Source organism: Genypterus blacodes, unplaced genomic scaffold (assembly GCF_046128005.1).
Source record: "Genypterus blacodes isolate CSIRO-AG114 ecotype Tasmania unplaced genomic scaffold, CSIRO-AGI_Gbla_v1 ptg000059l_1, whole genome shotgun sequence".
Classification (NCBI taxonomy): Eukaryota; Metazoa; Chordata; class Actinopteri; order Ophidiiformes; family Ophidiidae; genus Genypterus; species Genypterus blacodes.
Window position 1 is genome coordinate 1433442 of NW_027466871.1, and position 136516 is coordinate 1569957.

The following is a 136516-nucleotide window of genomic DNA, read 5'->3' on the forward strand; positions in this document are numbered from 1 at the left end:
AGAACCGAAGAAGCTACGCTGACGGGCGGCCAAACATCTTCACCACTAAGAAGTGAGCAGCGAGTCAAGAGGCTCTGACCTCTGACCTGCTGCTGTGAGATATCACATGACCCAGATGACTGAGAACCTTCATCGTCAGCACCCAAGTGTATGGACCTGAAACCTATGTATGTTGGTTCAAAATGCTCTCCAACCTCACTGACTGACTGATTGAATACCTTTTTAACCGCTCGTGGCGTAACGCTACATTGTGTTTAAATGGTACTGAAAATCCAAACCTTCTTTGACGCAGAGGATCGGGTGAACGGGCGACAAGAAGGTATCAATCAGCAGAAAATGGTGCAAAAGTAGTTTAGCTCTCCTATGAGTTTAGATTTTTATGGAAGCGGTGAACTGTGGCTCTGACGAGAAATAATGTTATATATATATTCAAGCTGTCATTTCAAACAAAGGAAAGAACCCAAGACCTTACTTAAAAAAAGAATTGTTCAAAGCTGCTCTCCCTCACAAGGAGCTGTAAATAGAAATGTATTTGAACATAGTATTTACGATATTATAAATGTACAGAATTGTATTTATAATGTATTGTAAACTGTTTTAATTGGTACAAAATGTTCTAGAATAGAACATTTACAATCGAAGAACTGCGTCTCTTCTTCATGTCACACACTCTTATCACTGGAATTCTCTCCCTGGTGACTTGTTGTGCTTTGAAATGAGTTCAAACTTTTTTCTGAGTGACGTTTAAGCGACTCCTTTCTATCTCTAAAGCATCCATAGACTCATGATGGGGGAATTTGGTTAGTGTTACATTGTACACAACATAAACACGTCTGTTCTCCATCTCTTGGTTGAGATGTCAGCGGTGATGTTTGCTCCACTTCTTGGCTTCTTTAATGTAGGTCAGAAGTGTTCCCTGTCACCTGCAGATTTATGGGTGCATGGAATTGGCCCCGTCTGTGACAAACACGTCAACATGTTGACCCCCGCGCATGACGCAGCACTGAAAAAGCTCAGCCAACGACAGCTTTGTGTTCCAGCAGAGCAAAGCTAATCAGGCCAGAGTCACAGCTGAAGGCCTCACTGTTTATCATGACTCACTGCTTTAGACTTATTGCTGTTATGTTACACACACTCACAGGATTGCACAGTAAAAAGCTAGTAGACTACAGTTAATTGGACACAGGCGAAACAATTCAGTGTGGGAAAACCAATGTATACGGCTGCGGCGCAAAGTCACCCTTACATCACATGGGTTACTTCCTGTCAGTGCTATAGACGGCCAGACGAACTAACGTCTAAGAGCTGCGTGCAATGAAGTCATTAAAAGGTCCAATATGAGGAAGAAGAAGAAGAATCAGCTGCTGTCCTCTGCAGCAACAAAGGCCTTTATATGCCAGTTCTTGTCTCATGTTGTATTCTGCATCTCATTCACTTAATTTGATGTTTAAAAATTGGTAGCGTCCTGATTTAAAGATGGATGCATTTCACTTTGATAATCTGACCTCCTTGACCTTGAAAACCTCTATCTTTATTAATTTTGTGGATATTAATGGAAAATAGTAACTGTCCATGTTCAATAGAACTGGGGAAGTTGCATTGAAACTCTCAATTGAAAAATCAATAGAAGATAAAAGATAAATAGACTGTAGCTCTTATCGGATTTTGTTTGATTTTTGTTCCAAAGCTGTCTGTAGTGTGTGCTGCCATCTAGTGGTAACCTGGTGTTAAGACAGGACAAACAATCTGAGGGGTTGTCTAGTACAGCCTAAAATTAAAAAAAGAAAGAAAAGATGTCTTAACTTTAAAACCATAATCCGAATCTGCCTCAAAATCAAGTATAATGTTCTTCATCCGACTTCAATTCACTCTAAAGCTGTATAGTTATCTTGGTAACACTCTCACAACAACACTCAAGGATTACATGTGTGTGTGGATTAAACCATTTACTAATGAGGGGGGGTTTGTTGCGACCCTGTTGTGTTGCTGTACCTAATAAAGTGGTCACGCTGTGGGTTTCTCCATAGTGGACACGTGGGTGGAGTCTGTGACACACTGACACTGGGAAACCTCCCGCAGACCAACAGGTGTCCACACACACACACACCCATACGCACACACACTCATACACGCACACACCGCCTGGAGCTGCTGTCCGCGACGCACGCAGACCTTCGCCCGGCACTGAAACGATCCGGACGCTTTTCTTCCTCCTCTTCTCCCTCTTCTTCTCCTTCTCCTACTTCTTCTCCTTCCTCCTCCTCTTCCTCCTCCACGCTCGCCGGGGATCTCTCGTGGAATGATGCACTCCGCGCAGAAAGACACCACCTTCACCAAGATCTTCGTTGGGGGTCTCCCGTACCACACCACCGACTCCAGCCTGAGGAAATATTTCGAAGTGTTCGGCGACATCGAGGAGGCTGTGGTGATCACAGACCGACAGACCGGCAAATCCAGAGGCTATGGATTCGTAAGTGAAACCGATTCCCGTGTTGTGTAATCGGTGTAACGATTTCTGGCACACGTGCTCAGACGGCGAACAGGTCAATCGACCCTGAATCTGTAGACAAGCAAGTTAGAAATGATCAGAAATGCTAGGAAATGACAGAAGGAAGATCAAATTTACTGAATGGTCTTTAAAAATAGACAAAAATAAACTCAGATCTCCATGAGTTGAATTGAAAGTCAGACTCAGATGTTACTGTGTTTCCTTGTAGGTGACCATGGGAGACCGGGCCTCTGCAGACCGAGCCTGTAAGGACCCCAACCCTATTATAGACGGCAGGAAAGCCAATGTGAACCTGGCCTACCTGGGGGCCAAACCCAGGGTCATACAGCCAGGTGAGGGACTGGACCTGCTGGACCTGGATGGCTGTGCCACAGGTTATATGCACGACATGGACAACCAAGGTGGCGTACAAAAACATACAGCAACCCCTAATAACCTCAAACACACATGCACATATTCCTACACAAGTGCTTTAAGAAGGATCTAAAGAAGGAGTTGAGAGTAGGTAGACGTTCTCTGTAATTCTGTTCTTCACCTCTGCCGCCAGTTAATTGCGATGTTTTTTGTGTCGTAAAGAGATCAGAGCAGCCTTCACCCATCTTCACTGCATGAGAAAGCAATCAAAAGCGTGTTGAGACAAAGCAAAGTAACACTGGTTTGCTCTCGTTGTAGGATTTGCGTTTGGCGTTCCTCAGATCCACCCGGCGTTCATCCAAAGACCTTATGGGTATGTGAAGCTGCAGAACTCCACATTTCTCCAATATATGCAGTATATATACATGTTTCTTCTGTGTTTTGTAATCTGTACGGCCTATTTGGTATGAGTGATGTTGTTATTGATGATCCTGAATGTGAGCACATGTGAGTGTTTGGATGCGTGCACCTCTGCGTTGTGGCGACTGTGCAGGAAGTGAACATGTGTCTCCGCAGCTACCAGAGGATTGACTTCATGTTGTCTATCTCTCTCTGATCTGACAGGGTCGGTAACGGTTAAAATAGCTGATGAGGGGGACATGATGATTTGAGGAATAGCTGAGTCTGCATTGGGCAGAAGGCTAAAGTGTTACCTGTATACTCTGACATACACAAACGCACTGAAATGGTGACTAGATGCATGGAAGTCTTCTTTTTTCTTTCCTCAGTGTTCTCATAGTACATAGATTGGTGTGTGTGCCTTGTTTTTCAGTCTGATGTGGTGTTTTTCAGCTTAACTTGTGTGCTTATTCCTACTTGCAGTGGTGGTGTGGGCGGCGGTGTGGGGGTGTGCAGGAGGGGGTGCAGACCTTTAGAGATTTTAGATAGGGAGACGTATAACTCTGCCGTGGGGTGTTGATACTTTTCCCTTTTTTAATGATTGATTGTGCTTTAGCCTGCGGGGGGGTTTTTTCTTTCCATTTTTAGCCGTTAACATAAAAAGTTGATGATGTTTTGTTGTCAAACGGGGGCTGATGATCACTCACAGGTGTGTGTGCTCATTTTCCAAATTCCATCCCCTGCAACAAAACAACCACTGGCTTGCATGTGGGAGTTCTGTTTCTGTTTTCCTTTTGACATTTACCCATGATGCTGTGTTTTGTCTTTTTTTATTTATTTCTATTAACCCTCGCTTTCACTTTGAGCTATCTTCAGGTACATGATGTATTTGCCCCCCCGCCCTCCCTCCCTTAGTGAAACTTTAGATCCAAAGCTAAGAATAGGTGTGATTATGGATACACCGGCTCCCCTTTTTATATATAGACAGGACTCCAATGTTCAGGGCGCTGAGGCCCGTTGGAGACACAGATCTTAACTGGTCGCTTAGGCAGCAGCTGTTGCTCTGTTGATCTCCACCGCCTCTCAAATTCAGATGGAAAATGGGAGTCACTCAGCAGCGCCGTTAATAATGTATGGCACAGACGGGGCGGCCAGGCTGCGGACAACAGGTGGGGCCGAGCCATGTGCCCGTCGGGCCTTTTGGTGATGTGCTGGGGATTACACCATGTGTCCCGCTGATTTACAAAGCACCTTTATTCAGCTCCCAACGGGCAGAATGTTCTCCTTCCCGGCTCCTTCAATAGGGACACTTCAGTTGCTTTGGCTTTTGTGCTCGCCAGCTCTAAATATTTAAATCAGGTCATGTTGCAGAGAAATGGTATCTGTGCCCGACTGCCACCACGTGGGTTCCTATCTCTTTAAGATGTCGACGTGCGGGTCAAGGGTTGTGACTTTTCTTTGTGATTGTAAATATTAGAATATTGCGATCCACCGATTCGCAACAAGAGCAGCTTTTTCCCCCCTTTAGTAATGAAGCGAAAAGGGGGGAACAAATTCAGGAAGGTCACCGAGACAGCAAAGGCACAGGCAGCCATTACAGTTGCCGAGCGCCGTGCCATGTGTTATTGAAGGAGAAGATCAGCTTGTCCTTTTGAGATGACAAGGGGAGCAAAAATAGCATGACTCCAGCCTCCCTTGTCAGTCAAGTTGGCGCGTGTGTGTTTTTGGTGGGGGGTTGTATGTCTGCAAGTAGGGGGGGGGAGGGGCTTACATATCTGTGGACAGATATAACAGCTTCACACCTGCTCCCCGACATTTAACTGAGAGTGACCGTTAGACAGGGGTGAAATCCAGGATCCCAAATTTGCCCAGTTACACAGGACAGCATTAACAGATCCACACCAGCACTTTGTTCACCTGAGCTAAATGCATTTTTGACACTTCGTCCAGCTAATGGACACAATGAGCGTCTGCAGAACGTTGACTGCATTGATCATAATACAACATTTATAGTCCCCTGGTATTTCCTCCAAAAAAGCCTCTTCTTTGTACTTTTCCCGTGTGTGTTTAAGGACTATTAACATGTGTGGGCATGCCTGTACGTGTGCGGTTGATGTGAGTGCGTTGACAGTGTATCCACTTCCTTTCTTGATATGTTGTGGTGTTGTGCGATTTAAGCTCGCATTTTGTGACATCCACACCGGGTTGCAGGGCTGGGCTGTGCCTCTCTTTAATGCCATATTTCAGATTCAGGTGCTTTCTGAAAATGACAGCTGCGCTTGGTTTTCCTTGTGGATTTGCTGCTTCCTTAATTTCTCATTCCTAGGTAGGGGTTTTCAATAGTTAATGAATGGATTTGCTGTGTTGAACTGAGGACTGGGTTGAAGTCTTTGTGGCGCCTGCTTTTCACTTTTCCAAACTTGAGTTTCAGCATTGGACAGATGAGAGGCTGCGGCTCTGCTTTGACCCTGTGTGCCTGCTTGTGTCCTACAGGATCCCTGCCCACTATGTCTACCCTCAGGCCTTTGTCCAGCCCAGTATGGTCATACCTCACGTGCAACCTTCTGCTGCCTCGGCAACAGCTGCTACTGCCACTTCCCCGTACCTTGACTATACTGGAGCGGCCTATGCCCAGTACTCTGCAGCCGCCACTGCCGCAGCCGCCGCCGCTGCCTATGAGCAGTACCCGTACGCAGCCTCACCAGCGCCCGGGGGGTACATGGCCACAGCAGGGTACGGATACGCCGTGCAGCAGCCGCTCGCCTCTGCCGCCACTCCAGGAGCCGCTGCCGCCGCCGCTGCCTTCAGCCAGTACCAACCTCAACAGCTCCAGACAGACCGCATGCAGTGAAACCAGAAAAACTCTGCAGCAGAAGTCACATATTCCTGTGAAATGCCGCAAAGTTAGGCGGGGGGAGGCAGGAAGAGGGGGGTGATTCTCCTCACTCCAGGTTTTATAACTCAGTCGTCCTTCTACCAAAGAGCCTGATGAAAAGCACCAGAAATCTGGAGAAAAATGAAGAGTTACTGTATATTTTATTCAAGATCAGTATTTTGACACTATTGTATTAATATTTAATATTTATTCAGCAGGAAAATATTTAATGTTTATTGAGATAGACTCACTGGACCTCATAACATCCATTGCTGAATTTTGTATGTATATTGCTGTGGAATTTGTATTAAATTCCAAAGTGCGTTCATGTCTTATGACCAGGTTTCTTCCCCTCTACTTAAAGAAAAGACACACTGCAAAACCAACACGCATGTGATTTAGAACACAGCAACACGCAGGTTTCAGGATTTCATCCCAGTGTTTAGTTGGATAAAGCTATGCAGTCCATGATGGAGAGCTCAGTGTTTGGTTAGGATTGTTCTCATTTCTCTAACAGTTTGAAGTCAAATAGATTAGACTCGTTGACAGAAGAGTTTCTTGACAGTAGTTGAGACAAAACGCTGAGCTGACAGCTGAAGCTGGTTGAAGCACTTTCCTCCCTTTAAATTGCACCTCAAATTTCCTTAGCAAAGGGGAGAAAACATGATTGAATGTGATTTTCTTCAGTTTGACACATCCTTTCACATTGCCTATGAATTATGATATTTATGTATTTATTATGACGCCTTACAGTAATAAACCCTTTATTTTGTGACTTTGGAGCCGACTATAAAATATTTCAAATTATCAGCATATGATGGAAGTTAAACTTGCCTTAACAAAGTGCTATAATTGTGACTAAAGAACAAAATCTGAGTGGAAATGTAGCAATAACAAATTTTTCTATTTTCTGTAGTTTTACTTTTGTTGTCTCAAATAGATTCTTAATTCTTTTGTTGTTGCTTTTTATACTTGACAAGTCTGAAACGACGGTGTGAGAACTAAACTTTGTAAGAAAATTGCATTTGATGTCATCAGACATTCAACGTTTTCCCTAATGCAGGGCATCACTTCTTTACCCTGCATTTTGTAATGCATGACTACAAATAATGCAAATGTTTAATAAATAAAATACAATCAGTTTTACCTTTTTGATGTTTTCTGTGCTCTGTATGTCACAGGATGGATGTGTGTGTGTGTGTGTGTCATACTACCATAATTTGGTTGAACTTTGATGAACTTGGGATGTATTTTCCCCCAGATATTTCTTACACTAAATTTAACAACTTATAATTAAATGGACAAGAAGTAATTTATTGAAATACAAAGTATGAATAGTCTATAGAGGGACTAAAGCAGCAGCAACATTACTTTGACACAAACTAAACTGAGCTATGGAGTTGCTCAGTGTGACCCAGGATCACATGAAGCCTAACTGAAGCTGTCCAATCAAATATTAACGTGAGTGACTAACCGATTTCAAAATAAACGCAACAAAAACCTTTTAGCAAGACACACATGATACTTCACACAAAAGCTCACTGGCTGAGAACAGATGCTTGTTTTTCACACTATTGCCAAAATGACATTTTTCTGTCACAAGTTTATAATTGAAGCGTTAGTAATGTGAGATTGAAACCTGATGAAAGCACATAGATGTTTTAGTGGAACATGACTCTGGTCTGCCATCACTCCAAAACAGTGAGAAGGTGAAGTATCTCCTTCTACATTACACAGCAGCGGTTTCAAGAGGCAGTCAAGACTCTCCCTCCAAAATGCCAGTATGCTTCAGCTCATTTCTGCTCCTCTGTGGAACCTCTGTGCTCATTCGTTTCCCTGTTCTGCCCACCTGTTCACAATCCTTAACTATCCCAACCACATGGTCCACAATACAGCTGGGAATACACATGTACACACAAGCCGGGGGGCAATACAATAGAGCAGCGGACAGACAGCTGCAGTATTTGGTATCCAGACATATGGACCTTTCTCCTCACACACTGCTGGAATGAATCATATAAATGCTGTTTTGTGACTTTGCCAGGGTTTGTGAACAGTGAATCAACCCCCTCAACAACTGCAGCCTGCTGGCTTATGTGAGTCTGTGTTGTTCCGGGTCACTATTAACCTTCCAATGGAGCTTTAGGAAAACACCCTACCTACCACATGTTGTGTTTTACTTTCATTATTAGTTACTGATGCATTCCAGCAGACTCGATCATAGGTGGTGGGATTTCCACGGAATGGAAAGTGAAACACCACCTTTTATTCATCTCAGCAAAAGGTCGGTATCTTCTTATCAACGTATAAATGTATAAACAAGGTGTTTAAGATAAGATAAGATTAACCTTTAAGAGTTCTACATGGAATTCTTGCATTGTATTTGATGAGTATTCTAAACCTGAACTGTATCCACATTTGAACTAAATACCTCTGATTTTCTTCCAAAGAAAGCTCTTGACCCGCTTCACCCCGGCTCTGTCCATTAGCCCTAACCCCAGCCTCATGTTGTACATCATTCATGATGTCATTAACAACTGTTGATGTCATTAACAACTGTGACATGCTAGGTGGCTTCCATTTAACTGCTACTATAATTTGGTAATGCAAATAAAAAATAAAACACTCTGTCTTCAACATGAGAAATTTAAATAGACAAGAGAGGACACAATCAGTTATTTCAGAAATGGCAACCTTTCGTTTCATACTTTACAGAGCCATAATGGTGTTGTTATTATTATTTTTATTGTATACTTATTACTTTCTCTTCTTTTGATCATAATCACTCCTTTCTTTGCTTAAACATATCATAGGTATAAGCGCATGCTCATTGTTATGTCATCTGATACTATCGTCAATAAAAAATACTTGTGCAAAATGATAACTAAAGTAAATAAAATTAGATATTTGATTAGAATTGAAGGTAAAGCTTCCTCTGCAAATGCCGTGCCCTGATGTTTCTTGTGAGATTATTAAATATTGGCGTAAATTGTGTTTGTTTGTTTCATGTGGTTAAATAAAGTTTTTGACCGGAAAAAGCGCCATTGGGTGGTTACACCTGTTGCGTTTCCTGTAATCGTCCGAAGGGAATTTACGAAAGTGTGAGCCGAACACGGAATAGACAGATCGCACCTTCAATACAGACTGTGTGAGTATTTGTTAAAGCATTTAGTCGCTTATTCTCAATCCTTAAACGCTTTTGTTTCACGCTTGATTACATAAATGCTAGAGAGGGTTGCGAATCGGTTTCGTTAGTAGTCGTGGCACCTAACCGTCGTAGTTCTCTTTTCTTAGCCTCTAATAGCCTGTTGTGAATGTCGTCTTTTAATAGTATAAACTATTTCTAAGCTTCCTATTTTGTGTTAGTAAACCTTCGCTGACTGAGTTACTCCTTTTAAACGCCATGATTCGATAAAATGCTTATCTCAGAAACGCAGATGTGGATAAGACGAAGTAAGTTGGCCGGGGGACTGAACCGCTCTTGTTTACTCTTTGACGTTGCCGTGAAGGCATCATGTGACACCCTCCTCTCCTCCTCGTGACGTCAGCGTGCCACAGTGCAGCTTTTGCTCAGACTTGATAAGTGTTTTCTGTCACTGTGTGTGTCTCTGTGTCTGCTTTATTTATTTCACACACTTTTCAGTCGTCGGCCCGTCTGGAGATGTCCCAGAACAAGACTCTGTTTGTCCCAGTGGAAGGGACGTCCCCTCCAGCGTTGGCTCCTGGACAGCCAGACCCTCCTGGATATGGAATGCCCATGCCTGGCCCTAATATGTTTGGAGGTCCTGCTCCCGGTGGACTCCCATTCCCGCCAACGACGCACGCTTTTGGACAGCCCGGGTATCCTCAGGGTAATCCTGGAGCTTTTGGACAGCCCGGGTATCCTCAGGGTAATCCTGGAGCTTTTGGACAGCCCGGGTATCCTCAGGGGAATCCTGGAGCTTTTGGACAACCCCTGAATCCTCAAGACATGTCAGGATATGGGACCCACGCTTACTCTACACCGTACGCTCCAGGCCCTTCCAACCAGGGCTTTAATTACGGCTTCACTGGTAAGTCTTTGTGTTGGCATTTCATAAAACATCCCAGTGGAATTGAACTAATTTGCTGTTGTTCCTGCTTGGTTTGACCTTAGAGCCTGGGGACCCTGCTGGTTACTATCACGACGACCCGCCACCATTTCATGACAATCAAGACTTTGGTGTCGGGTTGGATAACAAGAGTGTGAGACGCGCCTTTATACGGAAGGTAAGGAGAGAGAGAGAGTGAGACAGTGTGGCTGAGGGAAAAAAACATAATCATACATTCACATGACTACAACTAGAAACTAGATGGTCACACATTCCTGCTCATACCTCTGCCAAGGCCCCAACACTGCTCTTATTATGGCGCCATCTCTCAATAATGCAAACCACTTGGAACCGTTCTCATGCTCATCACTGACAGACCTCAACTGAAACCTTTTATTCAGCACAATTAACATGCATTATGAGTAAAAGCAGTAAAGTAAACGCATAAACACCTTTGACCACATCTGGATTATCAATATTCAATAAGCTATTGATACTGAGGGAATGATGCTTCTTAGACTATGTTGCGATGATCAACCTCCTATTGTTTTATGAACATAATCTCCTGGATCTAGATTAATAACTATTGTTGTAGCCCGAGTCAATCAGCATTAACTCCTTGGCCGACGTACAAAAAGTGTTTTTATGAAGATCGTCTGTCTGCTTCCTCATATTCTACTTCTCCCTCCAGGTGTTCTTGGTCTTAACGGCCCAGCTGACTGTCACCTTCGCCTTCGTGGCCATTTTCACCTTTGTGGAAGATGTGAAGACGTTTGTCCAGCGCCACGTCTGGACCTACTACGTGTCCTACGCCGTGTTCTTTGTGTCCGTCATCGTGCTCAGCTGCTGTGGAGAGTTTCGCAGGAAACACCCGTGGAACTTGATTGCATTAGTAAGCCTGCTTGCAGCTTTGTGTGTGTGTGTGAATTGAACATTCAGAGGGGAGGAGTCACAACCTTTGACCTGGGATCTATTGTGTGGGTTTTATTATCTGTTGCCTCAGCATTGGGTTATTGTGAAATGAACCTCACTGTTTGTTACATTGGAGAGTTAATGATTTGCAGCAATATGAAAGAAATTCTCATCTTACAAAAACCATTACAACTTTGTTGATAAGTGAAAATGCACAGTGGTGAAATGAAAATGAGGCTGGTAGTATTTTAGTAGAATGTATCCTCTAGTGAGCTACTGTCATGGTTGACGTGTTTGTGGCTTCTGTTTTCAGTCCATCCTGACGCTCAGTCTGTCGTACATGGTGGGAATGATCGCCAGCTTCTACGACACCGAGTCTGTGATCATGGCGGTGGGCATCACAGCCGTGGTTTGCTTCACAGTGGTCATCTTCTCAATGCAGGTCTGTATCTGTCAATGTCCCGGATGTCGACCCCACTGTGATGTAACAGTAACCTGAATGTAACCCTCCTCTATCCCCAGACCAAGTATGACTTCACTTCCTGTTACGGCGTGCTGTTCGTCTGCTTGATCGTCCTGCTCCTCTTCGGCATCCTCTGCATCTTCATCCGTAACAACATCCTCCACATTGTGTATGCAGGACTGGGGGCGCTGCTCTTCACCTGTGTAAGTCCTCAACCAAATGATTGACTTCCAGCTTTACCTACCATAATTGTGATGTAACTCCTTAAATCTAAAGTACCCGCTCCAGATTTTCATGAACCTTTGTCTGTACTTCAAACTTTCCTATATCTGCTAAACTACCAGTCCAGTTTTCAGTCAAATAAGTCACCAGATAGACTGTAACTGTATTATTTGTGTATAAACTGCATGTGTAAGTTACCAATTTGTCCCATTCTGAATCTCCATTGCAGTTCTTGGCAGTGGACACACAGCTGCTGTTGGGCAACAAGGAAATGTCTCTGAGTCCAGAGGAATACGTCTTTGCTGCCCTCAACCTGTACACGGACATCATTAACATCTTCTTGTACATTCTGGCCATTGTTGGAAGAGCCAGAGGGAACTGAGAGAGCTGCTTCTCCTTTCATTTGAACGTTCTTCCTCTCAACTCATGTACAGATGCGTGCTCATATTTGTCCGATTTTATTTTCTCACACTTGTGTATCATGGTGTACGTTGCCTTAAGTACTGAATTCAATAATAGTTTATTTTTTGCCTCACTTAGTGTGTTATTTCTATGTTAACATGAAGAGTTAATATACTGTATCTCATAGTTCATGGTTGTATTAAAATTTTACGAGATTATTTCAGTATAGAAAAAGTCTTATGCCTTAATAAATGGCTTGTTAACAATGGAACCCAATAAAAGACCTTTTCACTGACAGTTTGGGTTGAAAGTTCACACCGATTTTTTGTGTTTGTGGCTCGCCGGTAGTCCTGGCAGATGCCTGCGAGACGGGCTTATGACGTCATGCAGAATATACTTAATAGGAGATCTAGAGCTTTTACCGTCATGTCGCTCTATGTTAGTAAGAGATCATCAGCGTTTTGCCGTCATGTCGTTATATTTTAATGCTAGAAGGCTCCACTTGTGAGCAGTTTCTGCGTAAACACCGTCCGAGTTCCCCGGCTTCCATCACTGCCTGGGTAGATCGATTGATTTTCGCACCGCGTTCGTAACTTTCGTACCGCTCTCCGTGCCAAAGAGAGCCATCTGACGCCATCGACCTGGAGCAAACAAACACCGCGTTACTGTCGGAAAATGACAGACTGAGGGAGGAGAACGACCAGTTGAAGTTGATGCTCAGTATCGTGAAGGAAAACCTCGACCTGAGGAAGATCAAGGGGCTGAGCCACTGCGGCGACACTCTGGATCCATCTGCAGGTAGATGCATGGAACTGCAGCAGGAGTTTGCCTCTGATAGGAAGTTTGATAACTTCATATAACTTCATATCTGACCAAAAGTTCAGATCAATTAAAAGGGTAAAACATTGTAAACGGCTTTATGTTTATTGGCTGTTGGTGTTTGTTTACAGTTGGCAGGCATTCTCAGGCTGCTATCTGAGATCTAATCAAAGAGTATTTACTGCATATTTGTCGTGTTTGTGTGTTTCCCTTTGTTTCATGATAAATGTCAGGGACCTGGGTGTCGGGGAGGAATTCTAGGCAGTGGGTAAACATGCTGGATGAGAGCCAGATGAGAGACGACTTCCAGAAACGCGCCTCAATGACGCAGGCCCTCAAAGCCTCATCCTACGTGGACCTGAAGTCTAAGAGTCCACAACACCCAGACGCCGGTGTAAAACCAGACAGTCAAAGCTGCCAGGCAGCTGACCTTTGCCCTGAGGTCAAAGGTGAGGGATGCATCTCAAACATCTTTTTAACATTATATTAACAATGATTAAAAGCGTATTTAAAGTATTATGTATGATTTCAATACAGAAGCAGAGAGGATCCTGGGGGAGGTTGCCTTCCAACTAGATAAGAGAATTTTGACCCATGTTTTCCCGAGACAGAAGAGGCTCTACGGCTTTAATCTGAACAACATACAAGCCAAAATCATTCAGGTGATAATTCTCCAAGACACAGCAAAACAAATAATACATGTTAAAGATGATCTTAAAAGTAAGAATAAACCAGATAAGAAACCTCATAAATGTTGCAGAGATGTCTCAGTAAATTAAGAATAATGGATGCAGCCTAAAAATAAATTGTCAATTTATGCCTTTTCATCTCAAGATCAATAGATCATGTACAAGTTCTAGCTAATGCAAAAATTAGTATAATGTTGTGTTATGTTATATAATGTTAGTATAACATACATTCCAGCTTATTTAATTATACAAATATTTGCTTGTGTATGGTTGAGTTTGCAGTGAAGAGACTCGGAAGCCCTTTTTTAAAAATGCATTTCTGTCTCTCTTGCAGGTAAGCACACACCCGCTGACTGGCAAGGTAGATGAAACCTATCGGCTTCAGCTCTGTCAGAGATATTTGGATCTTGTGGAGGGATTGAACCAGCTCGGGTATAACACAGCATTTCACCCCCTGTTCTCCGAATTCATCGTCAACAATTATGGGATCCTGAAGCTGAAGCCTGACGAATACAACCCCGAGACACTGTCCTGCTACAGTAACTCAGACTTTCTAAAGAAAGTCATCGTGTCCACTGCCCCCCAGGAATTTCAGAAAGACATGCTGCTTCTACTCAGCTGCCTCTCCTACTTGGCTCAGAAGGACGGAAAGCTCCTTTTCCCCCTTTAGCCGTGGCTACAGAAGCATCCGGTCCCCCCAGGATTTGTAATATGAAAATAAAGAAACTATAAAATATACAACCTTTCTTTTCTCTGTCTCTCTCTTTTCCCCCATCTTTCTGTATAAAAACGATCTCCAAAATGTCCCATAACTGTATGTGCACTGTCCTGTCAAATGCTTGCTTCAATAAAAATATACAACAAAAATAAACTAAAAACAAAGAGAAACTTAATGTCTGTTATTTCCCACTCCTTTGTCTTTAACATGTTTCATATTAACTGTTTGGACAAATATGTATGTGAAATTTTAAATGTGGAAGTTAATTGAAGAAGTGGAATTAAACTAAACATCCCAATTTATTCACTTCTGTTTTATGTTGCAATGAATACATTTATGCAAAACACTGCAATTCTGTGAAATCTAAAAGATCTTTCTCATATTTAATAGTTTTTAAGCTTGTAATAGTGTTTGTTACCTGAGGGTAGAGGTTTCTGCATTGCAGTCTGTTCTTACATTACAATGACTAATGATGACCTGTCTTTTGGGTTTTTGTTATCTTTATAATTCTGGGAAAATATAGACTCACTTCTGGAGATGCACAGTTTAGGCTGCTCAACTGCTGCTAAAACATGTTTCAGTTGTGACCACTTGGTGTCGCTGTGGTTCAACTAAGGCATTTTCCATCGAGTAACTGAGAAACATAAACAATAAAAGCTGCGCCCTGTAGTAACTGGAAGAAATGACACATAGTCAGTGTGTGAAATGTTTGCAGATCTTTAGAGGAATGTTCCAAAAGAGACAACATGCATATAACAACTACGTATGTATACATTGTGTATAATCGTGGTTTCTCTCGGATAAAACACATGTTCTCCGGACCAAAACCATGACAACGCCATTAGGGGCGTGGCTTCATCATGTCAGAGTGGGTGCCGGACGTCGTGTGAGTGTAAGTTACAGCAAACTATCTTGCATATCTGTTATAAAGCTACAAACTGAGTTTTTCCTACACTCGTCCTGTTCTAAATGATGGCTTTAACCTAAACGCGTCACCGTACAGTAGTTTAGTCGCTGAGTTGGTGAGAGACTTGGGCGTCCCGGTGTCACTGGGAGGTAAGAGACCGACCGGCTTAACGCGTCGTTAGCCGCCTGGTGTTAAGCTAACGTGATCTAGCTGCGCCCAGGCTACTACCGGCGGGTTTGTGTGTATCGTGAACACGCGTGCCGTGGAGTGGAAATGAGGCAACGTGGCGACATGCGGCGCGCCCGTCAGTCAGCGCTTCAAAGTCCGCCTTGTTGTTAATTTATGAAGTGAACTGATAGCTTAGCTTACCTGGGATACCTGAGAGTGAGCTACCTGAGAGTGAGCTACCTGAGAGTGAGCTACCTGAGAGTGAGCTACCTGAGAGTGAGTGAGCTACCTGAGAGTGAGCCACCTGTGGGCGCAGACGCACCGGGAAGAGAAGCCGAGTTTAGGTTTGATTAATGTCTCTGTATAGTTAACAACAACCCAGAATAAGGCTGATGGGCCTCACTGACTGCTGTTAGTTTGGTGTTTGTTTAGCTGCAGTGTGTTACTCGCCACACCCTGACGTTTCCTTCAGTCATTTTGGATCAGGGCTCTCCAGCTCACACCCAGCAGGGTTTCGATCCTGCCATTACGTCATATGTTCCCAGGTCCCAGGTGTGCTCTCAGGTTCTTGGGATACAAGGTGCAAGCAATGGGTGTAAAGGCAGGATAGAGACCCTGCTGGATAGGAGCCCTGGTGTAGATGGTCAGTCAGTCAGTCAGTCAGTCAATCAGGTGCTTCCTCAACATGTTGTACTGTTTGTTTGATAGTTAAACTTCTTCTTTAATTGCCAGCTAGATAACAGTTTGCTCCAATGTTCTTGTTTGTTTATCAATAACTACACATAACCTAACATGATGAAATGGCCTCATTGGACAAAATCTTCACTCACCCATCACTAATAACCCGCTTCTGAGTCAAAACAGGGTTATTATATCTTAGATAACATTTCACATGTGAATTTCTGAGCCTCCTGTCTGTGACTGACACACCTGAAAGTCTGAGAATCTGCCAGTTCAACCAGTGTCTGATACAAGTCAACACTGTTTTCGGGGACTGTGTGAAAACCCAAACAGAATAAGGAGCTACCAGATTGGCATATGAGCCGCTTTGCACAAGTCCATACTCACTCTGCACTGCCTTTAGGGAAAACCTGTTCTGCTCCTTTCATGTTTGGCAGAAATAGGACCATTTACACGTGAAGTGTGACCGTAACTGTGCAGTGTTTTTTCCAGAAGGAATGACTGCACAATGGATTGTCACTCACACAAAGTGTAAACTATTGCATCAACAAACAGAGCTGCAGTGTTCAGACCCTTGTTTTCCTTGTGATTTCACATCACCAGTGATTAGTATAACAACAGATGGTGACGGATGGATTACAGGTCGTCTGCATTGCGGCCTCCCCTCAGTCTGTTTGCTCAAAATGCTGCATTGTGTAAAGCTTTCAGTAAGACTCTAATCTTTCCTCTAACTCTTCAGGTCATTTCCTCAACATGTGCATGGAGTCATTGTGAAACTGAGAGACAGCTCATCCACATAGTCTCCCTCTATGAGTTGTGAGAATAGTAACCATAACATCTCATTTCTGTTTTGGCAGGAACGTAAACCAGACGTCCTGATGCTGTTGGTCCTTGTTGGGGTTTAGCTGAGGTGCAGAGGCATGGCCCTGCGCGCGTCGCCATTTGCTAATGGCTGTGCGGCAGGCATCCATGCAGTGGGTTGGGCTTTAATTCTGCCCTGTTTCTGGTTTCTGGACCGCCTCATCTCTGTGTGCATGTCCACCACCCTAGAGAGAAGCCAGAGACACGAGCAGGAATGCTACCTCCGCCCTCTGCAGGTCCTCTTTGGCTCCATTACCTTTTTAGTGCTTTTTCTGGCCACAGCCCCCCTCGCTTTACTGGGCTTTCTGCTGTGGGCGCCGCTTCAAGTCTGCCGCAGACCCTTCAGCTACCACAGAGAGGCGCCGTCCTCCCCGGAGAGGGAGACGCACAGAGGCTTTGAGCTGGTAGGAAAAGCCTCTTTTGGCTTCGCGACAGCCAACTTGTGCCTTTTGCCTGACAGCCTGGCTCGCTTCAACAACCTGGGTCACACCCAGCACCGGGCGCACGCCATTGGCCAGCACATCGTGCAGGGTGTGTGTCGGCCCCACATCCGCATCTTTGTGGACTCCCCCAGCAGCTGTGGGACTCTAACCCCCTCTAACAGCGTGCTGCCCACAAGTCACTCCCTCACATATGGGGCCACCGAAAAGCAGACTCGGCCGCTAATGGGTCCTAACTCTGATGGAGACTCAGATGAAGGACAGGATCCAGTTCCCAAGCCCAGTTGTGATGAGGTTTGTAGACCTTGTGATGATTCAGCAGCACCTCCTCCTGACCCATCTACTCCTCCCCTCAATTCCAATCAGAATTGCAACCAGCAGACCCCAGCAGGTCACCGGAGTTCTCCCCGAGCTTTGCTCTCCCACGGTCTCCGCCGCGGCAATGATGTTCCCTGGGAAGTGTCCACCTTGTTTCCAGCCAATGTGGACATACTGTGCCTAGAGGAAGTGTTTGATAAGAGGGCTGCACAGAAGCTCACCAATGTCCTAAAGCCTGTTTTTGGACACATTCTTTATGACATTGGTGTGTATACCTGCCAGCCACCATGCAAATGTTCCTCCTTCAAGTTCTTCAACAGTGGACTGTTCCTAGCTAGCAGATTCCCCGTGCTGGAGGCCAAGTACCACTGCTTTCCCAACAGCAGGGGTGAAGATGCTCTCGCTGCAAAAGGTCTCCTTTCTGCAAAGGTAACTTAGCTGATAGCTTCTATTAGACCGATGTTGTGTTACAGAATGATGAATATTCATGCAGTGTGTAAATGTAAGGATGTGTTATTGACTGATATTCTCAGGTGCTGATTGGACAGAATCACAAACAGAGGAAAGTGGTTGGATACTTTAACTGCACCCACCTTCATGCACCAGAGGGCAAGTCTCATCTCATGACTGGGCAGGGTCTTACAAGTCCAGAACATGTGTCATGTTCTAATGACAGTGAAGATAATGCCATCATAGAAGTGTGTGTTGTTTTGATTCAGGTGAAGGTGCAATCCGCTGTGAGCAGATGAACATGGTCACCAAGTGGATCAGTGAGTTTCAAGCTGCCACTGGACAGTCTGATGAAGATGTTGTGTTCGATGTGCTCTGTGGAGATTTCAACTTTGACAACTGCTCGCCTGGTGTGTGTGGACTTCATACAGATTCTTATTCTCATTCTTTTTTTAAGTGTCTGCATCATCTGTGATTTGTAATATTTCTAAATGCTCTGTTTGTTTAGATGACAGTCTGGAACAGAATCACAATCTGTTTGAGGAATACAGCGACCCTTGCAGGGCGGGGCCAGGAAAGGAGAAGCCCTGGGTTATCGGTGTGTATCTGGTCAACCAACTAAACTACAGTACATTCTACCTGCTCACATGATGAAGATGACACCGATTCAATGCGCCTCTATGGTTTTCTTCTAAAGGAACATTACTGGAGCAGCCCACACTGTATGAAGAGCATATAAACACTCCAGAAAATCTACAAAGGTATGCCCAGTTCCAGTCTTGTATAACGGATCTATATACTGGGAACTGAACTCACCAGATCTCCACTGCGTGTCTGTGTAGAACTTTGGAGTGCGAGCAGCTGAGGAAGCAGTACGTCTCCCCTCCTGTGCCTGCAAAGGACCGTCCACTGGTTTACCCTCAGACCGGCGAGCCGTGGATTGGACGTCGGATCGATTACATCCTGTACCGGCAAAGCTCCGTCGCAAAGCACTGCCGAACAGTAAGTGTCTCCATTTCCTGCTCCTGCACCTATCTCCTCAGATATTGTTAGAATGTGCTTTGTGATGCTATAATAACTTAATTTGCCTCATATAGAACAATTGAATGATCTAGAAATTATCCTACTCAGTGCTCACCACAAAGAAAGAAGCATCAGCAGTTCATGAAACCACAAACGTTCTTTTGTTTCCATCTAGGAAATAGAAGAGGTGACCTTTATAACGCAGCTGGCTGGTCTCACAGATCATATACCTGTGGGCCTGAGACTGACTGTAACTATGGACTCGGACCGTCCTGAGGAATGAGGACCAGAGTGACTGAGACAAAGGGATTAATACAGTATGTACAATATGGTACATTGCTGTTCTGTGTGCTTTTAAACGGGCATAACAATGTTTTACAATGTTACCTGAAGGTGACACTAATGACATAACCTCAGGTGGGACTAACTGACCCAATAGTACAGAGACATTCCATGCTTAGAGACTTCAGTTTTATACAGTAAAGTGTGTTTAGGTCAGAGGTTTTGGCTCTGTAAAGATGTATATTTTTATGATTTGTCACGGAAATTTTACAGATGCAAATAAATTCAATGTGAGTATTTTAGACGGTCTCTTTCTTTTAATTTTCATTTGCACTTTGACACAGTGACACGATATGGCTGCATGTACTTCATAACAGAACCTTATGCTCACTCTATGAGCTCAGTTTAGTCATTAAGTTAAGAACAGGTTCTCTTTAGAAAGGAACAAGACACACGTGAGAAGCCTAGATTCATTTCTCAAAGATTTAGATTCAGATTTCTAATCAGTAATCGAGGTCAAGCGCTAGAGGTCGGTAGAGAGCGTGCTTATTGGATCTCAAGCAGGCCCAGCAACCAACGAAGAAGCCGCACAAACCAATCAAAAGTCAAGGATGCGAATCACTTCCTGTGTTTAGCCCTGGTTGACACCTGGGTTTGTGTCTTTTATCAACACTAAATTAAAGTCATGAGTGTTATCAATCGCTCGGTTCAGTCTGTATCGTCGCTGTTTAAACGCTGCGTGTTGTTGGAGCGTTCGGGTTTTCGTTCGGTCCCCACAGCGCGATGTCACGGCGTGATTTTACCTCCACGCTGGACAGGACATTCAGCATCGTGTCGTCATCTGCATCGTTTACCTGCGTCTGCTGGTGAATTCAGGACAAACAGATTTTATTCACAAGTGTTTCACGGTGACAGCAGCGGCTCAGAACGGACCAGCGGAGCGTGTGTGGAGGAAGACGCAGAGGAGATGGAGATGGAGGAAGACACCGGCGTCGATCACAGTGAGTATACACACACACACACACACACACAGACACAGACACAGACAGACAGACAGAGCTTACGTCATGTTTGTCTCCCTGTGCAGGACCTTTGGAGGGTTTCAGTCTGGACGTGCTGGTGTCTCTCCTGCGCCAGGAGAACGCAGTGGACATGTGTGTGATCAGAGTACCAGAGCAGATCAAATACACACAGTACTTCCTTGTTGTTGGTGGAATCTCACCCAGACACCTCCGCGCCATGGCACTATATGCTGTTAAAGTGGTAAATAGCAATCTACAAATACTCCCAATATCACCAAGAACAGTGACGGAACAGTAATGGTGTGATTCGGAATCAAGTCTGTTTGATTTGGACGGACACAGATCAGTTTCAATGTGCTTCCATCAGCCATGAGCCCATTTTCATCTTGATGTCTTCTCCTCTAGTACAAGTATCTGAAGAAAGAGGAAGATCCACCCGCCAAGGTTGGAGGGAAGGATTCAGACGACTGGGTGTGCATCGACTTTGGTACATAAGGCCCAGTGATCCTGTTTACAAGTAGCTGATATTGGTTTGTTGTTGGTTATTAGTTGCAGCTGCAGCTCATCATCCCTCCTTCTGTCTCTGTCTCAGGGAGCATAGTGTGTCACTTCATGCTGCCAGAGACCAGAGACGTGTACGAACTGGAGAAGCTGTGGACCCTCCGCATGTATGACGAGCAGCTGAGGAGCGTCCCTGCTGAGACGATACCAGAGGACTACATGTACGACTTTGACGTCAAAAAGTGACCGCAAAAAGACTAAACCTGACCTATTGACTTTGGATACATTTAATTTAAATTGTGATCTCTCTCTGACCTCAACGTGGAAGCTGTGAGTGGTAACAAAGGTGATAATATTTGATTGTTTTTATGTCATGAAATGTTGGGAAGTGAGCAATCGAATTGGTTTGATAAAATAAAAAACCTATAATGTGAATTTATTCTCTTAAATGATTTTTTGTCCTATATTACATTTTGAGTGGCGGCTCTAGCTCGGCTCTAGCTCGGCTCTAGCTCAGCTCAAAATGCAACTTTAGTAGATGTCAAAAGATATTAGCAGTAAAACTAAACAAGTCCATTATTTTTCAGAGAGAGCTGTGGCGTTTGCAGCAAATGTCTGCCACAGTAAAACGCACCTATCAAGATTTAATGAGCTCATCTTGAAGAAGGATCCTTTCATGTGTTAATGCTTTCATCTTTCCCTGGTCTTTCGCATTTAAAATCTCATTTCGCAACCGTCTAGTAACTGTAGCTCTCAGACGAACAAAGTATTGGTGCGAAGAAAATGTCTGACAAAATGGAAATAGTCCAATTATGAGCACTGGAAATGCCTCACTGGACTAAGTGACTTTCATACTTTCCACCTGTGGAATCAGTTTCACTTTACACAAAAAAAGATCCTAAATAACAAGTAGCTGTATTTACCAAAACACCCCATAGATAATATCAGCTTCTTCAAATCATTTCTTTTGAAGATGGAACTGTTGCCCCAAAGTGTTAGATGTGAACATTCCTCCTCTCAGCTCGGTGGATAACCAGTTACTGCCAGTTAGATTGGAAACTGCGGTCCCTTGCTCAGGCTGCAGGTTTGGTTTTGTGTGCGTTTCCCTCCTAAATGTGCGTTTCTGAGGAAATCTGTGTCCTTTTGTAGCACAATCCTCTTACAGGGGAGCTGAGCAAATATGAAAAGATATGGTGTGTGAATATAAGCCCTCGTGATGCAGCTGGTGAGCTACGGGAGCGGGGGGGGGGCAGATGCTGAGATATTAAGAGAGCAGACTGCATTTTATATAAGCGGAACAACACTTTTGAAGCACACAGATGATATAATTTACACTTATTTAACCATTTAAAAACACCAGTTCATGAAAGTTGGCAGTGCAGACAAACACACATACACACACATTCACATAACACTGACCCACATTCTCCACCCCCATTGGACAAATTACAAGTAAAGCCGGACAAAGAACATCAGCTAAATGTAAAAATGTAATGAAGCGGCAGACGCCTGCACAGAACTTGATGGGACCTGGTGTGTTAAGTGCTTTTATGGTGGTCCTTCGTGTTTATGGGGTCTGGAAATGAAAAATGGGACTCATGTTGGAGAAGCATTCAGAGCTTCACATACAAAGCCAGTAAAGCTTGTGAGCAAAGAACGGGCAGTGAAATACAACATAAGGAACCTGAAATGTGTCACTTTCACGTCACATGTAGAGAGAATGATAGAGCACGTATGACATCATCTGCATGACAGGAGGCCAGTTAATGTATGGGACTTACACTTACACACAACAGTTCTGTGGCCAAAACTAATTTCAAACAACTACTGTGCAAAAAATGTCGAGAATAATTGAGACAGCATACGAAAAGATTTGTGCTTCGTTTCACAGGTTTCTATGGTGACTGATGTCATTAGTTGGTTGTGTAGCCATTAACGGTCGTGGTGTTAATATCCTCTGTGATGGAAGAGACTGAACAAAGGGGGGATGAATTCACTTTAGGAAACAGCAGGAGCAGAGGAAATGGCTTCCAAAGTTGTAATTAAGAAGCACGAATTCGCTATTCATTGCGCATTTGCACTTTAAATGAACAGATGGAGGACAAATCCAGGATGAAGGTTAATATTCTTTATTTGTGAATGGCAAATATAATTCCATATAATGTTTTTCTGAATAGCCTGAAAATTGTTTTATACTTAGAAAAGAGTCAAATGGACTGCATGTATCACCAAAACCCCTTGTTGGCCATGGATCCTGTGTTGAACCCATCCGTTCACTGTATAAGGGTTGATTGATAACTTCTGAGCCTGATGAAGAAGGACAGCTGCTGTGATGTTTTTGTACGTAAGAGACATAATTCCTATGATGTTTTCCCACAGAAACTAAAAGACAAATAAGCAAATGAATCTTCCTGAAGCCGAACATTTTATAGATAGCCAAAGATAGATAATAACATTTTACAAGCGCGGCTATTCATGCATCCACCCTACTCACCTGAGTCGCCCTCTCGAGAGTTTTCACCTCTTCCAAAATATGAAGGCTTTAGCTGGATCAGTCTTATCAGCTGTGGGAGATTTGTACAGCCAAGACTTAATGAAAGCGGGATGAAATCCTTCCATTGTTGTGAGTATGTTTAGTGGGAAAGATAAAGTTGAAAAATGTGCTCCACCTCTGAGTTAGGTGTGCCTATGCTAGGTTCAGAACTTATCAATCAACCTTTGTACGTGCACATTTCGCTGTTATCCTTAGTAAACAAGATGCGTATTAAGGTTCCAGACCATAAATCTTGGCTGTGGCCCTCTGCCCTCTTCAGGATGAGGGAGTCACGACAGCGTGTCACCAGAATCAGGTGTGACACGTATGAGGCCTCCTGCGCTTTATGCACCTGGCTCTCATTTGTCAGCAAGGCACAGTGTGGGCTGAAGTGACAAAAGTATTTAAATCACATTTATGACGCAAAATTCTTCACACGCTGTTAGTTTTAACAGGAAAGTTGGTGATGAATGGTTCTTCAAAGCAAGCACTCAATTCTGCTCTGCATAGCCATTTCATTTTATTATTACTTTACTCTGCAATTGTTGATGGAGCTTTGTACTGACCTTTATTTCTGTACTGTAATTTAAAAAAATCGACATATTCCATATTTTGCACGACATCTCGATATTATTTTGTATACAACATGAATGAAACATGTTGTAAGTTCTCTTGCAGTTTTGGTGCTCCTGCTGTGTGATGTCATTCTGGATTCAGGTTCTCATCTGCCTGTCAATGGAACCAAAAGCAACAATCTCCTGTCAAATTTCAGCAGAACGCTCTTCAAAGAAAATAGTTGCCATTACGAGGTTTTTTACCACTTTGGAGCTGAAAGCATTTTGTGCCCTCTATTAAATTGAATTGAAGGTTTGTGGGTCGGTGCTCTTTAGAGGTCTTTCGGGAATGATTTGGTGTCATCTGGAGCATCCGAACTGGTTTGTCCATGATTGTAGATAGTTTCAGTCCAAAGACATCTGTGTCTCAAGACATATGTAGTGTTGAGCAGTTAGAGTTTAAACAAAAGAAGAAGTGTGGAAACCTCTTGATTCAGTAAATAGTCTTAGGAATGGATGGTTTGTCCCTTTGTAAACCTTGTTGTTCTGATTAGTTGACAGTATCCAAATTTCAAGAATAAATGATAAGTACTTGTATATTTTCCTAACTTAATGCATAATTAAATAAGGTGTCTTTGGAGTAAACCCCCTCTGCATTCCTCTATAAACCAGAGCATCTTAGGGAATCCAAATATATCACACTTAATGTGAAATAAACAAGCCATTTCATTTCTAAAATCAGCAAATTTGTAGACTAACTTGTCAGAATGGCTCAAATGTGTCCACATGTACACACCAGTACGTCCCACAAGCATACAAATTGTATTACAAGTCAATTTTTACCTCTGATATTTTCCACCTTTGAAGCAATTATAAAGGGCAATTTAATCCAAATCTAAAATGATTAAGGATAAACTAATCCCACTACAAATGCTTTTAATTCATAATGTATGTTGGTTTCTGTATGTTTAATTCATATCATTGCTGCTTGCTACTAAGGGGTTGATCATACTCCATCATACAATACTACCATATTTGACTTTGACTTTTTTGCTATCTAAAGATTAAGCAAACTGCCCTCCCTCCCAGCGCGCGCACACACACACACGCACACACACACACACACACACACACACACACACACACACACACACACACACACACACACACACACACACATTATAAAAAACACAGGCAATCTTTGGAATCTGACAGAGGTGCCAGGACGACGTTGGGATCTGACAACAGCAACATTTTAAAGAGTTACATTTCAATGTCAGCAAACCTTGCATTTCTCTGACTTTAATTAGAAGCCAGGGAGAGTGATTGGTTTTTAGATTAACTCTTGATTTTTCCTGTGATATAGGATGCGCTCCAGCACTGCCATGTCTCTGAGTGTTCTGGCTCTCTGCCTGCTGGCTTCTAGTCACACTGGCATAAATGCATATCCATCCAGACCTTCCAGTCCAGGGGAAGGTGCACCACCGGAGGAGCTCGCCAAATATTACTCTGCACTAAGACACTACATCAACCTCATTACAAGACAGAGGTGAGTCGTATTTCTTAAAATACAACAGCCTTAAGTCTTTTCAAATGGAAGATGTTTCTTGACTCTTTTACATGCATAGGTATGGGAAACGATCTAGTCCGGAGACTGTTTTCTCAAACCTGTTTGTGAGGGAGAGCACAGAGAGCATCCCAGCATCCAGCTTTGTCAGGTAGGTGCAACAACACTCATGTTTCTCACACATTTTCTAAAGCTGTTTCATAAATTAATATACCATGACATTTGGACTCAGTTGTATCGTTTAGTCCGTCAGTGTTTAAAAATATAAGTATACACATACAGTATATACAGTATAGACAATTATCTTGTCCATAAGACAGACAAGGCCTGAATATACACTTAAAAAACGTAGTACTTACTATAACTGCCTTATGTTGTAGGTATGATGAGCTGCCAGTGTGGTGATACGAAGCTGCTGCCATGTGTGTTACTATGAACATGATGAAGTAAACTGCATGGAATAAAAACTGTAACGTTCAAGTACCTTTGTCTGTAGCATTGCTGGTTATATTCTTAATGTGTTTTTAATGTATAACATCTTATTGTAGCTGAAGTACCTATGAACATTGAACTGTATGTTGATAAATGCAGTGTGTGTGCCGTCTTCTGGTAGAGTCACACTGCTCTCTGCTGGTGAGCGGACATCAAAACATTTTTAAACAAATGGCCAGTGAATCATATCTACTGCTACATTCAGTTTGGAAGGGAATAAAATACGACTGTAAATGGAGTAGACACAATGCTGCACTTATTCCTTTTTTATCAAGAGTCCTGATGTGTGTCATATCACTCTGTTATGACACCTGAAACACACCAAAACTCCAAGACACTGATTCTCTTTGAAGGAGCTTCAGTTTCATGATGTGCTGGGATACTTGGTGTAGCTGCTGAGGGGCCAAACTCATCTGGAGTCTGAAGTCATTGTAGTTTTGCTGTAATAATGCACAGCAGCATTTATTTGAGCACAAAATCAGCCACATTTCACTGAATAAACAGCGCGTTTCTCCCTGTATAACCCTGTAATGTTGTGCAAAACAATAATCAAAATACATTTTTATGACTTGATTAACAGTCAGGATCTGTGACCTCGTAGGGTTGATATTTACAATCAGGTGTGATATTTAGTATAAAGCATGTGCCACTGATGAAAATATGATGAATTATTTACTGTATATTATAATGGGGTGGGTGTCTCGTCATCCTGTGGCTGTTCTACAATGCGATGACGATTTCTTAATTGTTTGCTTCCGTTTTATCAAGGGATTTTAACTCACTCATAATAATTTATGAGTCAACATTTTTCATGGGATTTCATGATTAAACGATCGATAACATGTCCACAGAAGTGCTTCGTGTGTTTAACGTCAACAAAGGCAGCAACAACACAGTGTCGCTCTCGTGTTTGGTGATTGTGAGGATGAGGAAGGTCGCGCAGATGATCAGCAGTGAAAACAGATGATCGAGATTTAGATCCAGATCCAGATCTAGATTCACATCACAATCTGGTGTCAGTCATTTACATTAGAATATACAGCATTCAGGGGAGGAAGGTGCGGGCTCCAGAGTGAGGCAGCACCGGGGCGAGAGCGGGTCTGGACGGGGAGCGGAGGGAAGAGGAACAGCTGGAAATGAGACTACACCGCGTCAGTGAGCCGCACATCTGGATACACTAACATAAGAGGAGCATGGAGGCGTGAAGACTGATCACACTGAGAACATTCGGTAAATAACATTCCATTCATTTTCTCGTTCACAGTGGACTCGTCTCTCTCTCTCTCTCTGCTGGGGGTCCGCCGCTCTCTGCTACATGCTAGCTTTACGAGCTCCTGCCACATGCTACCGCCGCAAGCGGCTAGTTAGCAGCTAGGAGTTACCAGCTCATTTGTATAAAACAAACAATTCCTTTGCTAAAATGTTTCTAAATACTACACGTCCACATGTATGTTATGAAAATATGAAACATCAGATTTCACGGCGTGTTCGACGTAACCTAACATCTACCAGCGCGTGATAGTGTTTGCTACTAGCCTGCTAACATAGCTGCTAGCTCGCACTGGTGGGCTAATTATCAGTATGTAACAATAATCAGCACATGATCCGCATTAGATTATACGTGAGTAACAATCAATCAATCAATCAATCCGGCGTTTGGCTGACTTCTGCCAGACGTCATATGATCCGCGTTCATGTTATGTTTTTGTAGTAACCATCATTAGCTCACTAGCTAACGTGTTTTCTGTTTACACGTGCCCACTCGTGGGGCTTGACAGCAGATTTCACACTCGCTGCTGTTCTCTGCGCCCCTATGAAGCATTGTGGCCGCTCAGAGGCTTGGCTAAGGGTCAGGGCCTTTAAAAGTAGTTTGAAAGCAATCCATGAGTAAACACCACCTTAAGAAACAATGCGAGTATGATCAGGAAGTGTGGCTGTGTCCTCTGAGCTGAGAGGACCTGGACATGCTGCACAGCCTGAACCGGACCGGAGCCTCTGGGCGTCTTCATCTTCACTATGGATCAGACACGTGTAGTCTTTTGTAGGGCTGTAAGGTCTAATCATCAAAACGTTGTCTATTACAAGTTCCAAGATTTCAAAGTAATGTCTTAAACTATCTTAATATTCTGAACCGCATTATGATATTCACTCCATCGTAGAGCAAAAGCAGCACATCTTTGTTTTTTTCAATTAATAAATGACAAATAATGGCTCAAGATTAGTACCAATGATAGATTGAGGTTGACTAATTTGCGTAAACTCAGCCTAGGTACAAGATCATACTGTGAGGGTAAAGTCAATCATCATTATAAGCATACATCCATGTTCCTATATTCTTACTTAAACGTTTACCTATTCTTAATCATTTGACCATGTAAACTAAAGATAAGTCAGAAATCAAGATAGAAAGATAGAAATCAAAGTAAGATGTCAGTCAAACATGGTCTTTACACGCCCACACAGTCCTGGGACACTGATCAGCCAAAATGAAAGTAACTGCAAAGACACCAAACTGACTTCAGGAAATGAATCATAAATCTGTAACTTTGGCTCACAGGTGACTGTGAGTTTTGCTGGTCTGAAATATATTTGCACTCCAAAATAAGCTAGGATTTGAAAACACAACAAGAAAACACAACGAGTGCTGTCGCTGCCATATTACAAATAAACAAACTATTCTGGGTCGCTGCAAAGGGCAGGTGTCATTCATCCAATGAAAAGAAAATGCAAGTCACTTAAATTGGTCTCTTGGGATTAAATGTCTTGATTTAGTTCCGAGTTTAACATCTAATCTTTTAAGTAAACATTATACAGTTAATACTCTGCAGCCGCACACATTCTGAGCTTTAACTGGCCTGCCGGTGTTAGGGAGCCTTAATGCCTAATGAACCATGTGATCGACTCAGCCAATCAGAAAGAATACGTGACAATGCTACCAAATGAATAAAGCAGCCGGGGCTATGGAAGCGACTGGGGTTACAGCTGGATAATTACAGAGTTGAGTTGCTTCTATTATAATCTAATCTATGAGAGTTATCGTTGGGGACAGAATGAACAAGCGGGAGAGACTAATGCGATTTTTTTCCCCTTCTACTTTCCTGTTTAGTCCAGAGGTACCAGATGAGTGTTTCATAGAAGGAGTGGGGCTCCGTGTTGGAGTACTGCACTGATGATTTGAAAACAAGTTTGTTGGTGAGTTTGCGCTCTCTCTTCCTATTTCTGTTGCGTTTGTGATGTTTGTAGTCTACACTTTTACACTCTGTTAAATGGGGCCGTTTGTGACTCGCACTTATGTTGATCCACCTCCCTGCTCAGAGACCGGTGGGGAAGTTTTTCCTGGGGTCTGTTTGGAGAGCGTGTTTGCACAGTCCTCAGAGGCCTCGGTGTGTGCAGATGACACAGCCTGTAACTCGCCCTTTGTCCTTCAATGGCCCTCTGTGTCAATGTTCTACTATTGCACCAAGAACATGAATGTCTTCATTTCATTTTTCTTTCTCGCCGCTTTCTTTCACTACATAGTTCCTATGGCCATCCTGCCATATGTTGATTGACATATGAATTTTACTTTCTCCAGCTCTCTTGTTGCTCTGGGTTCTGCAAGTGAGCAGTCGGGCCGCTTTTGAACGAGTTTAGAGAGATTCACCGTCCTGAGCCAAGGAATAAAATAAACATGACTGTGGCCGATGCAAAGTCGGGATCAGGTAAGCTTTTTGACACAAAGTCCTCTTAGGCTTGGCAGAGAGTCTGTATCACTGTTATGTACAACGTTTGACATTTGTATGCAAATCAGTCATTACCATTTGATTGCTCCTGTAGCCAGGAATAGATTTGTGGGTGGCTTACGACTGAATGCTGTGAAAAACTGTCACCTACACTCAGTTTCAGTTAAGAATACTCGTGTGATTATTTATTGGCGTGTGCACAGTATCAAGTAGACACAATGTTAGTGGCTGATTAGGTCAAGTTCATGTCTTTTACTGTAGCAAAAACCTTGTAATTGGTTTTCAGTGTCTGGCTGTGTGCGTTCAGTCACTACAAGGGAAATCTGTCAGTAACACAATTCCTGTGTGTCTGTGGGCGCTTGTTGCTGCTGCGATGGAAATGAGGGCTGTGTACTCTGAATTGCTCCATTGATTGACTGGTCACTTGTTGTTCTTGCCTTGTAAGATCCCATTATAGTCACATTACTCTGTCACCAGTGTTTTCATTGGCTCCCAATTTTAATTATTCCTGCCGACATTGAGTTGTGTTTAGTCATGCACATTCTTGCCTGCATTGCCAAAGCATCATTTTAGGCTCACATGAAGCAAACGGCGCGGTGACTGGCTGCTCTTTGGTGTGTGTTTCTGTTTCTGCAGCCATGCAGCAGGTACTGGACAACATGAAGGACCTGCCATCTGGCTCGGGCGCCAAAGACATCGATCTCATCTTCCTCAGAGGCGTCATGGAGAGTCCCATTGTCCGCTCCCTCGCCAAGGTAGCACACACACTGTTTTACACCTGCATCAGTTTGTCGCATGCCCACACACACACACACACACACACACACACACACACACACACACACACACACACACACACACACACACACACACACAGACACACGGCTGCGTGTGTGCCAGGAAATCCTTGTAAAATTAATTGTAATAGGAGGAAATGTGATAAACATGTGTGTGTACATCTTGCCATTGGTTGCAACAGTCAATCTCCAGGCGTGTGTCTGCTTGGTGGCATGCAAGGCAATTTTGCACGTCACGGATTGCGAGACGTGTAGCTGCACGAAACCTATTACGCAATCACGCTGTCCCCATAATTTGCGTATGTGCTAAAGCTTGAAGACCAGTGGGAAAGACAAACTTCTCCTCTGACTGCAGTTCAATCACAGTTTCACAGTTAATATAGGTGAGAAGGCGTGACGTACAAACGGTTCACATAAGATAATCCATTAACTCCCTCACTGTGTCTCTCAGAGGGAGAAGTTAAGAAGAAGTTAAGATACATGCAGGTTCATCTTAAAGTCACAAGGATGGGACTTTTCTACAATGTCTCCTGTTATTTGACATATAAGCACGATGTAAACTTTTTCAATACATACATGCAGTCTAGTAGATATGAGACTTTATAAAGCCTTTTGCTGTTTTGTCCACCAGATGTGTGGGCGGAACGATTCTCTTTGCTTGTTTAGTGTAGCTGGTAAAAGAAGTGTGAAATATTTCTCACACACTGTAGATTTTTCACATTTTCGTGACTAAAGGAAAATGTTCCACCTGGCAGTCAAGGTGTCTTTTGTCAAGATGACTGCTGGGAAAATTGCTGCATAAAGTTCAAATCTTCACAAGCTCATCACACTTTCCTACAGACGCAAATATACATTCTAAAGCTTTGAGCACATCCTGGGTATTTGTATCAAGTATTTGATAGTTTGTACGTGTGTGTGTGTGTGTGTGTAGGCCCATGAGCGTCTGGAGGAAGTGCCGTTGCAAGCAGTGCATCATAATAACGTTGAGCTGGTGACAGACATCGTGGATTCCCTCCACAGCCTGACAGAAGATGCTGCGGCTTCAGAGCTGATGGAGATCCTCCAGGAGCCTCACTTTCAGGTCTGTCAAGGCCCGATTCCCCTTCAACACTCTGACGGGTGTTTGTTTTACCATGTGGGAAAAGACGTCAGCACTCTCACTCTGACCATATGCTGAATCCCTTTGAAGTGCACGTCAGGGTGCTTTGCTCTCTGTCACCCACACTGCTCTTCTTCTTCTTCTTCTTCTTCTTCTTCTTCGTCTTCTCCTCTCCACCACGTACGAGCTGTGGCAGGGAGGGTGGGGGTGTATTTCCTCGGGCCAATGGCAGGCTGAGCTCTGTGGGTAAAGTGAGGGGGAGAAGAGTGTGTCACCTACTGTTTCAGTAAATGCTCAGAATTGCTGATGCATGTCACAGTGTGAGACCAAATGCTCAATCTATATGCTGGCTGCAGCGGTAAGAGCACAACTGTTTGATCTCCTTTGCCTGCTTAGTGTTTTGTCCATGTAAACATGCAATTTACAATAGGTTTGTCATTTTAAGGGCAGTTGTCTTCACTATGTCTTGGTAATAGGCCTATGGATTGTAGTTGTGTGAACTCCATGGCATTGAATGTTGAGATTATGTTTCTTTTTTAACTCCAGCTCACGTTGTGTTTCTTCCCTTTTCATTTCCTTTGTCTTCTCTCTGACTCAGTCTTTGATTGAGGCTCATGACAAAGTGGCGTCAAAGAGCTACGAGATGCCGCTCGCTGCGGTGAACTGCGATACCCCGGTGATGAATTCAGTGGTGCCAGCTGATGCTGTCAGGGTGATTGGCATCCAAAAGAGAGTCGGAGAACCACTGGTAAGCTCTGAATCCATCCACATCCCGGCAGAGGGAACATGAAGTGACCCCAGTCGGCTTTAACTGCTTTGCACATGTCCCGTCTTACTGACCATCTGTCCGAACAGGATGACTCTGTTTCACGTAGTAACTCGGAATGAATGCATTCTTTCACAGCAACCAGACAACCCATGAAATGGGCCCCCCTCCTGTGATTTATGAAGTGTGGATGTACGATACTACATGGCTCTTCCTCGCTTTCAGGGCGTGACGTTCCGTGTGGAGCAGGGGGAGCTGGTGATCGCCCGGATCCTGCACGGAGGCTCGATTGACAGGCAGGGCATGTTGCACACCGGGGACATAATCCGAGAGGTGAACGGTCGTGAGGTTGGGAGCAACCCCCATGAACTGCAGGAGCTGCTGAAGGAGTGCAACGGAAGCATCACACTCAAGGTCGTGCCAAGCTACAAAGACGCACCGACCCCCCCAGAGGTGAGGCAGAGTGAGGATGGGATTGTCTTGTGTTTATCTAGATTTCCACCCGTGGGAAACATTTTCATAGGGAACCAGACAGACCCTGTATTGTTAAAAAATTAGTTTGAATCATCCAGCTTGTCTTGGTCGATCTATTAAGCGTGTAATGTTGCACAAACAAACAGCATGCGTCGATGTACCCCATGTGTAAAAGCAGGTCAGGGGTCATGTCGTACCTGTGAGCGAGTGGATGACGGCACCCTGACCTGGCTGTTCACAGAATGCCATGCTGCTGAAACTGAGCCCAGGGAGGCTCTATTAATAACACCCCACACACTATCTGGGACATACAACACTGTATTCACTGCCTTCCCCACACCCCCACTCCTTACTGTAATGGACACACACAGCAGCTGATACCACGGAGCAGTGACAAGGGTTATGTCAGACACTGACCTTTGTGCCAGGGAGGGATCGGGTGATCTCATTCTTCTGTTTAGGTATCTGTTTGCAGGGTTTTAGTTCAGGTTTTGAGTTCTAGATGGTGACTTTGGCCTTTACAGTATATGGAACGAATATGGGCTCCATCCGCTGCAAAACTCTTATCTTTGAATGCAGGCTGCAAAAGTGAACCGATGACTTGACAAGTAATGACACAGAGCCGACAATAAGTGGGTTCAAAAACAAACCGCAGTGCTGAAACAAAGACGGCCTTTGATGCATATTTTGGCTTCATCCAACATAATGCAAAACTGTCAATGTAAGTGTTGTGAAAGAAAGCACAGCTGTTTTGTGATTACAGTTCAAACTTCAATAAGATGAGGAGAGATGCTCATTAAGAATGTGCAGCGTTTATTTAGGAAGACAAAGAAACACAGTGATTACACACACACACACACACGTCTACAAACCAGCATAAAACAAAATTAAAAATGATTGATTACCACTGATTGTTTCATCACCATCGTCAGGTTAAATGTGAGAGTATGTTTGATAGGGATTACATCATTGCTCAGGCCTGTATGAACTAAAACTGTCAAATGATCAGAAATTAATTTTCCACCTTAAATTGCAGGTTTATCTGAAGCCGCACTTCAAATATAACCCGGCCACAGACAACCTGATCCCGTGTAAAGAGGCAGGCCTGGCCTTCTCCAAGGGAGAGGTTCTCCATGTGGTCAACAAAGAGGACCCCAACTGGTGGCAGGTGGGTGCATGTTGTCTTAGTAAAAGCTACTGTACATGACCAGACGGCTAAGTGAGGGGAAAAGGTCAGATGGCTTTGCTTTATAAGATACAGCTAACCTCATGTTCTTGTTATTTCGCTGTTTGCAGGCACGCAAAGTTGTCGGTGGAGCCGCGGGTCTTATCCCCAGTCAGTTCTTGGAGGAGAAGAGGAAAGCATTTGTGAGAAGAGACTGGGACACTTCCTCAGGTCTCTACAAATCCTTTTCTCTTGACTCTTTGATTCTTGTTCATCGAGCTCCATCCTTTCAGTTCAGTTCAGTTAAGTGAGGCATGATGTGTAGGAAACCTTGGCCTTCAGCACCTCCATGTGGTGAAGTGACGTGTTGTGTTTGTCTCAGGGATGCTCTGTGGAACTCGAACTGTAAAGAGAAAGAAGAAAAGGATGATGTACCTCACTGCAAAGAATGCAGGTGTGTAACTTTAACTGTCCAGCTCCCTTCAGAACATTCCTACATCGGAAAGACTTTGTTGGCATTTTGCAGTGTGACAGCTGCATGAGAGGAAGTGTGACTGCACAGAGGGAAGTATGTGACTCATGCACTCTGTGTATTGTTTCCAATAGAGTTTGACCGGTATGAGCTGCAGATCTACGAGGAGGTCGCCAAGATGCCGCCATTCCAGAGGAAAACGCTGATTCTGATTGGCGCACAGGGAGTTGGTAGGCGGAGCCTGAAGAACCGACTTATCGTCATTAACCCTCTGCTGTATGGAACCACTGTACCCTGTGAGTGTGCGAAGCCAAACCTGGCCTCTCATTAGTTTCCTGTGAGGTGGCACTTTGCCCCTACTTAACGTCTCTCACTCCTCATCAGTCACCTCAAGGCACCCGAGGGAAGAGGAGAGAAACGGCCAATCCTACTGCTTCGTCACGCGAGAGGAGATGGAGAAGGACATCAAGAACAGCCGTTACCTGGAGCACGGCGAGTACGACGGCAACCTTTACGGCACAAAGATCGACTCCATTCATGAAGTGGTGGATGCAGGGCGCACCTGCATCCTGGACGTCAACCCTCAGGTCAGACCTCAATAAAGCTTCTCTGACACTCATTCAGGTCATTCAGTAGTTAAAGGCAACTTTGAGTAACATACAGAGGTTATACAACTATACATACATTTGTATAAGTGGAGAGCAGAGTCCTTGATTGATTCTGTGCATGTTTAGACTTAATCATTTATGTCTTTAATCACATTAAGGACAAATACTCGTGAGTATTAAGTGTGCATGTAAACATACTGAAGAGCGAAACGTCTTCAAGGCAAAGGAGCTTTACATCCTTAAAGCCCTGGTTAGTTAATGTATTCACAATGATGTGTTTTCTGCTCAGGCCCTGAAAGTCTTGAAGACTGCTGAGTTCATGCCATTTGTGGTGTTTATCGCTGCTCCTGAACTGGACACACTAAGAGCTATGCACAAAGCTGTGGTAGATGCTGGACTTACTACCAAACTGCTCACGGTACGTTTAGAGAAATTACTCTTGAAATGTTTGTAAAAGGTTTATCAATTCCACTCTGCTAATGGACAGAACTCTCTCCGTGACAGGAAAACGACCTTAAAAAGACTGTGGACGAGAGTGCCAGGATACGCCGCGCATACAGCCATTACTTTGACCTAACCATCGTCAACGACAATCTGGACATGGCCTTTGACAAGCTGCAGGAGACGGTGGAGCGGTTATCCACAGAACCCCAGTGGGTTCCGGTCAGCTGGGTTTTCTGATGATCTGCTCTCCACGGGACACACACGACTGTCCAAGCTGCTAGGTCCTGGAGAACAGGGGGGTACACCTGAAGGGCTGCGGGACTCGAACACTGTACTGCACAAAAGGATAACGTGTTGGCCCTGTGTGGATTTGAATCCTGCACCAAGCTGCATCGGACACCTTCCTCTGAATTGCCACATGTCCCTCGAGCACACTATGCAACTCACCACACACAGGAAGTGTACTTATTTATCGGCAAATGTTTTTAAAAGAACATTGTGTCAAGACATAAAATAATCTATTGCCCTGCTGGTCTAACTTAACACCAGTACAGAAGAGATTAAGTGTATTTATTCTGGGAATTTGATAATGGCTTCACGAGTGATAAGGACGATACCTCAATGTTACAGTTTACAGCGCAAATGCCTCCAGTGTTTCATCTCGTTTTGTCACTACAGATGTGTCGTCATCAGTGTGTGTGTGTGTGTGTGTTTTTTTCAAAACATGTTTTTCTTCTCAATGGTAACGTTTGCGTCCTGGCCTCTTTACTTTGCCCGTTAACTTTACACTGAGGGATCAGTCACGGTCATTCTTGGATGTTGTACAGGAAGAAGAGGTAATACTGAAGTGTTATTTACTTATTATTTCCATCATACAAGCACAAAACATTGCGTTAACTTTGTTGAATTTTGTCAAGACGTTTGCATCGGTGTGTCTGACTGGTTGACCAGCTCCTTTTTGGTGCTCTGGTTTGGTTAAGATACTTTCCACAGGAATCCTTACAGGGTACTGCAGCTCAGTGAACCATCCCTTTTGATGTGATATTACTAAACCTTAACTGTTTTAAATGGGTCATATTTACTTAAAGTTATATTTTACAATATTTCAAAAAAAAAGTTGTATTTTCAGATGTCAAATAAATACCTGGTGTTTTCTACTGACCTGCATCAGCTGGAATATCTCGTTTTGCAGATTGATGATGGAACATTAAAGACCCCAGTGCACAGTACTTCAACTTGGTGACCCCACAGGGAAAATGCATGTCAGGCATTCTGCTGCAGCAAACAATCAATGAAAACTCTAAACTCACCATATTGCAGCGGGATAGCTTCTTTCTTTCAGCTGCGGCGGCCAAGTCAACCATCACGGGCCAATGAGGCGAGGCCTTTGACAGCGATACACAGGACAAGAGGAAGGTTACTGGGCTGGTGGATTATTTCCGTCTTCACTGTGTCCCCGTCTCTCTTCAGGGTCACATTAAGGTATGGAAACAGATATTCAGCCTTTTCATAGACCTCATCTGTCAGTGGAGCCAAGTCTGCACTGCACAGAGGCAACTCTGCACTCCCCAACACACACTGCAGCACCTGGAACACAACAGGCGCAACAGTTAATAATGCTCACACATGTAGGCAAAAGATTTAAGACTAATAACAGCAACCATTACCAGTATCTCCAGGGATTGCAACACTGTGGGACTGCAGCACGTCGTCAGCACAGAAAGGCAATCATTCCTCATTTCTGAAAGACAAAAACAAACGGAACTTAAGGACGGGAAGCAGAATGAATTAGAGCAGTGGTTCTCAAATTTTTTCTTTCGCGCCCCTTTAACTGCTTGACAAGCTCTTACCGTCCAAGGCACTGGTAACCATGTGGAGAGCTCGGAGAAACGACGACTCCACATCCAAGAGCTCTAATATGGCCTGGACGCTGTTTATATGAGACTCTGTTTTGATGCCGTCACCCAGGCACATGTGGTCCAGCTGAGACACAGAAAGAGGCACGGCTTTTCAAATTGAGCTGTCAAGAGGAGAAGTTTGTAATCTGAAGCCACAGCCGCACTCACCACATCCTGAAGCGTGCTGATGGCATCCATGTCCTGCATGGCGGCGATGAGGTGCTGCAGCAGAGACGAGCGCGTGGCGACAGGAAGAGAGGAGAGCAGCTGGAAATGATGGTGCAGTTGCTCCAGCTCTGTTATCAATACAACAAAACATGATTTTTATGCATCAGAATAAAATGGTTAACTTGAGTAAGACAAAGCGAGCCACATGTTAGTTTAACACTCAAAAATCATTCTAGTGAGGCTAAATAAAAAGGAACATTTCTGAAAATCATGAGAATGATGATGTAATTAAATGATCATTATTTCAATTTTGGTTGCAGCTCATTTAAACTTTGACATTTGTCATTCCAGGCCCTGCACATTAAGGAGGGACGATAACAAGTCTTTAAAGGCAGCTTATATATGAGTCAAAGTGCATGTTTACCTACAGTTATATGACAAAACTGGGTGGCCTAGATTGACAGACGCCCTTTGTGACTTACAAACAACACACATCAGCAGTAACAGCCACCTATAGATGTATGACGTACGTCTGTTTGAGCCTCAGAAAGCTATGATTACCTTGTTTAAGGTGGGCATCTTCACCGACAGGCTGAGCTCCTGATACGCTCATTAGGGCTCCATCTACTTCAAAGCTCCCATACGTGTCTGACATCAGACACAGCTCTGTGGAGAACGCAGCAAGTCATGTTTACATTCTTTACATGTGTAAAATTAAAAATTTCATCTCTGGCTTTAATAAATATTTCCTCACCATAGTGTCCATTACGTTTGACCTCCAGTTCTATGAGTCCATAAGCGATGGTTGTGTGAGGGGGAATCTCCATGGTAACATTGCTGTCTTTGCTCAGACTTCCATTCTCCTTCAAAGAGAACTGAAACAGCGACAAAACAGCGGTCAGTGTTGACGAAACACTGACACACACAAACAAACAAACAAACACACACACACACACACACACACACACACACACACACACACACACAGGCTAAAAACTTAAACTATCTACCTTGAGATACTTTACCACAGCTGAACAGCTTGTGTACGGATTTTTTTTATTCACCATTTAATTAGTGCAATATAGCGGTGGTGTATGTAAAATCAAAGCTGTACGATTTGTGCCTATAGCAGTGAATCCATCTTTCCACCATATTCTGTGAATCCTGCTCTTGTATGTGAAAGGTGCTTTACCTTGGAGGTCTTGAGCCCACAGAGACTCAGCAGGCCTTCTAGCTGTCCACACTGCTGCACCTCCTCTATGACTGAACACGGCGCGGTGGTCACTATCCGCTCCTTCACAATCCCAAACACCTGCCTGTGCTTCTCCTTCGTCTGCTGGATCAGACAGTGGGACATGTCCAGCACCCTGAGACGCAGAACACAAGAGGACAAGGTAACAATTTAACAGTGTTATCATTCATTGTAAACAGACTGGGAACGTTGCAACAGCCTATGTTTTGCATCGTATAGCATCTTGTATGTTAATGTTCAACCATCTCCTGTATTGTGGGCAACTTTATGTTTGTAGAAAGATCAGACCTCGTGATTTTCAACTGATAGAATCGGATGGTGTTTACATATTGAAAACACATATTATACCAGTCAGAACTGTTGAACTAACCCGTTTTCTGAGTCTTTAAGGAGTTTTTGCACATCCACCTCTTCTTTCTTCAAACTACCAAAGGTCGTCTGGAGTTTGGAGGCGTCTTTACCCTCCATGTTCAAACTGGCATGGGCAAAATTTGCATCCACGGCCCCCTGAATGTGGTCACCAAATGTCCCATTATATTTGATGAAATCGGCTTCGTTGACAACTGCAGAAGGAGAGAATTTTAAGTGTGATAAGGTCTCAAAACAAAGCACAGCACTGTTATATTGACATTGAGTATACAGGTTACGCTGAGTGACAGCAGGATGAAGAGCATACCTGGTGTTATAGGTGTGTCGCCTGTCAAAATATCATTCAGGGTAAAATCTGTGGGCACATACTTTGGTTTCTGCCAGAACCAGACACGTTTGCGTTTGACCACCACTGACAGAACATGGATGCTATCGTTGAGGCTGGACACAGGGATCAGAAGTCCACCACGATCCACTTCATCCACAAAGTTTCTGGTCGCTGTGGCGAACATCTTGTAGCTACAAATCAAAGCGAAAACAACCCGATCACCTGCAGAGAAACGAGCAAAACACGCGTCAGCTGCAGAGACAATGTTGTGATCGAACTCGGAAGCTCTATTGTTTGTAACGTAATACGAGTAGATCTTGATTACTGGTATAAATGTAATGCGTCCTTTGTGTGCCGATGTTCCACACAGCACCACCGTCTTTGTCAGCTGATTCAGGGTCGGCGCAGACAAAAGCTTCCCGGCAGCAGAGCTCACGCCGGCGGCCACCGCGTCTCCGCCCTGCGCGTAGCTCCACCCTCTCAGGGAGGAATTCGCCGGTTTATAATGTTTTACCATAAAATCTTGTGTTTACCCGCGTGAAAAAGTGACCGTCCAGTTTTAGTTTCTCCCCTTGTGTATTATTTGAACACTGTCTAGCTCTCACCTACTTCCGCACAGTTAAAGCGGGAATCTAAGAAGTTCGGCATAATGACGTCAAACGGCCTCGACAGTATTTTCAATATTTCAGTAATAATTTCCGTACTTTTCAAGAATATTCAGACTAGTTTTAAGACATTTTTCGATTTTAACCAAAGTCTCTTTCATAAAGCTTTATACTTTCACTTTGAAATTTCAATCAACGTTTAAAATCCTCCTAAAACCTTTATCATATTTGGTTTAACAAGACGCCTTTTCACACAGGCCGCTAACCCAGCCCTCTTAACCCTCTCTTCCCTCGCTGTGGTGAGGGAGTACAGGGTACAGTATAAAATAAATAACATTTGAAAATTGTGCATGTTTAAATAAAGTGCTTGACTTAAATACAATAAAGGGAACAAAAGCTTGAATTTCCCATTTTGCTGAGGCTGTGCGTAATGAAGGATCAGTCTGAGGTAAATACATTGAATTGTGTTACAGTCCAGTACGTGCACAAACGTCACAATAATCCTTTTTCACAACTCTGCAAAAGATAAACAAAGCATTTCTATAAATTATGGCAGCGCCGGTCATAATAGAAGAGCCCCATCTTTAAAACCATAGCCTTACAGGGGGACCTAACATCAGGTCCTTGCCTAGCCACTCGTCCCCATAATGTAGGTGTGCAGTCAGGTCCCCACTGGAATAGAAAAAACAACAACTACTACACAGTGAATAATTAAACAACATTGAGGATACATCCGAAACACAAAGCAATTGCTTTTATGTACAATAAAGCTTTAATAAGAAAATAATAAGTAATGATTCGGCCGATGAAGAGCTGGTAAGCGCAGCCTTCTTGACCATAAAACAGACATGAGGCTGAACAAATGTTTCTAACATTCACAACTCCCACCCTTATGTAGTTAAGATGATGCTAATTCAGAAAGGTGTAGATCCAGAAGAAGATTCCATAGTACATAGTACATGATTGATCTTGGCCATGTGGCAACTATGCAATCAAAGGGCGGGGTGTGAAGTACCATGGTCCTGGAACAACAATTTTACAAACAGAATTTGAAGTGATAACTGAAAACTATGCATTTTTATCCTCTTATTGCACCACCAGCATTACCACATTTGTGACCACACTGGTAAAAAAGGAATTGTAAGATATTGCATTAAAACATACAAAAAAACACAAGAATAACTTACAAATGCAATGTTTTTATTCTACTATAATTGGAGAGTGATGTGAGTTTGTTTCCCATTTGTCAGGCTTAAGCTGAAAATCTATTTGATCAAAAAAAGTATTTGGTAAAAAAATGTACAACACGCTGAATAAATGCTTAAAGGCACACACACCAAACACTCCGCCGCTCCATCACGCCCCAGCTCTCAACAGCTCCTCTACAGCTGTCCGTCCACTAAAGATGACATCATTCACAGACACGCCGTCATAGGATGAGCCAACCAGAGACAGAGGGAGAACGTTCTTTCTTATGAAGCTACGCATGGACTCTGAACAAAGACACATGAAACAAACATTTCAATTCAACACTTCATTTAACACAAAATAATAAATTAACCTTTTAGTGGAAGTTGTAATTCATGACTTAAACTCACCAACTCTCTTCCAGTGTCCTAAATAATACTGAGGTATACAATCCTGAAAAGTAAAAAAAATATAGACAAATAGTTTTTAGACTTGTGCATTGTGCAACTTCCAACATGAATCAGGAATATCAACATTATTAAGGATACATGTAGTGACGACTTGTGCTTTGAAAACTTGATGCAAACTGTAAATCAAACTGCCACAAAGGTACCCGTGACATTTAATACCGCAGGCAAAAAGAAGTCCATTGTCTAGGCAAATGTGTCTTTAAACTTATTAGTCCTGTCATACCTTTTGTAGAGCTGCAAAACTCCAGCTGGGCGCCATGGTAACTCCCAGGTGGCAGCGGACCGCCTCAGTGGCTGTTGTGACAAGATGTTCCTCCTTTACTTCCTCTGGGGGGCCAAACACTTCATGGAACCATGCCCCACCCAGCATCACCTAGGCAACACAGCCATGATGAGGTGAAGTCATGAAGTGTACAAAGACATGAGGAGCTGGCAGGTAAACAAACTCACTTATTGATTATACATCAATTTGTGTGTGTGAGAATGTGTGTGTGTGTGTGTGTGTGTGTGTGTGTGTGTGTGTGTGTGTGTGTTTACCGTCAATCTAGTAGTTGGCCCGTTACTTCTGTTGTGTTGAGGGAAGGCAACAGAGTCATAGACCACCCCGAGTAAACCATGATCCTCACTTGATGGGACCAAGTGACCAAAGCCCTGACAACCCAAACACACACATGTCACTATCTCTTATTTTAACAACCAAAGAACAAGGACATCATATTTTCATGTTAGTGTTGGCTTTAAACCAAACCTTGATTTAACAGTTGCAAAAGATGTGTGTATGTGTGTGAGTGGTGGGGGTGGAGAAGGAGTACAGTAGTTCTCACCGTTACAGGCAGGACAAAACCCTCATACTCCAGGTTGACCACGGCAACCGTTACTGTGGAGATGTCATGTAGCTGTTTGATAAGTGGCTGACAGTTTGAGGGCAGGACTGAAGCTAGAGCTGAGGGGAACAGATGGACAGATTCAAATTAAATGGTTCATTAAAAGGCATTTCAAAACAACAAAACATTATAAATTCAGTGGATTCCAGCTTAAATGAATCCCTGCACAACAGAAGAGCTGGTCAGTCTAGTCTGTGTTTCAGTCCAGGACTTGCCTTGAGCTGGCTGTGCACAGATGATGTGGTCAGCTGACATGGTTCCATCATTGTTAAGGATCTACAGAGACACAAACATGAACCTGTACACACAATAACGTGACCTATTCCTGCCTGGAACTCTTATACTTCCACATTTCATGACTGCAGCCATTTCACTCATTAACCAGCATAATACACACAGCTGCGTAAATCTGCTGACTAACCTCCCAGCCTGAGTTTGAGGGACAGATCTGTGTGACAGCAGCGTTTCTGTGCAGTTCTACTTTCCCACTCTGAGTCAAGTATTCAGTCATGGCCTCTGGCAGCGACTCCATTCCCTTGCGCAGGGACCACTGGGCCCACGACTCTGTTTTGGATCTCTGTGCCAGAGAGCCGGGGAGGACCACGGGGGAGGGACCTGAAGAATCACATATCAACTGGGGTGGAATAACAGAAATGATACATAATCATGCACAATAGCAGGTGCTGCAATTCAAACATGCAGTATTCTTTAGTGTTAGCACAATGATTCCTCTTATGATTATCCAAACACTGTGCTGTGATGAGAAGGCTGTTTGCCTCAAAATCAGATCCAAGTCCTTTTTCAATGACTAACTGCCCTTATCAATCTTTTTTAGTTGAGCAGTTCAAAATGAGTCTATAGTCACCAACTTGTTTTCATTATATTTGATTGTTTCTGTGGCTGAAGCTTACCTGAGCCCAGCAGCATGCCCAGAGTCACAGAACCTCTACGCTGCTCTGCATTGTAGAGGGAAGGAAAACAAGAGCGTACACTCAACTTCCTGCAGTCCCCCGCAAACACACCACGACACAAACTGTCCACAGCGATGTCTGCCAGCTACACAGAGACAGACACACAAAGAGGAAGAAAAACATTTATAATAAACAAATTAGGCCTGCATGATTCAGTATATAGTGCTGAACCCACAACAATGTTTATGCAACATCTCTGATACTGGCCAGTGCCACACATGTACACATGGCTACAGAGTTCCACAAATTCTCCCATGAAATCAGATAAAGTGGGAAGTGGCATACACTCGTTTTGTGCATAGGTTTTGTTATAAATGTGTGGGGTTCACCATATGTGAAAGACCGTTTACTCTTCTCACCTCTTTTCCCAGCCTCCTGGAAACGAATGAATGTATTGACTCGTCCTCTTCCTTGCCCCTCTTCACCAGCATTTCCATGGCAACATTCAGCAGGAGGGGGCGGGAAAAGGGTGGGTTTGTCCTCAAAACTCCTCTGAAACAAAAAGAAAGATCAGTGTGTATGCTTAGTTAAAATAATTTTGGATAGCAATAGACCAGATCTGCAGCAAAACAGCATGACTAGTGCTGAACTTAACATTTAGAGAAAGTTTGCAAATTACATCACTGATCATGTGATGATTTCTTTACATGCTGCACTGACGAGCTGTATATTTCTAGTGTTATCCATTTGAATAAAAGTAAATGTTCAGAAACAAGTTAATAATACCAGTTTTATATACACACACAGTACAGATTCCTACCCGATTCCTGAAGGCATTCTGTGCAGCGATCCTTTGACATACAGGTATCTATTCTTAGAAGCCACATGACTGTAGCTGACTGGTATAATATCCTTTTCAAGACCCAGGTCGTCCACCTACACACACACACACACACACACACACACACACACACACACACACACACACACACACACACACACACACACACACACACACACACACACACACACACACACACAGTGTCATTTCGAGTGATAAGATTGAAGAGACTTGTGATAATAATTAAAGAAAATAGTCTTGAAATATGACTACAATCCAATTATTCATTATCCAATAATTTAGTCCAGGTCACATTAATCAGTTTTTGTGTGAGAAATCATGTAAAAACTCAAATGTAAAAGCAAGTGTTAGTTCAATTAAACATGTAATAAAGAATAGTGGCTGCCAATTACTTTTGTCAGTTTAAATATATTTTGGAGGATTCTGTGGGTTTAAAAAAGAAATCGGAACAGTACAAACATTTTTAGCCATGTCTATAACTAATAACCCTTCACAGATAAAACAAAATGTAATCATAAATGTGGTCTGACTCACCATATTAAGTGTGTTGCATCCTACTGCCCCAGCAGGTCGAATCCCTCTAGGTCCATGTTCAAACACGGCCCCATCTGACCTCCTGGTGGACGATAACCAACCACCAAACCGACCACTGGACTCCAACACAATGACCTACAGAAAAAAAACTGCTGAGTAAGCTAAAAGGATACTCAGTCCAAACATGGAGATGGTCATGCAGTGAGAACCTGGAGGTGACGATACAGTGACAACACAGCACAACACAACACTATACAGAGCCCATAAATAAGCAAATAACCATAAAAACGTCTTTCCTACATAACATTATGTGTCTCTGTGTATTACCTTTGCAACCTGGGGGCTCTTTGAGAGGTAGTAGGATGCGGCCAAACCCCCAATCCCTCCACCAAGGACCACAACGTTTTTCATTGAATCTGCACCAAAATACACAGACAAGAACAAGCACAGTTCAAACAGGACGCCAGGACGAGCGTGTGCACAAGTGTGAAATCTGGGCGTGTCTGTCAAACGATGCCTGCTCATCATGATAAGGAACTTGTTCCTTTATCCCATCGTCACTCTGTCATCCAACTGTCTGATCTTAGCAAAGGGGCCCTGAGTGAAAGTTAGTCAGTGTCAATATAACTTCTACAAAGCTTTAGAAGACAAACCTCTGCTCCTGCTCCTGCTCCTGCTCCTCATCTCATCTCAACTTTACTGATTTGATTCCGCTGGTGCTACCATGTTATTTTTGTATTTGTTATTGGGTTTATGGGAACACAACGACTCTCTCACTTTACACTAACATATGAATATGACTGCATACGCATTACAAAATTAAAAAAGAATCTTTTGGGAAAACGATATTAAGAAACGTAAAAAAATTATAAAAGAATTGAAATTCAGGTTAACATCTCACAGACAGGTAACTACTTAATTTTAAACAAATCCCCTGATCGGAATAGAAGAAATGTCAACAACAACAAAAAAGAATCATAAAATAAAAGTAGTTAATGAGGCCGAAGCTCCGACTTGTATACGTTTTCATAAAAGAACATTTGTTTTTTCATAGTGGAGATAGTTTGAGAGTCTGATTTGTTATTGTCCGTCCATTCAGCGCGCGCACCTGTCAGTCAAATTCCTAGCAGGTTGGAAATGTATCGTAGCTTCTGCAACGAGTCGGGAATGGTTTGGGAATTCTCTATAGAAATACGCACACTAGGAAGAGAGTAGACTGTGTGACGGTCAGGGGATTTTAGTCGCTACCACCGGACCAGCGAGCATTTACCAAGCTTCCGGCTCAGTGACGTACATGGGATTCCGTGTACATGTGTTGTTACCTTTGCAAATTACGTCACACGGAGAGAAGCCTGTAGTGTATCGAACCCCTTCTTCGGAAACGCTTCCTAATTGCTCATTTATGGGCGATTTGTCCTATTTCAACCAATATTTTCAACTCCCATCGCCGTTCCCTTTCTTCTTTGCGGATATCGGTGGTCTGTGAACTAGCAGAAGAGCTGCATGTCGCCACCTAGCGAGAGTATAGAGAACACGCATTTTTACAGTGCAAAAAGTAATAGAAAACGAGATAAAAGGTGGTAATACGTCTTCGATTCACGCGATTCAATTCAGGATGGGTTTGGAGGAGAAATAGCAGCAACTAATCTCTGTGAGACAGGACAGATATAGTATTGTTGTAAGTCTTTAAGTCTGTACCGACGCTCCAATCCAGGAGATGGCGACAACACACCTATCACTTAGAGGTCAACACGACACGAAGAAGAACAAAAGACCACTCTGCGATGTCGGCCATTTGTTTATAGCATGTAGCAAGTTAATATATCTATACGTGGCTTATACGCACTGGCGCGTTTTTTTATTGTTGCTCTAGTAGGTTAACTACCAGTACTGTGTTAGTTGTTTTGACTGACGCAGGAATTTTTCGACTTAACTTTCTCCGATAAGAAGGGGCTACAGCTAGCTGCTAGCTTCCAAACAGCTTTCAGGTAATTGAAGTTATTGTCTAAAGAATTCAACTTAAACAGCCTCGTCAGATCTTTACATCCGTGTCAGACTGTTGTTGTTTCATGTCGTCATTTTAGCTCTGCAGCATCATTATTACTCGAACGTTGATTGATCGATAAATCGAGTGATTGTTTGTTTGTTTTCCAGCATGGCGCTCAAGTTAGGAGAAGATCGCCTGAAAGAGATGGAGGCAGAAATGGCTCTGTGAGTCCAACAACCATACTATTAAAAGTTCAATTAGGATTTCAAGACTGGTTTTACTCACAACGAAAACTTTGTCATTCTACGTTCCCTCCAAAGAGATTCTGTCCTTCATACTTAGAAAGACTTTGAAGACTTTTGGGTGATAAGTACTGCACATGGGTGTAAATGTATCTTATGTCTGAACTGTTTCTATCCTTCTGTCTCTGTAGGTTTGAGCAAGAGGTCCTTGGTGGTCCGGTGTCAGGAGGTCCAGCTGTTCTGGAGGCAGTACCAGTGGCTCTGGCTGTTTCTCATGCCACTGCTGTTCCAGTTATCCGACACATTATAGGCACCAACACCTACAGACAGGTATGGAATGATGTAATGTCCAAACTGCTCCTTCTTGAGTTTAATAAGTGGGAAATACAGAGTGAATGGCAAACTAGGCGAGAATATTTAACCATATTCTTAGCACTACTAAACTAATGTATAATTTGGCTTAAATGTATTATTAATAGAGACAGCAAACATTAGATACACAAGTCTTTTATAAATTAAAACACAATACGGACATCAGTACAGCCTACAGTTTCCTCCTATGACAGGCCTGTTACCACGACAACATTGTCTGTCTTAGAGTGTGTTTGCAATGCGACTCTGCTGTTAAAAGCACAATGTAAATAAAGATCAGTCATCCCTTCATTAAGACCAAACATCTGTGTGGTGTATGTGGAAAATGCAAGAGATCATTAAAGCATCTCTAGCGATCAAAAGTGATTACCTGCAAACGCCACTAGGGGGCAGCAGTCACAGTGATTCCACATTATAGGATGGGGAGTTTGCAGTCATTAAAAAAGTTTTACACAAATATATACTTATTAAAACACCAGTCAAAGATTTTCCAGTTTGTCTGCTCTGTCTCACACCTTTCCAGTATTTAAGTTGTGGTTTCTGTATTTTGCTGTATTTTCATTCGTAGTTGCACTTTCACACACACTCTCTCACACTCTCAGGTCCAGCAGACGTTAGAAGCCAGGGCTGCCAGTTTCGTTGGTCCCCCTCCTTCAGCCTTTGTAGGACCAGGTGAATACACACATCCTCAATATATACACACACAGGGGGCCTCATTCAGAGTTGAGACACACACTTGTAATTGGGATTTAATACCAAAGTTGAGTTGCATGTCCAGACTTCAGAGTTACCTTTTAACTTATCACTTATAAACAGGAGTGTTTGCAGCTTAATAACGTGTGATCCTATCCAGACAGGAGCTGTACTTAACTTAACTCCTGCACTTTGGTCAGATATGCGTTGGGAAACACCTTTTATTGCCTGAAATCCATGTCCCTTGCATAACATTTCACACAAGAACAACAGAGGAACTGGTGCAATAGTTTCCCGGAGGGCTCGCCACAACAGACTGACTCAGGCCAGATGTGCTGAGCCTCTTGCACATCTCAACTTTGTATACACGTCATTTTCCCTGCTGATCTTTTGACCGAAGCAGCCCCACTTCAGTGAGCAACTCTGGATCAGGTCCACACTGACTTTGCATTTCAAGTCACAAGATGTTGGACTTTGCATTGTAAGTCAGGAGACAGTGGATAGGGACACACTGAAGCAGCGTCTGTCCTGCTCAATAAGTGACACTAAAAACGCCTAAATATCACTGTACTGTAACTGGAATACAACCTGTGGATTTTCAGATACACAGATCTATGAGTATTTGATCACAACCACACCGGGCGAATGATTGGCTTAAATAGGCCTGTAGGAAATCTGTCATTTTTTCGTTTACATTTTTCAGAATCCATGTTTTCTGGTTAATATTTCTAAATTCCTTTTCCAATAACGGTCTGCTTCATGTGAGTTTGACAGAGGCTTCTTTCGTTCCTCGGCAACTTCCCTCCTCGTTTGCAATGCTAAACTAGAAACACACGCCGCCGCTGCATTTGGTTGAGCTGAATGTCAGACTGCACACACAGCTGCCCTGTCCTCAACACACTCTGCTGCTGTGTATCCGATAACTTATTCATTGATACATTCACATAATACATGTGTACATAATACAATCATTTTGGTTGACCTGTGTGTTCCAGTGCCCCCCATACGCCCTCCTCCTCCTCCCATGATGAGGCCTGCCTTCGTCCCCCACATCCTGCAGAGACCTGGTGAGATTACAACTTAGTGAATTAGTGGTTCTGAATGTCAAACATTTAAAATCTTGTTTGCTTGATTGATTTTTCCTGCATTTACATTACTTTTCTATAGATTAGGTTCTTCTTCTCTTCCTTTATTGGCACTGCCTTGCCTTGCTTACCTACATTGAATAGAATCTATTCTGTCTTTAATGTTAACAAAATATTTTCAAATTCCTCTTTGATATGAACCTTTGACCTTGTGTTCCCGTAGTTGGTCAGAGGCTGCACCTGATGCGTGGTCCTCCTCCTCAGGGCATGATGGCTCCTCCGCTCCCCCGGCCTCCTCCACCGCCCCCCATCATGATGCCCCCCTCCATGCAGGGCCCGTCCCCTCAGGGTCCTCCTCTGTCCATCCATGTGGCTGCTCCACCTCAGGTCAGAGTTTAAGCATAGAACAGTGTTTCTGCTGTATTCTCTTACACGTCTGGGCTGTATCAAGTCATTCCTTGTGTACAGTTAACTCCTGTACATATGTAGTTTATTTAACCACACCTTAAAACAGCCATGGTGTCTTTGTCTTATATTTAAGTTTGTTCAAAGATCTGTAACTATGAAGGGAAATCAGAAAGAGGGCAAATCACTTCCAGGTAGTGTTTATAACTGATAACTATGAATAATTGATCATTTTTAAAGCCTAGTCAAGTCCACGCATTTGGGCACAATAAACCTTAATACATAATCTAATGCACAATGACTCATAAACAATACATGTTATCATTAACAGCAATTTAAATAAAGTTTTATCTTATCAGATTGTTCTTCAGTCTTGAACACACAGTCTTAAATGAAGCACAAACAAAAGCAAGCACAAACACAAACAAGTCAAATTACAGTAGGATTATTCCTGGTGTCCCTCAGGGTTTCATTCTGGGCCCGGCCCTTTTCCCCGTGACCTTTTCCATTCATATTTATGATGATACCTTCCATTGAAACCAAAGAACCAGCTCTTTTTCAGGCCTCTGGTGGTCTTGAAGACATTTAGCGCTGAATGTCGTAGCAGCAGTAACATCACTTCCTTGTAACTGTGTCAGCTAGCTTGTTCCTGATCTGCTCACTGATGTAGGATTCCGTTTGATTCCACTCAGGTCAGTGACGTAGGCTCATTATCATCTTTGCCAACCGCGAGACAGATGGGCCCACCTCACATCAAGCAAACGCCTTCCATCATCCAGGCAGCACCCACCGTCTACACGGCACCTCCCGCCCCTGCTGGACCTAAAAGGAGCGACATCAGAGCACAGAGACAAGCCCGGATGGTATTTCACACTTTACTTCTTTTTTGCCTGTTACCTAATGTAATGTTGTGCAGAAATATGAAAGAAACAACAATCGGAAAGCAGAAGAACTTTCCTGCGTCCCACCTCCTAAACTTCTTTTGTTTACGCCCTAATATTGTGTATTATTCATTATGAATGTGTGAAACAAAGGTGATACTGGGATGTTGGAGTTTGAGCAGTGCATTGGCATTTTGTTGATGTGTTCAGGAGGAACTGGCAGCGCGGGTTGCGGAGCAGCAAGCAGCAGTGATGGCTGCAGGTCTACTGGACAAGAAGGAGAGTGAAGACAGTAATGCTGTCATCGGACCCAGCATGCCTGAGCCTGAACCTCCACACACTGAGGTACATTAGGATTTCTCCCTGAGCTACATTAGCACATAGCACAACATCATAGACGCGATTGGTACTTATCATTATTCTACAATATCTTTTAGTTAGGGGTGTACTTTTTTGTGTATAAATGCAGTGAACACACCACTACAGGGTTTTAGTGCAATTGCTGGTTCTTTGTCTAATAGGCCCATATGTGTGTTTGTCATGCTCAGCCTGTGGAAAACACTTCAGATGATAAGAAGAAATCAAAGTCAGACAAGGTGAAGAAGTGTATCCGGACTGCAGCGGGGACCTGCTGGGAGGACCAGAGCCTCCTGGAGTGGGAGTCAGGTACGAACAGCTGGAGGGATGAATGGAAGAATTATTCCACTACTCTTTAATGTCCGTGCACACTCTTCACTCTAATTCTCTAAATGGATCTCTAATTTGATTGAGTCCACTTTAGTACGTCAGATGTTTATAGCTGTACTATAGACTGGTTCAGAATCAGCTGAGTGGTTGGTCTTGGTCTTCAGCTGGTGCATGTAGAAGGATGTGATGGGACTTGCTTAGCTTTATGTTTAATGCATGTTTATTCATTTTATACAACGTGCATGAAATCAACAACACTGGGTGTGAATCGTGTGTGAACCCTTTTTTCCTCTTGCAGATGATTTCCGTATATTCTGTGGCGACCTTGGAAATGAAGTGAATGATGACATACTGGCCCGAGCATTCAGCCGATACCCGTCGTTCCTTAAAGCAAAGGTTGGATCATTACTATTACAGCTGAACAATATGACATAACACATTAGGAAGGTTTACATCTCTGGTGGGAGGAGCTATCTAGAAAATGTCCTGAGAGAGGAATATAAAAGAGCTGGGTCGTAATAATAATAGTTGTGTAATGTTTTTCATGTTGTCATCAGGTGGTGAGAGACAAACGTACAGGAAAGACCAAAGGCTACGGCTTTGTTAGCTTCAAAGATCCCAACGACTACGTGAGAGCCATGAGAGAGATGAATGGTGAGTCACTCTTAATCTTTATATGTTATCATCTGAGGTTGTGTGCCTTTTATTCCCTGTACTGTTTACACATCCTCATTAGAGAGAGTACATCTAATTTCTTACATTTGTCTCTGTTCCATGTGTTTCTCCAGGGAAATACGTCGGCAGCCGGCCCATCAAACTGAGGAAGAGCATGTGGAAGGACCGCAACATGGAGGTGGTGCGCAAGAAACACAAAGAGAAGAAGAAATTGGGCCTCAGATAGCGTGTGAGTGTGTTTGCTGATATGATGTTATTTTTGATGTATCTACTGAGGTGATGCGCTGAGCATGAGTCAGTCTGTTTTTCTCCAAATAAAACCCATTTGTAAACCGATTTGGTTCCTGGTGGTCTTCCTGTTTTCAAATAGCAGCAGAGTAGAAGTCCCCCCCCCCCCCCCGTTTCTGGAAGATGTCAATATATGGCTTCCTCTTTGTTTATTATAGTCTTAACTTGCATGTGTAGATCCATCAGTGAGCTGTGTGAATGCGCGACAGTTTTCCTAAGTATTCCTGAGTGGTGACATCATCACAGAAGCATGCTGGTTTTTATGCATGCTGGTGCTGTCTGAGAGGCTGGAAGATCAGAAGCATTCAGTAGAAGCTTTACGCAGAGATTTTTGCCAATTTTCTGAATCTTTTAATGCTATTATGAACAGTAGATGGAGAAATCCCTCATTCCTTGCAATCATGCTTTGAGAAACATAGTTCTTAAACTGTTGGCTTATTTGCTTATGCAGTTTTAAGCTAATCGGTCGTGACCGGATCACCTGTTACCTATAAACATGTTTACCTGGGGAATGTTTTGAAACATTCCTAAACATTCCCAGTCTCACATTGCGCCTGTCCCATTTTTTAAAGGGCAGGAATGGCTCATGATGGTCATCTTAAATTTGGAAGGTTCCTGGTTTGATTCCAGGCTCCTGCTAGAGTTGTTGAAGTGTGACTGAATCCCTAATGTGCAGGTTGGCTTGTCAGTTCAATAACATTGAGAGCCCATCTTTTTAACTTCTAAGTCACCACTGACAGGGAAGAGCACAGCTGGATGGATGGCAGGTGTTGTTCATTGGTGCTTACAGTGGACAACTCTGCAGTCCACAGAGGTCAGTGTCTGAAAGGTCAGAAACTGAATAACAGAAACAGGACACAGTGTTAACCTCAGGTGCAGATCCTCCTTCCATATCTGCTAAGATCTCCCCTCAGCCCCCCTCTGACTCGGTTGGGTTGCTTAAATGGATTACTCTCTAGAAACTCTTTACATCAATAGCCACACATTTTGTTTTGCAGGCCTCTTACCCCCCAAAGAGAGCCATCATCCCAAATAAACAGTGTCTGAATCTGAGGGTTGTATCAATGACAGAAAGCAGTGCTGTCTGTGGGGAATCCATTCTTCTCTGCTGTGCAGCTGCAGCTGTGGTTTTGCTACATTACATAGCCCACATGACACAAACATACTGGAGACACCACCAGGTGTCTGGGGTAAGATTGTAAGTAGATAAGGTTTCTTGTTCTCCGTCAAAGTGGTTAGGCTTTCATCTGCATCCAATGATATGTTTGTTTGGTAATCAACGGCTATGTCCAAACGTTCTGAATTATTTATTATTATTAAGAGACAAGCTCTAATAATTATTATTAATTATTAATTCTTAAATTATTTTGAATCAACTTGGTAAAGTGTGGCGCCAAACCAGAATGAAAAAGAGTCTTAATTATCAGATGTGCAGTTTGATTGAGATTTATTTTAGAATTTCGGTTCATCCAGGACTTCGCTGGCCTGCTCCACCACACCAACCATGCTTCACTGACCTGGCTGATCAACTTTAAAAGACTGGAGGACCAGGTAGCTCAGTGGCTGGAAGCTCTTCAAGAGTATGTCTGCGCGGTCCAGCACCGGGCGGCGTGACAGTGCGGCAATGGTAACACAATCTTTCGACAACCTGTTGGAGTGCTGCTACTGTCAGAGGCAGGAGCAATGGGATGAGCTTATGCCTGTGGTGGCCTCCATTCAGAACATTACCTGTCGGTACAGGCCTTCAAGTTGGGGGACAGAGTATGGGTGTCAATGCATTTTATGAGACAAAACAGAAGGGCCCTCTACAGGTCATCGAAGATTCAGAAATCGCTTCTTTTATGTAAAGGTCGTCATGAAGGTGCCCAACCTCTACTACATGGCACAGTGCTTTCCGCTCAGCCATGTACAACTTAGCAATCAGTGCCAAAGTGGCCAAAACTATATTTTACACGTAGTGATTTGCCACTGCCCAAGAAAATGCACTGGAAGTTTAAGACAATTTAGCAAAGTTATACCCGATACTGACACAATAGCGGCATTGGGTCAGGGTAATTATTCTGGCAGCACGCCAGAAACAAAGCCTCATGGGAGTTGTAGTTGAATGGTGCTCCCTCCCCCTCCCTCTGTGTAGTGCTTGTATAAGTTGCTGTGGGACTGCGCTATCTCTCAGCTTTCTCTGAGAGTGGACACCGCACAGATGGACAAAGACAACAGACCACGATGGGACAACCCAATGCAGTTCGTGCTCGCCTGTGTCTCCTACGCAGTTGGCCTGGGGAATGTATGGCGCTTTCCATACCTGTGCCAAATGCATGGAGGAGGTGAGAGTCCATCAGTTCACAAACTATGACTGAGACTGTTAATTATCAAGCCTTCAACTCTCAATGTTAAAGAAACTTCCTTTCCTTCAGCTTTTTGTTGGGTGTGTGTATGTTTGTGTTCTTAACGTGCTAACGTCATTCATTAACTCGCTTAAGACCAACATCTTAAGACTTCTGGTTATGTAGTTTGAAGGATTTCAGTGTATGGAAACTGGCAACACATTGACTGAAGTTCAGGTCTGTGGAACAATGAAGTAACACACCACTTAATAAATGATTTATCCATGTTAAATGTGGAATTTCAGGAATAAAGTGGTAAAAATAGTTGAAAGTCTAGTGATTATTCCTAAAGTGTAATGCCATTTCTCGGTGAAGGTGTTATAAAAGGAAAAGAGCTGAAAAATCAGGTATGTCTGTCTTGTTTTTATCTTTGTTGTCTATAAAATGACTCGGAAGCTTCTTACTTGCCACTCAGTCCGGGAAACGCTCTAAGCGTATCTTACGAGACTTGGAACCCGCTTCACAATCCACTTAATTAAACATACCAAATCACAAGTTTGTGCTTTTTGCGAGTGTATTTTGTAACAGACCAGCCACCACAAATGTTAAGTAGTAGAAGTCAACAGATAAGAGAGTCAGCAGTTAGAATTGTAATTCTTATTGTAATTGTTATAAGAACCAATGCAGGAGAATTATTGAAAGGTGAGTTTTTTTGTTTATTTTAAATCTTGGGTGTTGTGTGTGTGTGTGTGTGTGTGTGTGTGTGTGTGTGTGTGTGTGTGTGTGTGTGTGTGTGTGTGTGTGTGTGTGTGTGTGTGTGTGTGTGTGTGTGTGAAACGTTCAGCCCTGTTTTTTCTGAGATGTTTGGGATTGACCCTGGGCATAGGTTCTTGTCAGACTTGAAAAAGCAATGTGGAACCACCAAGTGGACTGCAAGGGAGGGCATGAGGGTTTAGCGTCTTGCCAGTTGTGGAAGCAGGCAAAGGTGAGTGCACAACCCCGGGCTACAAAGACTGGCATTTGAGAAGTGGAATGTCAGAACTGGAACTTGTGCAGCGATATCAGATAGATTATTAAGATCACCTCCACCTACAGTACCATCTCTGGAACCAAAATCCTTGTTAAAGATTGGACTCTCCTTTTCTGGAGATGCCCAGGGTGAGAGCCACCAGACATGTATGAGGATACTCAAAAGCCCCTGGCTGAAGGCAACTGTCTTGAAGTTCTTCCCACAGAATGAGAGTGTTGCCTCCTTATGACTATGTGTTGTAGGAGGGAAGACTCTGTTGTCTGTGCTTATACATTGAACAGTAGTTATCTAGTAGTGTCTGTAGAAGTTCCTGGAGGGGGTTGCATTGCTGTTCTGCAATGCCCATGTAGGTAATAATGGGGAGACCTGGAAGGTTGTGACTGGGCTGAACCCGAGCAGTCCTTTGTTATTGGACCTCTGTACTTGTCATTGATTGTGCATAGCAAACACCACGTCTGAGCATAAGGTCATTCATACATTGTACCTGGTACTAGAACAGCCTAGGCAAAGATCAAGTTGGTGGCCTTAAGATCTCCTAAGGATCTCTTGCAGATGACAATTTACTGATCAATCCTACATTCCAACTCTTCCCTGTGCTCATGAGCTCTGGGTAATGATCAAAAGACAAATTTAAGCACCTGTAATCAGTTAGGACTCACCTTACAGAACGGGGGTCATGGTTAGAATCTCTTGGAGAATCTCGTTCTCCTAATCAGGATACCTCTAGGACACCTATTGACACCTTTGCTTACCTTACCTGTGACCTGAACTTTGGGCATCTAATTATGATACCTCTTGGGCACTTCCCTACAGCGGTGTTGTTGGCTCATCCAAACTGGAAGTAAACAAGGGCAGAGCCAGAATATGTGGGGTATATATTGCCCATCTGGCCCTAGAAACACCTTGAAATCCCCCGGGATTAGCTGGCCAGGGTGGCCAGGCAGAGGAATATCTGGGCTACTTTGCTTAGTATGCTGCCTCGATGACCTAAACTTGGCTAAACAGTAGATCTTGGTATAGAATGTATTGTGGTATGTTACAAGAAACAGTACAGTCATCAGTCATCGGTCTTTGCTGCCTTTTCAAGGTCTCATAGGTCTTCCGCAATACTGTATTTTGTTGCATATCTGTTGTCTCAAACCCAAAATACTCCAATTCCACTTGAGTGCTTCTATTTTGTGCGACCCTTATTTTCCTGGTATGAGGTTAACCTCAATCTGGGACATTTTATGTCATTCTGACAAAGTTAAAACATCGCCGCTGTGAAGCAATTAAAAATACAATTAATTTATGATTGACTGCTTCTACATAATGCAGGATTGTAAATTACAAAGTACCTGTATGACTGAGAGACAGGAGAGTAAGAAAAGACACTATGAAAAGTTTAATATTATCATTTCATATTATGTAATATTGCTTCTTTCGCGTCGTCACTACTGTTTATGATGATAAAAAACACCTTCTACTGTCTTGCTCTCTCCCTATCTGTGTCTGCCTCTACCTGATCAATCTGCCCGCTACCATTGATAACACCCACTTTTACAGCACCGGCTACAGCTTTAGATCAAGCAGATGTCACTACGGTCTCATTCCGGGAGAACATTGTCTGGATTTAAGGCTCTGGCATATGTTGCTGTTTCCCAATATGCAGGCACATTTACATAAAGAAAGGTCCTTGGAAAAGTCTTGGGTGGACTAACCCTCCCACCTTCTTTTTTTCCACCCTGTCCTTGGCTGGTCCACATCATTTGCCCTCCCTGGTCTGTGTAGTGAAAACTGATGCCTGAAGACATTCATGCGTGTCAAGCACTGATTTATTAACAATAACTCACTCAATGTCTGTAATACGGGTCGGACGTGGAGCCAAACACAGTTGCTTAAAGAATAAGATAAGATAACTTTATTTAATCTTATCTAACTTTTTTAATCCCAAGGGGAAATTCAGATAACACTTGAGGAAGTTGGCATGACTAATCAATTAAGAGATGTTGACACGCGTAAAACAGTAACATTAGAAGTATGAAAGTATAAAGGATATTCCCTAGCATGAGACTGAGCAACAAATATGGCAGTGTGGGTTGTACATACAGTATACGGCTAGGGCACCGAGGGACAACTGGTAGATACTAGCTACTCTTAAGAAACTGCGCACTGCGCTGGCATAGGCTCTAATCTAACGTTCTGCTCGCTTATTTTCTTTCACTTTTTCCTGGGACACACCTTACAACAATGTGTTGTTAATGTTGATGTTTATGAATCCCCTTCATTGTCTTCTGATCATTAGGTGGCTTCTTGATTCCATATTTCATCATGTTGTTACTGGAGGGAATACCCTTATTCTATATGGAGCTTGCTATTGGCCAGAAGATGCGTCAGGGAAGCATTGGGGCGTGGACTTCCATCAGCCCTTATTTGGGAGGAGTGGGTGAGTGTTGACTGTTCATTTATGCTGACAGAGATAAAACACTCAAAATGCACATCAATTGTAATCTGTGTTAGACGATGCATTGTTTGGAGTAAAAGTCTAGTTTATGTCAATGCAGGGTGATTAGGCAATTTTGATGGGCTTATGACAACACACCTAAACATTTTTTGCATTTGTTTGCACTAGCAAATGTTACATTTGCACTAACCATCATTCTCAACTGTTTTAGTGTCACTCCAAGTGATATCAAACGGAATTGGCAGCAAGTCATTTGAAGTGCAAAAATATCATACAAACTGATGTGTATGTTACTTGCTTTGCAGAGACAGCAGACAGAATAGAGGGAGGGGCCAATAATGGAGGGGGAGGGGTCAGACCCCGGTGCTAACAGCTCCACATATAGGTTGTACAGGGTAATTATTATTATTATTCTGTTATCAACTAAAGCATTACAAGTGCATGTTGTAGCAATTTTGCTCCGATGAGAAATTATATCTTCTTTGAGGACATCAGGACATCATAATTTTCAAACCCTTAACCTTGACTTAAGGACAGAGCTGTGACTTGTAGCGGTTTATAGCAAAGCGTTATTTGCTGTGGTGCCTCAGTTTAAAGTCAGCTGCCATTCATAGTTCAGAAAACTCTTATTTACGTAAGTAAAGTAAGCTCACTAAGCCACAAATTCCCCTTCATAGTAAACCCCTGTGTTCTAGGTCACAGAGCTTTACTTTACATGGATAAAATTACTCCGAAGCATCAGTGATTCAAACGTGGGTCTGGATAGGATATGGAAAATTAAAAATCAAAACATGCTATAGCTTCTAGCAAAACCTTTAATCACCTTTTTATTTCTTTTATTTTCTTATTCCAGGCCTGGCAAGCGTGGTGGCGTCCCTGTATTTGTGTCTCTATTACAACATCATCAATGGGTGGAGTTTCTGGTACCTCTTTCATTCTTTTCAAGTGAGCTGCTAATTAACAAACTATTAGTGATTGCACTTAGTTGTTATTATTTCTACCTATGTGATTGTTATTCTTAAACATTATCTGTGCATTCCCCTAAAAAAATGAATGGTACAGTTTTGGGACAAAAGTGGAAAAGGCTTGTATTTACAAAAACAGAATCATTGAAACAAAGGGCGGGGCAAAGTTGGAATCAAACATAATTTTTCAATACACTTCAGATTTTATTTGTATTACTTTTATTTGACTTTAATGAGTCCAAAACTTGAAAAGATAATAAATCAAGTGTGTTCATTCCCATCAGGCAGTCCTTCCCTGGGCTGAGTGCCCCTTAAATGCCAACCGGACTGGGCCTTTACTGGAGTGTGAACGTGCAACACCCACCCAGTACTTCTTCTACAGAGAGACACTGAACATCTCACCTTCCATAGACGAAAATGGAGGCATACAGACAGGACAAGCTCTCTGCTTCACGCTTGCCTGGGCATTGACCTTCCTTTTTGTCATCCGAGGAGTCAAATCAGCTGGAAAGGTTGTTGAGCTCATTCACACTGGGAATACTGAGATCTCTTACTTAATCTTACCTACTGATATTAGATAACTATGATGTGGGAGTATCTTATGCAAGGTCTTGTTATCAAAACAAGACACTCACAGTAAGAGTTCAGAGATTATTAGGTTGGTTAGTCTCTACAATTCCTGGCTATTCATATTGTTTCTCACTTTTAAAGTTAAGCAACATCTGTATTGTAAATTCATTTATTTCAGACTTAATCTTTGATCCTAATATCACTCTTTGCCTCAATTTCTAGGTGGTATATTTCACGGCCACGTTTCCGTATGTGGTTCTCCTCATCTACCTGATCCGGGGCATCACTCTCCATGGTGCCATCAACGGGATCAAATACATGTTTACACCTAAGGTAGGGCTTTTTTGGGAAGGTAGGGGGGATACAGGCATACAGGGGTATACACTATGAGGTAAATACTTGCCATTCACACAATTAAATTATAGAACAATCAGGATTTGTGCCCATGCTCCTGAGAGCTTCCTCAGTAGCCCATGCCTCCTGTCCTTTTCCTCTCCATTCTCTTTTAAGTATTTGTTTTTTATATTTCCACATTTATAGTTTTATACTCTCTACAAAGGGGATATAATATAGGTGATAAGTGGTAATCATATCAACACGGAGGTTAAAGTGCACATGCATATCGTGATAGGCCCCTCTGTAGGGCTATGAATTATGAGTCGTATAATAATACTTTGATGATGAGTGTTTTCTTGTGTACCCATATGTGCATGTGTGTGCATTCAGATGGAAGAACTTGCCAAGCCGACTACATGGATCAATGCAGCCACACAGATCTTTTACTCTCTGGGTTTGGGTTTCGGGTCGCTTATCGCTTTTGCCAGCTACAACCCATACAACAACAACTTTGAGCGGCAGGCTATTGCTGTTTCCTTCATCAACTGTGGGACCTCCATCTTTGCCAGCATTGTCACCTTCGCCGTCTATGGATTCAAAGGCACTGTCAACTACGAGAGCTGCCTGGAAAGGTATGTCCACTGTAGTGTGTGTATGTGTGTACGTTCATGGATTTTCATGGTGGAATGTGGACTCAAATAGAGCAAATGAGCTTAGTGCTACAAGCAAGAGTCTGAGGCGACACCTGTCTGAGACAAATAATAAGGGTAACAATACTTTTTGTCCTCTTTCAGAATGCGAATGTTGCTGCTGAATACCTTTGAACTAGCAGAGGACTCCATAACAATAGATAATGTCTATGAGTGGATAGGCAGACTGAACGCAACATATCCACATCAGATTGCTGGACTGGCCCTGGAAACCTGTGACCTGAACAAAGAACTTGACACCGTATGTTCCTCATTTTACAGTGGTATACCACATCAGCAAACAATAATCATCATCATAACAATAAACTTCAGGCAGGAAATTCTGTAAAATAAGAAAGATCAGAACAATCAAATCATAAATATTTAAATCGCAACAGTGCAACAAAAAACTATAACTATATGGAGCCATCACTGATCCAAACAGGAAATTAAACAGCTATGGATGATTTCAGTTCATTTCACAGCAACAGAGAGGTCACATCCCTGTTATCACTTGTATTGTTATGTTTATTGCTCTAGATGTGAAAGCAAGTAAAGTATAATAGCTCAGTTTTGTGAGTCAGTTGATTGCAGGACAATGAACTGATGTTCTTATAAGTGCATAAGTCATATCCACTGGGTTTAGCCTTGTGTAACAGTGTTTGCTATTGCAGACTGTAGGTCAGATCAGTATGAAAATTCAAGCTCTAATTTAGTTAGAAATTAATAATAGATAGGAGCATATAATATAACTTTAATCTACCGTATCAATTGTCAGTGAATGAACATCCTTCACTGTATTATGATTTTATGATTCTAACATTGCTGTACTTCCTGAAGTGAAAGTTCAAAGTCTTTATTTGACTCTCAGTGTCAAGATAGCAGTAAAGGCGGATCACCGTCCACACCTTTGAAGTTTTGATTACTGTTATGTTCATTTTTATCTGCAAAATGTTGAAATGGTCGTTCACAAAATAGTGTGGAAGAAAAACTGTTAACATTCCTGGTGTTATCGCCGAGCCAAATAAATTCTATTGCAATACTGTATTAGAATATAAGATGTTTACAGAACCCATTAAGTCCTCATGAAAGTGATAAAAAAAAGAATAAGAAACCCGAAAGAAGACATAACCTCTGTTGCTAAGTCTTACATAACCCCCATAAAAAAAAATACCACACATACACCATAACAGATGATAAACAAGGACAAAAAGAGACAATAAAAAGTTGAGGTCAGTCAGAGTACAAACAAACATTTCTTAACCAATATCAGAAAAGCCAGAAAACCACATCTCCAATACAGCATTACTGTCACAAATTGTCTCCCTGTTTTCTGATTATGTCACTGTCTTTCTCTCTGTCTCTCTCCCCCTCTCTATTTCAGGCTGTAGAAGGGGCTGGTCTGGCCTTTATTGTGTACAGTGAGGCCATTAAGAACATGCCAGTGTCTCAGCTGTGGTCAGTGTTGTACTTTTTCATGTTGCTACTACTGGGAGTAGGCAGCATGCTGGGAAATGTCACTGCCATCACCACCCCACTGCAGGATTTCAAGATCTTCTCCAACTTGGGCAGTGAGTTGGTCAATGGTAAGAGGTCAAAGTTGGTTGTGCCAACAATTCATTCAACTCAACTGTATTTATCACAACAAACATTGTGATTTAGCAAAGCATTTAAAGGAACCCAACATCCCCAACGAGCAAGCACTTGGCAGAAACCTGAGAAACCTCAGGCAGAACCGAGCTCTAGGTGGGCAGCCATCTGCCTTGACTGGTTGGATTTAGAGAGAAGAACACAGTTATTCATCAGCAATAACATTATTATTCACCACCTATACAACACAACTGTACAGGTCACTGGCTGTGCTATTTCTCTTTCTCTCTTCTTCTCTCTTTTTTCTTTTCTCCCCTTTTCTGTGTATGAAGACAATCTCCAAAAATGTGTAATAGCTGCATGCTCATTGTCAGGTCAAATGCGTTCTCAAAAAAAAGATATTCAACCAAAAAAGAGGAGAGAGAGAAAGGAGAGAGACACACACACACAGAGGCACAGCAACAACAACGATAGTACCAATGTAAATATAACTGATGATATGAATACAAATTGCAGGACAGAGTCTTCATCGCTACACACATAACACACATAACACACAACACAATTGTGTTTGGGAGTTTTGGACGGCAAGAAATGGCGGTGGGAAACCCAACGCTGTGCAATACACATCAATGCGGTTCCAGAGGGGGGAAATATATTGTTTATAATATATTTAAAGCAATATTTGAACTGTGACTACATTTTGAATTGAATCATGTCATCATATGTTGGTGGTTGAAAATATGGGGTCCTGTGTTTTCTTACAGGCTTGGTGTGTATATTCTGTCTGCTGCTTGGACTGGGCTTCACCACACGTTCCGGGAATTACTGGTTCACCATGTTCAATGACTATGGAACCGGTTTCTCCCTACTCTTCATCGTCCTCATTGAGGTTATAACTGTCAGTTACATCTATGGAATCTCAAGGTTAGTGTGCACTACAGCCCTCAGTTGTTTTCCACCATACATTTAACAATTTCAACATTTCAACATACCTACTGCACCAGGTTTAACATGTTCGCGTCATGCAACCATTTCCCCTCATTCATAGACAACTGGTATTTTTCTTTAAAGAGGCATGACTACGGTTTATTCTAATTTGTATGTTAAGTAAGGGATTCATAAAACCAAACCAAAGCCCAACACCGCCAATGTGGATTACCTCTCTTAAAGTGCTGAGCTCTAAAGTCCAGAATTGTGGTTTACTTTATTAATTTCACATCACAAGTTTTAAGCTTCGCATTTAAATATGCCAGCTTTTATTGGAAGTCTCAACCTTCTCCCATACTTCCCATTGTGAGGATACTGTATTCTGGTTTCGCCCACAATGAAAGACAGGATTTGAGCACTGGTTTATTGGCATATGTTAACGTTTTATCATCCAGTTTCATTACTGAGATAAGGAGACACGACAACAACACAATACAGTTTTACAACAATAATAGAATTTGCCTTCCTGTGACATCAGTCAAGATTAAATCCTCTTCCTGCATTTGCATTTTGGCACAAGCTCAGATATTTTTCAGTAGCGTGCTCTGTGTTATCCATAAACAGAATTAAGTAAAGATTTACACCAATTCTCTTGCCGAGGTCAGACTACATGATTTTAGATCAGATTTTCAGACCCGGGCAAACTTCTATAATCTGGAACAAAAAGGACGTACAGATTTTCAAGCGTGTCTGAAGTTATCAGCACAGAATCTGAATTGTGTTCGTTGTGTACATCAAATTATAGGGAACATAATTATATGAGAGACTGTCATGTAATTATAGTGGTAGAGTGATTTTGTTGTGATTTCTGAATCATGCAGACATTAGACCATGAAAAGTGATCTGTGGTTTAAATAATGTGTCCATTTAAGGTTTGAAAAAGACATAGAGGATATGATTGGTCATCGGCCCAACTGGTACTGGAAAATCATGTGGGCAGCAGTCTGTCCAGTCCTCCTCGTCGCCCTCTTCATCTCCTATATCGTGAACTACATCAGCGGAGGTGTACCTACCTACCAAGCATGGGACAAAGAGCTGGTGAGGCATTTACAACTCAGCAAACAATAGGACAGGGCTGCAAATAAGAGTTACATGAGTACATAATTGATTAGTTTGATTGGTACCCTTAATCAAAAATGCAACTATCTCCTCTTCTATAGGTGTTGTTGTTTACACAGAGGGAGAGACACTCAGAGAGAGAACTGTTCCTGTGAATCTTTGATCTCTATCTCTCTCTCCTCTCTGTCTCCCCCGTTTTTTGGTTTTAATGAAATTAACTGAATTCATGAATGGTTATATATGTGAGTGTGACTTGAGCGTCTAATACTTTGGGGAATCACAATCTTATTTCCTGTCAAAAGTGCCTCATTCAAAATTTAAGGCGGTGCCACCCCTAGTTGGGACAGTACTGTCCCAAATCAGTGTCAATCCCAACAATCGGATCAAGCTGGCAGGAAGTTATTACCTTTCTCAAGGAACCCAGATCAGGAGAACGACTCTGGAAGTTCCTCACTGACGGTTTGTTGGTTGCTGAGGGATGCTTCATGGACAGAGGAAGGAAACTCCACAGAGATCAAACAAATCCGCATCTGTAGCCATGAACAAGCATGAGTGTGAGAGTGTGCACTGACCTGGCAGGACAAAAAGAAATAGTCAAATGCCAAAATGTGCTGAATCTGATCATGACAACCAAAAATCACTACTACGATGATGACTTGATATCTAGCTACTTGTCCGTTTTTCAATAGCATGTCTAAATACAATCCCTGTCATTGTTGTGTCCCCAGGGTAAGTCGGTGATGACTGAATATCCGGTCTATGGTCAAGTGTTTATCGGAATGCTAATGGCGTCGTCAGTAGGCTGTGTTCCCGTCACAGCTCTATACGTGTACTTCAGGAAGAGAAAAAGGAGCAATGGTCAGCAGGGTACCGTCAACACTATACCTGCCTAGAGACTAACAGTACTGAAAGGAACCATCCAACCCTCTTGGGTCCTGTCATTCTCACAACTGAACATATAATTACTTACACTTTAGTGTGGTAATTTTATTTGACAGATTTCTTTGAAATCCATTTCACAAAACTGTCACATGACCACACTGGAGATAGTTTGTTTGATTTATAAGTCTTAACAAAATGGTTGTCAGAGAGTATTTTACATTACTCTTGCTTGCTGAATGATCACATTATGAGTGAATTTCTGTCTATATCAGATTTTTGAAAATTGAGGACAATCAAGACGAACATTTCATGGTGTGTGAGATATATTGTGAGGAAACTGATGTTTCGAAAGTCACATATACGCAGATACTGTATCTTATGCATTTCATGTGTATTTCCACAAAATGAATACCTGATTCCGCGAGAATTCTTACTGTTTACATGTTCACCACAGATATCTAATATGTGGGAAAAAACCATCAGATTTGACTCACTATATCTGCAAACCTAAATGTTTAACAATACAGTTATGAGATGAACCGGCTTTCCTAAAAGTGTTGTTTATAGTTTCCTAAAAGGAAACTATAAACACAATTTACACTAACATAAATGGAAACTGACAAAAGTAATTGTAGACACCCAACATTCTTTATTCCATATTTAATAGAAATCACAATTATATTTACCAATTTAAGTTGGATTCAAAATATAACATTTTAAACAGTAAATCAAATACAACTGGCCTGGACAAAGTTATTGATACCCCTCAGAATTGACAAGTAGTAATTGGATTGGGAAATTTCAAGCAGACTATTTTCTTGAACTACTGTCACAGGTTTCTTCAAATTTATAACCCGCCATTTAGCCTTCTGTGCATAGAGGTTCTCCCTGCACTGTTTGAACCAAGGTACCTTCCAGATCAAGGTACAATAGTGCCTAGTGCCATCTGTCACTATCAAATTAAATTTAATCAGGATTAGTTATGTTATGGGGTTCCTTGCTGCATGTGGCACAGGGTGTCTTGAATCTATGCAGGGCACAATGGAATCAGAAGATTGTCGAGGAATTCTGGAACCAAGCATGCTGCCCAGTTTCAGAAAGCTTTGTCCCAGTCACAAGTCATGGCTCCTCCAAAAGGGCAATGGCCCTGAAAGTGGAACAGACTACCAGCTGAGAAGTATAAAGTCTCATTCAGAGTACAGAAACAGCTTGATTGTAGTGAATGCCTCAAAAGGGTGAGCTACAAAATATTAGGTTATGGGGCACTCTTCACTTTTAGATAGAACAGTCTACTGGAAATATCACTCCATTCCAATGATTTATTAGCACTTACAAGGGGGTATCAATAATGTCACCAAAATCAAAATCAAATTGTTAAATGTAAGAATCATGGATGCCAACTACTTTTGTCAGTTTCAAATGATATCCGAGGAAGTTTCTGCCGTATTAATGTCGAAAGAACTCATATTGTCAAAAATGTTTTTTTCTTAAAATTGCTGCCAGTGAATTAATATCATTAGATTTTCATGTCACCATTTGCAGCTAATGATTAACTTCATATTGTACAGATGTTCAACATGTTTCTGTGAATTGCCTACATTTCTGATTCACATTTGCATTTATTATTTTTTTAATTTGCATTTGTTGTTTCATGTGTAACAACATTCTTAGATTGAGTAAGAGTGTTTTTTTCCCGCGACAAGTACTTAAAATGTAGTCTTGTTGAGTGGACACAGTATGAGAGAATGAAGTGACATTCCTTCTGTGAACTTTGACCTGTAGCAGGTCTGTCTCCTGCTGACTGAGGTTAATCTCAGCAGGCATGTTAAGCTTGTTTTTTTCTGAAGCATAGGGCAGGGAGAACATGAAAACTCCACACAGAGAGGAATCTGTGACCAGGTCAAACCATAGGATTACTGGCTGCCCTAAAGAGAGAAGAAAGGACACATAATATAATTCAATATAAATCATAGGAATAATTGTAGGTTTGATTGGCCTTGGTGGAGGTATGAGCTCTTAAAAGTGAATTAAACCATTAAAATAATCCAGCAAATCAAGGCATGGCAATTGGGAGATAGAATTAATGACGCAGATGCTGAGAATAATGAATCACATAATAATAATAAACAAATCATCCCGGAAAGCTTTCTGAAACAGTTTTACCAAAAAGAAAAATGTAGACAAAAGTCGTTTGAAAATCACTCCAAAGACATTTTATTGAAGCGGTTCATTTAAATGGCATGGCAAGCTGAAAATAACTAATCAACTCAACTTTGAAGCACTTCTCCAATCATGCTGACCAATTTGACTGTTCCTTTAACACACACTGATTATTAAGGATTTAACACAACAGTGAAGCTCTAGCAGCTTCACAAAGCCAGAACACAAAAGCCACTTCAGTTCCCAAAAAAAAACAAAACCCAGTTTTTATGAGCACATGCTTCCAATCTAACAAATTAACCCTGAACCCAAGACTCTGCTTCTGTTTTTCATTGATAGATCAAACAGAAGCAAAGATTCTGAATCCGCACAACAGCATTTTCTCTTACCTACAATAACAATCCTTGATCATTGCATTTTCTTGTTTATCTGCGAGTTCTGACATAAATCCAGATTGAAAAAGAAGTTGATGAGGAACAGCCAGCACAATACAATATATTGTATATTTTACTTACATTTTGTTTTTATATATTGTAAAGTGTCTTTGTGTACCCTGAACAAATAAAATGTATTACTATTATTACAACCTGTTCCTTTGCATCATGAGGTTTCGGTCAATCAATAGCAAAATAAAGAACAAACATGAACTTGTCACATCCGCAGGAAGACCGCACACACTGGACACAATGCCAACACTGTCATCTGGTGGACAGTAAAGCTAAACGCAGGCATGCCACAGAGCATGCAGCCTCCCAGTGGACTCATTCAGTGGCATGTGTGTATACTGTATAGCTGTAAAACACCCAGCCACCATAGAAACCGGGGTTGCACCATGGTTCGGTTTGAGTCCACAGGGGGGACACATAACTACGAGTCACTGTGTACACAATACACAGATCCAAATTAATTTCTACTTAAAGTACCAGTGGTGACTTACAGAATGATTTGTGATTCCATGTGTAATGTAAATATATCCATGTTATTTTCTCTGCATCAGCTTACATGCAATGATAAAGACACGCCCACTCTGCTAATAAACAGCTGATTTGTCTTTTGTTGGCTGTTTTTCATTTGGTCCGCTTCCTTCCATGTCTTAATTACCACCTGAGTAGAAATACCTGCTAAACTTGACTAATATATTTCCTGATCTTAACACTGTTTGACCTACCTACAAACATGTGACCGGGGGGAATAAAGTGTTTTGCTAAAACATTCTGCTAAAAGAAGGCCATGTATCTCTGTTTCCTCAGAGTTTTGTCGCTACTCCTGTTTTTGGTCTTGACAGGTAGACTTAGACGTGTGGACAGCCCCTGAATTGGGACACAGTTAACAACATGTTCAAACATATGCTGCCAATGCGACACAAACACAAAAAGACAAGCGGGCAAATTATGATTCCGTTCCATTTGGACTGTGATATGATAGTAGCTTTTCTCAACTCTTAGTAGCACTGAAAACATTTGAATTAAATAAGAAATGACAGCATCCAGTGTTCAGAGTGATTGTACAAGCGGTGACATAGCAGTCAGTCCCATCTAAACCTGTGTGGACAGCAGCAGGGCGGTGCAGTCTCTGCCTGTCATTATCCTCCTAACTGACCCCGGCTCACCCTCGTCTTCACCCTGTGGTCAGTAAAGGCTCCACTCCTGCCGATGTTGATGACGAGAGTCCAGTGACGTAGAAGTCGAGGACAATGATGAAGCAGGCTTGGCAGGGCCTAGCTGCGTTCCACACACACACATTCAGTCCAGCTTCTCCTTCTGGACCAGCTTTGGAGCATCGACGAAATCCCGTCCATTGAAGAGGATGACGCCCCCTGTCACCACGCTGGCACCTCCCCAGAACAGAACATATGCCAGGGTCTCTGTCCACGTGTCACCTGGACAGAGAAAACAGGTTGTTTTGGCAAATTTGGATTAATCTCAGGGACACTTTCTAAGACTTTGTTCCCTCTGTGAGAGGAATGAATGAAAATTGAGCTCAATTGGAAAAACAGAAATGCATTACAAAACTTGCTATAGGAGCTGAAACTTTCAACCTATGAGTTTGACAAACAGTATACAGACACACACTGTGTAAATCTGAAGGTACCATGGTGTCTTACCAGCCATTAATAGGCAGATGATGCACATGGAGAATGCGACCACCATGATGATAGGCAGCTGGAAGAAAAGACATTAAACACACATTAAACCTACTAGAACACTAAAAACTCTTTTTTTTTTACTATTTCTTTGTACTTATTACCGTCAGAAACTTCCAGTCTTTGGGGTCACAGAGTGGAGCTCTCAGATCAACCTCATCCACTGTGTAGTTTCCCAGGAACAGGTCGATGGAGTCCTACAATAATGGTAGGCAATTATTTTCATGCTGCCTTTTGAGTACTAATACTTCAAATACACCCAAAATGTAGAGCTGTATAAATAAAATTTCCTCCTGAATATAAAGTCTAAGCTCAGGGACGTTTAAGGAATCAAATAGTCTAAATAGATTATAGCAAACAATGATATAATTATTTTTTCTTAATGCCAGATAAGTACAGTTGACAGCTGCTATTGTATCTGACCAGCAATCTGATGGCAACTTACAAAAAAGAAAGTTCACTACTATGTGGTTTGAGAAATCTTTTGGTCATTATTCTTTCAATTCAAGTTTTGATAACATTTTCTCTGGTTAAACTTTCACCTGGAAAAGACCCAACAAGATCCGGCCAATTCTAGAGATTTCCTATCCAAGAAACACAGACTGTTGCTGTTTTGGTTCATTCTTGTGTTCAGCTTTTGAGCAGGAGGAATGCTGCACTGAATGCCAAGTACAACCATTGGCATCAGTCAGGCCATTTTATAAGGCTGTGAACAGAGCTGGTGTTACCTAAAACGGTGCTGGGTTAAAATGAGTAAATTAACCAAATAAAAAAACTTTTCTTCCATTTCTAAAGGAAAAAAACCTAAACCACAAAGGAAAAGACACAGCTTAAGAAAAGCAGACGAGATAGGAAAACAGATATTCACCTCCTAATATTGCAATCAATGTATTAATATTACTGTACATTGAACACACATTATGAATATACAAACAGATACACACCTGTCGAAAACCATCAGAGAAGTTATTTTTGTAGTATCGGATCATGGAGTTCCATCCATCCATCAGCAGACCCCACTGTGTCCTTCTCCCTGTTCTGAAAAGGGGATTAGATGCGCTGCCTTTATTAAGTCTCCATCATCATCATCATCATCATCACTGCCTACATGTCTCAACAGTTTACCTAAAGATTAAAGCGTTTCATTTATTTTCATTAGATATAAGCAATACTCCAGCAGAAACACAAAGTAAGCTGTTTACAGGGATAGAATAACTCCAATTCTGTGACTCCATGAACATACTGTACATGTATGATGTTGAATCTGCTTATGAGAAGAGAAGTGGGACCATATCTGAGATTTACAGCGGTATTCTGGACCTCGGGGACCTGTCTAACTCGAAAACACGTGTTGCCTGGGAGACTGAACTCGAACTCCATCTTGACATAAGACTGGTGGGACGGAATCATACGCAACCTGCACACTGCCTCATCCTGTGCCCGTCTCGCTCTCATCCAGTTCAAGGTCGTGCACAGGGTCCACTTCTCTAAAGCTAAATTGGCCGAAATGTACACAGACGTAGATGAATAGATGTTTGATGCCTCACTGTAACTTAAGCCACATGTTTTTTCTTTGCCCCAGGCTCTTCAACTGCTGGGTGGGTTACTACAACATACTGTCCACCATATGGGGAATACAAATTCAACCCTCCCCCTTATATTGCCATCTTCGGTACTTCGTCTGACCTACACCGTTTAACACCCCAAAAAAGGAAATCCTCATGTTCACCTCTTTGCTTGCCAGACGTCGCCTGCTCCTACATTGGAAATCCCTCACCCCTCCCTCTATTTCGCAATGGCTTAAGGATACAATGTACTTTCTTAGACTCCAGAAAATCAAATGCACTATGAGGAACCACACTGATAAATTCTATCAGAGATGGCAACCTTTCCTCTCCTATTTCACAGATCTACAGGCTCTGCCAGACCAGTGACTGAATACCAGAACACAGATCAGTTCCTTTTTATTTTATCATTTTATTTTGCATTTCAGGCAGTCCAGGACGGAGTTGTGTGAATGCGGGGTTGTATGACTGTGGGGTTGGGTGGGGTTTCGGGGTGGGATATCCTCTCTCTGGTTCTTTTCTTTCCTGTTTGTTTCTCTCTCTCTCTATCACAACCTATGATGCGATTTGTATTAGCCTACATTGCTGTTTGACATCATCCTGTAAGTTCTGTATGTACCCTATGACATCATTGCAACTCCAGTCCACTTGTACTCTACCACAGGGTCTACGTATAAAGTTCAACAACAATAGCAGGGATAACACAACCTTCTTCCCTTCTCTCTATCTCTCTCTCTCCTCTTTTCCCCTCTTTCTATATAAAAAAATGATCTCCAAAATATCCTACACCTGTATGCACAATGTCATGCACAATGTCTGCTTCAATAAAAACAAATTGCAAAAAAAAAAGAAAAAAAGAAGAGGAGATGGAGAAGAAATGCATTTGCTTAAGTTAATTGATGTTAAATCCATGTGATACGTAGAGTAGACTGTGAATTTATGCCAATTACATGCTCATCGTGGTTTGAGGTCTGTGGGAAACCGAGTCCAAAACATCGGCTAGTGCTCCGGTGAGATACGCGTGACTCCTTCAGGTCAGGTCACAGAGACAAGCCTCTATTTATGACATAACACACTTAAACATCACATGAGGGGTTCATGGCCGCTCAAAGTGACATGGTGCATAAGGTAAAGACACAAGATAAGCACAGCCATGTTACATACATCCTGTCACAAGGAGAAAAGGTGATATTCCCATCACTCCATTCTGTGAACACTGACCTGGTAAAATCTGTTTTCAAGGCTCCAGTTCCCGCGTACTGTTTGGCACAGGCATCAGCATTGTCTGCCCAGGCTACATATGAAACCAGAACATTATAGCATCAGGTACATACCACAGACAATACTGCCATCAAACAGCTGAATGTGAGGCGAAGCAATGTATGAAGGGAAACTCACAATTCTTGTACATCTTTTCAAAGTCTGTCTGGTCCTCAATCCTCTGGCCCATGTGCAGGACTCCCATTCTCTACAGACAAACAGACGGACTTATACATTTGGTATTGCGTTTTTCTAAAATGGGACTCATGATGATGACTTAAACATTTTAGAGAAGTAGTACAAGTACTAAACACTAGCTACTAAACCACATGGACATCCAGCCAACTTCTTTTCCTTATCATGTCTGGCTCTGATCCCTCCCTCTGAGTGTTATTGGTCCAAACATCACCAGATTGAGTGTTGAGTCATAAGAGAAGGGTCAGTAGGCCGAGCTCAACCACCCAAGGAATTAGTTGATTATTATATTTTTTGGTTGTAGATTTCTTATTCTACCCCACCTGGAGCTGTGACTGCAGCGAGCGTCGGGCCAGCAGGCTCTGGATGACATTTGTCCGGTCTAGACAGTCCATGCAGTTGCTACGAAATATCCCATCCTGGTTCACAAGAACATTCCCATCTGCATCCACCAGGAAATACCTGCATCCCAACACAAAATATGATCATGACATGACAGGAACGTGTTTTACAATAGCTCACACACACACACACAACACAGAAGTCATACCGACCCAAATTCATCCTGCGTTTCAGCAACCATGTCCACCAGGATCTGCAAACGGTGCCACCGCATCCGACTGCACTCCTTATGAAAGTCAAACGCTATGTACCTGAAGAGAGGGCAATGGTTTGTTGAAATATCAAAACAAAAATTAGGTGAGGACTAAAGGGAGCCAAAGAATCCAAGAGTAAATCTTTATATACCTACTTCCTGTTTGAGTTTAGGTTCTTGGCACATAAAAGTGTCTGCTAAATAACTAAATGTAAATGTAAACTTCAGTCATCTTACTTGATCATGCCATTAGCCACACTGGTCACTATCTTGTCAAAAGCAGACTCCAGAGGCTTTTCTGAACCTTTTTGGTTGATCTGGGGGAGAAGCACACATTTTACACACCATTAATCTTAATGCACTTCATGTCAGATCACTCAACTGGGAGCCGATTTATCAAATAATCCATGATAAGATGTTGAAATTGTTTGTTCTTACCAAATTCAAAATGACTTGTCTTCCATAGACAATAATCTGAGAGTCAAAATGTCTCTGGAACCCATCCATCTACAAAGGCAAGGAGAGGAGAGGCAAGAGGGATGAGAACAATAACAAATAAAAACTCATATCATATATCTATTTTGTTTATTTGTGGCTTACATGATTGATGGTTTTGCTAATCAGTGGTTTTGGCTTGTACTTCAGGTTAGGTCTCTGGGACCAGTAGAAGGGGATCGACCCCCGAGTCTGGGAATAACATGTCAAACCATTAAACCTGCTCTCTAAATGCACACTGCATAAACACACAATTAACAGAGAATTCAGCAAATCATTAAAGCCTTATGTCCTGGAAGACACCCGAAAATGCAATCAAGAATAGCAGTATGTAAAATTTATTTGATTATTAAACAGTTGACCTTGGATGGAAATGGAATTGGAATTGGAATGCATTTAATTCCATATATTCAGTGTTTCATTCCACATACTGTATGTTGCCGTTACATTTCATATAGTCGGGGTTTAATTCCAGTTAGATTGTAAATGCACACGTTGTAATCTTCTTACAGAACGAATTTAAGTATAGTAGGTCTGGATGATCATTGTCAAATCCAAGGACATTGTGGTCAGAAAACAACATTCCTTCTTTATCTCACACCTTCACCTCTGTATGAACTCCTCTCCTCTCTGTAAACTAAACTTCCCTTTTTTTCTCACAGATACTATGAACTTGTGTTCTGTATTGCACAACATTCTCATGGACACACACTTCTGCACAGCTCTCATGCCGTTAGTGATTGGCTCACCTGTACAAATGAAGCCTTGGCACTGTTGTACTGCACTACCTGCTCTGTTTCGACAAAGTTAGCAGCGTGGCCTTCCGAATCAATACCTGAAGGAAAGAACATGGAGCATAATGGACGGCAGCATGGCTGGACAGATACTGATCATCAGTGAATGAGTAAACAGCGGCATTACCTCGGACATAGTAGCGGACTCCGGCTCTGAAGCAGCTCCTCCTCGAGATGATACTCCACTCAAACATCTTCCCATTGATGCAGCTTGACTTCATGATGATGACTCAACAGGTCAGTTAAGAAAGCAGATGCAATGATGCAGAAGAACATACAGAACATACAACACATAAACTTATACACTGTACTATACACACAAACAGTAGTTTGTCTTCATTTCCTCTATCTGAGCACTTCATTCTATCCAATAAAAACATCCCACAGTGCTAAACATGTGGAATACATAAATCACTCATAAATCTTAAAGAGATAAACTGGACAGTGATCACAAAGTCACACTTTCTCATTAAAGTAACACTTTCCTTTTTACAAGGTGCAGAGTAATGTCAGGATACAGCCATGAACAACAGGATAGACAAACTGGTGTAACTGTAAGATAAGAGGAGATGTTAGATGAATGTAGTTATTCCATCTCTGCATGGACGTGTTATGAATCAAAGGTCAAGATCTCGTCACCTCAGGTTGTGCCATGAATTCCTTCAACAAGTGGCCATTCCACACAAACCGCTGATCTGCCTGAAGCAAATAAAGACACCAATTCACTATATGCGGAAGGGAATATGAGGAAGAACTCCCCAAAACCTTAATCTATAAGGAAAAGGAAGACAATCAAACCTAAATGGAATAAACAAACAAGAGTCGGTGAAAACAGAACCTCCTCTAAACACTCACTCTCTCTAGAAGGCTCATCTCCTGGAACTCTGGGCTGGTGTTGGCCAGGCGATGCAGAGTGTGAGTCAGGTCGTAGTCTGTAGCAAAGTACAGACCGTCTGTATGAAGCACACTGTTGATCATGGACAAGAAAGTCTTGTTGTCTTGCATCTGAAAGAGATAAATTCCACATATGTTGCACTTTGCTGTGGACAGACAGATCATCTGGCATCACCGCCTTACAGTTTCTATACATCTAATCATGTTAACAAGTCATCATAACTTGACCAATTGGATGTGTTAAATTTCTCCATTAGAAAATATATGCTATTTACAGAATGTACTATTTATATTTTTCTAATATTTAAAGATTTGTTGGGAATTCACTTCATTTTGCCATTTATCATTAATTCCATGTGCCATTTATATGTACCACTCCAGTGAAAATGGAGACTTGAACTGTTTGCTGCTTCAACTTGGTGTGAAAGAGCACATATTTACCCTTGACTAATTCATTTATTGTTGCTGCAACTCATAGCCTGCAACCTATACAAAAAGACAGACGGCTTACCTGGTTATCTGTGAGGTGTAACATTGTCTTCTTGTAAGAGATGACATCAAAATCCAGAGCCTTCCACACAGCGTGACCCAGCAGATCTCCCACCTTTTTCTTCTTTGTGATGACAACCAGGTACATTCCTAATGAGAGAGCATCACAAACTCAGATACAAAGCAAACTACAACATCCTACACAGCAGAACACGAGGCACGTCAGGGAGCCCTTTCCTTTTCTGTGTGACATGACTATGAGAGTTGGCTGGGCTGTGAACATACCTGCCACCAAGCGTATAGTCCCCATGACGCCCCATATCACTTTGGTTTCTGCAAATGCAGGGATGTCCCTCCTCGCTGTGCGCCAAAACAGGGGGACAACAATGGAACCAGCATTATGATTCTCACTCAAAAAGAGAATAAGTGATCCTTCAAATTCCTCTTAGGTTGAACATGGGTTAGTGTGAGTGTGTAGAGTATGTGGGGACTCAGATAGGGTAGGAAAAAGAGTAAAACATTCCCCAGAGTCCCATTCATATACACTTTATTCTTTTTATTCCATATTTAATAGAATTGACACTTTGCTATTGATTTAACATATTATTTTACGTGAAAATGGTCTAGATTATATTATTGAATATTTGAATTACTTGAAAGGTTAAAGAGCAGCTGATTGTAATTAGGGACAGTTAAGTGTGAAGTAAACTTATTTGCAAGATCCTCAATCTGTCTTTTGCTGATAGAATATTCAAGATAAGGAGTTCCTTCAAACGCAACAGCTTTTCTGACAAGCAATACCTGTGAGGGAAATCTCAGTGGACACCCTGTCAATGGCCAGGACATCCACAGAGTCATGACCACACGGCTCGATGTAGAACCTCTCTGGTGTGGTGCATCTGGTGGAACAGACAAGAGTGTGTGAGATTACTGGAGACAATTGTTGTGAATTTCAGGTAATCATTTTGTGGAGAACCATTGAATAAAACAAAGTGACTGACCTGACTGACTCAGATCTAATACACCATCTTAAACTACCAATATTTGTTAGGCCACTGCCTGAGCTAACACACTGATAACTGATCATCTACACTTCTTTCAGCATCATATAAACCAGCAAACCACAATTTTGTAGCGCTAAATAAATTGCAGTCACTCCGAAACAGCACACCAGACTTCAATATCACCCAGGCTGAGTTCATACAAGATTTGATTGATGCTTGGCTTACCCACCATACTTGATGGAGAAGAAATATGGGAGTTGCTAGGGCACATTTTTCAACTTTGTCATTGTTAGTTGAAGGCTAGAATTACAGTTACAGTACAGTTACAGTTAGGTCAGGGGTGGAATCAACAAAAACCATGAACCAACAAGACCCCTGGCCTTGTGTGGGCTTGGTGGTGCCATTACAGACTCAGGAGCTGCTGCCTAAATAAATCCATCATAAAAAAGTTTGAGAACGTTAGACATTCTTTACCTATCCTGTGCATGTGCTGTATCCAGGCTATGCTTGAATTGTTACTTACTGGTAACACAGACTACTCTAAAATGTTAAGGCGCGCCCAGTGGACAGTCGTGTGTACTACATCAACAAAGCCCTCCTCGCGCAGCTGACACAAACAGTAGTTTACTGAAGCCACAGAAAAAGATGTTGTTTTCATAGTCTATGTTACAATGCAGTGTTTTATTGGGGTCTGTGGGAGAAAGTAATAGACATATCTTTCATTTAAAAAAAGCTGTAAGTAAAATATAGTATCTGATAGTCATTTGCAGCTGTGTTAGCTCACTGGACAGAGCCTGGATACCTGACAACACCCTGTATGGCTACGTAAGTAAAAGCTACACAGGTACAAGTCATAATAACAATGGCTCCATTATGGCGAGTCAGTTCCTGGCTACTGGTATTGCTCGATAGGCCCACTGACTAAATGTATCAGATTCACAAACAGCTGTGCTAAATGTCCGTTCAGATAAATACAGTTTATCAATTTAAGATTGTGCGGAATCAGCTGGAGTGAACAGTGCGTAACTTTACTACGGCTGGCGTAGGACGTAACGCAACGTTTTCATGCTGTCACGCTGATATTAAGATCCCTGCTACACTGCGACACAAACTAAAGCTCTCTGACATTACAATGATACTTCTTGTTCCTCGTTACTTACAGGTTGAAACCCTCATAGGCACTCGCCATCTTTACTCCAGTTTGACCTCAGTGACGTGTTAAACACGTCGGCCACTTCCGCAAGCACCTCCTGGGAAATCTCGGCGGACTTCTCCGATGTGCATCCGACACCGACATCTTTTAATTCCGCCTCCTTCTCAATTCTGTGTGCATACTGCTGTGTAGGTGTGTAAACCTGACTAACCTGACTTCAGGTTTCGTAATCTTATTCCAACAACAACCCCGACCCGAAAAATGTATTAGTTGTTTTGGAGAATCGCTAAAAGAGGGAGGAGCTTCCACAGAGACACGCACTAGATGCTGCATGTGATTCTCAGATATGGAGACGGTTAACTGAGTAAATATGGCAACTTGGTGGCTTTGAAACGCTCCAACACTTTCAATAACGTTCTATACAAGACTCTTTTTGTCGTTTTCACGTAGACATGCGCATTTGTTGTATATTCTTGTATTTGTTTATTGGACACATTCTATTTAAATTCTATTTATTATATGTGCAATAATTTAATTTAATTTATCATATTTTCATATCTTATATTTATCACAAGTGCAATAAATTAATTTATCTACAGGTAGTATATCATTCCCCTACTCCTACATACTCTTAACATCCTGTTGTACAGAAATGTGTATATAAATATTTTAGTACAATATATATTTATATCTACATTATTCATTGTTTTTTGAGGTTGTTCTGCTTCAAATAACTATCCAGTGAGCCAATTGCAGCGTTTGAATGTACACTATGTATAGCTTAAATGACAATAAAGTTTGTCTAAGTCTGGTGTTTATTAGTAGTTGGTGTTTTGTCTGTGTAATTGTTTCTGCTCTCTTTTAATTTTAAAGAAACATTTTATGCTGCTCATCTTGACCAAGACCCCCTGGAAAAATCCCAATTTACTACAATGGGACTTCTTCGTCTTTTCTTTTATTAAGGTGAATGGTAAATTGACTGTGCTGAGATATCTCTCTCTCTCTCTAACACACACACACACACACACACACACACACACACACACACACACACACACACACGCACTTCATCTCAACAGGACAGACTTCCACAAGAACCTGGGAGACCAGAGAGGACAGACTCACAACTGATAACATTATTTTAACAGTTTTACACAAACCTTGATAGGTTATTCAGCTTTAGAGGTTGTGAATTAATTATCATCATAATAATTTAGTGTATTTCTTGGGTTGCGATGATGTGAAGATGAAGGAAGGAAGGATCTCCGCTGACACTGTCTTTGCTTGTATAATGGGGTTTTATTATACAAAGTACAGCATCATAACAAGCACCATGGAACGCTTGTGAGGGACTCTGCAGCCGGAATGAGTCGCCTCCCGATCTCCGACTTTCAGACGTATTTATACAGTTGATTGTCACTCAGAAAAGACCCGTTTCAGTGGATATTGACAAACCGCCTGAGACCACTGTAAACACTACGTGGCCATCCTGGGGGAGCAACAGTTCATTTTATAATGGCCTTTATTTGGCATGTAAACTTTTATCTTTACTCTTAACATGAATATATGTATTTAGACTGTTGTCTATAGGCCAGCCGTTTAAGCCCAAGGCCTCAGGTGCTATTTACATTCCTTGTCCGGTTCAGTCCACTTTTCCTTTGTCCATTGTCAGCTGTAAGGCCTTCCCTAGTAGAATGAATATATGTTCTTATTGAGATACTAGATATACAAGCAAAATATACCACAATAATCATATATATTATTAGACATAATGAATTGGCTGGTGCATCAATATACTGGGACATGTTTGTTGCTGTAATGAATGGAGGCACAGCTAAACGAACTGAGCACACACACACACACACACTAGAGAACTTTCAAAGTGGAGACAATAAATAAATCCAAGTAACGCAAAAACTAACTGGGATAAATGGTACAGAAAGTTGTCGGAACTACGTATCTAAACGGGGCGGGTCGTTGTGTCCCCCCCCCCCCCCGGCTAGAACTTCCGTGTTGATGTTTATCTGTCCCCAGTCCGCTCTCTCACTCTGTGGCGTCAGTGGAGCTTCAGTCCGGAGCAGCGCCGTGATGATTCGTACCGTGTTTTCTCGAGCTTTCGTGGGACTGAACCGGCTGTCGGTGCGTCACTACTCTGCGGCCGCCATCCCTGCACCGAACCCGCAGCCGGAGGTCCACCAGAACAAGGTACTGTAGACCCAAATGAGCATGAAGGTTCCACATGGAGAACCAGCCACAGGTGTCTAACAGCACCGTCACGACACTTTATGCAGGATTTATTTATAGATGAACTGTAACTCGATCTTAAAACTTAAAATGATTATGGATTTATTTAACGATCAGTGTGGCGCAAAGAATATAATTAAGAATGGAAATACAAGACTACAAAATGGCTGAATTCAGATAATGCATGGTGTAACGATATGATAGCAGTCGTGCAGAAATGACTTTTAACATTATCACCCCCCGTGACCAGTCCTGCCCATTACCCCATAAGCCCAGTGCCCTTATCTCCGGCCTCCCCTCACCCTCCTTCTCCCCTGCCTGAAGTGCAAAGTGCAGCGCAGCAGAGCAGAAGCCAACAGAAGCTCGTTCCCTCTGTACCAAAACCAAATACAGGCCAGCTAATCACTCTCATAAACGAGATTGTAATCACATCCTGCATAGAAGTTTAATTGCAAAGTATAACAAAAGAGGGCGTGATTTAGTTTGCATTGCGAGACTGCAGGAGAGATTACCGTAATTTTCGGACTATAAGACGCACCTGACTATAAACCGCAGAAGCTAAATTGAATGATGTGTACATATATAAGCCGCACTGGACTATAAACCGCAGTTTTTTTTAATGTTTAATTACCATATGTAAGGGTTCGTGCACAGAGGGGATTGTCGGGAAAGAGGCGGCTGTTTGAGGAAGCTCCCATTTATTAACATTTCAACAAACAAGTTGCATATTTGCATAACGTTTTCAAGTGTTACCATTTAGTGCAATAGTAGCTACAGAACATGTGCTATGCTGTATAAACTGTACTGTATCACATAGCGTTTCAGACACACAAACTTTTCAACTTTCAAACTTACTAACTTAGTCCGAAAATTACGGTAAATCCGTGCATGAAGTTTTAAAATGTTTTCTGTGAGTCTGTGCAGGAATGCATGCAGGTATAAGATTGGTGAGATATAACTGAGTGAGGTCATGCAATGTTTTGTAGGTTAAAAGTAAGACCATAAATATCTTGTAGGTAAACTTGTGTTTCTTTGCAATTGTGTTGTTTTGAATTCATATTTCTGAAGGATCCTGATTATATTTGTCCTTTTCTGAATCTCACTCTGGTTCTTCTCTCTTACTGTACTGCCAGTTATGGTAAACAATCATTGCCTCGCCTCACCCCGTCCATTTTTGTCACGCATGCACCTCACCATACCAGTGTTTGAGTTTACCTTTATGCAATATTAAAGAGACATCATTTCAGAAATCCAAGTGGGAGTAATGATTACATTCACAAAGATAAAGATTAGAAGAAAGTTGTTTGAATTTGTTGTGGTATCTAAACATTTCCTATCCTATCACATTGTTTCAGCTCTTCATCAACAACCAATGGCAGGATGCGGTCAGTGGCAAAACCTTCCCAACCATCAATCCATCTACCGGTGAAGTCATCTGTCAAGTTGCTGAGGCTGATGAGGTAAAAAAAAGACGGAATTCACTCTGAACACTTCTATTCATTCTGTTAACTCAAACCTCCACCAAGGCCAAACATTCCCCTTTAAGTCAACCTGCATTTCTGTCTACATTGGACCATAGTAACTGGAATGACCTCTCCCTCTTTATTAGTTTAGAGGGTATTTATGTAAATCAATAAAGTCCTAACTGCTCTGGATGGAGCGCTGTCACTATTAAAGATCCATTCAAACAAATATATATTATAATCACATTGTGGTTCGACATTTGCAGAAGGATGTCGACAAAGCAGTGAAAGCTGCGCGCGATGCCTTTCGCCTGGGCTCACCATGGCGACGGATGGATGCCTCTCATCGTGGGCTGCTGCTCAACCGATTGGCCGATGCCATTGAGAGGGACTCTGCCTACCTTGCTGTGAGTAAAAAGTCATTTTTGACAATAAGAAAAAAAACAACTTAGCTTTGTTCCCTTCTTTATTAGATCACTGTCATGCCTTTCTTTGTTCAACAGTAAAACTATTAAAAGATGTTGCTTGTTGCAAGTTGTGAAGACTCAAATTTGGATTTGTTGTCACAGGAGCTGGAGACCCTTGACAATGGGAAGCCATACTCTGCTTCCTTCATGATTGATGTGCCAAATATGGTCAAATGTCTCAGGTAAGAAACACAGTTTGTTCAATTTATTTTGTCACATTCAAATTGAAATCAATTTCTGGGGTTCAAGGGTCAATTATGTTCATGTGTCAAGTCCATTCTCTGCTCTGTATATCTGCTCATCCTATTAAGTCTCACCCACAACCGGTCACTTGGAGAGAAATGACTGCAAACCTGTGTCTATGCTAAAACTGAGCTCCAAAACTTGCTGACATCCATGTAGAACAGAAAAGTGTGGCTATTTCCAACAAAAACTGTGTGTGTGTGTGTGTGTGTGTGTGTGTGTGTGTGTGTGTGTGTGTCTCTGTGTGTGTGTCTGTGTCTGTGTCTGTCTGTAGGTACTATGCAGGATGGGCTGATAAATGGGAGGGAAAAACCATTCCCATTGATGGAGATTATTTTTGCTACACCAGACATGAGCCCATTGGAGTGTGTGGACAAATCATACCGGTGAGAACTCGGATATGTATAACTTCAGTTTGTACTTAATAATATGAACGCTAATTCATTCATCAACATGTGCAACAAATGCATTCTTTTCTGTATGATGGGGACAAAAGGACAGAGGACACGGGAGGAGGTCTCTGTTTTCCAGTATTCAATTCAATTTCTTTAGAGCAAACAAAGATATTGTAATATCAGAGTATGTGAGGGTTCTGGTGTCCTTTCTCTGTCAACATTTCCTGCTGTTCTAAGGTCCCGGCTGCTTACGTAACTATGTCTACAGCTCTTTCCCCTCTAGTAACGATTTTTAAAAGGACAGCTGATACAATGTTTCCCTCCATGCCTCAGCTGAGCGTAAAATGAAGTAGGTCCAGAATAATGCTGAGCTAAAAATAAAGCTGTTGGTTTGACCTCAAACTAGAATAAAGAAAAAGACATTTAGGCAGCCAGCAGATAAACTGTAGGACCCAGCCATGCAGACTCGGGACCAGAATGGTGCATAGTGTACTGTATTGTTATTGTGCAAGAGTGAAATTCAAAGTGGAAATTGAGAGTTAAGTGCACACATAAGGCAGAGGCAGTAAAGCCAAACCTACATCAGGAACAGCAACATTAATCTAAATGTGGCTAGTGATTGTGTGACTGCCTGGTGTGCTCCTCCCTAAACTCTCTAATCTCTCTTTCTCTCTCTCTGTTGGGAGGAAGCAAGTTTACCGCTTTGTGCCACAAAAGAAGCTGCGCCCTGTAGAAGCTACTGGAATCACTATATAGCTCTCTGAATTAGGAAATCTGCAGTTTCCTGACCTGTTATTTCCCCTTTTCTCTCCGTTCAGTGGAACTTCCCCCTGCTGATGATGGCTTGGAAAATTGGTCCAGCTCTGGCGACTGGTAACACAGTGGTGATGAAAGTTGCAGAACAAACCCCACTCACAGCGCTCTATGTAGCCAGCCTCATTAAGGAGGTACAAACAGTATATGCAACAAATCAATCAATCAATCAATGTATACCTATATGCAGATATGCGTGGATTGCTTGGCACAAGATGTTTTTGTGTATGTCTAGGTGGGATACCCTGAAGGTGTAGTGAACATCCTGCCTGGTATGGGACCAACAGCAGGGGCTGCCATTGCGAGGCACATGGATGTTGACAAGGTGGCGTTTACTGGATCCACAGAGGTACAAACCTTTCTGTCTGTAAAATCAATGTAACATGTTTTGCACTGTTTCCATACATTTCCAGTTTTAGACCAAAAAGTCCCTCTTCTTCTTCAAACCACATTCACATCCCTCTGTTTGTCCTCTGTGTTTTTGTTATCGTCCTGTATTCCCCGAAATATGAGGTTGTTTCTCATGATCTTGCTTGGAGGTCAAGGACCGATTCCTTCAGTTTTGTTCACTCATGCCAAAAAGTCAGTAGTTTAGACCGGACATTCTTTTCTTTTTGGCGGCTGGATTTTGTCCTGGAACCTTGGCAGGGGCTGTAAGTTCAGCTGAGGCGCTCCATGATGGAGTACTAGTGAATGTCTCTGTTGTAGATTCATACTAACAACATTGTCAGCAGACAGAGAGAGGAGGGGAAGGAGTCTGCATTTCTAATAGTAGCTTCTTGGACTACATTAGGTTAGTTTGGGTTTTTGGTAAGGAAGCCAAAGCATCTTCATCAGAATATAAACAGCTTCAGAAAAAGTTGTTTTTCATTTTTCAAACATTTTGGCACTTAAACAAGCATCGTTAACTTTATATATTCTTCCTTCCTGAGCTTTTATTTCAACAACAACAATCTGTTCCTGTCTGTCTGTCTGTCTGTCTGTCTGTCTGTCTGCAGGTTGGTCATCTGATCCAGCAGGCGTCAGGCACCAGCAATCTGAAGAAGGTTACTCTGGAGCTCGGAGGAAAGAGTCCCAACATCATCTTGTCTGATGCCAACAGTATGTGTCTTGTGTCTGTGTGTGGTGTTGGCAAAAGTGTGTGTCAGGTTGGAAGCAGAATATATTGGAAGATAAAACGATAAGTTGTGCATCTTTTCCTGTGCAGTGGAAGATGCAGTGGAGCAGTCCCACTTTGCTCTGTTCTTCAACCAAGGCCAGTGCTGCTGCGCTGGGTCTCGCACATACGTCCAAGCAGACATCTACGATGAGTTTGTTGAGCGCAGTGTAGAACGGGCTAAGAAGCGCGTGGTGGGGAATCCTTTTGACCTCAATACAGAGCAAGGACCTCAGGTAATAACCACACTCATACAATACACTTTGTTTACTTCAAGAGTGTCGGTGGATACAACTCAAAGTTTCTCTCAGCCAGTAATGTGAAAAATGAGTTTCTGGTTGTGTGTCTCGTTGTCCAGGTGGATCAGGAGCAGTTTAACAAGATTCTGGGTTACATCAGCACTGGGAAGAGAGAGGGAGCCAAGCTGATGTGTGGGGGCGGGGTCGCTGCAGACAGAGGATACTTCATCCAGCCCACTGTGTTTGGAGATGTCCAGGACAACATGATCATAGCCAGAGAGGAGGTGGGTTAGACTCAGGTTCAGCCCATAGTTTAATAGTGAACTGGCCATTTAGTTTCTTTCTGGGTTTGGTTTAAGGCACAATTGTTAAATTCTATAGCTCATTAAAACACATTTCAGATCAACAGATTTGTATTATTTTTCTGTTGTGTTTATTTTTATCATATGACAAAATGACTTTTAAAGTCTTTCTAGTTAGACCTGTGATCTAACGTTGAGTGTTAAAACAGTTTGTGTGTGTGTGTGGTGTGTGTAGAGACATTGATGTCTTTTTCCGATGTGTTCCTCACCTGCAGATCTTTGGTCCAGTGATGCAGATTTTGAAGTTCAAATCATTGGAGGAGGTGCTAGAGAGAGCCAATGACAGTAAATACGGCCTGGCAGCAGCTGTGTTCAGTAAAGACATTGACAAGGTCAACTATCTGTCTGGTGGCCTGCGTGCTGGCACTGTCTGGTATGTCTGATTTTCATACATTATTGATCATAAGGATTTCTTCTGTCAGATGTGGGGATCTGGTGACTCTCATCTGAATTTTAATTATGTTTGATTTGGATTCACTTCCATGAAAATGTGAAGGTACGACCACGTTTCAACCTGTGTGACCCTCGCTTACCGGAAATGGGAAACCTTTCTCATAAACATCTGTCTCATTCTAATCACATACATTGACCATCCTAACCACAAGGAAGAGAGAACATGGATACTCCTTACAGAAAGCATGAGGACAGGGATTTGAAATTGGTCTTGATTAAGAATTGTCTTCAGAGGTGGGTTTAGTCCCTGCAGGGTGCACTGCTGCCCACTGCTCCTGAAGGTATTAGGAAGGTGACAGACAGACAGGCAGGATGCATTTCCCTATAGGTGAAGTTGAGCGTTGCACATGTGATGAACTGGTGTTTTAAGGAGATTTTTATATATTTTACCTCAATTATTTGTTTTTTTTTAGTTATTCATTCAAATGTGTGTGTGTGTGTGTGTGTGTGTGTGTGTGTGTGTGTGTGTGTGTGTGTGTGTGTGTGTGTGTGTGTGTGTGTGTGTGTGTGTGTGTGTGTGTGTGTGTGTGTGTGTGTGTCCTTTTGCAGGGTTAACTGCTACGATGTGTTTGGGGCTCAGGCTCCGTTTGGAGGTTACAAGGCTTCAGGAACAGGCAGAGAATTGGGCGAGTATGGCCTGGAAAACTACACTGAGGTCAAAACGGTAAATACAGTGGCTTGGTTATTACAGAGTTGTACGTCAACATTAAATCACATTCAAACCACGTTAAAATCAAAGTCACCCCTTTGTTGTGGCTCTTTGAGCTGGATGGGTTAGCTACCCCTGTATTATAGTAACACTGAGCACAGGTTTGTTTTTTAAATGATCATTCTTCTTCTTTTTTGTCAGGTGACCATCAGAGTTCCACAGAAGAACTCGTAAAGCTCGCGGCCTCACCTTCATTTTTCAAAATCTGTGAAAGTGTATCAGATTCATAACCATGATACCTGAAGTTTCCTCTTCAAGCCAAATGGGCTTGAAGAGCTGTTTGAAGTATTTTACTCTAACTTTGGAAATGTATAATTTTGCCTGTAAAAGCTTTCCGCGGTGATGCTTCTCAGCTTGTCATTATGAGTTGTTCTTAGGTTGGCTTAGTGGTAAGCAATGTTGCCTCACAGCAAGAAGGTCCCACCCAGGGGTGAAGGCAGGGCAAGGCAATTTTATTTCTTTAGCACAAAAGGACAGTTAGATACAAGAAAAATGTAAAGAAAATTAAAACTAAAAAGGTACACTTAAGCACAGTTGGGAAAAAATTAAAAATAAAGTTTCCCCCGTAGTTGCTTTACTTTGATTTATTCCTCTTTTTCTATTAGTTTGCCCCGTGATAAAACAGGTTACCTTATCTCGCAAGGGATTTCTATTTTATTTCTATTTTGGTGCAAGCTGGTGATGGATTGACTTCACCTTTTAGTTTACTTAAGACTTTTACCCATGACTGGCAATTTGCGTGGTAACTTGCATCTTTTAGTTTATCCTATCTTATTTTCCCCTCTATTTTGAATAAGATGGGTTACCTTGTCCTACACGGATTTCCACTTATTTCTGAATAAAACAGGTTATCTTGTCCCACAAGGCATTCTGGATAACCTTATCCCTGCAGAGGCCAACGGGTTCTAAGCTAAAACAGGTAGTTAAATTAAGGTAAAAGAACACTTAATATATATATATAAACATACACACAATAGTAATAAATAAAAACATTAAAAATAACTTGATATAAAAAATAAAATAAACAAAAATTCAACCATCCAACTGAGCTCTCTCAACCAACTCCAGATCTGACCAGATCAGTGGCGAAGAATCCACTGAAACCTATCATCTGATTTTGTCCTCATTGCTCAGCAAAGCCTGCCATCATTCCCCTCAACTAGGATCAACTGAGAAAAGAATTGGGTTTGATTAATTTCCTCCCAAATTAATCAATTTGCCCATTGGGAGGTGGTGTCCCAACGAGCTCAAACACAGAAGTATTCAACAATAGCCAGTTCATTATTCATGTTTTATTGCTCTAGAATGATCATACATCTACATCTTAAATAAACCTTTATAAGATTAAAAACTGAGACCAGACAAACTATTTGCATCCAAGTTTATTTTGAAATTCCCTACTCCCCCTGTACAAGAAAAAATGACTTTTGACAAAGGCAGCAGTGAACTATCAGTGATACTATTTTTTTCAGGGCAGGACAAAAAAAATAATCACAGTGTGTCTTTTTTTCTTTTAAATACTTTTGCTTTCATCTTTGGCTGAGTTTCAGCTGACAGTTTGCTGTCAGGCAAAATTCCTGGGAAGCAAAGGTTTAGGCCAATAGAACAGAGGTATGGGCTTTACATTTGTACAGTGCCAATGGAGGAATGTTCTGGACTGTTTAACGATTATTCATTAACACAAAAGAGAAAAAACATTTAAAAAAAATCTAAATAAAAAGACCAAGCCGTTTGTGTTCACAACACAAACAAATATTACCACCAGGGGAGATAGTGACAGTATGTCGAATTTCATAAAACCGTATAGACAAAAAATAAATCTACAAAAATGGAGCTAGGTAAATATTACACAAGAGTAAAGGTATTTTTCTTTTTTCTTGTTTAACTCTTCTGTTGAACCTCTACACAAAACCAAAGTTCTTGGTCTTAATGGCTAGCAGGAGTTTCTGTTTGAGTATCTGTTTTGAAGAATACAGTGGCACGTAGAGACGTGAGATGCAGGTGTTGGCTGTGGGGAGGTGCTGGTCATCCGGAGGCCGGATAGTGATGGAGGGCATCGGCTGGAAGCCTTCCTCACTGGCCGGCAGAGACGGGCTGGAGGTCCAGAAGTACACCTGAGGAGAACCCAGAGGAAAACAATGCTTTTCCAACAAATCGCTGATTGTATTTTAAGAAAATGTTGCGTTTGTGAAAAAGAGCCTCACCAAGTCTTGCCTCTCAGTCATACTCATCTTCTCCACTATGGACCAAAACCAGCGTTTAAACTGCAGGAGCTTGTCTGCATTTTCCCCTGTTGGATGATGCACACATACGCTTTGTTATATATATGCCAAAAGCAAAATGTATAACTGGAAGTACAGGAAAAAACCGGAACACAATACCGGATTCATCATTGAAGGAGGTGAAGCTGATAAGCATCTGAACATTCACTTCTCCACAGCCATTAACCAACAGCCTAAAGTCCTCTGCTGTCAGGTCCTCCAGGGCATTCTTTGGAAGTACGTCTAACAGACCCTTCCTCATTGCCTGGGGAGAAAAACACACAATGAAGTTTCAGATGTCCTGATGTGTATGTTTGCCAAGCCTGTCTCCTAAAGGAAAAGGTAAAGCAGACGTGTGTTTAAAGACTCACGTGGAGAGGCTGCTCAGCCACCACGAGCATTCGGTGCTCAGCATACTTCCTCACATACTCGTACACATTGAGAGGAGTCACTGGCATGTTGACTCCACCAGACAGAAGCTCCACCTGCAGAAAGCAGAACAGGATATCCACACACTTTTAGCACTGGAAGAAAACATTTTCAGGTGAACATTTCACGCCACACGTTTAAATTGTGCGATTCACTCAACTTAACGGTAAAAATGGTAGTGGTCCAATAAAAGCTTGTAATACTTCTAATATTTAAATGGAAACGCACTAAAGATTGAAGGATGTGTGATTGTTCAGCACATTATTCTTTAATTTAAATGTTTTCTTATGCATTATTTTCAAATCCTGTTTACTTATATGTGAAAATGTCTTCACGTTTTGCGTGTAGTTTGTAGTTCCTCACCTGTCCGGCACCTTCCTCTTTGCAGAGGTCAATGGCAAATGCCAAGTCCATGGCAGCAAAGACCGCATCTGCCTCTCCGGCCTGTGAGTGGCGAATGAGCTGTCGCAGGCTCTCGTACATCACCGGGTCAAAGAAGGCAAAGTCATGCCAGTTCACCTGCAGCAACACGGTATTACAATTATTTTAAAATGAACCAACATTATATGAGCATAGTTACAGGCGACTACATGACATTCAAATGTCATTTTAGAATTCTTTCCCTTACCTTCCTACCCAGCAGCACCTTGATGACATGTCTGTTCATTGTGATTGGACACAGTTCGTTCTGCAACAGACATAGCCCCAGTATTCTGGAAGAGAAAATACAAAGCTTTTTTTAAACTTTGTTTTGATTAAAGGTGCAATTTCATGACCCTTTCAATAACTATCTCCCCTGAGGAGACGGTGAGCAGAGAGTCCCATTACCTGCCAATGTTTCGAAAGCAGTTGAGCCTGGCCTCTGTGTTCTTGCCAGGCCGGGGGGAGTAGAAGCCTCGCTTGCCAGGCTGGTAGAAGAGAGGAGCGTTGTCGTCCCCATCATCTGGGTCGTCCAGCTCCATGTCCACCACGCTGCGGGTTGAACCGTGCCGCTTACGGTTCTCCTGTTGCTAAGATTACACAATACAAACAAGGGGAAGTAAGTGTGTGTGTATGATGTGTGGGGATTGTAGTTGAAGTAAAATAATAATGCTACACAGAGAGGCAGAAAAGAACAAAGATTATTGGTTTACTTGTGCTTTCTCTGGAGCTTCCAGCAGACCCAGATCCAATATACTATCAGCACCATTTTCCCTGCGGAGGCAAGAAACAGCAGTTTTCGTTAATTTGTCAAAAATAATGTTCAATACCTAAGTTTAACAGCCTTTATGATGCAAGGAACCTCTGTGACCAGGTTATTGTGGAAAAAAAACCCAGCCGAATACGCTTATACCCGTTTCATGATGGAGCACCGAGCTAAACATTAAAGCCTTTGTAGTGATGTGGCTGATGAGGCTGTTGTACCTTCCATGTGCAATGAGAAGCTCCATGGCCTCCTCCACTCGGGCCCTGAGGGAATCCTCACTGGCCAACAGCAGCAGCAGCTGGGCAGGGGAGAGCTCCAGCAGCATGCCTGTGATTTTACTGGCAAACGCCTGAGGAGACAACAACAAATTGATCAGAACAAATGTAGGCATCGCTCACACGTCTGTTGATTTCTCCAGTTAGTAGATGTAGATGTTTCATTACCGGTTGCATTGCGTGAACCCGTGGGTACAGCCTTTCCCCCAGAGCTTGTCTGTGTGCAGGCAGGGGGTCTGGCTCGTCGCTGGGGTTGCCCTCTGCTGAAGGCCTGAAAGGTCTGGTATCTATGGACAGCTGCCTCCTCGAGTCTCTGCCATGTACACACACATAAGCATTAGCAACCGTTTCAGTGGCATAGGTATTTAACCTAATAGTATTACATTTTTGTTAATTGAAAAGCAGAATATATCAAGTTTATGTTCACCTGTCTCTATCTCTCCGGGATCCTGCGCGGAGCCCTCCACTTCTCCGCTCTCTTTCCCGGTCTCGATTCCTTAAACGCTGCATTAGATCTACAGGGACACACGATGCATTAGATCAGGGTCGCCATAACGTGCGTGACAAATCATTTAATGGCAGAAACACGGTGAATTGAGTGTTAAATGGTGATGACACGTACTGCTGGCCTGCATGCCTTTGCTGACACTCTGAACACAGTCCAGATTGGGAAGCTTATCGTTGGAGAGGAGGGCCAGGGCGATGGCCGTGTAGAAGCTGCGGGCCACGCCGCTGCCCTCGCCTGGCTCATCTTTGAAGGTGACCTTCACCCTGTGTACTGCCATGGGTGTGGTTGTGCAACGTCTGCCAAAGTGAGTATTAAGCTGACGCATCGTCTGCTGTATGAGCTGGTCCCTGTCCCGGTCCACCTCCAGGGCCAGGTCACGGGACTGCAGGTTCCTCAGCTTCTCCATCTCCCGACGGAACTTGGACTCCTTTACCTCAAAGCCACCGAGCTCGGTGAGGATCTGGATTGTAGAAGTTAAATGTAGGAATCATTGTTAAAATTTGTTTCTGACCGCTTAACTCTCATCATATCTTGAATATTATTTAAAGCTTCACTCGGTAATATTTCTGATTGAAAAAGTTAAAAGTGATGATCGAAAGGTGAAAGAATTCCTACAATAGATCCCAAAGAAGTCTGCAGCTTTCATGTAATTGTTTTCATATGTGGGTATGATCATAATTGCCGGTGGCGCTACCTCCCTACGATGAAGGAGTTGAGAAATGAAGTAACTGAGTGCTTGTTGAGCGAGGGCAAACATTTACCGATCCGGGCTCTGCTCCTACATCCTCCATGAAGACTCGGCCAAAGAGTTCCAGTGACAATCGCCAGCGGCCAAGCAGCATGTCGTGTGAGATCATCATCCCCATGAAACTGCAGTGAGGTCTGCAGAGACGGACAACAAAAGAGTGAAGGACACCACTTATAGTTTGACAAAAACCAGTATCAGCGCATTCCATCGCTATTCCAGCACAACACTATAAAACATGACCTGTCTGTTAAATCACCCCACCAGTTCTAGTAGCAATGTTGCAGTCTGAGTAATATTCTTCTTTGTATGACCATATATGGACAAATGTGAGGCAGTTGGAAGCCCTGACGATTACCTGAATGATGGAAGAGGAGGTCCGTCACTTTCAGTTAGGCCGATTTCAGCAAGCAGGCTGCTTTTAAGTTGTGCAGCGAGGTCATGTGGCGAGGGTCCTGGTTTTGAAGCTTCCAACTCCTGTTCTGCAAGTGACGGGTTCTCTGAGCTCCGCTGGCCGGTTTCCATACTCATCACATTCTTTAGGTTGGCTGAGTAAGACATCTTAGTGGGCAGGATCTGTTTGTTTGAAATTTCAGAGCATTCCTTTTAGCATTGTTAAGAGGTATGTGTGTCGAGATGATGACAGACTGATGATGAAAGAAAGGAAATATGAAAAAGGACCAGAGCACAGGCTGTGTTCTAATAGCTCCACTGGCATATCAAGACTGTTCATCACTGCTTCAAATAGTGAATTGTGGATATCTTTTACGGATTTGTAAATGTCAGTTAATGTAGTTAATCTAAATTTAAAAAGCAGTCTGTTATGAGTGGATATTAGAACACAGCTGGCAGTGTGTTTGTCCACTGCAGAGGGGTGGTATACCTGCGAGGGGGAGGGTAGAGAGGAGCCCATGTTTACCTCCAGGCAGTTCCTATCCATGCTTGCCTCCGCCAGTCCTTTAGTTGCCATGTAAGAGGAGGAGTACAGGCCCTGAGACGGGCGGCCAAACAGATCCTCCTTCCTAGCATTAGGCTGTGAGACAAGACGAATAATAACGTTTAGAGTGAAGCCAATGAATCCCCCAGACATTTCAAGATTTAGAAGTTGCACCAACATGTTCAATCAGAAAACATTTCATGCTCTTTGCTTCTGCCTTCCAGTCCTGAGTATGTTTTGCTTTCAGTCTTTCTACTAAATAAATGTAGTTTGTGTGGAGGTTTGTTATTTGACCTAGACCTTTATTTGATGGTTTGCTTTTCATTCTGTGCCATGCGGTCATTTGTTTGAAGCATTAGCATTCATTATTTGGATCTGGCACAAGATTTATTCCATACAGAGGCTTCCAAAGAACTCCAAAGAAATAAAGATAGAGAATGTGACACCATCCTGCAGAAAATTGTGGATGAATGTGAAATATATCAAAGATACAGTAAGACTAAGTCAAGGCCTGCTTTTGGCACATCACCGACATCTCAGTACAATGATACTGTGGAGATATATATGAAATGAAAGTGAAGGCGAGTGACAGTTGTGACTGGAAAACTGCATTGGACTGGGCTCTTATGGCAACAAAACACCATGCTAAATGTCTGTATCTATAGTCCTCTTCAGTTGGTTTTTGTCCCTCTGTGCGAAAAGATAAACCCCCAGCTTTAGAGGGCACGCCAAAAGTGAATGAGTGGCAGAACACATCTCTGCTATACATGCACAGACAAAAGGCTTTTGCAGAAGCAGAACGTTCAGAAAGTATACGGACAACACAGTTGTAACAAAGCGTGGTACAAAGGAGAAATATGAAACTGGAGACAAAATGTACTACAAAGGACTGGATTGCACCTAAAAAGCAGCCTATAGGTGTTTGTATCTTTTTCTTTCTGTCCGATAACCACTGTGATATTATTCATGATGCTTAACAGCTATTGACAACCATTAACGACTTCCAGGAAAAATATCTTGATTGTTCTCCCCTCTCAAGGTTCAAGCGCCCTGTGATGAGATTACAATCAATTCTTTTAAATTCAAACCTTTCTAAAACGATTGGGATACTTCATCATTTTCCAAAACGTTTCCATGTCTGGATAACATATTTGCAAATTCTATGACTTTCCCTGTATGCCTGTATCAGGAAGCCCTTATACACACACACGACAAACATCTCTCTACAGAACAAACTCCCTTTTGTTATTCTGCAGAATTTAGCAGGAGGGTCAGACCTGTAGGAGGTGTGGCTGGTCAGCGAGTGGAATGGCCTCAGCCAAGGGAACGTCAAAGGGGTTGGGAGGGATGCAGCCGAGGAAGGTCATGGAATCGGAGCGACGGAAGAAGGGGTGGTTCTGGCCCGTCTCGGCTGGGGCAGGGTCTTCGTCTTTGTCCTGCAGAGTGGAACCTGAGACACAGACAAAACCTTTACCAGAAATGTTAAAATGATCAAGTGAGGCAAGAAAAGCAGGTAACAGAAGCATGTTGACAAGATGTCTTAGTCTGTCTAATCTGAACTATACCTTTGTGAAGTGCCCTCTTCTTTAGTCCTGGTTTCTGTCTACCTGCCCATCCTCTATGGCTGCCTTCAGATGCCTCAACACCTGACAGTTCTTTGACATTATCATCCAATTCATTTAGCAACAAACTCTAGACTGTTGAGGATTTTGAAAGTATGAACATATCCGACTTACTTTGATTAGTGTCCTCGTCGTTCTCGTGTTCAGAATCCTCATTTTCCAAACCCAGATCCAAAATCTCTCGATTCCTACAAAGGTATTATGGATCATAAATATTATATTTATTTGCTATATTTACATGCTGAACAGTAGCACGGCAAATATTTTGTGTACCATTGAGTTCAACTCCATGTAGAAAATTGGAATATTTGAAAAGGGTAATAAATTACAGTGAATGCAGTGTAGTTTAGATTGTTTTATTTGAGTCTGACATTTAAAAATGTGTTTCCGTTTCGCTGAAGTCAAAACAAAACGAAAATAAAACGGACAACAAAAAGCACAGTGGAAAAAAGTATACCGTCCGTCACATGGCCAACCCCACCTACATCAAAGGGCTGTCCAAGCACTGGACTTTGGTTTTTGTCGGGATACCTGGCCACCCAACTAATGGGGTTTTGGTCCAATGTGTAGAGGTTTTAACAATTGCCAATGCCCGTTTCCTGAGTCATTTGACGAGCATGGGTTTTCAAAAAGATAAGGCTTTGATCTTTGTTTTTAAGATAGGATGTGTACAAAAAGTACAAAAGAAAAACATAGCTGTTTATCAAATCTACAAAGGTGAAGATGTTAAAGGTAAAGTAAATCGTTTGATCAAGACTCCGCTGACAAACGACAGTCCCCCCCACATGTGCTGCCGGTCGGCCATTGATTGACAGTATACGTTACAAATACTTTATAAAAAAGTTTAGCAAAAACAACAAGAGAATAAATAGTGTATTGTTCAAAATATGGCTGTGAGCTTTACCCGTAATAGGAATTCAATAAATTAGTTGTTAAAGTTACTTATGTGTTTGTTTTAATGCAATACCATAGATATCATCATTTTTATAACAGTATAACGGATTTCCTGTAAGCCTGGTTTTACCAATGGAGCTGGACTATGTGACTGTGAAAAAGTTGGTTAAACCCAAAATACATGGGTTTAATCAAACTCAAGTGGTAATGCTGGTCTCAAATGATGAGACTTCCATCAAAATATGCAAAATACATTTAGATCTTTACCTCTTTCTATCCATCTGTGGGGTATCCAGAGTGGTTTGTTGGTTCATAGCCTTAATCCAGTAGATAAGAGCTTGGAAAACATAGGCCACGTGTTTCAGGGAACACACGTCCAACACAGGAAGAACGTCCGAGTGCTCATCATTGTGGGAGCGCATCAGTGATAGAGCATAATTTAAGAAGTCGCCTCGGGCCGACATCATTCCTTGGCGAGCTGTCAGCAGGGTGGCAGCTCTCCTGAGAAACACACAATACAACACACAAAGCATATTAAAAGAAGTAAAAATGACTATATTCTTAATGCAGGGACATGACTCCTACTATTCACCATTTCATTTTAAATGATACGACAAAGTATCATGGAAAACAAAAACTACTAAATGCTTTGTTATACCACCTTTCACTTTTTTTTACCTGCGTCCTTCCAAAGTGCGGAGACTGGCCTCCTCCCGGGCTGTCATGCGCTCCCTGCGAGCTGAGTGCTGAGAGGCATGGAGTGGGTGGTTGGGGTGACCTGGGTCTCCAGCAGATGACAGCGCTGAGCCGTAGCGCAGCTGAGCCTCAGTGGAATCCATGATGGACACCATCCAGTTCCATGTGGGAATAAGCTTTTCTTCAACATAGTTCTGGTTCAAAATATGATAAAAAAAAAAAACAGGTCAGTTTTGGGTCGATTCATTTAAATATCTGGTGAAAATCAGTGTAATAAACCATCCAAACCAACAATCACATGAAGGCTGAGTAATGTTACCTGTAGGTTAACTGCATCCTGGTAAGTCAGCTTTACAGCAGCAGGATACTGGGAGTAGACTAAGTGGTTGTACTTGGGAATCAAGCTCATGAGGTCTGAGATCTGTCTGATGACAATGCTGTAAGCCCGGGCCAGACTGCTAGCAGAAGTCAGATAGCTGCTGGAATTGCTGGCCTCAAGAGCTGCCGCTGCTGCAGCAGCACTGGAGCTAATTGCACTGGAACGACGCAGGTTGGAGGGGTCGATATATATCAGGCCTGTGGAGCTTGCTGTAAAAAAAACAAACGAGAAAACATCAGTTTATAAGATATGCATGTCCTTGTGCTCTACACGTTTTAGCTGTGTGATCTAGGAGTGATACAAATAATACAAGACACTAACCAGCGGGTGTGGAGGAGCTAGAGGGAGCACTGCCTGTGGCTCTTTGACTGGGAGTGTTTCGAACAGCCCACTGCATCGAGCGAGGTGCCTGGGCTGCACTGTTAGCATGAGAGGAGCTGGTTGTCCTCTCCAGTGGCTCATCCAACAGGAATGTCTCCTGGTCAACATCATCACTCTGGCTGCTGCTGCTGTCGGAGTCACTGGAGTCGTTGGTCTGGGAGTCATCCTCTGAAAAGAAGGCTGGAACGCTGCTGGCACCTTGAGATGATAAAGGGTAGAGGAAGAGGAGAGGTGAAGGAGAGAGCCAGGTTTATTGGCTTGTGTAAATATCGCTCCATCATTCTCTTGCGCCTTTCATATCCACTTTATCCAGGCAAGAGTGCAAGTTAGTGAATCACACCACTACAAGGCCAAACCCCTGACAGAGTGCTCCAATGAAAATAAAAAGGTGCAGTTGTTTCGATAACATTGTGCAGAACAGAAAGATATCTGCAGCATTTAACTTTCAAAATAAAAGAACTGCAATGACACAATTGTAGTGGATATTCTGACGTTAGGTTAAACAATATCATTATTAGTAGACAATTCAAATTTAAGATGTTGAAGTAAAAATAATACATCACACCATTTGGAAAAGCTACAAGTTGATTAGTTGTTATTTGGGTAGAAAGAATATCACAGTAGGCGTGGTAGATGGTATGACAGTATTAGCCAATAATGCCAAGAACAATCAAAGTGAAATGTGAGAATGGAGGGCAAAACTGAGGGAACGCTCAGGAGGAAACTGTATGTTCTTCACTCTGGCCCTGACGTATTATAAATAAATTGAAGTAAAGAGGAGCCCATACCAAAAATAGGAAATGCCAAGGACACTCTACTGCCTGCAAATGAAATACATTCAGTATTCAGCCAGGGATCATTTGGACTACTGTTTCATTAGCTCTCCAAACATAAATCCTGACAATCCAAAACTAAATACAATTAAGTTTAAATAAGTAAGCATCTCCCAGGCATCGAGTAATTATGTGAAGACTCCATTAGTCTGTGGTTGAAGTTACACTATCACACTTCAAGACAAAAATGCAACTTTCTATCTATTGTGTGGTTGGAGCCTGACAAGATCTGATAAAGATTTCAGTTAAATGTGGTCAATAATACAAGTGACTGCATATTCAGAAGAGAATATCCATGGAACACATGTTTGGAAATGAAGGGCAATTTTATATGGAGTCTGGGAGTTGAAAGGAAATAACATGTAAGAGATCCAAACTGTTTAACTGCTGACCAACCTGCTTCGGAGCCAGCTGTGGCTGCTGTGACAACACTCCGGCGACCACTTGCATTGTCCTGGTTGCTGTGGTTACTTTCACTGTCGCTCTCCGTTTCGGCTGCTGCCAGCAGATCCAGCTCCATGTCGCTACCTAGGAGCAGACAAGGGGAAAGAGACAAGGGGAGCGTCAGCACACTGTTGGTTGCAATTTAGGACTGAGTTGTATAAACAAAGATGACCAATTTCAGCATAAGAACAGCAGGCATTAGGGGTGTTAACAATTAACCAGTCTATCATTAGAAAAATCTATCAGTTCAAGAAATAAAGTAGAATAATTGATTACTTTTACCTAAATCTTGCATGTATCTCCATTTTTTGTTGTGGCCTATGAGCTGGTCAGAATAGTTTACTTTGGCCAATAGACAAGTATTCTATCATAGCTTATTTTATCTTATTTTTTAGCAACAATGCTACCTCTTAGTGGTGGTAAAGGGTAATCAATTGATTGATAGGATGCTTCAACTAGGGATAAAGAAATAGTTTAAAATGTCCGTGTCTAGATTGCATGTCTCACCATCCTCATCATGTTCGTCATGCTGCCCTTCCGCCTCAGCATTTTCTTCTCCTTGCTCCTCTTGATCATCATGATGATCTTCCTCCCCTGCTACTCCCTCAACAACTTCAACCTGAAGCAAACGGAATATAATCAGACCCCAAGCAAGAAGAAGATCACAATAGGCAGATAAATGGCACACGTAAGAACAATAATGCCTTAATGACTCCACGGTTAGACACCCCACCTCTTCCACATCTGCTGACACAATGTCATCCTGCTCCTCATCTCTGCCTCTGACAGGCTGTGACTGACTGCTGCGCCGGGGCTGGGGGTTCCTGATGATGTAAGAGGTAGCTGTCTGGCTGGAGCTGGACAAAAAAAAGAGAAAACATTTCATCCGGTGAATGAGAGAACCCAGCCTCTCAATCTGTTGCTTCATAAACCCTTTGTGAAAGTCTTCTTTTTCTTTCTAAAATGTCTGCGAGGAGCCCATAATCATTGTATTGCTAATGCTACACTTCACATGACCAAACCAAACTGGCCATAACTAACCAATTACAAAGGAAACCCAAGCCCTTAAAAACCAACCCACCTGCTGGACTGGTCGGGTGACGGTCTGGGAGGTAGCGGCTCAACGGAGAAGAGCTCCTCACTGCCCTGGACAGCATCAATACTGGTGCTAGCCAAAGTGAACGGAGCAGTAGGTCTGGCGATACCCATCCGCACTGGAACGATTAGTGACTCTGCCACATTACAAAGCTCCTCCACAGCATAGGGCAGCAAGGCCTGGAAAACCCGCCGACACTTCCCAATAGGCTGAGGAATGAAGTTGCTGGACAAGAAAAAAAAAAAGAGAATTAGCTGTGTGTATACATAACAAAAAAGGGGAAACAAATACCAATATTTGTCGTTATAATCCGATAACTGCGTATTGTGTTCTTACTTTTTCTTCTTAGATGAGGCCATCTCCACACTGAGGATAACAAATACCCTGGCAACAGAGCGTAGAAACCTTCTGGTGACATTTATCGCTTCATCTCTCCTGCCAGGTGTGTACTTGTTCTGCAGCTCCTTCACCAGTGTACCCAACAGGGTGTCTATGAACTAGAACAGGGGGAAAAGCAACACTTCCATTACCAAGTTTGTAAGTTTTGCTTCAAATGCTTTCCGTGTACAGGTGTCAAGGACACTAAAGCAGAAAAATTCATAACCTTTCATGGATTTTCCTGAGTAAGAGCAACAGCAATAATATGTTGTTTATTTTCACATATTTTAATGAAATATGTGAAAGAACTTACAGTTATGTCAGGAGCACATTTGACAATGAGGCAGTGGGTGAAACAGTCGAGGCGAATGGTACCACTCTGCTGGTTCAGGTAAACCTGCTCTTCAGGCAGGAGGTGGCCGATCCTGCTGCTGGCACTTAGTCTAGTCAGGACACACATGACATGGTATGCGTCAACACACTGTGATTGTTAACCTGCTCATATTAAATCAGTTCCAAGCTGTCCTTAATTTAGACCACGATTCCTCTGATCAATGGCTATATGCTCTAAGGTTGCAACTGCACAAATAGGCAAACATTAATAGTTGTATAGTTGGCAACATAAGGCATTAAAGAAGCAGCAAATGGGTTTTATGTATATGATAATAATAAATAGCAAGCTCAATGTTGAATATTCTGTTACTTTGAGATACTCACGGGTCTTTATTCTCTTGAGATCCAAACATGATCATGGATTTCAGGGCATTCCAGTCTTGAAGGACCCTCTCTAGAGCCAGCTGGGCAAAGCGGGGTGGCTCTAGGTCATGGTCTGGCATGTCAGAGTCTGAGGGAGAATATTATTTAATACATCAAATGTCTTGGTTTGGCCACACAAAACAAAAATGGGAAGATAGCAGCACACCAATAATCCAAGACTTTTATGGTCAAAGTTCAGACTCTTTAAATGTGTTTGCAAAAGATGACTCGATAATGTTTAGTTTGCATAGATGGTTAAAAGTTGGTAACAGTTGAAAATCCTCTTGAACCCACCTTCAGCGTTGGCCGCCTTGCGGTTTCTGTCCTCTCTGATGCGTGGTGGTCGATACTGACAATGCTCTACACTCTGCCTGGCAACTGTCTGCACCAAGAACAGTAGTATGTGCTCTCCCCTAAAGATAGAAGCAGACATTAAGAAAAACACAACATCTTTGCCAATTATTCTACTACTATCATTTAGCCTATATAGTCTAGAAGTACAGGAGAGTGCCATGTAAAACAATGGGGTCTTACCTGCTGTTTGGTGTGGTGACCAGGTTAGTGGTAGTGAGTAACCTGTACAGTAAATCCAGACGAGCAGCCTTTTGGCCGGCAATTAACGTTTTACACTTGCATTTCTCCCAGCAGTCACAGTATGCTGTGGGAGATGTCCTTTTCAACCTTGGAAAGAAAAACAAATGGGCAATATTGGCATCATCAGTATTCATGCATGATGCTGCTTACACAGATATAGTAGCAGTGATGTAAGAAGGCTACAAATCTCTCAAACTTTTAATATGGCTGAACTGAAAACCACTTACTTGCAGTCATGTCCTTTATGGCACACCCTTGCACACTCTGTGCAGCAGCAGAGGGACTCAAGCAAACCACAGGTCCGACATTCAAAGATATCCTAAATGTAAAATAAATTGTGATCATTCACTTATCATGGGTGGCCTTGAAATTTAAAAAGTATAAGGTGACTGATCCAAGTGCAATCAAACATCTTTTCTGATTCTTAATGTCAAGCAAATTCAGAAACACAGAACAGTAGTTTCAACAGAGGCTTCATCTTAGTAAGCCTCAAAAAGAGTCTCAATTAATACTCCAGACTCATGAATGAAGCTGCCCCAAACATTGATTTGGACAATGATGTTTTGCTGGTTCACTAAATGAGAGATTAACATCCGTAGCATGTTATGGCATTACGGCGGGTGGTCCGGAAGGTAATGTCTACTGGTAGTATTGTTTTCTGGTGCCTTCACTTCACCCCTCTCGCTAGTGTGGCAATTGGTAATATAACCCTCTTTGGCCTGAGAGTGGTTTTATAACAGTTTATTTTTCTTCAGTGTGAATTCATGCTTACCTGGTTGATGTGCTCGGCTCCAGTCCATGTAAAACTGCAGGTGTCGTTGCAGCAGAGAACATAAAGAGGCGAATCATCCGGGTTGGTGCCCAACGGGCAGATCATTTCCATAAACACTGTATCTACATCCTCCTTCTCACCAATGCCTGGGTCACCTGCTGTGTTCAAACGATACAAAAAGAAACAGGAGAACATGAATTACAACACGATAAAGGCATGTCCTTTTGTGCATGGCAACACAATGAATTAATAATTCTGACTACATTTGTGTAGGAGCTTTCTAATGTCCATCATAATACCACATACTTCTTTAAATGAATCCAATTTACAATGACAAGCCGAAAAGCTATAAATCCACACACTGACAAAGCCAGAAACAATAAATATGGACTGTTTACTGATTGATGACTTAATTGGATATATCTATTGATTGCCCATTATGTTTGGTCAACAAAATAATATTTTCACCCCTACTTGGAACCCATAAATGTAGTGAGCAGAGGTGCAGGTAACAAATCATTTACCCTTGGCCATTTTCTGAGCAGCCTCCAGAACGGTGATGGCTGCCGGGTAGGCTCTTCCACTGACTGCCAGCATGAATGGGGTCATCCCACGAGCATCCCTGTCAAACAGAGGCAACAACAACATACTTTAAAGAGGCTGGGTTTGGTGTACAATGAAAAGCTTTATTTACGCTTCAGTTCCATTTTGTTTTTGAAATTGCTTTTTTAATGCAGATATTAACAGGCATGCTCATTAAGAAATACAAGAGTTTTTACTTGGCAGAGAGCAGCTCCCGCAGGTGTGGCCTTAGAACAACACTGTCACACATCAGCTTTAAGATGAGGTGCGCATTTGCCTTCCTGTCTTTAGATTCAACCACAGATGGTTCAGTGGACGGCCCTACACAGACACATATAACAATCTATTAGACATCAGAGTTTTCACTACCATAACACATACATCACAAAAAAAGCAAGAGCACATCCTGCTCTCCTGACAAAGTGTGTCTCCAAGTGAAAATATTGTGCTATCTGACCTGGTATGGTTGACGTACTGGGGCCCTGGCTGGCTCCAGTGGAGGCGGTCGTAAGTGAACCCACAGCTGGCGCAAGAATGAAGTCAATGTCACCATCTGTTGATAAACACAAAAATACAACCCTGTTATTGTACTAACATTATGATTGTAAAGTCCACCTCATAACAAATATATGCAAAGTGCATTTATGTGATTTAAATTAAGATTAATGTAAGGTTGAGTGTTAGTCGCTGAATTAAGAATGTTTGTTTATGAGAGATTTTCAAATTCTATTTGCAGTGTAAAGGCGTATAAGAACATATAGAGACCTGACTATTATGGCCACAAATATATAAAATCCGTCCAATCTACTATATACTACAATTTTGCAAAAATGAACTTACCAGGGTCCATAGGTGGGGGGTCAGGGACCCAGCTTGGAGGGGCAATGGGGGGAGACACAGGGTCTTGGTGATCACTGGAGGACAGGCCAGATTCATGGCGGCCAACACCTGCTGCTCTTAGAGACCTCCGCATCATTTCCCTCAGACGAAGGCTAGTGAAAATGCAAAGGAGGAAAAAAAAAGCGCTAGCGTCTGCAACGGTGCCATGATAAATCACCTTTGTATTACTATTTTGACTGAATTCAGTGAACTAGGGAGGCTTGAAGACCTCTTTTGAGCTTTCCCACAATAATGCTGTGTGCTACAAGCAACAAATATTGGCTTATTGGGGACATTTTCCCCTTATACTGTACAACAAACATAATAAGTAATAAACACAAGTTATTTACCCCCTGCTACTCGAAGAGCCAGTCCTATTTCCAGAACTGTTGCTGGAGACAACAGAGATGGCATTGGCGATTGCTTCCACAGCAGACAGACGCTCTGCAAAAGTGTTTCTTTCTGACCTTTCTGCTTCTGAAATGAAACATCACAAGAATAGAAGGAACACAAGTCAACAATTAGGTAAATTGATTGAGTTTGGATGAAAAATTTCCTAATGAATGTATTAATAAAGTCCATGATTTATCAAATACACAACAATATCGATAGGCAAGAAATGTCTTGCCCCGCCATTATACATTACACCTGCTTACCCTCCTCTTCTTTGGTTTCCTTGTTGCTAACAGGGAAGCAGACAGAGACGGCAGCATGGAGGATGTTGCGGTTGCCATCACAGCGGTGGCCCAATAGTGCTCCAAGGGCCTGGCTGCCCTGGTCCAACAGGTAAGCCTGCTCAAGGTTCACCAGGTATTGCCGACACGCCTCATAATCGCACCGCAACACATGCTGCATTAACGTCTGTTTCTGAAAGTTACAAACCATGAGATAACGTGTTAAAAATCAGACACTTAGCTACACACATTTCTGTCCTCACATTTTAACATTAAAAGTGACAAAATAGTACGTAGCAAAACGTAAATGAATTCCTCAAAGAAAATTGCATCATATTGTACAGACGAGCAGTCCTTATTAAATTTTCATAATGTGTACCTCAACAGCCATAATGATAATAGCAGCTTTCTTTTTAATGGTGGAGTTAGAGGGGAGATTAGCCAGAGAGTGCACCCCCATGCCAAGGCTGTTTATAGGTGGCAGGTCCAGCCAATCGGGATCTCGAATTCCACCCATGCAGTCTTTGGCCATAGGGTAGATTGTGCCATTTCCATCCCGGAGGATGATGGGAGACTCCTACAAAAATGGTCAGTCAAATGTCAAGAGCATGTGCAGCTGAAGAGTAAAATGCATGAAAGCAAAAACTACAACATATGAAGCATACTTTGGTCTCAATTTAGGAAGAAACTGACCTGTCCTGCAGTGAAGATGGCCACATTACGCTCATTCTGTCCCAAGAAGGCCAAGTTACTGGTGGGGAAATTATTCTCCTGTTCAGCTTTGCCCGAGGCCAGGTCAAAGATACAGTATCTTACCCAGTTACCAGTTTTCAGCACTGCATGGACTCCTAGTAGAGGAGGGATATCAGATGGAGAGATGTTAAAAGCTACAAACACTGTGTTACAGATATGAAACATAAATATTTTCAAAATCAATGACATAGCAACACATTGATAAAACAGACCTTTGGAGTCAACATTTACAGCCAGAATCTCAGCCTTTTCTGGAATGCAGAGCTTTTTAGGTGTCCGCTGAAAGCAATCAGGAACTTTGGGAGTTCCACCAGTTTTCACAACCTGCAAAAAGGAGATTGAGAGGGCAAACAAAAACTCCACAATGTTAAGAGGATAGATGCTAAGACAGGTTTATACTGGCAAAAATGTGATGAAGAACAATCACGGAAGAGAGGCACAATACTGGTTCAACCTCGGTCTTTACCTGCAGCTCATCTATTCTGAGGAGTCTACAGTCTTGTAACAGTGACGACGGGTCAGAGTCTGTGGGAGTGGGAGTGGTCTGGTTGCTCATGCTGCTTGATGTTCCTGGAAACTTCACTGCAACATATGCACCATCCACTTTCAGCACCTAAGAGGAAACGTTTAAGAATGTTTAAACTATGTCATCTTTGAATATAGCAAGTATATAAGGAGTTCAAAGTAACACTACTTGACATGACATTGCTGTATTTACAATCTTAAATCTAATGATGGAATGTAGGAGATCCTGGCACCTTTCCTACGGGAACATTTTTAACGTCCTCCACAAAGACCACTTCCCTGAGAGGCCACTGCTCCTCGTTCACCTTCTCTTCCTCTTTAGGAGCCGGTGTAGAGCGCCGCCGCTCTGCAAGCAGAACATAAAAACTGACCATTTTGTACTCACAATAAGGCTGTATTGCTCAGAAGGTAGTTAAAGTCATAATGATTATTTTCAACCATCAACAATGATAACTTGTAATGTGTGTTGGAATGATAAGAGGTAGAAAAAATGCAGCCAAGAGCAACACAACATGTATAATGAGCAGGCCGTACTTCCTTCACAGGAAAACAGGCAGGGACAAACACCTGATTAAAGGCTGTACACCATCTGTTTCAAAGTTAAAGTGAAGTAATCAGAGCACTGAGCAAGGGAGAAATGGTTTCGGTGCCGTAGAAATAGACACTTCCAGAAAAACAGCTGTGAGAGCCAGAGGCTTACAGGAAGACAGATCCATAGAAAAAGTGACATACTGTAGGGCAGTGAGGCACTGCTAGCGATGGACGAAGTATCACTGCAGGTGGACGCAGGGGAGGGAGGCGGACCCATCTCAGTCTTCACCAGCTCTGGTTTACTTTCCGTTCTAATGGGGAAGAATAAAGTTGGCAAATATTAGCCAAGTCCTTAGAGCTCAGCTGTTCTGGTTTCTTGACAGGGGCTCTGAGGTCTAGCAAAGATACACAGGTGACCTGAATAAGTAAAATAAAAAAGACAGCATGTGCCATATCTAACAAGCCTACTGTATAGTCAAACAAACTGAAGACTTGTCAGACCATAATAGAAGATTATTGCTATGTAAAAAGAAACTGACTTGATTTCCTGGGTCTTAGTGGTTTTCTCCATGTTCTTGAGGCTCTCTGGTGAGCGCAGCTGGAACCTGCAGCTGTCATTCATGTTCCAGACAGACTCCAACAAGACACCGACCTTGGGAATCCCAGCACTGACAGAAAAGGCCACTGCACCGGCATGGTAGAGAGGGTTATTCCTCAAACACACCTAAGTAGGGAAAGATTTATCAATGCCTCATTGTAACATCTGCATTAAGAAAACCACCACCATAAATCAATTGGTCATGCAGTAGTCTGTGATTTAAAATTACAAAATGAACAGGTCAGCTTTACATAATATATATATATATATAAAGACCACTCTTAGATAATCAAAAAATGGAATCCCAGGTCAATCAGCTAAAATCACTCCTCAAAATCACCCCTTTGCCCAATGTACAGGTCTAAAATTATGGTAAAGGAGTTGAAGGAGCTTTGCCCAATACAGTAGATACCTTGGTGCAGAGGTTTGGGTCCTTTTTGTCTCCCATGCATGAGTCATTAAGACAGGACAAACTTGGCAAGTCTGCCCTCAAACACCTCTATTATGGACAAACCACACAAAATAAAAACAAATGTCTACAGCTGTTTTCACCTGTGTCCCCACTGTGATGTTGGGTATTGATGAAATTCCAGCACTGGACTTTGGCTTCTTGTTCTTGGCTCTGGCCTTTTCAAGCATCTTCTTCCGTTGACTAAAAGGCACAACACCCCTGAAGACAGATGCAAGCAGTGAAATGAGACAACAGCCCTGACAAATTACATTCTCATTTTTTTATTAGCGGCGACATTGTTTTCTATCGGTCTGATGCTGCCTTGTTACGATTGATAATCGATAAATTCAGAGCATAGCCTTGGAATGTCTATGCAGAGATGGTGGAGCTATTCCTTTTTTCAACATTATCTTCAAAAGGTATTCTTGTTATAATCATTATATAATAATTGTACTTGTTGTTTAGGGTAGTTTCAAGGTGAAACTATCTTGTACTCACCACCAGTAGAGGCTGCTTTCCAGCTGTGCACAGGTGTAGAGAGCGCAGCAGTGCAGTGACACCATTCGTTCCCCCTGCAGCTCTGGGAAAGCCTGTGCACTGTGCTCCAGCTTGGAGGCCACTGTGCTCAATGTGTCGTCCACCCATGTTGCCACCTACAACAAAGACACAATTAGTCAATTAACCCAATTGAATGCATGAGGAATTATCCTGTGATAAACTGAATTTGCAGACAGCAGCAGACATATTCAATTGTTGACAAGAGGAAACAAAGGGAAGTATCAGCTACCTTGTTGGTCTCTGTAGCTACAGTAGCTCTGATGCTATTAGCAGATAATAGGGTGATCTTTTCATTGGCCAGGCCCAGGAAGGATAGACGTGGGTGATGAACGGAAGGATTCTGAACGGACAAATGACAAGAAAAAAGAGAGTCAGCAGCTCAATCGGAAACAGAGCACAATCATTTACTGATCCCTGGGTATGATGCAATAACAGACATTATATATAGTGATAAAAACTTTTATGTAGCTTTTCATATTATTTAGTTATCACACATGGGATAACATCTTCCACACTATATAGACTTGTGGACTATGCAGTGGAGAGAGATGTTGCATGTTGTTGTATGCAGGCACAGAATAGGCAGAACAATTTGGATCAAAATTGTTCTGACTAAAGACTATCTACCAAATGTGCATTGTTTTGAGCATAATTCACTTGGGTGCAAAAAAGGCCGGGGAGTAGTAGTAGAGCGATTGTATGTTACTCCATATTTTAATAATAATAATAATAATAGGTTTTATGGAGGTCCGTAAGCAAGAGGACTGACTCGGGGACTGTCTGTTTATTCAATATTCATTCACTGCCGCAACATCATATTCAATCTACAAAAGTTGAATTCTGCACCTGTGCATTCCTGTAGGGTTCCGGTTCATTCCACTTCCACTGGAAAAGCTCCCCTTTGGCGCTGACAGCCACCAGCTCTGAATACATGGCCCCAATGCTCACAAACTTCACACCATCCTGGAGAGGAAAACACAAACTCTCAAAGTGTGCTACAAAGGCAAAGCAAACTTTGCCAAGAAGTTATTTCTAGACCATTCCTTTATCTTACGCCAGAATAAAGTCACGACACAAGTAGAGGTCATTTGACGTCATTGCTGGGTTTCAGGACACGGACGGTATACTGGGCTCGCTTATACAAATATGGTTGCAGGTATCTTAATAATGTGGGTTTGATACACACTGTATATGAACAAGCCTTTTCTGTATTTTACCTTCAATAAACTTATAAAAATTGCTACAATTTCTAAAAATGTGTCAACCCATTCTTAATGGTGCTATGAAAACAGCACAATGTAGAAGTAGTACAGGGGTTTCAAGAGTTGATCTCATATTTTCAGAGAATTCCAAGACATTTTACTCCTGTACCTTATCCGGCCACCATTGGAGCTCCTCTCCCAAGGAGACAGGGCTCTGTACAGGGATGCTCTTCTTGTCCAGGCTGGGCTCCCCCTCGCGACTGGTGGAGCCTCGCTCTGTGTCGAACGAGGCCCCATCAAGCCACCGGCGCTCACGTAACCTCAGTACAGATTCGCGCTCACGCAACAGCTCTGAGTCGCGCTCTAAGGGAAGAAGGAGAACTGGTATGCAATAAGGTCACACCAGTGGGATAGAAGTAAGCCACTCTCTGGGAAAGACCCGTCAACATTATTTTAAGGATAGAGAAAGAGAGATTCTTTAGAATCACTGTAATGCAAATCAAAATTGCAGCACTGAGATTGAGTGAGAGTCTTAATTATACTGGCGTTCTCACACGCTCACATGTTAAAATGCGAGGTAGAAGAAGAAGTGGATAGACAGAAAGAGAGCATGCATATGGGCTTAAGAGTGGTCTAGGTAGGTTTTTAGAACAGAGGGTCCCTGTCAATACAGGTGGGCCTAGCGGGCCTTTCTCAGAGAGCTCACAGTCTATACTAGAGCCATGCAGTATAAAACACCACACCTTTATAGACTGCAACACCACACATTCATAGTATTAAACAAGGTGAGCAGATTAAAGAGAAAAGAAAACCAGGTTTCCCAAGCAGTCAATATCAAGTTATTCAACCCCCAACTAATTTAAATCCCTATGAAGCAAAGTGGAAAACATTCTCACCTGTTTTACAATTAAACCTTTATTTGGTATTAACTTTTACTATAATGAAAAAAATCTGAATATGTTCTGGTGCTTAAATTACAACAGCTTTGTTTTTTTAACTTTAGTAGTCTTTTCATGGACACAAGCCTTCATCCCCACAACCCCATCAGCCATGTTGCCACCATAGCACTCAAAGATCCTGCTTACACATCAATAGTTCAGGGCTGAGTTGGTGATTTACCTCTGGATGATCCCAGGCGGGATAATGAAGATCGTCTAAAAGAAGGGTAACCAAAGTAGCTGATGTCCTCCGAGAACATGGCATCAGCATCGATGATCACACTAGGATGGGCTGAGTGAATGTCTGCATCCAACAACGACATCAGGTCCTCTGGAAGAGATGCAGGGATAAAGAAAAATATATTGTATCTGTATATGTCAAGACTTTTATTATAATCAGAATTTTGAATTTAGTGGCAGGAATCACCAAGGTGAATGAATGAATTTATGAATCATTTAAAGTTATTTAAAATCATTTATTTATCACATAAAGTCGAAGCCTACTTGTGTTTCAAATACACATGCGTCCTAACCTGCTGAGAAGCCTGAATTATGGTCAGGCTGCTAATGGACAAATTAGACAATACTTTTCTTTTTTTAATATAAGCATAACAAACCTCCAGGGAGGTAGGATTCGCTGGCGGTGTCATCTCCATCATCCCCATCCTCATCATCGCGGCTGAGCAGGTTATTGACAGCCAGGTTGACATCCAGGTTGGTCCTCTGGAGCTCCCTGATGATAACATTTCTGGACTTTCCCTGTAGGACGACCTGTGCCTGGAGCAAAAAGCCAAGTAGAACAATAAGATTAGTAGATAACACATTGTGTTGAATGTTGAAGAAATAGATTTTTGTTAAACTTCAATAAATCATGTGAACACATAAAGAACTATGTACCTGAGAAATAAGTTCTTCAGGGATGACAGACGCAGGGATGATTGGCTGAGGCTGGCTTCCCAAGAGGCCCGAGCCACGCTCCCTTCCTGTTCGAATCACCCGTGTCTGCCGACGGGAGTCACGGGCTGCTGTCGATGACCTGCCCGATGTTCCACCACCGCCGCCGCCACCTCCCCCTCCTCCTCCTCCCCCACCACCACTGCCCCCTCCTCCTCCACTGCTGCCACCTCCTGCTCCGCCACCCCCTGCTCCTCCTCCACTTCCACCTCCTCCACTGCCTCCATTTACACCAGAGCTCCAGCGACTCCTGTTACACACAGTACAAGGCCAGGGTCAGATGAACCGTCAGACAGGTCAGACTTAAAAACACCCACACAGCTGGGCATGGTGGGGGTTAACCTCGTAGCAGCTGAGAACTGTCCAGAATGAGGGCTTTTCACATTTCCTAATTTATGCTGTCAATTTCTGGAAATATTACTGTTTGTGTGCATTTTGATATTAGTTCAATATTCAAAACCTCCAGCATTGCAGGTTTCAGGATTAATCTGTTGCAGCTCCTTTCATTTCTATAAGACTTCAATGTTTAAACATAAAACAGTTTGAAACTGTTTTAGGGGAATTTTACAGCACTCCATTTGTATTTACAAAATTGTGCAGCAATGGATCTGGTCGGGACAAAGCCCAGAGCGCCTGTGCATAAATGCGGAGTATTGCTCGATACATTTACCTTTCAGAGGATCATTTGTCTCAACCCTGTCAGAACTTACCCAAGGGTGTTGCCTGCCAGTCTGCCCAGTGTGTCAGAACCAGACAGGAACCAGGGCGGATCACTAGTCCTGCCTGGCCTGGAGCTCCTTCCTGTCCCTGAACCACTGCTCAACTTTGAACTGGAAACAAAAAATGGAAGATCAGTTACAACCCTGCAGACGTCCAACACAGGACCAAAAGATTAGAACCTAAAATGACCCCATGCTTTTGGTAAATTGGCCCCCTTTGGTTCGGGCTTTGTTTTGATTGACTCTAATACTGTGATAAAGGACGTGTATAGTGGAGACTAGCATGGCAACACCCTTGGGAATCAGAATTGGCTGCAACCTGTTCCTTCATAAAGACTTTCCTTTAAAAAAAATCTTAGGGTTTTGGCGCTGCACCTGCTTTCTCCTATAAACTGTAAAATGATAAGTCTACTGGTTTTAATCAAGAATTGGGTAATAATTGTTGGGATTTATGTATTTTTATTGACTGAATTTCAGCTTTTGCAATACTATATTATGATGATTTTACCAACACATATGACAAAGGCTAGAATGACACTGAATTTATCAACTTTCCGATAAAATAATGCAATCATATTTAGTGTCATGCTGGAGCAGAAGACAAAAAACACAGATTTCAATTATTCACATGAGACCGAGCTGCAGTAAACTAACACGTCAACAGTCATGTAACTGTTACCAGTCAAAAAAGCATCACAGAGGACATCAGGACTTTATCAACAAGCTGACAAACTCTTCCTCGAGCTTCCTGGCAACCCACATTGCAATCGCTGATTTCAAGGCTTTTACAATTTAAACCCATCTCATTTTCTTTTGCAGGCCTGCACCAGGCAACAAAACATGTGTTCTACAGAAAAGCTTGGACCAGAGAGCTTCTCAGTATTTCACAGCCTGATTCACATGCATAGTTAGCAACAAGAGAAATCACTACATCACTGCTCGATGTTGCTCTGCTGGCAGGAAGTCAATGAAATACATGCTTACTGCAAACATACATTTTTTGGCAACTGATAAAAACTGATTACTGATAGAAATCACAAATGCAACTCAGGTTCAGAACATTTCGTAAACAATTTTGCAATTGTCATGCATTTGTTTAGAGCCAAGATGAGAGAAAATGCCAGGATTTTTTAATGAAAAATATAATTGGAGGAAAACCTCTGAAAAGCAGGTCCTTTGTAAGCACAATTGGAAAGATATAATATCTGCAAGCTCAAGACCAAAACATTCCTTCAGTCACACAGCAGCATATTACAGTGGATTTTAGGGATGTGGGGTGCTCACATATTCATTTTACACAAATAGATGGAAAGTTTTGCAGGGTAGGCTATTCCAGAACTGAAACCATGCCCAAAAGCTTATACTCAGCCAGAAAGGGCACAAGTACTGAATGGAATTCAAATCACACCAAAAGCCATCAGTAAGACCATGTTCAGTGCATCATGTGCCAGCCGTCTCTCAAAGAGCAATCAGTGTTCTAATGCTGTGCCAAAGCTAAAACAGTTCCCATGGTATAAAAGGCTCTCACCCATCACTGCCATCCGGTTTGCTGAGCTCCAGTCGATCAGGCTGGACAGCAAAGCTGATTCTACAGACGCGTCCATCCTGAAAGACAAGCACGCTTTTTAACATCACACATTTGAACTGAGATCATTGCATGTTTTCACTTCAGTTACTGACCTACTGTACATTGTGTACAATGTCTCACTAATAATTCATGCTGAAAATTTATAAAATCATCACATAAAAAAACAAAATGCCTTTGGCCTGCACACCGCATCATTACGGTCAATGCCAAAACATCACATTGTGCTGCAGATACATATTCATTATATAGGCACATATCCCTCATTATAAAGTCCATATATCATGTACTAATACACTGGACATAAAACATTGTGTTGCACACTTGTGGCAGAAAGAATGAAGCGTAAACATTAGTATCCACCCACATCCTGCACACACACTTCAAATAAACACATGGGGTCAATGACAGCATGTTTTCACTGTGTCTGCACTGCAGTGCTGCTTAAACCAGATTAGCCTGACGTTTCCTGAATCTAGACCACGCAGCAAACATTTAGATCCAGCGTCAACATATTAGGTCTAAGATTTCTACACATTCAGAACTCAAAAGGTCATTAAACAACAGTAATGCTCTTTGAACTGACATCTCCTTTGTACAATTAACTGATTTTGATGGTAAACACTGTTGTTTAGATTGTGACGTTTGCCATCTTGAATAGGGCTGGGCAATATGGGGAAAAAAATAATATGTTTCAATCCAAGTAGTGAGTAGTTGGTAATATTCAATACAATAAGCAATATTAACTTACAGTGACCGACAAAGTTTCATGCATTCTCTGCACTGCACGGCAGGCTATTTGCAGCGGTGGAACACATTTCTTGTGCTTCCAGATTTGGTAGCGTCCTTCTTTGTGCATACTTTATAAATTGCCAGAGTAGGTTTTGTCTGCGTCTCTTGCGCCACTGTTCTACCTCAACCACACTAAAACAGCATTTTCAGCCCCCAAACATTGAGGTTCAAATGCTGCCGTCGTACGGCCAGACCTGGCTGTCACACAACAACAGTGGCAGATGAGTGTGTCGATGTGTTCTCATCATTTTTATTGCGTATTTGCCATTAAATTTAGCTTTATGTAACACACGTAGTAGTACAAAAGACAAAATGCTTTAACATCACAGATGCTGCGGTGTGGATTGTGAGGTGCTCAGTGGCATTATGGGCCATAGTAGTGAATTTAAACCAGGTCTGGACGCACCAGTGTCTGTCTGTACCCGATAGTCCCCTGTGCAAGAGCAGCAGGGAAATAATGCGTTTTCAGGCATTGTTGTGTGGCCAGCTGGCTTCTCTGGTACGCCGCAAGGATTGTTTCACACATTTTCAGAAAGTATGTCGACTAGTGCAAATTTAGCCTCACACTCTTCTTCACTTACAGTCACCATCAAGCTAGAAAGTAGTCTAGCGCACCTTGTGATCTCACGCATGGCCTCACGAGACTACGCAGAGTAGCTTACAGATGGCAACGCTGGCAACACAGCAATGACTGAATAATAGCTGGGGAGTAGCTTAGAGGCATCTTTACAGAATGACCAGGTACAAAATCATCACAATCTTTCTTAATTCTACATCCCCAGCAAAATCATGGCAAATATACAGTAAATATTAAATACACTGCCTAGTATTTATCTTAGTATTTGATTCAATGTGTTATATTCTACTAGATGTCAAAATTGCATTAAAGAACAACCCAGAATAAAAGCTATCCAGCTGCAATAATGTCCAGCATTACCTCAAGGAGAAATCCAGCATGATTTGGACCAACAACACACTGTTTGAGGGTGGCCTGCTCCAGCAGACTGAGGTGCGGGTGGCTGCATTGGAGAAAGAACAGAAACAATTGAAATAGCAGGATATTGAACATGATTCTGTTTACAGACCAGACCAGATCTGGATAAAGGTAGCCTACACACACTCACCTGTTATAGCTGTACTTGTTGAGTTTCTCTGAGACTTCTCGGAGCCTGACAAGAAGACAAAGACCAAATTTAGCCAAATAAGACCCATTTCAAGTTCATTCAAAAACCCTGTAGTGAAAGGTAAACACCATGGAAATGAACTACTGCCTAAACATACATCTGTTCATTTCACAAACAGTAATTGTCAATCGACCCTGCACACCCATATTCTATGCATGCATGCCATCTATTGGATTGCAGTGATTAAAGGAGGAGGATGGTTAAAGGCTAGTGTAACCTTTGACTTGTAGGCTACGCTGGGGAAGCCAGAAAATGTTAACACAAGCTGTCCACCAATGCTGACTACACTCTTCCTAAGATGGTCGGGGACATGAGGGGAGGCGCTGAGACAAGACTGATGATGACAGCAAAGCAACTCAAGAGGCAACAGTGCAGGCATCTGATTGTCAAAGCATGAGTGTAATGAATAATGCACTGAAAACTACACATACAATAGAAGAGGTGTATTAGCCATTACCTCTGCGTCCACAACCATGTTCAACATGATTAACTACTAATTTGCATGTCATTCACAGTATTTACACCTGAAAAGCCTGTGTGAGTGGATCGTTATATGAGGCCTGAGAGGTATTTCCATGGTTCAAGGCACTTCACAAGGAAATCCTAGTGTTTCCAAGCACATGTACATCTTAAGCAGAATATGAATATACATGTTTTCAATTTTCTATGTTGCCCCTCTGCTTAATTAAAACACAATTAGCAAGGCAAACTTTGCAATGACAAACCTAAAACAGTAAAATGTATTCAGCACTGCATATGAGTCTCTGTAGAAACAAACCAGATGCAGCTGAAAATACAAATAGGCCACTTGTAAATTAAACACCGGCCTTGGCACTTCTGCCTGGCTTAACATGTCTGAGACACAAGAGCGTAAAACTAGGAATCCCTTCACAGTACAGAAGAACCGACACATCAGACCGAGCGCTGCAGGGCATGAGAAAATGCATCCGGGTCAGCCATTCACTAACTTACCATTCAGATAAATGACCCCAGCATAGCAGCCACAGTCAGGCAAAGCATAGACTTGGGAATGGCTTTGCTGATATGGACTATTATAAAAACATCACAGGCATTAGGTTATGGAAATAGTATATGTCTATATCCAAGGAAAGTTCATCTTAGCCAACTGGACTTGAAGACGTTCACCCCTCATCTGAAAGGCTTCTTCAGGTCTGCAAGTCTAGGTGTCAACGCCCAGCAGGCCAAACTGTACCAGGCCTTTTAATTTCAACTAAATGAGCTTTTCTCCTTTTGACAACTGCAAGTGAGTCAGGGGTAAAAACAGAGCATGGAGGCCCAGCCGCACAATGGCACGCATGCCTGGGGATGAAACGGCCATGACCTCTCTAAGGAGCTGGTGGTCTATTCCAAGATGATTCGCTTGCATTGTTTAATAAGAAATCTGACCCTCCAGAATAAAAGGAAAGTTAATCAGATGAATGGATGTGCAACAAAGGGGACTTTTTAGCTAACCTGGACAAAGCACTCATAAATACTCAAACCATATTTGGATCTTCAAGGTCATTATAAAACACCGACTTCTCAACCTCTTTGTCTTTAAGTAGAGCAGCTCATTAATCAGTTCAATCTCAATGGATGATATAAATAGGTTTACCGTCACTAAAATACAGGTCGAACACAATTTGCTTAACTACGACTATGACAAATTCCTTCCAGAAATAACTGCACAATGTTTTCCTATCAACAGAATGACGTGTTGCAAACAATATGCACTACAACTAGAATTTAAAAGGCAAAAATAAGATCGCGCTGCATCGTCACTTTTTTGGGTTCAGTTTATTCTACAAATAATTCCATAATAGCCACAATCCATGATCCAGTGTTGATTATACACACTGTCCAAGACTTCACATTCCCTCTTTAACACGTAATTAATTTAAAGTAATTACAATGAGCTACTAACTGCATATTTTCCACATTTCTTGCAATATCTATCGCAATGCGCACTGTGGACGGAATATGAAAAAGGACACAGTCTAATACTTTCCATTTTACATGTGTCACCCTCGTGTTTTTAATAATAAAACCACCAGAAATCATCAATATTCGTATCCGCTGCGAGCGTGGTTAGGATAACGAATTGGCTTCTGCTAGCATTAGCCGCTAGCTACCAGTTAGTCAACATTACCGACTTCATCGATCCGAATAATCACGGAGGGCGCCCGCAAAACAAACACTGACAAACGTCCGAGGAGTGTACACGTAACGTCGACATGAAAACTGGAAAAATGCGTAGAATATTGCGTTTCACGGTGTTTATTCCCTCTCTTTTCCCCCATCCCCCAACCCGCATTGTCTGGCTCAAGTTTGACTGTGAGCCAATGCTAACCAGAGAAGCAACGAAGCAGCCGCTAAGCTAAAGGTTAGCCGTTACGGTACGTTAGCCGGGTAGCTAAGTGAGCGAGCTAACGAGGATGTTGGGAGATGCCGGGCCTCGTTTCATACCGAGGCTGGGCAATAAAATCATTTCACTGCGAATTCGCGAGAATGACAATGCCGACATCGCTCGTTAAGACAAAGTCGAATGCCATATGTCACCCATCGCGCGTATATATGGATTACAATCATGCGTTTCCACTAGTCGCAACAAAATACCTGTCATTGAGCTGATCCTCGGTCCCGGGCAGCGGGTGAACCACGAAGTGTATAGATGTCATGGAGTCAATCCAAAATCACACACGACCGCGTGAAATAGGTGGAATTCAATGTTCAGTCGATTGCTGTATATATGAGAATTCATATGAATCTTTTAATGCCGAAAAACCCCGAGTTTAGATCCACAGCCTCCTCACCCACATGCCGCCATCTTAACTCTACCAAGCTTTTTCTCCCTGTGTTGATCAGTGCACATGAAACGGCTCCGCTGATTGGCCGCTGAGCGCAAACAAGAAACGTGTTACGCTGCACAGGGTTGGCCTGAAGAGAAAAGATGGGGCTAGAGGAATAAAAATACTGTACTATCTCCACGCTATAGTCTTTGTTCTCATTCACTAACTACGTATATTTCTTTATTTTCATTTCAAGTAGTTATAATCAGTGTCCAATAACATACCATGGAAGCAAAATAAAAGGAATGGATACAATTCATTGTACATTTGAAGTCAGACACAACTATTGACAATTCATTCCACAAATCCTCCCTCATTTCTGTGCTGCCACAAAATGATAAATCATTTGTTGCAGTAAAATGATAAAAGAAAATGCATGAATTCCACGTATGTATTTAATTTCTGTCAATGCGAAATGTTAAAGCTATACAAATTGGTTTACAAGACTTGATACATTAAGGAATTGCAAAAGGTGAAATTCCAGTATTACCCCTGCCATCCTCCTAAAACAACATAAGAAAAAGTCCACGACACAATGTGCATAGCAGTGGTATACACCAAAATGAGCGTGTGACCCACAATTATGACAAACCAAGTCTGACGATTATGTCCCTAAATCTTGAGGGAACTGTGGGGTTTTATTTGCACAAGAGCTTGACGATTCGGAGGCATAGTAAATTTGATGCTACATTTGTTCTGATAATAACAATTGTTTTTAAATCTGACACAACTCCAATCAAGCTCTATTAAGGGACTGGGGTCTACTCATGCTGGTGTGTAGGAAACCCTGTGGCAGAATAAACTGCCGTGGAGCAAATCATTTATGTACAGCATAAACCGGTATGGGCCTAGCACTCAACCTTGTGGAACCCCACATGTGACCTTCAACAAATCAGATTGGATATTATTTATTTGCCTTGGCGATGGATATTCTATCATTCGTAAACCATACCTTTCCAGTTTCTTCATTAATAAGACATGATTACTGTTGAATGTTCTTTTTTTAAATCTGTAACCCCCCCCACCCGCCCACAGTTTTTATTAACAACTTATCAATTTCAGTCCATTCAGTGAACTTTTGATTGTTGCCTAGTGCTTTAGACTTGGCAGCCAATTGGGCGAAGGAGCACACCGTGTGTGGATCAAAGGAATAGGTTGATAATCATTTGGGCCAAGAAAAATTAGGCAATTTAAAATAAGTTACTTGTTTCCTCTTTTATTGTGTTTAGGAATGATACAGAAATACAAGAACTGTAGTTTTTCCTGTAGTTGTAGTTTTACACCAGCAGGTAGCAGTGTTTCCCTTTCATAATGAGATGAGGTGGACGAATATTAGTCAATTTACGCATGGTTCTATTTGAGTATTTCCCACAACCTAGAATAGATATGTGCCTCCACATATCCATACAGGCAAAACTTAAAGACAGGGAGAATTTAAGGGAGATAGAGTGCGATGGAAGAATAGAGGTACACGATATACAGTATGTTGTACATTATAGAATGTTTGTTCTGCTCCTCCCATTGTCAGGACTTTACATAGGATACGTTTTTATCATATATCAAATGTGAGTCATTGAAATCTAAATAATAGCATGTTACAACATGGCTTTCATTGATATAGAATTATGTAACCATTTACATTTATAATTCGAAATGATCTTTAAAATATGTTCATTATATTATATTTATATAATAATATTATATAAAAAATTTGAATGAAATTACATATTGATCCTTTGTTCACAAAATCTCTCTCTCTCTCTTATAACGTCTTGTTTCACATAACCAGGGGATGAAACTAGTTATTTCTGTGTGCTGACTGAAGGCAACACAGAGGTTAATAAAACCAGAACCTTAGCCTTCAAAAACACTATGCTGATACCTGATGTAATGAGTGAAGTCAAACTAAATCCCAGAAATCGCCAGAGCTATTTTTAGGTTGCTGACCAAAGGGTTATCAAATGACCTCGGGCATGGTTAAATACGGGTGCAAAAGTCTGACTGCCAGGAAACTGCACTGTCATCATAACAACGTTAATGACCTCAATGGGAACATTTCAGACTGAATTAGTAATGCGACATGATCAGGCCTTCAACATAAGTGGAAGATGCCAGGAATAGATTTCATTTGATAGAGTAGAGTCCCTGAGTACTCCAAGGTGGTATTCCATTTATCAACTGCTTTGCACCAAAGTTGGCCCATCATCACTGAAAAGGTATTGTTCCACATTCATACATAGATCAGTGGACCAGCACCAGCTCTTGTCACTCAGCCCTCATCCAGAAGTATAAGTTATCCCAGTGAGGTAACACGATCAGTAGCTGAAGAGGAAGGCATTAAAATAACTCCTCTTAGTGCTGGCTGTGACATATCTGTAGTACACCAGGACTGACCAGTGAGAGGGGGTGAAGTAAATTCAGCCTGTTCACATGTGGTCATACAAGGCACAGAGGCACATGAAGAATCAATACATATAAGAATGTTCTTCAAAAGAGGCTTGTCATTTTGGTTGAGAATCAAGGATACATTTCTGTACGACAATAAAAGATCGTGATGAGGTCACAGAGCCCACTATCTCACTATTAAGCTGCTTTAAACTGACTGATATAATTACTATTACTACTAACTATTACTTTGAAGATTTTTTTCCCAGCATATTCTGACAACATAATATTTTTTTACAACCCAATTAAGATGTTTGTTTTTTCTTATCACACTTGCATCGTCATTTTATGTACTTTTAACTGGCCAGAAATGTAGGTCTCAATTGCATTATGTTAAGAAAGTAGGGCAATCTGATTGACTGGTGTTGGCAATATGGCACTGAACCACTGCCTCAGTGGGTAGTGCTTCCGCTTGGAAACCGGAGGGTCACCGGTTTGAGCCCCTGCCGAGGTGCCCCTGAGCTAGGCACCAAACCCTCAATTTTTATTAATGAAGCCAAATTACTATGTATTTTTTTGTTGTGGCTCTGTACTGATTCCCTGTGCTGTGCAGGAAGGTGAAGGCAGCTCTATAGGTACTCACCTAATCCACAGTCCTGCCTAATGATGAGGCCGCCCATTTACTGTTGGCTGACCTCTTTCTCCCCCCAGGCACAGCAGACATGCAGTCTCACACTCATCTAACCATCGGGCCTTTGAAGAGCATCACAATGGTTGACATAGGTAAGACAGTAAGGCCAAGTCAGAAAGTTCAGTAAGTTCAGTGAGAGTAGATACTTAGACATGTGATGCCTCTTCCAAGTTGTGAAATGAGGGAAACAGCAAATTGTAAATCTCTAATTCATATTTTGGTCATTTTCATTAAAGATTTTGAACATTATTATGACATGACTGACTCGATAATAATGTTATTATTTGGTCAGTTTTCCCCAGATAACTGCAGCTTTTTAAAAATGTGCCTTTTTTGACCCCACTTTCAAACAGATTTCCAACAAAAACACTGTGATCTATCTCCAATATTAAATGTTGAGAGTGGGATGCCTGTCTGAAAGTGAGCCAGTGATCAATATATTTTTCAATATCTGTGATAAGTCATAAAAGGTGTGTGTCTCGCAATGAAACAAATCCCAGTGACTTGTGATGAGCTGCTCTCCGTATGTTCGTGTTGTTTGTGTACCACGCTACTTCCACGTTCCGCTCAGCCGCCGATCACGCACCGAGCCCCTCTCCTATTGGCCGGCGTGTAACACACCTTTACGGCGTATTGGATCGCACGTTAAGTCACGCCCCCGCCTCCCCCCCCGCACCGCATTTGAAACGGTGAGCGTGAATAGAGAGTGAGACTGGCGTGGGACAGTGGTTGACAGAGCCGTGATCCTGCTCCTCACCTTCAAACCAGAGTCCAAGCCGAGCAGCGGGGAGTTTACACAAGAGTCCCTGCAGCTGTGGAGGCAAAGGAAGGTGAGGAAACCAACCGCGTGTTTTTGTTATTGTTCTTTCTTGGCAGGTCTTTTTTCTGATAACAAGTTTTAATTATGAGGGGATTAGATCAAGAATGCAGTGATATAATCGGACTTCCAACAACTGGAGACCTAAAGTGGCGTGAGTTTATTGGAATAAACCCTTTTACTTGTCATTGTCGTGCATGTGTTTCTCATACTATTGTATATGTTTATGCTTTTTACACTATGTAAATGTCTGTGCTGCAACACTGAGCACAAGCTTTCCCCAAGGGACAATCATGAACGTTATTATTGATGGGTGAAAATAATTGATGGATGTTATTAATCGTGTTAATCAGTTTATCAGTCTGCTATTTCCTGCTGGCATCACTGTTTTGGGTGTGCAGGGGTATGATGGTTGTAATCTTCAGCAGGTCATAGTAAGTGCAGGGTTGAGGCCTCGTGGCCTGGGAGGGTCAGGGAGGGGCTGTGATGAGCTGTGTGACTGTGTAACAGCCCACTTGGTGTCTGCTTGGTTAACTAGGTGAAAGGTTCTCAGGGCAGGAGCTGCAGCTGATCATGATTACTACACATGCCCCTACACAAGCTCTCTATGGGTGGATCAATATAACTTAAAGGCAGGGAATAAACACAGAACATGACCCATTGTTAATTAACAGTTTAATTTGTTAAGTCAGTACTGGTACTATATTGTGAAAATGTAAGAATAATCTAAACGAATAGTCCTTATTGCTGTTTTTGTGCTTTTAACAGTCACACCATGGAAGTTGAAGAACTCTTCTCAGACATCCAGGGTGAATTTCAGCCCAGTCCTTTGGGTGCAGGTGAAATGGAGGCTGTGGAGGCTCTGATGTCTATGTCTGAGTACTGGAAGACGAGGAGGCTTGGACAAAGATACTTCAGACCTCTGACCCCCTCTTCAGACTGCTCAGAGGATGACTCCAGATCTGCTGCGCTGCACAACTCTCCTTTGGTAATTGATCCATATGGGTTAAAAGTTGTCATGTTTAACCTTTTATTTCAATGAAAGGTGGAGTGAGTGAGGGGTTTGTATAGAATATGGCATTGGGGACTAGACTTTTGGTCGTGTAGCCTACTTCCATTTAGACCAGCCTCATTGGTCATCTCCACTCTCCTCTGAGCACAACAGCTTGACCAACAATGTGTTTAGATTGCTGTAGTATCTGAAGGCCTTGAGTACAAAGTCAATGGATAAGTTGGTGAATGTTATTGTATTGTATTGTATCTTGGTTTGAAATTCTTACAAAATTACCAATTACAACTATTTCATTTCAGTGTATGACACCTCCATACAGCCCACCAAACTTTGAGGCCAATCACCCAGGGTTGGCACAAACACCTCATCACCCTACAGCAGCTGGAAATATAAGCTGGCACATAGGACAGAAGAGTCCTGTGCAGCTTCAACCTTCTGTGTCCCAGCGGCATTCCCAGTCCACCAGCGTGATCCGCCACACTTCAGACGGCCAGCACTGCTCCTGTTCCAGAGAACACAGACTTACTGAGGCTTGCACAAAAGTCTCTAAAAACTATTTGAACTCTGAAAATGAGCAGAAGAGCAAACACTGTAAAGAGAATATTGGAATGTATACTAACTCACATGCCACAGCACAGAACATGTCCACCGAGACAATGCCTGAAGTCAGCCAGACCCAGATAAGTCCTTCAGGTCTGAATAAATCAAAAACACCTCTGTCCCAATCATCTGTCCTCACTGGCATTACTGGGGTCTGTTCCATCCCAGTCTGCAGCCAGATTTCTCCTGTCTCACCTTCTACCAGCACATTGGTCACCAACGCTGTTGTCTTTAAACCTCACACTGCTGATCGGCGACCACAACAGCAACACATATTTCCTGTCCCTGCCCCAGTCACGACTCCACTGCAGAACCAGCACCTGCTGCAGCTGCAACCACAGATCTCAACACAAGGTTCCCCCCCTCAAGTCTTCCTCCTAGGAGGCCAAGTGGCAAAAGGCTCTCTAATGCTCCTGGCGCCTCAGCAGCCTGTTCCCACTCTCTTTGTTCAGCCAACACTAGTGACCCCTGGTGGCACCAAGTTACCAGCTCTCGCCCCTGCACCTGGTTTTGGCCTATTGGTTCAGAGAAACAGCTCACCGCAGCAACAGGTGTCACGTGTACGCAATCATGTTTGTCCTCACGAGGACTGCAAGAAGACCTACTTCAAGAGCTCCCACCTCAAGGCTCACATCAGGATGCACACAGGTGAGAGAGGAAAGATTTGATTGCAATGTATCAGACAAAATAAACGTCCAAGTGTCAAGAAGAAAGTGTAGTTTTCATTCATCATCAAATGCCTTGTTTGTCATGCAGATATACAGTATATACTTGCAAAGACATTACATGGCTTCAATGCCTTTGTACTTCACTGCACCTCTGTCAAAATCTAAGCACTTGACTAAGCAGGATCTTGCATTGTTTTGGATTGCATGTCTGAAAGGAATTACTTTTGTCCTTTCCTGTGTTCCAACAGGCGAGAAGCCATTTAAGTGCAAGTGGGAGGGCTGTGAGAGGCAATTTGCTCGTTCTGATGAGCTGTCTCGCCATCGACGGACCCACACAGGAGAGAAGAGGTTTGCCTGTCCCATTTGCCTCAACCGCTTCATGCGTAGTGACCACCTAGCCGAACATACCCGCCGACACATGGTAGCAAAGAGGACACCCTGTTGGACTGTAGGGGTCACTCGGTCTGTTGTGTCGACTGTATTACCAGTGCTTGGTCTCTCTTCAACAACCTCATGGAGCCTCACAAGAGACCAAAGGAAAATTGTGCAACTGTGATGGCCAACAGGAGGCTTTGGCTGACTGGGTCTCAATTGCTGAACTGCCTGATGTTTCTATGCTACACTGGGCTGATTGTAGCTGCACACCACTGGTGAATTTAGCTAACATGCTAAACTGCCTCACTTTTGTATAATTGTTGTTTTATGAAAATTGAGGTGTAGATTGTTTACATTTAACTCAGACCTGCGCCATTAGATTAAACGCACTAGTCAACTGAGAAATTCTAATGAAAAATAAGTATTGAGTAAGCCTTTTTCTACATGCCACTTTACAAACTAAGCGATACTTTACCAAAGAATGTTGAATTTTCATTTGATGCCTTTTAACAAAATGTATGTAAAATTGCACTAAGCCTTTTCCTTCCAGGGAAAATAGATTTCTTTTTCAAACTCGAATACATTTGCTTTTTCATGGTTAGGTGAATATGTGATGTATTTGTCCAGTTATTAGTTTGTCTGTGCAATACATTTAGGATATATACAACACAGTAATTCCCAATCCAGTCAATGAGGTGTTTATTACATTTTGACAAGCACAGCTACAGTGCAAGTTAATAAAAGGCAAATACCTTATCATGCCTTTCAGCTGATACAAATACATTACACACTTCATTCTGCAAGTATACCTGCAGAGTCAGGAAATATTCTTACAACAAAATCTCGAATGTTGAAAACGTTCACTGAACAAAATACAGGACAGAAATCGACATTGAAAAATGAGGCTTAGAGCATACATGTTGAAAACCTCATTCCACATTAGTTGCCTTGTCCCTTAACACTTCCCTTATGTCTTCTCCAGCACATTCTGTCATATGAACTTGTTTCACTATGCAATGGCATAGCAATGACCTGACAGTCCTTCACTAGTCTGAATCTAGTTAAGGCAGCACTCTGCACTTGAAAGAAACACACTGAAGCACCAGCTTAATAGTGAACACAACCATTAAGGCTTTCTTCTGAACCACATCACACTAGACAGCAGCTTAGCTCAGTGGAATTTTCGATGCAAATGTAGAATCAAGCTCTTGCCTCACATACAAAAATATAACCAAATAAAATAAATATACATAAATAGATAGGATGTCTTGTGGCAAAGCATCCCAAAACATCTGAGAGCTGCGTTTCTGTTTTAAATACACTGCTTCACTCTGGGTTACATATCTTTCAGACTGCCAACAGCAATGGAGACAGATATAATACATTTAACAAATGTAATAATTTAAAACCAAATCTGTGTATGGTATGTGTGTAAACTGTCGTGGCACAGAACACCAAAAGCAGCAGATGAATGCATCTCTTTTTTGAGGCATTCATTTTGTTGCATACTAATTATTTAACAATTACTTGAGTTATCCAGATCCAACCACATACACAATTGCACATGTGTTTGCAAGATAAATTCAATGTGGTCCCAGTAATTTCAAGCTCAATCTGCACCATCTGTTCAGCTCAGCGGAATGTAGACCAAAGGTAGCTGGCATCAGAAACTAGAAAGCAAAGTTGAAAGAATCCCTAGTTGGCAATTATTGCTAGGCTGGGACAGAAAGCGCAGCAGCCGACTGGCAGGATTTCAGGAAGTAAGGGACCAAAGAGAAGTTCTTCAGGGTAGCTTCATGGGTGACACCACTATCCTGCATCTCCAACCTGTTAGAGAGAAATGACCATTAGGCAAATGCTGCACCTTTCCCTCCAAAAAACTATTAAAATGAAAACATTCATATTTCAGGCTCAAAACAGTCATGTGTGCAAGGGTCTCCATGTTGGTTGACAACACAGCAATCTCATAACTCTTAGCTGACTTAGGGAACCCCTCCTGATCTCTTAGACCCTCAACATAAAAAGATAAGATCCGAAAAAACAAAGAATAGCATATTAAGGCCTCTGGAAAATGAACATAGCTTGAAAGCCTTTCTTTCAAAAGCGCTGGAATATAAGGAAATAATGACAATTACCAAGTCTTATATCCATGCCTATTTACTGACAAATGGGTTTTACAATCCACATTTATTCAATTCCTGAATTCCTTACCAGTCTCTAGAAGATATGACATAGTAGACAGGGGGTGGGGTCATGTCAGCAGAGGTGGAGATGGGTTGACCCACACTGTACGCCCCTGCACGGGAGAACACAAGCCAGTCTCCAATGTTGAGCTCAGGTAACAGACAGTGCTCCACCACCTGGTCCAAGTCGTCACCCGAGGGACCCCACAGGCTGCTGCTGAACATGGGATCATCCAGGGCTGAGCTCTGGTGGTACACAAAGCACAAATTATGCATATTGGTCAAACAAGCAAAGCTTCTAGAAACTTCATGGCTGCCAATAGCCTCTCTGCTCAGTAATTCACAGAAAATTACATGATGAATCACAAGGTGCCCTTCTTACCAATATCTTCTATAGCCAATAGCAGATGAAGTGCAAACAATACGACTAAAATGTGGTTTTGTTGTGAAACTAGAGAAGCTTTGAGCCAAACCTACCTTGTGAACTGATGGGACATCAATCAGTGTTTCCACAAGTTTGCTGGCAAATGATCCATACACTCCTTCATTTATATAGTACTGGAACTCTGGCTCATCATTGGAAGATGACTCATCTGTTCAGAGACATTTACAAATATTATGAGAGGGCATCACATTTATTTTAAACGCTTTATATCACATTCCACAGTGCTTTTATGTGGCTCACCGACACTACAACTCTGTTCAGTTTAGATTTTCAACTGGCCTTAATGGACATAATGGAACAGCTCCACTAACTACTATTATAGGCTGATGAACATTCTGAATGATGTAATGTAAGTTATGAATGTCATGCCACTGACTTGGAGCCAGGTCACGTCGATCCCGTGCCACCACCTCTTTGGAAACGATGTTGACAGCCAGTGTAAATGCAGCGGACACAAAGTAGCTGCCAGGCTCAGCAATAATGGAGACTCCAGCAGAAGGAGGGAAGTATAGGTCCACCACAGACATGATCGCACTGTTAATCTGTAAGTAAGAGTAAGGACTCACAATGAACCGCCAGCAACAGTGTGCTTTCAATATTTTGGATTAAACAGATGGAAACACTTACTTGTTCTAACTGGGTCTCGGAGCCACTGAAGCTGCCTCCAATGTCCAGGATTTTCATGTTAAAGCCAATATCATCCTGATGCAGGAAAAAGTTTCAAAAGTTCATTCAAAATATGCCCACAAAACATCACAGACATGGTGAGTCTGTGAGGGTCAGTTGTCTATATGATATTCATATGATGTGATCTAACATTACTCACTCCCATATCAAAGACACAGCGGGCATCCGAGATTGCATGAATGTAGACCTTGTCATCCTTGCAAGAACTGGAGATGTGAAACCTGTTTAGGACCACAGATGGTTTAACGGAAGAACTACTACTTACCTTTTTCAGTTTTGTATGCAAGCCTATAATTCTCTTCTAGGAACTTGACATACACCATGTAGTGTGCATGTGTGTATGTGTGGTATTTAATTGCAATTGTACAGTGTAGGTATTTATTCTCCATATTGCTTTATAAGTTGGCACAGTGTATTACTGCAGGGCTCACCTGACCCCCACCACCTGCACACCGAGCTCCTTAGCACTTTCTAGGAGATGCCTGCAATCCTTGAGTGAACAGCCAAATGTCATGCTGAGCTCTTCTTCCTGGTTGGATGCTTCTGTGGACACTTGCAGAAGCAGCCTGGATCAAAATACAGACAATACAGGACACTTGTTACTGGCTTGTTTATACAGAAAAAAGAAATCCATATGGGGTAAAAGAACAGACAAAAACAAAAGAGAAAAGAGCCGGGAAGCCTGTATGACATCACAAAATGGCCTCAACTACAGAGTGACAAAGAGTAGGAAATCATTCTACACATGTAAGGTTAGCTAACAAGGAAGAAAAACTTACTTGGCATTGGGGTGGCAGCGAGCAATTTTGTGGAGTTCTGCTTCATTGTCACACACCAGGAGGTCGATGCCATTCTTAGCAGCGTATTTAATCTGGGAAACCTGTTTGCAGACGCCACTGTAGATGATGTCTTCAGAGGGAATACCATGGCGCTGCACTAGTTCAAGTTCAGACTGACACAAAAAGACAAAGACATCTCATCTTACTGCTCAAATGGAATAACAGTGCTGCAGCTAGCAATCACAGTAGGCAGTGCTAAGTGAGTGCATTCGTGAGAGGAAGCTATGCAATGAGATACCTTGTTGGCACATATGAATCCAGTGCCAAGGGCCGCAAGAACTTCAATAACAGCCAGACAGCTGTTGCACCTGACAGTATAGTAGGGCCGGATCTGGGCCATGCGTGTTCGCCAGCGAACATGTTGCTTCATTATTACTCCCACGTCCGCAACAAAGAATGCATTTTTCTTGGCCTGACAAGGAAGAAAACATATACACAGGTTAGTTATTCAGTCAACACATAATCTGACAAGCTTTAACAACAACAGTGAGGCTGGGTATCATCCAAATTCTTTTCATTCAGTATCAATAATACTTTGACCTTAATATTGATCCCTAAATATTTATCACAACCAAAACAGCAGGTGTTACTAAAAACACTGCTATGGGGTTTAAACTGCATCACACAACAAGTAACAGATATTTGAGACCATTCTATGAGAGCAGGAATTCCACATTTAAAAGTAAATCCTGTATGTGTTGTTACCTCTGGGTTTCTTACCAAAGTTTGTTCATAAATGTGATTGTCAATCACATCACTGAGGGCTGTGCCTCCCTCCAGCAGGCCAATGGAACACTGGGATTCATCAGCAATTCCTTTCATCCTCTCAGCCGTTTTCTAATAATCCGACAGGCATAAAGAGTGTGGCTAGTCCAAAGTCCTGCTGCTCGACGCCTCTACGGGCCCTGGGCGCCCTAGATGTACGAAACAAACTGACATAGAAAACCAGAAAGATCAACATAGGATATGATGTAAAATGTAACCATATTTGGTTAATGCACATTCACATTCACTGATATAGTCTCCTGTCTAGATAATGAATTAAGTACATTTTCAGTGAGCAGGACAGAATGGTACTGTGCTTTGTAGTGGCCTGTTCTCCTGAAAAGCAACTGTGAAAGTCCAGGTCAAAGGTTCATTTATTTTACCATCAATTACTCCCAACAATCACCATGAATCCCTATGGTGGTTGCTGTCTGGTTCACTCTGGCCTAAACTCTGTGCAGACTGACTAGAGAGGCTCTGCTCTGTGACTACTAGGACACGGCAGAGAATATACTGCTGTACAAAGGGTGCTGTCTGCAAAGGGAGCCTCTCCTCTCCCAACAATTCAACAACAAAGAAGAAGAGGGTGATTCAGCATTATGGTGGAAGGTGAAGGCATTATGGGTAACTGTCTGGACAATCTCAACTAAAAAGTGTCGTTTGTGAACATTTCATATTTAAACCAAAAGATAATGCAGTTGCATATCAACATTGCAAAAGGAGCATAAATTAAACAAATATGACACAAACAGCCTGACCTTGATGCAGGAGCATTAGAGATGTTAGCAACTGCATTACATGCATTCTATTTCTGCAGAATTTGATGAAAAATGACTATAATGCAACACGTCATCAAATAGGTCACAACATGTCAGAGTCTTAAAGTGACAGTCGACCATTTACTGGTTTAAGTCTTCAATTGCAAATGAAGTCATAAATGATATAAGGTCAATGACGAAAACATGTCAACAATAATAAAAACAATAATACAAAATATATAAATATATTGTTTAGCTTTCAACACGCCTGCCCTAACTTTTGTCCATCCTGAAGGATAACTTTAAGTCATTAATAAGTATCAATTTCTGATCATTTATTCCAATTATCATTAGTTAGGATTGGGAATTTGCCATTTTAATTTCAACTTCTTGTCTCTAATACAGTAAGAAACAGAAGACATGTTGTTTTGGTAACATAGTTCTACCAAGTCTGACAAGTGAATCCTTAAAATTGTTCATGATGCATGGACACACAAACATATACTGTATAATGAAATGAACACATTTGTGGCCCAAAGACAATCTGCAGGGACTATCCAAATTACTGTGGACAAGAATCAACCAATATTCATAATATATTAAGACAGCATAGCAACAAGACCTGTCTTATTAGCAGTGTTAACTTTTGTTACTGCTGCTAAATAGGAGAAACAGAAAAAGAACAGCAGATAAAATGAACCCAGAACACAAGGTCAGGCTAAGAAATAGAAGAGCTCGAAATAGATCAGAAATGCTAGATCTAAAATAACTAATGTGGGACATGGCACTTATTAATCTACCAACTTATTCCTCTGGGTAGCTATTTCGATGTAACAATTTGTCACATTGACTATACAAACAAGGAACCATGCAAACGCACACACAGACTCATGCAAAAGACTCCTCTGAGCTCACTCTGACAACTGCGTAGATGTCAGTAGGTGTCACCTCATCTACTCACATGATGAGTCCTGGGATGAACTCCTCCACATCAGCTAGGATCCCAGGGCGGCTCGGCGTTGAAATCAAATGACTCCCGGTGTAGAGCTGCCCCTAGGTCTTCTTGGTAATTGTTGTACACCTGCACAGAGAAAAGGGACACAATTGGAATGTCTGCAAATATCCAAAACACACCTGCCAACATCTGCATCTACTCAACATAAAGGGTTAATAAAGGGACATGTGGTGATACAAGGAGACGACTACAGATGTTAATGGGTAATGACTGAATCGCGCAGGCAAGAGAGAAAACAGCATTTCTACATAACATCATATGTGATAAACTAAATACCGTAATCTGTCTAATAAAGTAGCAACTGTTATTAGACCAGATAGCTTAGCCTTACCAAAGAGTCACTCGTTACGCACTAGACACAACTATACAGGACAATTCAACTGCTAGAATAACAGTTTTCAAAAGTCGTCTTTAATGCTTTCTGGATAATTGACATTTATCACTTGTCCACACACTATTATTAGTTGTTTTGTGCGACATGCTAAGTAGCTAGCTAACTATGATGGTTAGCTACTTACGTCCGTAGCAAACCCAGCAGTGGGGAAAGAACGCTTTTTCTTTTTTGGCGGAATTTTTAAAGCGTGACGGGGTTGCTACAATAGGAAAGAAGGGCTGCCATGAGAAAGGTGAATACTGTCGAGTTATTGTTGAAGGAGGTTATTATCCAGGCGCGTAGCAACGGCGGAGGTCGAGTATACGAACGGTGGGGTGGGACACCAGCGTCATGTAAGCGTGAGAGGAAACTATGATTTCCGGTTAATTAACAAAATAAAACACACATTAATGACTGATAAAGAAGAACGTAATGTCGCAGTTGTGATTAAGGCAAAACCGATTGGAAAAGTAAGAATATACTGCTAAAACAATATGTGCATGGTTAGGAATGGTCAGATTGTGATTGTTGTATTGTGACGTGCCTTCAATGGGTGGAGTTTATTGTTGTCAAAACTAAAGCCAAGCACATAAAATACGAATATTTGAATAAATGTGATAACAACCACAACGACATAATCGACATCACTAAAATAATAACAATAATCCTCTTTTTCCAGGAGGGCTGCAAATGAAATAAAATAGAATATCATATTAATATTTCAGTAGCAAAACACTTTTCATTTGATTAAAAAACTAAAAACCACAAACTGTACATGTGCTAAATACATATAATTATTTACCTGGGTTATGTTTTCATGGCATTTTCCATCTCCCCGTGAGGACGACAAAATACTGTCCAATGCGATTTGCAGATTATTAAGAAAATCAACAATTGCCTAAAATAGAATTTTGTGTCCCTTGCAGTTGTTGTTTTGAGTTTGAGCAGTTGTGCCTGCCTCTATAAAGACGCAGGGTTTGGGGTAGACAGTCAATTTGCATGTCTCCCTCCTAGACACGAGAGGAGGAGAGTGCCAAGGAAAGCCCTACTGTCAGCAAGACACAAGAGAAGTGTTTTCGCTGGACCACTGTATGTTTGTATGAGCTAATATTGACATCATCTTAGTCTTCAGAGGTCCTCATTTATGTGGATTTACGTTGATTTCCTTGATTTCCCATTCCAATGTAATTGATAACATGACTTTAGCTTTCTTTTTCAAACTCTCATATTTCACACTACATTTTGTATGTAAATCTAGAGATTAACTGTTTCTTAAATATCCACAGCTGCCTGGAGTCAAAATCCGTTTCCAGCAGTGTTGGAACATACAACCTTTTAGAATTGCATGAATACTTTTTGGGAATAATAAGGATGATGATAATAATAATAATAATAATGAACCAAGTCAATCGAGACGATAGTACAATGTTCTACCAGCTCATGTGAACATTATGAATACACTGAATTATTCAAAATATTAGAGGAGCTTTGATCTCTCCGTAGCGAAAAAAAATTGCACAGTAGTGTTTTCCTTGTAAAACTATTCCTTAAAGTCCATTGTGAATGCTGGAGAGACAGTGGCTCTCACTTGTACCGTAATACAAAAGCTGTTCCGTGTTTTGTCCGTGTTTTGTGCCTGTTCTCTGGCCCTAAATGAGAGTATGTGTACGTAAGTCTAATCAAACACAGCATCTAAAGTGACTTCCAGTAATGCACAATGTTTGATTTCCATTGTCTGGATCATAATAGCCACCGCAGCCATTGGGTATGTTACAGCCAGACATGTGTACCACCCACTGCGGGGGCAAATTCTCCAGTGGCTGCATTGTGCTGCAGGAATTCTCATTCGCAAACATTGCAAACCGATTACATCAACACACGAATTTAGACCTTTAACCCCGGCTGACCGAAGTCTGCAGTCAAAAAGAAAGTTCCATTACTGCATACTCAATGTCACGTCAAATGCTTTCTTCAATAACAATGTAAAAAAAAGAAAAGAAAGACTTATTAAAGTACCATAACAACAAAATGTTACGTAAAACACCATCAATAACACTCATCATGTCAATATTTCTTTCACATATAGTGTTACTTTGTGAATCTGAAAGCATACATACAAAAATGCTATATTATTTATTTGATTCATTAGCTTCAGATAAGACAACATTCCTGAGTATCTAATTCAAAAAAATAATGATTACAAAGCTATTAGCCACTGTATGAACAGGTGTGACTGACTAAGCTCAGCATGCATTAGTGTAAGAGGCATTACTGTTGATCATGCTGTTGTTAATTCTTTAATAGTTGTATTCTGGTGATTGAACTCTTTTGCATTTGCCAAAGAATGTTGCTAAGTACAAGCAACTCCAAACAAACCTTTTCTCAGACAGATCAGAATGTTAAGCAGGGCTTAATACAGCATTTGGCTACAACAATATAACAAATATGCAATAGAAATCTTTTTTTAAAGAAAGCATCTGAAGACATAACATTGAGCATGTAGTTATATGCCAACTCAAAAGATTTATCTTTATTTATGGGCTTTTCCATAACATGTCATTTGTAACAATGGTATCAAAGAGGAGAAGAGATACATCAAGCTCCAACATGTTGCTCAGACAATGACAATATTTGAAAAATGTTCCACTTCTAACCTTGGCTTCCCTTCCTTCAAGAACGATAAAATTCTGAACAAAAGTTCATAAAATAAGTCAATGTCAGTGGCTTACTGTAAAAGCACAAGGTTACAGCACAATAAGGTCACAAGAATAATAATAAAACAAATGTATCTTACATTTTGCATACAGTGTATTTTCATGTCTTGTAAAATATGGTTATAGTGGATTACATCAAAGACCTGATGCAGGCTTCAAATTGATCAATAAGAAGATGAGATATAAGATGTAAGATGATGTGAATAATAAATATAAATATAATAGATTTAATAGATATGTGAGGGATTTGACATCAGAGTGCGTCAATGCAAATGGGGTTCAATTATAATATTTGAAAGGAAAAAGAAAGCTAGGATGCCCATTACTACACCTTAGAGATTTAAATATCCCTACTCTATTCTAATACTTCACCAGCTTCAGATATCGCATTTGGCATTTTAAAGATTACCGAAAATATCTACATGCTTAAAAAACAAATGTTGAACAGTGTGAAGAGTGGATAACAAAGTCTGCATCCATGTTTCTTTGTAATTATTATTACATTTGATGCAATGTATTTACTGCTCTAAGGCTGCAGCAGTTTTCTCTCTTCCCAAACTAAAAGAGATCCCTCTCTCAGCAGTCGCCTGGCCTCTGACTGATTATGGCCTGTCCATGTGTCCAGATAACGTCCCAGCAGACTGGCCTCCAGCCAGCTGGGCAAACTCACTCTGTCGTTTGATGTCGTGGGTTGGCTCCAGGCAGACCAAGCATTGTGTCCCAAACAATGAACCTCAGACCCACTGAACTATAAACATGTCCCTATGGGGGCGTTTTCCTCAACTTCTGGACAGGAGACACCCAAGTCAGGAAACATGGACCCAGCTTTTCTAAATTTAGCAACTCAAAAGCCTATAATGTTGCTGACTTGGCATCCAAGATCATCTGTCTCCTTCAAATACTGTATAATGCAATAATGCATTTGGAATGTTAGAGCAACATAATAGATTGGCACTTAAGTCCAGGGTGGGTGTTCCTATCATATCTTAAAATTCAGGAAATTGACTGAAGTTCCCAATGAGGAATGGAAAATTGACATTGTACTGGACTTATCAACCTCATTTTACAAAAGGACTATTTATGACAATCCCTGTCCTGTATACTGATGTGTAGTCTTGTTATGGTTGCTCCAAGTAGTATGGTTTAATTGTCAAAATTGGTTTGATCTCATATGCGTCCTGTCCTAATTCTGTTGTAATTAGTACTGCTTTAGTGACTGTTTTATCAGTGTTTCATGAAATGTTTTACCTACTGTGTTTTATTTCTCTCACCCTGGCTTATGAAACAGACTGAAAAGCGCATCAAAGATGAGTACAGTGTGAGGGTTCAGTAATTGACAGTCCTGATCACCCACCTCATAAGAGTTTTCTACGGTATTATAATTTTAATATTTTTCCTGCTTTTTTGAATCCTAATTGTCTCCATCCCTTACTTGAAATGTACGTCTTCGCCGTTCTCTTTCGGTTGTTTGTTTTTACGTGACCGTGGCCTGGCTCCAGTTATTTGATCTGCAGTACTCGAATCTCACCAGTTGTGGTCGCTGCTAAGTTCTGTCAATGTGTGCGAGGCCTTCCGGTTCCTCAAGCAGGTCAGCTGATTGTGACGCTGCTGTCAGCCTTCACGAACTGGATTGAATGGCAACTATGAACATTATGAAGCCATAGAACAACTTTAAACAGCTATACATTTCTTTCGTAACGGTCTTGGTTTATCACACTGGTGAGTATAATTGAAATTAAACAAAAACGATAATCAAGCTCAGTGGCTAACATTACCTTATCCCTGCTGGATGTTGCATGACCTTAACCATCTTCATAGCTAGCTTCGGTCTGAAAACGGTTCCTAAAACCCTTGAAATCGTAAATTTCTAGCGTTTGCCAGCTGTCAGCGAACGAACAGACTGTAGTGGACTTTAAGAAGGTTCGTGTAAGCGTACTGTAGCATCGACTCTTTAGCTTGTTTACCTGTAAAACAGTGTCAGGACGTTGTGACAGTAGCATCGGAGGATTCAGGAAAATAGTAAACACGCTACGTAATGTGTTCGTGTATTGTTATCGTGGTAAGTATAACAAGCTACGTCCCAAACTCTCCTCTCAGTTTCCTCTAGCTGCTCCAGTGTTCTAGCCATGACAGAGTTTTGGTTAATCTCTGCACCTGGAGAGAAGACATGTCAGCAAACATGGGACAAGATGATGGCAGCCACCACCCGCACCAACAACCTGTCCGCGAACCACAAGTTTAACATCCCAGACCTGAAGGTACATGAGGCATAAATGCATTGCTCTTCTTCTCTGCTTGTTCTGCTCTTCACAAAACACACAATCAACCTCTATGGACATCTACAGATATTTTCCATAGCATATAAATAGTCTGATGTGTGTCAAATCACAAATCAAGTCAACCCACCTTGTGTATCCACTGTCAAGATAAAGCTGGTGGAGTGTGTGTGAGGCTGCCTGTAACCCGTTCCTTTCCCTGCATGTTGATGTGTTGGCTTT

At 42.1% G+C, this 136516-nt stretch overlaps 17 protein-coding genes across 34 annotated transcripts in view; 12 read left to right on the plus strand and 5 right to left on the minus strand.

Moving 5' to 3' along the window:
- The first annotated feature begins 2108 nt into the window (after positions 1 to 2108).
- On the plus strand, positions 2109 to 7268 carry rbm24b (RNA binding motif protein 24b). Of its 2 annotated transcripts, none has more exons than XM_076153761.1 (4): positions 2109 to 2470; positions 2718 to 2910; positions 3182 to 3236; positions 5756 to 7268. In XM_076153761.1, exons 1-4 carry the CDS (start codon positions 2300 to 2302, stop codon positions 6111 to 6113), a joined length of 777 nt encoding a protein of 258 aa, XP_076009876.1. In that variant the 5' UTR covers positions 2109 to 2299; the 3' UTR covers positions 6114 to 7268. The 2 variants fall into 2 exon arrangements, with proteins under 2 accessions (XP_076009876.1, XP_076009877.1); XM_076153762.1 differs by having other exon boundaries at positions 2718 to 2841.
- A 1891-nt stretch (positions 7269 to 9159) lies between these two features.
- grinab (glutamate receptor, ionotropic, N-methyl D-aspartate-associated protein 1b (glutamate binding)) lies at positions 9160 to 12503 on the plus strand. Its single transcript, XM_076153895.1, has 7 exons — positions 9160 to 9285; positions 9781 to 10189; positions 10273 to 10385; positions 10899 to 11099; positions 11433 to 11561; positions 11642 to 11785; positions 12034 to 12503. Exons 2-7 carry the CDS (start codon positions 9799 to 9801, stop codon positions 12184 to 12186), a joined length of 1131 nt encoding a protein of 376 aa, XP_076010010.1. The 5' UTR covers positions 9160 to 9285; positions 9781 to 9798; the 3' UTR covers positions 12187 to 12503.
- Positions 12504 to 13196: 693 nt separating this feature from the next.
- LOC143003189 (speriolin-like protein) lies at positions 13197 to 14509 on the plus strand. The gene is made up of 3 exons (XM_076153701.1): positions 13197 to 13474; positions 13563 to 13795; positions 14049 to 14509. The coding sequence occupies exons 1-3, from the start codon at positions 13252 to 13254 to the stop codon at positions 14382 to 14384; spliced, it is 792 nt and encodes a 263-aa protein (XP_076009816.1). The 5' UTR covers positions 13197 to 13251; the 3' UTR covers positions 14385 to 14509.
- Positions 14510 to 15299: 790 nt separating this feature from the next.
- smpd5 (sphingomyelin phosphodiesterase 5) lies at positions 15300 to 19864 on the plus strand. The gene is made up of 8 exons (XM_076153662.1): positions 15300 to 15324; positions 17046 to 18236; positions 18341 to 18416; positions 18527 to 18667; positions 18766 to 18855; positions 18955 to 19018; positions 19100 to 19259; positions 19456 to 19864. The coding sequence occupies exons 2-8, from the start codon at positions 17109 to 17111 to the stop codon at positions 19561 to 19563; spliced, it is 1767 nt and encodes a 588-aa protein (XP_076009777.1). The 5' UTR covers positions 15300 to 15324; positions 17046 to 17108; the 3' UTR covers positions 19564 to 19864.
- Positions 19865 to 20151: 287 nt separating this feature from the next.
- Positions 20152 to 21520, plus strand: malsu1 (mitochondrial assembly of ribosomal large subunit 1). The gene is made up of 4 exons (XM_076153825.1): positions 20152 to 20563; positions 20650 to 20825; positions 20990 to 21071; positions 21177 to 21520. Exons 1-4 carry the CDS (start codon positions 20248 to 20250, stop codon positions 21329 to 21331), a joined length of 729 nt encoding a protein of 242 aa, XP_076009940.1. The 5' UTR covers positions 20152 to 20247; the 3' UTR covers positions 21332 to 21520.
- A 4019-nt stretch (positions 21521 to 25539) lies between these two features.
- Positions 25540 to 26144, plus strand: LOC143003269 (peptide YY-like). Its single transcript, XM_076153838.1, has 3 exons — positions 25540 to 25721; positions 25801 to 25890; positions 26120 to 26144. The coding sequence occupies exons 1-3, from the start codon at positions 25540 to 25542 to the stop codon at positions 26142 to 26144; spliced, it is 297 nt and encodes a 98-aa protein (XP_076009953.1).
- Positions 26145 to 27090: 946 nt separating this feature from the next.
- LOC143003234 (protein PALS2-like) lies at positions 27091 to 36939 on the plus strand. Of its 2 annotated transcripts, none has more exons than XM_076153781.1 (14): positions 27091 to 27461; positions 29338 to 29423; positions 29806 to 29932; positions 30590 to 30708; positions 31682 to 31831; positions 32448 to 32597; positions 32841 to 33068; positions 34126 to 34257; positions 34386 to 34485; positions 34637 to 34708; positions 34861 to 35022; positions 35111 to 35313; positions 35624 to 35752; positions 35839 to 36939. In XM_076153781.1, the coding sequence occupies exons 3-14, from the start codon at positions 29902 to 29904 to the stop codon at positions 36013 to 36015; spliced, it is 1653 nt and encodes a 550-aa protein (XP_076009896.1). In that variant the 5' UTR covers positions 27091 to 27461; positions 29338 to 29423; positions 29806 to 29901; the 3' UTR covers positions 36016 to 36939. The 2 variants fall into 2 exon arrangements, with proteins under 2 accessions (XP_076009896.1, XP_076009897.1); XM_076153782.1 differs by lacking the exon at positions 27091 to 27461 and adding an exon at positions 29155 to 29228.
- LOC143003235 (gasdermin-E-like) lies at positions 33886 to 40784 on the minus strand. Its single transcript, XM_076153783.1, has 11 exons — positions 40119 to 40784; positions 39773 to 40015; positions 39467 to 39659; positions 39037 to 39211; positions 38599 to 38719; positions 38406 to 38510; positions 37845 to 37972; positions 37629 to 37761; positions 37446 to 37519; positions 37089 to 37365; positions 33886 to 34657 (listed from the first exon to the last, which is right to left on the minus strand). The coding sequence occupies exons 2-10, from the start codon at positions 39975 to 39977 to the stop codon at positions 37135 to 37137; spliced, it is 1365 nt and encodes a 454-aa protein (XP_076009898.1). The 5' UTR covers positions 39978 to 40015; positions 40119 to 40784; the 3' UTR covers positions 33886 to 34657; positions 37089 to 37134.
- Positions 40785 to 41237: 453 nt separating this feature from the next.
- Positions 41238 to 46726, minus strand: ppox (protoporphyrinogen oxidase). Of its 3 annotated transcripts, XM_076153938.1 has the most exons (14): positions 46570 to 46726; positions 45575 to 45663; positions 45248 to 45382; positions 44672 to 44787; positions 44271 to 44403; positions 43852 to 43996; positions 43362 to 43555; positions 43156 to 43216; positions 42881 to 42999; positions 42594 to 42707; positions 42280 to 42429; positions 41997 to 42039; positions 41736 to 41891; positions 41238 to 41420 (listed from the first exon to the last, which is right to left on the minus strand). In XM_076153938.1, the coding sequence occupies exons 2-13, from the start codon at positions 45656 to 45658 to the stop codon at positions 41755 to 41757; spliced, it is 1431 nt and encodes a 476-aa protein (XP_076010053.1). In that variant the 5' UTR covers positions 45659 to 45663; positions 46570 to 46726; the 3' UTR covers positions 41238 to 41420; positions 41736 to 41754. The 3 variants fall into 3 exon arrangements, with proteins under 3 accessions (XP_076010053.1, XP_076010052.1, XP_076010054.1); XM_076153937.1 differs by having other exon boundaries at positions 41240 to 41891; XM_076153939.1 differs by lacking the exon at positions 46570 to 46726 and adding an exon at positions 46356 to 46495 and having other exon boundaries at positions 41240 to 41891.
- Positions 46727 to 47003: 277 nt separating this feature from the next.
- rbm42 (RNA binding motif protein 42) lies at positions 47004 to 52610 on the plus strand. Its single transcript, XM_076153935.1, has 12 exons — positions 47004 to 47235; positions 47402 to 47458; positions 47668 to 47806; positions 48451 to 48520; positions 49537 to 49608; positions 49850 to 50013; positions 50724 to 50894; positions 51123 to 51257; positions 51461 to 51578; positions 51898 to 51995; positions 52157 to 52253; positions 52388 to 52610. Exons 2-12 carry the CDS (start codon positions 47403 to 47405, stop codon positions 52498 to 52500), a joined length of 1233 nt encoding a protein of 410 aa, XP_076010050.1. The 5' UTR covers positions 47004 to 47235; position 47402; the 3' UTR covers positions 52501 to 52610.
- Positions 52611 to 54017: 1407 nt separating this feature from the next.
- On the plus strand, positions 54018 to 65505 carry slc6a20 (solute carrier family 6 member 20). 4 transcript variants are annotated; one of them, XM_076153817.1, is made up of 11 exons: positions 54018 to 54886; positions 58201 to 58341; positions 59213 to 59304; positions 59609 to 59836; positions 60117 to 60228; positions 60589 to 60862; positions 61025 to 61181; positions 62304 to 62505; positions 63277 to 63436; positions 64372 to 64537; positions 65287 to 65505. In XM_076153817.1, exons 1-11 carry the CDS (start codon positions 54763 to 54765, stop codon positions 65449 to 65451), a joined length of 1821 nt encoding a protein of 606 aa, XP_076009932.1. In that variant the 5' UTR covers positions 54018 to 54762; the 3' UTR covers positions 65452 to 65505. The 4 variants fall into 4 exon arrangements, with proteins under 4 accessions (XP_076009932.1, XP_076009933.1, XP_076009934.1 ...); XM_076153818.1 differs by having other exon boundaries at positions 60117 to 60227; positions 60621 to 60862; XM_076153819.1 differs by lacking the exon at positions 60117 to 60228 and having other exon boundaries at positions 60621 to 60862.
- Positions 65506 to 67627: 2122 nt separating this feature from the next.
- On the minus strand, positions 67628 to 78335 carry sacm1lb (SAC1 like phosphatidylinositide phosphatase b). Its single transcript, XM_076153791.1, has 20 exons — positions 78195 to 78335; positions 76832 to 76929; positions 76316 to 76390; positions 76053 to 76180; positions 75503 to 75652; positions 75287 to 75346; positions 75166 to 75199; positions 74775 to 74876; positions 74603 to 74688; positions 73959 to 74045; positions 73797 to 73865; positions 73596 to 73675; positions 73318 to 73416; positions 73087 to 73225; positions 72707 to 72776; positions 72530 to 72602; positions 70688 to 70781; positions 69848 to 69940; positions 69705 to 69762; positions 67628 to 69479 (listed from the first exon to the last, which is right to left on the minus strand). Exons 1-20 carry the CDS (start codon positions 78221 to 78223, stop codon positions 69343 to 69345), a joined length of 1761 nt encoding a protein of 586 aa, XP_076009906.1. The 5' UTR covers positions 78224 to 78335; the 3' UTR covers positions 67628 to 69342.
- Positions 78336 to 80203: 1868 nt separating this feature from the next.
- LOC143003279 (aldehyde dehydrogenase, mitochondrial-like) lies at positions 80204 to 88292 on the plus strand. Its single transcript, XM_076153859.1, has 13 exons — positions 80204 to 80392; positions 81787 to 81891; positions 82161 to 82301; positions 82464 to 82543; positions 82879 to 82990; positions 83818 to 83946; positions 84048 to 84161; positions 84811 to 84913; positions 85020 to 85204; positions 85327 to 85491; positions 85785 to 85942; positions 86572 to 86686; positions 86873 to 88292. The coding sequence occupies exons 1-13, from the start codon at positions 80204 to 80206 to the stop codon at positions 86903 to 86905; spliced, it is 1629 nt and encodes a 542-aa protein (XP_076009974.1). The 3' UTR covers positions 86906 to 88292.
- On the minus strand, positions 88099 to 117685 carry ubr5 (ubiquitin protein ligase E3 component n-recognin 5). Of its 11 annotated transcripts, none has more exons than XM_076153848.1 (60): positions 117459 to 117685; positions 114783 to 114827; positions 114596 to 114677; positions 112810 to 112886; positions 111273 to 111392; positions 110506 to 110812; positions 110226 to 110385; positions 109790 to 109939; positions 108840 to 109051; positions 108315 to 108431; positions 107698 to 107808; positions 107409 to 107563; positions 107012 to 107129; positions 106401 to 106585; positions 106063 to 106172; positions 105564 to 105676; positions 105272 to 105418; positions 105018 to 105129; positions 104746 to 104900; positions 104432 to 104629; positions 104035 to 104245; positions 103729 to 103855; positions 103340 to 103491; positions 102957 to 103052; positions 102697 to 102820; positions 102442 to 102539; positions 101918 to 102072; positions 101373 to 101464; positions 101086 to 101232; positions 100846 to 100964; positions 100513 to 100639; positions 100109 to 100238; positions 99754 to 99914; positions 99403 to 99642; positions 99055 to 99178; positions 98829 to 98940; positions 98274 to 98405; positions 97833 to 97865; positions 96985 to 97242; positions 96604 to 96872; positions 96267 to 96478; positions 95856 to 96089; positions 94809 to 94882; positions 94638 to 94727; positions 94350 to 94540; positions 93019 to 93168; positions 92494 to 92711; positions 92152 to 92272; positions 91505 to 91850; positions 91310 to 91397; positions 91051 to 91195; positions 90826 to 90956; positions 90555 to 90615; positions 90250 to 90431; positions 90050 to 90134; positions 89785 to 89940; positions 89364 to 89477; positions 89113 to 89257; positions 88936 to 89021; positions 88099 to 88845 (listed from the first exon to the last, which is right to left on the minus strand). In XM_076153848.1, exons 1-60 carry the CDS (start codon positions 117518 to 117520, stop codon positions 88633 to 88635), a joined length of 8685 nt encoding a protein of 2894 aa, XP_076009963.1. In that variant the 5' UTR covers positions 117521 to 117685; the 3' UTR covers positions 88099 to 88632. The 11 variants fall into 11 exon arrangements, with proteins under 11 accessions (XP_076009963.1, XP_076009966.1, XP_076009964.1 ...); XM_076153851.1 differs by having other exon boundaries at positions 94350 to 94522; positions 94638 to 94718; positions 101918 to 102075; XM_076153849.1 differs by having other exon boundaries at positions 94638 to 94718; positions 101918 to 102075.
- Positions 117686 to 121471: 3786 nt separating this feature from the next.
- Positions 121472 to 124739, plus strand: LOC143003251 (Krueppel-like factor 10). The gene is made up of 4 exons (XM_076153814.1): positions 121472 to 121597; positions 122353 to 122572; positions 122896 to 123844; positions 124113 to 124739. The coding sequence occupies exons 2-4, from the start codon at positions 122360 to 122362 to the stop codon at positions 124418 to 124420; spliced, it is 1470 nt and encodes a 489-aa protein (XP_076009929.1). The 5' UTR covers positions 121472 to 121597; positions 122353 to 122359; the 3' UTR covers positions 124421 to 124739.
- A 175-nt stretch (positions 124740 to 124914) lies between these two features.
- On the minus strand, positions 124915 to 131670 carry LOC143003252 (antizyme inhibitor 1-like). Its single transcript, XM_076153815.1, has 12 exons — positions 131450 to 131670; positions 130878 to 130997; positions 129114 to 129325; positions 128632 to 128805; positions 128334 to 128506; positions 127986 to 128120; positions 127694 to 127775; positions 127495 to 127569; positions 127244 to 127409; positions 126900 to 127015; positions 126451 to 126668; positions 124915 to 126066 (listed from the first exon to the last, which is right to left on the minus strand). Exons 3-12 carry the CDS (start codon positions 129213 to 129215, stop codon positions 125952 to 125954), a joined length of 1356 nt encoding a protein of 451 aa, XP_076009930.1. The 5' UTR covers positions 129216 to 129325; positions 130878 to 130997; positions 131450 to 131670; the 3' UTR covers positions 124915 to 125951.
- A 3919-nt stretch (positions 131671 to 135589) lies between these two features.
- LOC143003307 (V-type proton ATPase subunit C 1-A-like) overlaps positions 135590 to 136516 on the plus strand; it is a 5363-nt gene continuing 4436 nt past the window's right edge. The window contains exons 1-2 of the mRNA XM_076153900.1: positions 135590 to 135737; positions 136116 to 136276. Coding sequence (XP_076010015.1) covers positions 136145 to 136276 — 132 coding nt within the window. The 5' untranslated portion in view covers positions 135590 to 135737; positions 136116 to 136144. The remainder of the gene's footprint in view (positions 135738 to 136115; positions 136277 to 136516) is intronic.

Coding starts and splice junctions, on each gene's coding strand:
- ubr5 (XM_076153847.1), bottom strand. CDS start 117,520: ATGACATCTATACACTTCGTGGTTCACCCGCTGCCCGGGACCGAGGAT. Junction 100,640..100,845: donor CAAGGCGGCCAACGCTGAAG/GTGGGTTCAAGA, acceptor ATTCTCCCTCAG/ACTCTGACATGCCAGACCAT. Junction 89,022..89,112: donor CTCCTTCAATGATGAATCCG/GTATTGTGTTCC, acceptor ATCATCCAACAG/GGGAAAATGCAGACAAGCTC.
- LOC143003234 (XM_076153781.1), top strand. CDS start 29,902: ATGACTGTGGCCGATGCAAAGTCGGGATCAG. Junction 33,069..34,125: donor ACGCACCGACCCCCCCAGAG/GTGAGGCAGAGT, acceptor CTTAAATTGCAG/GTTTATCTGAAGCCGCACTT. Junction 34,258..34,385: donor AGGACCCCAACTGGTGGCAG/GTGGGTGCATGT, acceptor CGCTGTTTGCAG/GCACGCAAAGTTGTCGGTGG.
- LOC143003235 (XM_076153783.1), bottom strand. CDS start 39,977: ATGTTCGCCACAGCGACCAGAAACTTTGTGGATGAAGTGGATCGTGGT. Junction 37,973..38,405: donor AGATGCCCACCTTAAACAAG/GTAATCATAGCT, acceptor TATTGATAACAG/AGCTGGAGCAACTGCACCAT. Junction 37,520..37,628: donor GGTTACCAGTGCCTTGGACG/GTAAGAGCTTGT, acceptor TTTGTCTTTCAG/AAATGAGGAATGATTGCCTT.
- LOC143003269 (XM_076153838.1), top strand. CDS start 25,540: ATGCGCTCCAGCACTGCCATGTCTCTGAGTGTTCTGGCTCTCTGCCTG. Junction 25,722..25,800: donor AACCTCATTACAAGACAGAG/GTGAGTCGTATT, acceptor TTACATGCATAG/GTATGGGAAACGATCTAGTC. Junction 25,891..26,119: donor CCAGCATCCAGCTTTGTCAG/GTAGGTGCAACA, acceptor CTTATGTTGTAG/GTATGATGAGCTGCCAGTGT.
- ppox (XM_076153938.1), bottom strand. CDS start 45,658: ATGAAAAACGTTGTGGTCCTTGGTGGAGGGATTGGGGGTTTGGCCGCA. Junction 44,404..44,671: donor AGAATGCCTTCAGGAATCGG/GTAGGAATCTGT, acceptor TTTTTGTTTCAG/AGGAGTTTTGAGGACAAACC. Junction 42,430..42,593: donor GGCCAACTACTAGATTGACG/GTAAACACACAC, acceptor TGTGTTGCCTAG/GTGATGCTGGGTGGGGCATG.
- LOC143003279 (XM_076153859.1), top strand. CDS start 80,204: ATGTTTATCTGTCCCCAGTCCGCTCTCTCACTCTGTGGCGTCAGTGGA. Junction 80,393..81,786: donor CGGAGGTCCACCAGAACAAG/GTACTGTAGACC, acceptor ACATTGTTTCAG/CTCTTCATCAACAACCAATG. Junction 85,943..86,571: donor CTGCGTGCTGGCACTGTCTG/GTATGTCTGATT, acceptor GTCCTTTTGCAG/GGTTAACTGCTACGATGTGT.
- sacm1lb (XM_076153791.1), bottom strand. CDS start 78,223: ATGGCGAGTGCCTATGAGGGTTTCAACCT. Junction 72,603..72,706: donor TGAAAAGATGTACAAGAATT/GTGAGTTTCCCT, acceptor TTTCATATGTAG/CCTGGGCAGACAATGCTGAT. Junction 69,763..69,847: donor AAGACTGGAAGTTTCTGACG/GTAATAAGTACA, acceptor CTTTTCTTCCAG/CTGCCTATCATCATGGTGGT.
- LOC143003252 (XM_076153815.1), bottom strand. CDS start 129,215: ATGAAAGGAATTGCTGATGAATCCCAGTGTTCCATTGGCCTGCTGGAG. Junction 128,806..129,113: donor ACATTTATGAACAAACTTTG/GTAAGAAACCCA, acceptor CTTCCTTGTCAG/GCCAAGAAAAATGCATTCTT. Junction 126,669..126,899: donor ATGTCCCATCAGTTCACAAG/GTAGGTTTGGCT, acceptor GTGTACCACCAG/AGCTCAGCCCTGGATGATCC.
- rbm42 (XM_076153935.1), top strand. CDS start 47,403: ATGGCGCTCAAGTTAGGAGAAGATCGCCTGAAAGAGATGGAGGCAGAA. Junction 50,895..51,122: donor CACAGAGACAAGCCCGGATG/GTATTTCACACT, acceptor TGATGTGTTCAG/GAGGAACTGGCAGCGCGGGT. Junction 51,579..51,897: donor CCTCCTGGAGTGGGAGTCAG/GTACGAACAGCT, acceptor TTCCTCTTGCAG/ATGATTTCCGTATATTCTGT.
- LOC143003251 (XM_076153814.1), top strand. CDS start 122,360: ATGGAAGTTGAAGAACTCTTCTCAGACATCCAGGGTGAATTTCAGCCC. Junction 122,573..122,895: donor CGCTGCACAACTCTCCTTTG/GTAATTGATCCA, acceptor ATTTCATTTCAG/TGTATGACACCTCCATACAG. Junction 123,845..124,112: donor TCACATCAGGATGCACACAG/GTGAGAGAGGAA, acceptor GTGTTCCAACAG/GCGAGAAGCCATTTAAGTGC.
- grinab (XM_076153895.1), top strand. CDS start 9,799: ATGTCCCAGAACAAGACTCTGTTTGTCCCAGTGGAAGGGACGTCCCCT. Junction 10,190..10,272: donor CTTTAATTACGGCTTCACTG/GTAAGTCTTTGT, acceptor GTTTGACCTTAG/AGCCTGGGGACCCTGCTGGT. Junction 11,100..11,432: donor CGTGGAACTTGATTGCATTA/GTAAGCCTGCTT, acceptor TTCTGTTTTCAG/TCCATCCTGACGCTCAGTCT.
- rbm24b (XM_076153761.1), top strand. CDS start 2,300: ATGATGCACTCCGCGCAGAAAGACACCACCTTCACCAAGATCTTCGTT. Junction 2,911..3,181: donor GCACGACATGGACAACCAAG/GTGGCGTACAAA, acceptor CTCTCGTTGTAG/GATTTGCGTTTGGCGTTCCT. Junction 3,237..5,755: donor TTCATCCAAAGACCTTATGG/GTATGTGAAGCT, acceptor TGTGTCCTACAG/GATCCCTGCCCACTATGTCT.
- slc6a20 (XM_076153817.1), top strand. CDS start 54,763: ATGGACAAAGACAACAGACCACGATGGGACAACCCAATGCAGTTCGTG. Junction 59,837..60,116: donor GAGTCAAATCAGCTGGAAAG/GTTGTTGAGCTC, acceptor CTCAATTTCTAG/GTGGTATATTTCACGGCCAC. Junction 64,538..65,286: donor AAGCATGGGACAAAGAGCTG/GTGAGGCATTTA, acceptor TTGTGTCCCCAG/GGTAAGTCGGTGATGACTGA.
- smpd5 (XM_076153662.1), top strand. CDS start 17,109: ATGGCCCTGCGCGCGTCGCCATTTGCTAATGGCTGTGCGGCAGGCATC. Junction 18,237..18,340: donor AAGGTCTCCTTTCTGCAAAG/GTAACTTAGCTG, acceptor TGATATTCTCAG/GTGCTGATTGGACAGAATCA. Junction 18,668..18,765: donor CTTTGACAACTGCTCGCCTG/GTGTGTGTGGAC, acceptor CTGTTTGTTTAG/ATGACAGTCTGGAACAGAAT.
- malsu1 (XM_076153825.1), top strand. CDS start 20,248: ATGAGTGTTATCAATCGCTCGGTTCAGTCTGTATCGTCGCTGTTTAAA. Junction 20,564..20,649: donor AGACACCGGCGTCGATCACA/GTGAGTATACAC, acceptor CTCCCTGTGCAG/GACCTTTGGAGGGTTTCAGT. Junction 20,826..20,989: donor CACTATATGCTGTTAAAGTG/GTAAATAGCAAT, acceptor CTTCTCCTCTAG/TACAAGTATCTGAAGAAAGA.
- LOC143003189 (XM_076153701.1), top strand. CDS start 13,252: ATGTCAGGGACCTGGGTGTCGGGGAGGAATTCTAGGCAGTGGGTAAAC. Junction 13,475..13,562: donor CCTTTGCCCTGAGGTCAAAG/GTGAGGGATGCA, acceptor ATTTCAATACAG/AAGCAGAGAGGATCCTGGGG. Junction 13,796..14,048: donor AATGTTGCAGAGATGTCTCA/GTAAATTAAGAA, acceptor TCTCTCTTGCAG/GTAAGCACACACCCGCTGAC.